Source organism: Simochromis diagramma, unplaced genomic scaffold (genome assembly GCF_900408965.1).
Source record: "Simochromis diagramma unplaced genomic scaffold, fSimDia1.1 OVJJ01000343.1, whole genome shotgun sequence".
In the NCBI taxonomy this organism is placed as follows: Eukaryota; Metazoa; Chordata; class Actinopteri; order Cichliformes; family Cichlidae; genus Simochromis; species Simochromis diagramma.
The window spans coordinates 12,311,952-12,456,130 of record NW_024386831.1 but is presented as its reverse complement, the minus strand read 5'-3'; the positions used below and the strand labels follow the sequence as shown (position 1 = coordinate 12,456,130).

Here is a 144,179-nt window from a genome sequence, read left to right as displayed (position 1 = left end):
TTTACTACAACTATTAGTTTTTCAAGCCTTTTTCAAGCCAAGTAAATCACAGATAGAAAAAGAGTCTATAGATTTTTTATGTAAATAACAAAGAAAAGAAACAAATAAAGCTCTTATACAAGTAAAATGTATTTCAGCAAGGCTCCTCTGACTTTGTGAAAGACATCATCTGTGTTAGTATACTAGCTAAAGAGTAAAGGTTTAGGTAAAGTCTGTCCATCCGACCGACTCTCCACCTTTCTGTTGCTCAGTGGCTCTGCTGTGTGTGTGAATACATGCTGTGTATCTTAAAGTGCATCACAGGTCATGTTTGGGCCTCCAGAAAAACTGAATGGGGTGGTACCACAATTCACTCATATTTTGTTGAGTCATTTCTGATAATTAAAAATAAATTGGCCAGTTCGCTCTGGAACTGAATTTAATGTGACGAGGAAATGTGCACAGGATCAGATGTTAGCTTGCATGCAGTAGTCTAATGAGATCTTCTTTAATTATTTTCACTCATCTGTTACACAGAACAGAAACTGCACAAAGCATTTGACCTCTTTTGCAAATTGGAAGATACAAAGATGACAAATAATGATTGAATCTGATTTTGGCATCAGTTTGTGGACACACCCGTGCATGTGTGTGTGTTAGAGCTGGCCATGGTGTTAATGTGAACTCTGCACCTTGGTCTGCAGCTCAGGTGTCACTTAGGAGTTTTTCCAAGTCCAAGTTATAAAGAAATCTAATTAAATCTAAATTATTATTTTTTGCTGAACAGATATTTGAATGGGAGCATTTCATTTAGAAGATGCATCACATTAAATAACAGCTAGAACACAAATATCTGTTGACGCCAATAAAGAAATTGCGTGGCTACAGGTGTTGAGGGTCAAATATTTTTCATGGTGACTTATTCAAGACATCAAGATGAAGAGAAAACAAAGGAAACGGCGATTCTCTGGACTTCCTCTGCTTGTTTGGAGACAGCCTAACCCAACCAAACCACATCAGTGGGAAAGCAAACAGACAGGACTGAGCAGCAAGCTTTGGTTTGTGTGTCTGATGCACATCTTCTGCTATCAAAATGCAGAAAGACCAGTATGTGTGAGTGAGTTTCTTTTTTTACAAAATTGTTTTCATGTGTCTATTTGCATATTTTTATTCATGTATGTGTGGATGTCAGTTTGTCTGTCTTTGTGCACACTCTACAGGCTCCTTCAGCCCAAAAGTGTTTCCTTGTGTCTGTAATTGTTATTCTGTAGCTGATCGCACAAAGGCCACAGGCGACGTTTAATACCTGTACAGCTATGTGTGCTGATGAGGGGCAAGATACGGTCAGCTGACTACGGATGTGTGTTTTTGATAATGTCTGTATCATTTACTCTGCCGTAGCTTTTTATTTGTAATGCATCTCTTGTTTTTGATTTTGTGCTTTTCTGCATCTGTGCATCAATATTGGTTGCATGTGTGTCTGTGTGTAACCTTATATAATGTGTTCTTGTGTGTGTGTGTGTGTGTGTGTGTGTGTCCAGGGAAGGAAATGGTCTATTGGTACCTGGGGATCAATGAGCAGTGTTATTGCTAGCAGCAGCCACAGACAAACAGTTGAACACTGCACTCATTCACAGCGAACAAGAGCTGAATACGAAAGTGAGGTGTGATTTCTCATACTAACACGCGTGGTGCTCCTGCAAACACTAACGCAGTATTGCAAACAGTGGAGGCAGGTAACATTTCCACAGCAATTATATGATCTAATATGCAAACTTGGGTCTCAAGAGCCTATTTAATAATGAACAGACTTTATTTGGAAGGAATTTATTGCAAAATATTTTACTCATTAGAACTACTTCCCTTTGACTTAGCAGTGCACATCTGATCCTTCTTTGGGTGTCTAAAGAGCGACAAAGTGGTTTCCTCCAGTTTAAAAAGTGAGAAGATTATTTGATCTCTGTCACAGCTTCGAGACTGAATTTTTATCAGATGATCCTTTCATGGTGGAAAATGAAAGCCAGTCAGAATTTAGACAGACTCGGTTATATAACCACAACCACAAAGTCTAAAGTTTTACACATCCTCTTTCTGGCGGTCGTCATGGCAACATGGATTTAGATAGCGAGAGGGTCTTACATTTTCAATGATTTTGCCAGCCCAACCCAACGGCTTAAACGCATGTGAGCGTGTCAGCAGGACTGATGACCCTGAGGCTGTTAATATTTATTTATGTTTGCCATTTTTCTCTTCATTTCCCAGTTCTTTTCTCTCTGTTTAGTCTCACTCAAGCTGGATTCGTAACATTTGGTGTTTACTGTTCACTTAAGGCTTCTAAAGTTTGGTAAACTTTTGTTTCTGGGAGCAATAGTAAGCCAGAGTCTTATAAATACTGTAGACATTTAACATTTAAAACATTTTGTACCAATAATTTAACAGTGCTTTTCCACACCGATCTCGGGGCTTTTGATGGCTCGGTCTCAAATTTGCTGCTCGTTTGTCCGAGCGGCCGTTCCTATCAGAGGCATTAGTGAGATCTAAACATGCTCTTGCCACGGGGAGTTTTCCGCTGCTTTCTCAAAGGTCATTCTTTGAGAACAGATTGGAGGGAAGTGTGCTCTTTATCAGAGGGGCAGGAGACGGTGAGTCAGTGGATGCAGAGCTTTGATGATCTCATAAAACCAAGAGCCAAATCTCCTCAAGATTACTCAGATGTATTAGGTTTAATTAATCTCTTTGGGCCACATCTTAGATTTGGCATAAGAACACGGGTAAGACTGTGGCCACACATGAATGTACTCAGACTTATCATAAGCAACAAATACATCTATTTTTAATATTTTAATACTCACGGGTTCTCAAGTAGCGTCTTGAAAACATGCTTTGGTGTCTTTGAGCCGTTAAGGGTAATAAACAATTTTTTGAAGCTATTAAGGACATGTGGTCATGCCCCAAATATCTATCACAAGTGTTTATATGCTCAGAATTAGAGTAACACGCACACACGCACACACACACACACATAAATATTTTCTGAGATTTCCAACGAGCCATTTCCCAGTTAGTTTAAGCGTAAGATAAAGAAACCAGGGGAAACAGCTGAGCAAACCTTCTGATGTTGGGAGTTTTAGATTTACTGTTTTCTCTCAGCAACGTTAACTTGAGTCCAGTGTTTTTAAAGACATTGTGCTCTTATTAATTTTTTATTGACGTGACTGAATAAATATAACATAAAGCATGTTCAAGTGGCTGCCCACTGCAAAGTACACAGCAATCTGGAGTATAAAAAGACTGAAATTCAAAAAGCTGGATGGGGAGGATATGAAGCCAGGTGATAAGCTACAGCCAGATGGTGTGGATTTAAAGGATTTAATTTTTATATTGTGGGATTAAAATAATATTTGTTGTAAAAAGCCTTGTTTTTGCTTAAGACGTGTAAATGTAAATAGGAGTCACAGTCAAGGAATTACTCATTTTCTGTGAGTAGTTAAATGTATCTTAAATGCTCTTTAAGAAAATTTGTTATCGGGCCGAAAATATATATCTAGTTTCCGAAATCAGTGTGTTTATCCATTTATCAAAAATAGCGATAGTTTGCAAGTCAGGGCCTGAAAAATAACTGTCAGGACAAGTCTGATGTAGATCCTGTGCTCCTCCAGCAAAAACAGCTTTTCTCTGTGTATTTACATGTTTGCGGCCAAGCCTAAGCTACCAACTATCCACCACATAAAGAAGGAGATCTGTGGGAAATCCTGCAGAATTTCCTGTTTGCGGTGTTTCTTTTGCAGTAACAATACATCAGTAGACTCTGTATACGCTCAGTGGGCACTAAATACAGTATGTGTGTGTGTGTGTGTGTGTGTGTGTCACACATTCTTATTATCTCTATGTGTGTACGTGTTTGCACGCTGTGGATATATGAGCAGCTGCGTCTGTGTGTATTTTATGGAGGTTTCTGGGCTTGCTCTGTCTTTCATTTAGTCCGTTTCTCTACCCGTTTTTAAAATGCATCCAGTAAGTGGATCCACGTGTTATTGCACACATTCTATAGGGACAATCAGGGAACACGAGTAGTGTTCAGCTTCACATCGTACTCTTCCACTAAAAAAAAAAATTAAAATAACTAAAATGATAAAAAGCAAACTTTTGATGATATCTAAAGTGAAAGATCCTTGCTAAGTGAGCGACCAACCACAAACCAGAAAGAGACTGAACAGAACAAAGCTGGCAATGCAGCAAAAACAGACGGTGTCAGTTCAGCCAACAGCAAGAATCAGAGGCAGGGCAAGACTTTGTGCTGCAGCTTCAATGGAGACACAAGAACCCGCTTCCTTACCAAAACAAAAATCTGAAAGTCTGACACACTCTTGGGACAAAACAAAATTAAACATGTATTTCTTGGGGGAAAAAACAACAACTTTGTTGTGGAGGTTGAAAATATGTCAGGGCATGTCACTGCCTGAAGGCAAACCAGCTGGACAACACATCAAATTAGCTTCCTCTTTTTGATCTTTTATTTCTTTTTTCTATGAATCCCCTCACTGGTGCTGCACCCAGCTGTTAAGCTGGAACTTATTGTGTTGTATATTTCATTCAGAAGCACTTACGTCAAGGAACCGAACAGTTACACAGATACATATATTGAAAAGGAAATGAGAGCAGCAACAGGTAGATATTTAAAAATGTCAAAAAATGGCACATCAAGATGATCACTGGGTGGTAGTGGGAGCAGACCAGAAAAAAAGCTGCTGTCATCAGCACATTATTGATAGTTTCAGGTTATAATGGCTTTGCTTTAAACCTGCATGTTTATAATTGGATTTCACTAACCACTGCTGCAGTGAATGAGCAAGTGATTGTAAAGCATGAATGAAACAGCTGACACTGACCTGCAAAGGCAATGTGATGCTCTGCAGCCATTTTCATTCTCTGTCAGTAATTTCACAAGGTGAAATGTTTATTTTGTTGAGTTGTGCCGTGTGCTGCCGTGCAAAATCTTCCCTATTTTCCATTGTGAATTATTACATTTTAAACTTCCATTGGCAGTACTGTATTTAATGCAACTGCTAAGATGCATTTGAATTTAAGAGAGAGAGAAGTAGAAAAAAATCAGACATGAGAAGAAGATGGGAAAAAGCAAGAGATAGAGATCCTGGAAATGGCATTCCATCCCTTCTAAATCTCCTCTGCCTTCATTCTTAATCTCTTCATCTCTGTTACCCTTTATCTTTCCCCCATTTTTATCTATGACTCCTCCCCTCCTAGGCTTCAGGAGCATTACATTGTCCTTTAATGTTGTGAAAAAGAAAGAGGGTTGGAAGGATGAAAGAGAGAAGATGTTTTTAAGAAGATCAGATTAGACTGCTTCGTCTCACAGCAGATGCATATGCAGTGCCACACACACACACGCACACACACACACATACACACACACACACACACACACACACACACACACACACGCACACACACACACATACACAAAGCAAGAGAGAGAGTCAGCAAGAATGCATCTTGCCAGAAGTCATGAACAGAGCATCAGATGTGATGTGATTATTACTGGATTAGGATAAATCCAGCATGTGTGTATGCACATGCCCACACTGTACTTTGCATTAGCTGAATTGTATGTGGATGTGTGCTGAACCATATATAAATGTCCGAAACCCTGTGGAAGACAGCATTAATCCCTCGAGTCAATTATACTGACCTTACTTTTTATCTTTCTTTACAAGCTCCTCATCCTTTCAACTCTTTATCATGCTCTCTGTCTCCACTAAACCTCTTTCCGTGTCCTTCTTCCAGTTCTTGGTCATTTTCTTGCATGTCTCCTAAATCCACTTCCCTCTCAATGGCTTTCCTGCATCGAATCTCGGGATCATTGTGCTCTATCTGCAAAATCCCCTGTCACATCTGATCATCCGAAACGGCGTATAACCGCATCCAGAATACCACAGAACGATGGTGGGCATTCGATAATGGTTTGAAGACTCTGCACTGAAACTGAAATGAAAGACATTTTTATATATTAACATACTTGTGTCGTGTTTTTCTTCCTCTCTTGGTCCCTCTGCTTCGTTCTCTGGTTCAAAGTCTGAGTATTGTCTGAAGGAACTCTGCCTGGAAGCTGGTTATTATCTTAAGCCCAAAGGAGTACAATAATAATAATTCTATTGAACTCAAGCTGAATTTGAGGATTTCTCCACATCAGCGATTCACTGTCAGTTGTGCATGCTCAGCTGTCTCTTGGGATCTTTGCTAAAATGCATTGAAAAATTGCAGAGGATTTAGTGGCAATGTTTTCAGCATTTTCTCACACTTTCAGTGGATTTAGGCCAAGTACGCTGAATTTGATGACTCTCATTAATGCAAACAGAAAAGCCTCCAGCCAAGAGACGTCATTGTTTTGCCAAAATGTGCCTCTACTAGTTTACACGGTGTGGTTTATATCACTTGTATTAGAATTTCTACACCTCATCAGTCTCTATATGTACTCTGTGGGACTGTTTGCTTCCTGTTTTGGCAGAGAGGTCATACAGAAACTGTGCAGTGTAAATGACTGTTGTTTGTGTGTGTGTGGTTGGCACTGATCACTTCACACTTCAGTGATGAAGCACAATTGTCTTCTCTCCAGCTGGTCAAAGATTAAAGAGTATCCCTTCCACCAAAACACACATCCACTGTGCCCGCTGACAATTGACGCCCACTTAGTTCACACTTGGCCTTTGAATGCAGAGGGAAGTCTTCATTATTTAGCTTCCAGGGAAGAGCTAAGGACAGAGCGGTAGAGACAGTCTGTGTTGATCAAAGGTCCTGCAGGCAGGATATTTAAACTGAATCAATGAAAATTTGATTTTGCAAGGTTGATCTACAAAGCAATGAGTCTTCATCTTAACTGCTTCTTTGTTGTATTTCTGCTGTGGGATGTCTTACAAAGGAACTGTCAGGTATAGAGCAAGGTTGCTTAAATAAGACTGTGGGGCAGTTTGACAATTTCTTTCACTGTTTACGCATCCAGCCTCATCTGGTATTTTAGCACTCTTAGGACAAAGAATTTTAGAAACACCGCTAACCTCCTGGAATGAATAGAAAGCAGCGGTGACATGTTTGTTTCTTGACTTGGTCGTAGCAGTAAAAAAAAAAAAAAAAAAAGGTTTTTGTGATTTCATCCTTTCCCATCGCCTTCACTTTCTCTTGCAGTGGATAATGCTTTTCTTCCTGCTCTAATATTTCACTATTTTCTTTGTGTCAACTTCTAATCTGTGTTTACTGCCACAATTACACCCTACTTATAACTGCTGCTACTTTCATTGGAAATTCTATTCTCATTTTACACTGCTGTTTTTCCTCCACTGAATTTTCAACAAGCACCCACTCTCTGTTTCCTGTTTACTGCAGCACAGGCATGCCTAATGTATGAGAATAGTAAGGGTGATATGTGTTTACAATCCTGTTAGTAATGACTCCCATTGAGCAATGTGTGTGAATGTAAAGGTGGGGTACAGTAAGCTGGATGGATTCTGCCAATGCCTAGGCCACAATCTCCCCAGCCAATTACACCGATCAGGCATAACATTAAACTTTATGACCACTGACAGGTGAAGTGAATAACACTGATTATTTCTTCTTTGTGGCACCTGTTAGTGGGTGGGATATATTAGGGAGCATGTGAACATTTTGCCCTCAAAGTTGGTGTGTTAGAAGCAGGAAAAATGTGCATGCATAGGGATTTGAGTGAGTTTGATAAAAGGCCAGATTGTGAAAGCTTGACAACAAGAGGATCTCCAGAACTGCAGCTCCTGTGGGGTGTTCCCAGTCTGCAGTGGTCCGTGTCTATAGTGGTCCAAAGAATGAACAGTGGTGAACCAGTGACAGGATCATGGATGATTGATGCACGTGGGGAACGAAGGCTGGCCCGAATAGTCCAATCCAACAGACAAGCTACTGTAGCTCAGTAATGAAATGCTGGTTCTGACAGAAAGCTGTCAGAATACACAGTGCTTCACAGTTTGCCGTGTATAGGGCTGCATATCTGCAGAACAGTCAGAGTACCCATGCTGACCCCTGCCCAATACCGAAAGCAGCAACACAAAGAAGGTGGGTTCTTCTGATTAATTACATTTTCTGTTACATTATGTGGAAAACCCGGTTACCTGGGGAACACCTGGAACCAGAGTGCCAGGGAAGACAGCAAACCAGCAGAGGCAGTCTGATGCATTGGGCAACGTTCTGCTGGGTAAACTTGGGTCCTGCCATCCATGTGGATGTTACTTTGACATGTGCCAGCTAACTAAGAATTTTTGCAGACTATATACACCGTTTCATGGAAGCGGAATGATAGCTGTGGCCTCTTTCAACAGGATAATCCTATCGAGCATCTGTCGACTGTGCTGGACAAACAAGTCTGATCAACTGAGGCCCCACCTTGTAACTCTCAGGACTTGAAGGCTCTGTTGCTAACCTTTTTGTGCCAGATACCACAGCACACCTTTGGGGGTCTAGTGGAGTCCATTCCTTGACGGTCAGAGGATTAACACAATATTAGGCAGGTGGTCATAATGCTATACCTGATCAGTGAATATTCACTTTTACACCAATAGTTGTTTTGAGTACACACATGTGATAGCAGTAAGTAAATTTTATTTATAAAAACCTGTAGTCCCAAAGCACTGTACAATCAGGATAAAAATGCAATGAATAATCATAGTTATTGAAAAATAAAAAATATAGTTAATGGCAATACAAAAGTCAGTTAAAACATTGAATGAAATAAAATAAAAACTCAAACACTTCCTATCAATAAGAATCTCAACAGAAAGCTGAGTCCACAGACTCAGCTGAATGAAGTTGAAGTGGAAGATTGAAAGTCGGTGCCACAGACTGAAAGGCTCTGTCCCCTCTAGTCCTCAGTCTTGTACAAGGATCAAACAACAAATTTCAAACCTGGACTGAACACAAGAAGCAACAGTGTGTTTAATAAGAAGCTGAGATAAATACTCTGGAGCTTGTCCTTTTAGTGTTCTGTGTGCAATTTGTCTAATATTGGCGAGCTCATGCAAATTGTAGGCTCAGTTTGTAGCCACTGCATGCCACACATCGCATGCCAGGAGTGGAATACAGTGTGGTTTTGTGCTGCTGTTGTCCATCTGTGTTCAGAGATGCTCTTCTGCTGCCTTGGTTGTAATGAGTAGTTATTTGAGTTACTGCTGCATTCCTCTCAGCTCAAAGCAGTCTGGGCATTCTCCTCTGACCTGTGACATCAACAAGGCATTTTCACTCGGACTACTGGAAAATTCCAGTATCATCAATTTCAGAAAGATGCCATGTTCAAAGCGTCATAAATCATTTGCCATCTCCATCCTTATGCTCCAATTGAACTTCAGCAGGTCATCTTGACCATAAGTACACGCCTAAATGCACTGAGTTGCTGCCATGTGATTGGATGATTGGATATTTGAGTTAAAGAGCAGTTCGAAAGCTGTAACTAGTGAAGTGATCAGTGAGTATAAAAGGAACAATATAGGCATAAAGTTGGAATTTTACTATTTTCAAGTGTTTTACGATATATTTAGCAAAAGCTGTAAATAGTAAAAATGGATACATTTAAAAAATGGAATTCAAGAAAAAAGTTCAAGCTCGCCTTGTTTCCATTCTTCCATTTCAGTTCGTTCAATCTTGTTGTTGTACACTGCAGGATGATGTCAAAAATTATTTATCTGTAGCTTACAGCAAAAATAAATTGTTCATCACAACTAAAAACAGTGGTAACATGTGCAGTAAGCCAAAACAACAGCACTTTAAATTGCAACCCTTTTAACTCCTTTATTTATGAAGCTCCTCGCAGGCAGTGCACTTTGGGAGTTTTTATCTTCATCATGACTGCTTTCTATGTCATGCAGTGCCAGTGCGCTGTCATCTGTTGCACAGACGCTTGTTCTTGTTCTCACAAAACTGTCTGTTGTCTTCTGAGTATATTTAGGTGTGTTAATGAGGCCACCTTCCTGTGTTATTGGCCAGTAAGCTAAACTACAGGTTAACAGCTTTTATTGGGCTTTTACCATAGTGCTTAGGTGTCTGTGCGTGTCTGGAGCCAAGGACAGGTTCCCTGCGGCGTCAGACTCCTCATTAACCTTCACTTCATCCTTCTGTTCCTGTCTTTCCTCTCTGTGTCGAATCCAACATTCCCGAGTACCTGTGCCTCTCACTTCTCTGCAAGCGCCAGCATCCACATCAAAGAATATCCTACGTGGGAATTTACTCGTTCATTAAAGATTTCTGTCTGTTACACATTGCTTTTTTCTCCCCAGCCGTTTAATCCCTGCTCAAATACATTTTCCCATTAAAAAAAACAAACGGTTTCACATGTGTTTACCAGGTTTAGTCTGAATAAAATTTAATTTTTACACACCTCTCAAATGACGTATACTTTGACAAACATAGAGTAAGCCAGTGAAAGAAAAGACTGTCGATATTAAGGCAAACAGCCTTACTTAGATGCTAAATGAAAGCAAGTATAAAGCCTCATATAAAGCCACAAAATGTTAGATTTATGAAACTTTTGATCTTGAAATAATACTGTCTTTGACAGGTCACATATAAAAACCAGATTTTGAGCATCCATGTTTGAGTCCAGCTTTAGAAAAAAACTAAATAAAAAAACAATGCTGTTCTGATTTTTGGAAAAGTGTTATTTCCTCTCCAGTGCAGTGTTACCGTAGTAAAAAACACATTTCTGATGTGTTTTCACTCCATCAGTTTTGCTGTACAGAACATCCCCTCAAGCTGAGTGGAGTTTAAGTGTGAGCAAGATTGCCACTATTGTGACAAGAGTAGCATCTTTACTGTCTTTTATGGCTGTCTCTCTCTGTCCTTCTGTTCCTCACACGCTCTATTTCTCTTTCCTTTTACCCCACCTCGCCCTCACCCCCCTTCTCTCTCTCTTTCACTGCTTCTCCCTCAGTCTCGCTCTTCCTGCCGCTGTCAGATGGGAATGACAACCATCTGCAGCCCTCCTGCCCCCTGACATCTGGAGATGGGCTGAGAAACCGCGACAGCAGCACACAGACACGTGCCTGTGCGCACACACACTGTCCTAATGCTAGTAAAAATGTTTCTCCAGAAAGGAAACGAGACAAGGAACGGGGTATGGGGTGGGGCAGAGGTGAAGAAGGAGAGAGCAGAGTGGAGCTCAGAGATATGGCTGACGTCTAATGGCATTAACATATCATGCTGTCATTATTCAGAACAGATTTTATTCCTCTCAGGTAGACAGTAATGTGAGTTATTGTGGGAGAGAAAAAAGTGAAGGTGCATTAATGAGGACTCTATGCCTATATCTCCTCAGGATGTCACTTTCAGAACTATTTCTGTCAAACAGGCTGTCATATTATTTATTTATCTATTTATGATTACATGTTCCATATCCAGAATTATGTATTGGTTTAAGGGTAGTGCAAAAAACGGTGAAAATAAGAAAAAAAAACAACATTATTCTAAAGAGATATATGAGCAGTTTAAAGGTGAACGTGATTTCAATCCTCCCTGCCGTCTGCACCTTATGTCGTCTGCACCTTTATACTTTAATGATTAGGGGTGCTGCCATCAGTGCAGTCCTCACATGCTCGTCTCCGGATTCTTCCAGTACAAAAGTTTATTTTCCATTTTCAGAGCCAAATTCTGCTGCATTATGTGACGCGTGGCTGCAAATATATATATGCAAAGCAATTACTCCTGTGCACACTTACAGTCTGAATTTATTGTGTATATCTGAGTTCATCTTGTTCAGATTTAAGACAGCATTTTCTGCCTTATCAAGCAGAAAATTTCCACCCTATTGCATGCAGTTTCTTTTAAGCCCTCATACATATTTATAAATTGAACCTTAAATAGCTGATTTTCGGACCACTTGAAGGGAGTGAAAACATCTGTGAGCAGCGCACTGACATTTTTCTACAAGAGTTGGAATATTGTTTGCAACTGTAGTATTCATTTGCAATTGTGTGTTTGACTAAGTGGTGAATAAAGGTTTAGCGTTCGCTTTAAGCGTTGTTTTTAATCGCTATCGGCCACTGAGGGGAAATATCTGCCGTTTAGCTGCTAAACGCTCCACTTTGCTCACCAGCTAGCCGCAAGCCGTGTCCATCTGCTGTTTGGCAGTGGGAAGGTAGTGTGGGGTCTTGGTGGAAACAGCTGCCCGCTCCAGCTGGATACACCGCTGATGAGAGAGAACTAAAACAGTAAATGCTGCTGGCAGGAAAACTAAAACAATGAGTTTGAAGATGCTATGCTCCATAAAGCTGAGTGGAACTGCAGAGTTGAATAATTAGCTTTGGGTTTATCACCCAAAGTGCCCATTTTCACACACACATACAGTGCCGAGTCATTTGATCTATAATATTGATTACAACAGCTTTAATATTTTTCAACTGGCTCTAAACAAATGAACAAAAAGTGCATTATAGAACAACAATATGTCACAGTAGACATGCCTATGCACTGATGAGCCAAAGTGCTGTGATCGCTTTCAGATGCAATAATTCAGAAGATTATCTTGTATTAATGCCATGTGATGGTCCTGGTATATCTAAATCTCATCATATTGTATGCATTTACCATCTTTGGCCCAAAATCTCAGCTGTAGCAAAGTTTGTGATGAGTACTGACCTTGTGCCAAGACAGGAGAGACCCTTAACTGGTGACTGGACGATGTGGAACGAGCTGGAACCAAGTGCTGAAATTGAGGCTTAATTCTACTTTCCAGGTTTGCGAGTCTGCTAAGGTCCACTTAGGTCTGAAAGATAAAAATATCATCATCAGATGGTGACCGTGAGGGTCCGTGTGGACATCTGTGCGTCTGTTTGGTTTTCTGACTGTGGGAATTTGTTCCCCGAGAATTTACATTAGGATGCAAAACCTGTACACGTACGCCAGGCAGTGGATATAAATAAGACGTCAAAGAAGAATACCAGGAATGACTACTTGGATTTTCATGATTCCAGCTATTAGTGACAAAATATAAGCAAGGCTTCAGGCTGACTCTCAAACAGCAAAAATCACAGTTGTTTTTTTTTTTTTTTTTTTTTTTAAAAATGGCCACTTGAGGCTACCTTCAAAATTTATTAAATCCTATAAACAAGAAACACTTGCCACCCCCATGTAACACTTATGGAAACCCATGCCATTAAGCTCCCAGCACACATATAGCTTTATACTCAGGATGTTTTAAAATTCTGCAATTACTGAGTTAGCGGAGCGCTGCTCGCTTTCACACAGTTTGTGCCTCAATACTCAGTAACCCCGCTCTCTATCTTTATGTCATCTGCCACTGTATGCCTGAGTTGGTTTCTAAACGCTTCCACTTTACAATAATAACACTTACAGCTGATCCCAGAATAACTAGGAGGGCAGAAATTTCATAAACTGACTTGTTGTAATGGTGGCATTCTTTCACAAATGTTTGTAAAGGCAGACTGCATGGCTAAGTGCTTGATTTTATACACCAGTGGCAATGTGATTGAAAACATCTCAATTCAAAGATTAAGAAGTGTGGCCTTATTTTTTTGTCCATATAATTTAGAAAAGACAGAAACATCTGCACTGGATGGTGAAGTCCTGTAAAGCTTCTAGTTGAATATTTTTGTCATTTCTGTCTTTATGATATGAAACTGCATGTGATGAGAGACGGGGTGGACCTGAGGAAGCAACTCATGAGTCACAGGGACCTGCCTTAAATCATACACTGCTTTATTGTCCTTTTTGACACGACCAGGGACCATTTTATTGCATTTAATATGACTCGAAACCACAGACTGTATGTAAAAAATGGACATGGTCATAATATCACCCACTGGGTTTCAGTTTCCAAACTTTAAAGCGCTGAATATATCATTACGGCTGCTGCCATGCTGGAGTTGATTTTTGGACACAGGAGTTACCATATTTGGACTAAAGTGTCTAATTGATCAGCTAACACTAATAAGCTTTTTTAGCAAGCTGTAACAGTTAGTAACAGTGATGACATTTTACAATTTCACTCACCAAAACTCAAAGCTCAAACGTCTTCGATTGCACTACAAAAAAAAAAAAAACACATGTTATTTGTCTGATAATTACAATAAAACACTCCAACCAGGCATGAACAGCACAAACACAATCCTCAGACTCAATTCAGTGACTCAGCAGCCTAACAGACACTAATCATCTGCAGCTCTCTCTGGCAGGAGACTGATCAATCAAACAGCCATGCCTCTAATTTTAGCCCTTAGCAGAACAAATATTCCCCCTCTGGACAATTGTATGGATAGTTGTTTTTTGTTTCTTTGGATAGTTTTAAGTAGATAAGTAAAATATGCATTTTAGGACTGTTTTGATTTACAGGTGGATGGTAGGCATCTGTAACAAATAGCTGACTCACTTCTGCTAACTGGAGTCACTAAACTGGACCTCTCTGCAGTGTTTGTGGCGACGATGCCTAATGGTTGGCTCTAATTAGCACCAAATTAGCAAGCAGCTGTGACTGTGTGCATACAGCCTGTGAATCCACCTCACTCAGCATATATATATATATATATATATATATATATATATATATATATATATTTATATATTTTATGGGTATTTAGAAAGCGCATATCCTTATATACCACAATGACTCTGAGTAAGGATGAAGCATGAAAATCAACAGCAACATTGGTAACTTTCTTACTCTGTAAGTCACTTTCCAGCCTTGAACTTAGCCTGAGCACAGTGCCCGCCAGTATGATAGATGGCCAACTTAGTGCCTGAACTAATTAAGAACACAAGCTCTTGAAGTGGTATGAAGGATAGAGTCGTCCAGAGAGTTTAATCAGCTTCTTTCATCTCAGTCATTCTTATAGCTAATTCAAAGGACAAGCTCTTGTAGGAGATGAAGGATCATATTTCTACTAGAACAAAATTAAACCGAAGTCCCCGTCCTCCTTAATGTAAAAAACGCCCTAGCTAAGGTTGAAGTGAAGCAGTTGTTTACAAACCCTCAATGTGCAGTAAGAGGAAAAAGGTCAAATCATCTTTACGTGTCTACTTCAAAGATAGTTTAATTAAGACAATCGGTATACAAAAAAAAACAACAACAACAAAAAGATTATAAAGAGCATGGTTTTAATCATTATGTCTCGTCCAGACGGAAACTGTGCAGCTGTTCAGGAAAAAAATAATATCAAACAGCAATCGTCTGAGTTTCATTTTTTTCAGTTTTGGGCTGAAGAGTCATTCAGTACCACTGAACTGAAAGCTGTTCTATCGTATTCAGGATTCAGCTGTGGTGAGCCTTCGTTTAGTTTAATTCATTACTCTGTTCGTTTGAAACCATTTGATGAGCTGCTGTACCCATCAGTGCTTTCTTTTGCTAATTACTAAACTACAGCCCAAATGTTTATTTCTTTTTTTCATTGCAGTGACACTTTTTTGTCTGTAACCAGGATCACCATGTCTCTCCACTGGCAGCCTATATTGCTTGCTGGGTAAGAGGATGGAGGTTGAGAGGGGGTGATGTGTATAATTACAGGATTACAAAGGATTTAATTAAAGGCGTGAAAAGGTGGCCTCAATGTGAAACTACACAATGTTTTCGAAATTATGGCGACATGATCGGAGCTGAGTAGACGAGAGAGTTGGAGTGAATGATGAGAGTGGAGTGGACTTTTCTGCAGCAAAGGTAATGAGATAGGTGAGAACACCAAGGTGTAATCAATGAGGTCTGAAAACAGTCAAATGGGAGCCAACGTGCTCCACAGTTGTGACGAGCAAGTTGCTTAGAGTTAGTGGTGAAGTGGTTAATGAATAATATTTCTGGATGCTACTGCTGAGAATGCAGCATAGAGACCAATCCATGAAGCAGAACAGAGCCTGGTGTCCTGACATTACATGAGAATAAACATCTAATCTTCAAGTCGTAGCAAAACTCTTTTTTTTTTTGCTTTTCAGGTGTGATTTTATAACATTTTTAAGCTATTCCACAATATCACAGTGGTTGTTACTCAGCGTGGCATCTCATTTTGTTGTTGCAGGATAATCAGTACAGTGTAGTGAATGCAGGCATATATTATGTTATATATTATTATATAAATCTAATCAGAAGGGATGCATTTGTGTGATGCTCAGAAATGACTTGAATTAATGTTTTCAAGATGTTTCAGAGGAAGACGAGACCTTGTAACATTAGGGAATCTTAATTTGTGTGTGAAGGTTCAATGCAAATGTGTTCCACTGAGATAATTACAGATTTGGTGTTTGATCTGCAGTACAGCTAATGTGCTTGCTCGGGTACATTAGTATATGCTTATCCAGAAGGTCTATGTGTGAGGAAAAAAAGAAAAAAATGTCTCGAGAGAGAGAGAAAAGCATTTCTGCGTGTGCGTGTTTGAGTGAGTGTTACAGTTCTTGCTTTTTGTTGTGTATATCATTTTCAGTCTGCAATCTGACACTAATGTTCCTGAAGTGCTTGATTAATCTTGTGTTGTATCGCTAGTTATTTATGATGTTTTGTTTTCTCGTGGTCTGTCACTGTCTCATATATAACTCGTGAGCTATTATTTTTTGGAGATCAGTAGGCTGTCATTTTTGGCACTCTTTGAGTAAACTAATTAAATTACTATACAGTTTCTTTCAGATGTAAGGCAGGTGTTTGCTTAAAATGATATTAATGCTTCAGAGTGGGCTGGACAAATTAAAATGTATGACTATTACCAAATATTTAATTAAAATGCCTTATATCCAGATGCTAGAATTTCAGGGAAACACACTTTTCTGTATTTTTAAACTGGCCTTGAGAAATAGTTCTCCATGCTTTCTGAAGATCTTTTGTCCTTTTTCACCCATTTTCAGTCCAGTCCTTGATGTGACTTGTTAAGTGTCTTAACAAAGAAACATTCTACACATTACAGTCAACATAGCATAGAGAAAATTTGAAATCATATCTTTGTTATTAGCAGCCTCTCACAAAACATGACAAACATAATTTTCTCCATTTCTGTAGGTGAAATTATGAAAAATGCTTTATATTAACACAGTTTGACAGGCATAACACAGTATTTTTTGCACTATAGGGGATTTCCAAAGAGCCAAAACCCTGACATATTTCAGCCTGGACTACAGCACAGACACCTGGAAGAAAAGTACCAGGCTTAAAAAGCCATGTACAGCAGATTAACCTATATGAAAGTCATGTCTTTGACTATGATCCCTAACAAAGTGCATACCTGGACAAGTAAGAGTACACTCCACCTTGAGAGAAAAATGCACTATGGATCACTGTCAGTCATGGATTGACCACCGCAGAGCCCGGACCTGAAATTTATTGAAAAAGCGTGGGATCATCTTGACAGAGGAATGGAAAGGCAGCCAACATCCAAAAAAGAGCTTTAAATGTAGTTTGGAAACCTGGAGAACTATTCCTAAAGATTACTTAAAGAAATTCCTAGAAAGCTTACCCTATAGAGAGTTCAGGCTTTGTTAAAGTATAAATAATATCATATTAAATATTGACTTTTAAGCTCGTTACTCTGTTTTGACCTTATTTACTGCATGTTCATTTATGTTTGCAAATTTCCATCAATCTTTGCACCCGTGTACCATTTTCCTAGCAAACATTGAACATTGAAAAATGAGAGGTGGTTTAAGACTTTTGCGCAGCATTTTATTTTTGTAAATATAGAGATAGAAGCTACTGTTTTAGCAAGAATGTCCCCACACCAGAAACCGTATGTCAGCAAACATCTGGTGGTAATGGTCATCACAGAGAAGCACAGAGAACAGATTTTCTTTTATAGCATCAATTTCCACTTTTCTCTTTCACCAGCCATTAAAAGTGTGACTTGCCACATTTATGTAGGGGAATTCTTCAGTTTTGGGCATAAAAATAAACAGTGCCCACCCCCTTTTTTAACCACTAGATCCCAGCTGTATCCTGTCAGTCCCAATTGCAGTCAAAGTGATATTCTCCTTTATAGTTTTCTCCTCAGATATTTTATCTGAGTCTTGAATGTCAACATTTGAGCTGAGTTAGATCACAGAATAGCACAGTTTGTTTTTACCCTTCAGCCATGAGTAGGAAACAAGGCTTGAAGGGCTCAAGGGAGCCGAGAAAAACCTCTAAAAAGTCACAGTTTGAGCTAGTTAGCGCAACAGCTCACTCACACCCTCCTGTGAATGGATCTCAGGGTCATGAATGGTGAGCTGCATCAGTCAGAGTAACCAACTGTCTAAGAGCTGAAACACGGTGAGTACACAGTAAAATACCACGATATCTATTTTATGATTTTTTAAACTGGAACCTGGATTTAATCAACAGTACTGATAAGGTTTTTGGCGAAGAACCATGACAGAGGCAGAAGAAACTGATCCCTGAAGGATTCTGAATCTCTAATGATGAAACAGACAGTGATAAGAGTCCCATATTGTAGGGTTCAACTGAAAGGTTAATACAGTAGCATGTGTTTAAAGGTGGCTTAGCTTTAACAGAAAGAATAAAGAATACGTTAATTTATTTCTTTATTAGTTAACAAGTTTAATGACTTCTGGTTATAGCTTCATAAATACAGAACCAATAAATACTTTTAAGAATCACAGTCTATAAGAAACAAACCAGTTTCTTCACCAGTAGACAATTAAAGGAGTGACAAAGCAAGAAAAATGTTTATTTTACATTGAATAAATAATACATGCTGTTTATAACAATGTCGTGATGTGGAAGCAAAGCAAATTTCAGGTCCGTGTTCTCTTTAAAATTCTACTCATAACTATCCCAAACATGCTGATAGATGCCATGTGAAATTAAATCATCTTTCATAAGGTGGCCATGACTAATTTATGGGCCTAATTAGAGCAAGTTAACACAATATTAAGTTATTTATGTTGCGTCTCTTACACAGTGTAATGAAATCTTGCGTAATGAGCTGCCCCTGACTGAAACAGCTATGGAGCAAAAACACGAGAGAAACAGAGTGACATATTTAGCAGTGTGAGGGAATGAAAGAGCTGTGATGGAGAAAGGAGGAGAAGAATTTCCCACGCGAGCCTTTGTTACTGAGGTCTTTTCCTATGACACTCTGTATTTTGGTGTTTTATGCAGGGGTGCATTTGTAAAGGATCTCAGGATATCAAATGACATGTTAGCTTTTTGTTTTACTCTAACCACATCTGGATCTGGTAGATCCAGCTGCCTTCCCCTCAGCTCCCTTAACTTCTGCTTTTTCAGTGATGACTTTTGTCTCCCTAAATATTTACAAAATAATGATGACCCTGTGTCTGCTGCAATATATTAATAATATGTCTTTAATAATATATATAATTTAAAAAATATATTCTTTTTATCCTTTTGCTTACTTATAGTTTCAGACTATCACCCCTTTGCAACACATTGAGTTTAATTAGTTTGCTAATAATAAAAAAAACACCCAACAGATTAGAAGCAAAACTCACAATAGGTCACACAAAAGTTATAATATATATACAAATGAATATAATTGACTGATTTAATGATCCCCTACTTAAGTCCATACAACGGCTACCTGAGTGGAGCCTTCCTATAACTGCCCACTGGGCGGCTAAGCTCCACCTCTCATTTGGCCAGACAGGCCTTGACCCCATAGAGTGCTGGAGCCTCAAATTAATAACAGACCAGTGCCACATCTTTATAGAGCAGCACACCTTTAAAGTCGGACTACAGGAAGCTTAGCTGTCATTCAAACCACAGATCTGAAAAGTTTACAAGAGAGTTGGCCATAGTTAAATTATGTTTTACTGTCATGTATGTATTCACTCACTGGTCACTTTATTAAATACACCTTGCAAGTACAGAGTTAGACTCCCGTTTCCTTCAGAAATGCCATAATTCTTCGAGGCGTAGATTTAACAAGGTGCTGGAAACACTCCTCAGAGATTTTGGTTCATGTTGGTGTGGGCCAAAATCGTTTTGTTGTTCTGGTCAGCAGGGTAGGCTGTGGCTCAGCCGACACGAAGGGTCCAAAAGTGTCCCAGGAAAATATCCCTCACACCATTACAGTGCCAGCAGCCTGAACCGTTGATATAAGGCAGGATTTATGGATGCTTTAAATTTATGCTAAATTCTCACTGTTGTATCTTTGTATTCCTGTCAACTCAAAGCACTCTGAGCAGTCTCCTTTGACCTCTTGCATTAACAAGGTGTTTTCATCCAGAAAACTGCTGCTCCCTGGATATTTTCTCCTTTTAAGCTTCAGGGTGAAGATGATTGTTCTTGAAAATCCCCGTAGATCAGCAGCATCTGAAATACTCTGGTATCAGCCACCATGCCACGTTCAAAGTCACTTAAAACACCAGTCTTTCTCATACTGATGCTTGTTCTGAAATGAAATTAGTGGAACAGGTGTACCTAATAAAGTGACTGGTGGATTACATTTATCAGATAGATAGATAGATTCATTACACATACATATATATAGATATATATTTTTATCATGCCAGCTTTACTGACACAGGGGAACTCAGAGAACATGTACAGCAATTAAAGAACCAAAATGCTGAAAAAAAAGGAAAATTGAATAATGAAAAACTAGAAGTGAAAGTTAATGAAATGCACAGATTTTTCTCTGCCAGGACTTTCAAAAAGTTTTTCTTTTCATACATGAAAGCCAGCTGAAAAAGAATACATAATGTACATGATTTGAAATTATGTATCAGCAAACTTCTCTCCTCCTGGAGCTGTATACTTCCTGAATTCATGAGTCAGCACTCCAGTAGTTGACCTAGATAACACCAAACCCAAGAGATAACAAAGATAGACAGCACTGATGACCAATGTACTTAAAAAATCTCACCAAGAGAGACAAACAGAACCAGAATACAGAAAAGTTCCTTCAAAAAGCTTTAAGATGCCTTTACAAATAGAATTTTATTTAAATTCATTTAAAGTTTACCAATAATCAAAATAGTCAGTTTAAAAGTATTCAAATCTTTGGAAGTCATTATAGCTTACATAAAGTCTGCATATAGTTTGCACACCTGGGTGTCACGTTTTGCTGGGCAACTCCTGTCAAGCTCCGTAAGACTGGATGTGCTACAGATGGCCATCGCACTGCAGTACTGTCATGGCTGATTACTTTGGTTCACTGTTGTGCCGAAAGGTGAAACATCACTCCAATCTCAGGTCATGTCCGTCCTGGAACAGAGCGTCTTCAAAGATAATGCATTCCCTGCACCCATCGCGCAGGTTCTGCTCTGCAGTCTGCATGCTTCGATCTGTATTGCATTTAAGCATTCCTATAAGCATCATTATGGCGTGAAGCTGCCACCATTGTGCTTTAATTTACATTTACTGGGATTTGCCAGACATAGTATTTGGAGTTTTGTCCAGATAGTTCAGACTTTAACTCATCACATTAAATTACTTTTTTCCTCTCATGTTCTCAGAGTCCTTTAAATGCAGTTTGACAAACTCCCAGCAGCCCAGGTCTCTTCTACGGAACCAATTTGGTTGGAAAAATTGCCTTTTTTAGTAAATGAAAATTACACTTGTAAGAGGTTAAGCGTGCAAAAGTGAGGGGATCTAATTTTTATCTTGAAGTGACTGCAGGCTGTGGAGTGAGCAAGCAATGCATTCCTTAGTAACATGCAAATGAGATCTTTTTTTTTTCCAGCAATGACTGGGTACAAATTAAAATTACATACAGTATATTCTGGTAGGGCTCCTTTACTTTGACATTTTTGGTGTTGGCAGGCATGATGATGAAGGATTTCAGTTTCATCTCCAAGCATTTGGTGGACAGATGTGATTGCTTGGTGCAGGGACTAGGGGGCTTGAGGGAAATTGTTAGGTTAAATCTAGAGAAACACACTTTGTGGTGAGTCTGTGTTATTGACAGGATGGGTGTCTTTTTTTTTTTTTGTATGACCTGGTTTTGTCTAGTGTATTACTGCAGCTTTCAATTCAGCTCAGAGAAATTTGTCAGTAAATACCTCAAAACTCTTGGCCGCCAGCTTCTCGAACTAAAATATTTATTTATTCTTAGAACCAGGGGCCTGAGAGCGGTAAATATTATTTTCTGTGTGCCGATAGCACACAAATAGCATCGCTGATAGCATCCTTTATTTCCTCACTTGTTAAATACAGAAAATTGGACTTTTGGGGTAAAGATGCCATGTTTCACTTTACAAAACTGAAAAAACACAAAAACCAAGTCTATAACTGGTGATAAAAAAAAAAGCTAAGGGACGAAAGCTAATTGTTTATACAGCATGTAAACCATTTACTTAATAGTGTGGGTCATTCTCCATAAGCCAAAAGCATAGTGCCTTTAACCCTCATTCTCTTTGCTCCTCTTTTTTTCTCTTGTCTCCCTTCATTCATTCTCTTCCCCCAAGGAGCCTTTATATTACATTATGTCTTCATTCCTTACTTGTTTCCAGTCAGACAGACAGTGATTCATTTATTATGGTCCAATACATTCCAATAACAGTGATAAGTATTGTAATGAAGTGAGCTGGGACTGGGCCTAATGCTTTTTACAGTCATATTACAGCTACAGGGAATCGGTGCAGCATGTGAGAGCTGCTAAGCTCTCACAGGCCAACACTGCCTGCAGAGACAAGGGTTATAAGGTGGTGAAGACTGGATCATCTGTTGAAAAACATCAGAGGGAATTTTGCTGGTGAATGTAAAGCATCAAATCCCATCCACTCAGATGTCTGCGGATGTTCACTTGTCGACTGTCAAGCCAGCAGGTATGAACAGTCATTCAGGATTAGAGCAACAATCCATTATTCAGGCAGCTGATGTGAATTCTTCAAAACTTTTCAGTGGTGACCTTATTTGCACATCTGCTGCTGCACTTCAGTACTGCTGCCCCCTGTGGTGAGTAAAAAAAAAACAAAAAAACTTTCAGTTGTGCTGGAAAAGTTTATTGAGAGATCTAGAAACTCAAGCAGTTTTTCTGTCCAGGGTAAATAAGGTGATTTTTTTCTCTCTCAGAAATATCACTTTAATGACCTAAAGGAATGCAAAGAGCCTCTCCCAGGCCTACTCGCTTGTCACTAACTTACTGTGACAAATGGGGGTGGGGTTACTTAAAGGGGACAACAGCTGAGGAGCATCAGTCTATTTTTGCTGTCCCTTCATTTAAGTCTCACAGAAGGAGGTGTAATCTCCACGTGGTGCCTGAAAATTAGATAAATTTTCAGTGGAACTTGATACGGAATATGGAACCACAACAGAGGATCTCCCAATTGAGCAAGCTGCAGTTCAGCTTCTGCTTCAGTGTCCTTGAAAAAGTTGTGACACATCAGATGGATTAGAATAAGATGTAGATCCTAACCCAAATGTGTACATCAGAGACAGCCTAAGGGCACAGGAGCCAATGAAGAGACAGAGGTCATGTCTTCTGTGTAATTTTTGGTTATCATGGGTGCGTTTAATGGTTCGGTGAGGGTAATATGGTATTCTATGTGCTCAGACTTTTTTCATTGCCCAATATATTTGATTAATATTACATTAAATTTAGTTAAATACAGAAGTTTACTATTTTTTTCACCAGAATAATCTTCTGGCAGAGTGGAGAAGCCATCTTAATGACAATAGGTCAAAGTCATATTTACTATAATATAGTAATAAGGAGGCTCAGATGGATACCTCATAGTTTGTTTCTTTAGACTCTATCCTATTAATGAGCTTATTTTTGATGTCAGATCAAATGACAATATTTACTGTTCACAACTTCCACATTTCTGCAGCTTAAATTTAAAAACTGTTCAGACAGTAAGATTATATGAAATAAGTAAAAGCCAGAAGCCCTCTCGAAATTAAAATTATATAGAAAAAATGCCCTAAGTTAAACTTCTTAGAGAAGTTATAAGAGCCTTTATCCGACATAAGAGTTTGAAAATGAGATTTGGCGTTATTTTCTGACAGCTACACGCATTTGAGAGGAGCAGCAGCCCGAACGCGGTAACTTGTTACCTCTGGGTTTCCAGAGAAAGCCCCTCCTTGGATGGACCCTTCTCCCCGAGCGTCACTCGGTGCACTTCAGTCCAGTCCCCCTTTCCAAATACACATCCACTGTCCCATACACAAACACACGCTCGCACACATTCACACAGCGCCAGACGCTTATGCAAATAGTCCGCTTGCCGCTCCTGCCGCTCTACTTTTGTAGAGACGCATGAAGAACTCTGGATGTTGTTAACGTACTTTAAAAAAAAAAGTTTTGTGGAGTTGGAAAAAAAGTGATATCACTTTTCAGGATTTTCTTGGCTCTCTTCTAAGGTGATAACTTTCTTGGGAATTCACTCCAAGTATCGGACCTGATGGGCGGATAAACTGCATAAATTTGCTTTTAAATTTCCGAACCGTGCAGCTGGATTAAAGTCAGCCTTTGATGGTTAAAATGAATAATTCCATTAAATGATTAACTCCCCCGGACCGAAGGATTTCAAGGTATGTTGTGAAACGCGGTAAAAGAATCTATTTATCTCCAATGCTTCTTGCTCATCAGCATGATTTACTTAAATTTTAACTATAGGTCGAAAAGCTTTCTCATGTTTAGCTCTATAGTTGGTCTGTTGAATTTAAATGTTTGGCGTTTTTATGTTAATTTTGCGATCGGGTGAGAGTAACAGAGCGAGCGAGGGAGAGGGCGGGAGTATTTCTAGCCTCCTAATGCGCCCTTTGACTTAAACCTTCATTCATATATCGCATCAGCCACACCGCTAACTACTTAAGCACACGCATGCGCGTCTGTATGTCTCATACTTAAATATCTCACCTTTAAGACAGGTGCGCTGTTCCAGCATGGCTCTGTGGCTTGAGTATAAGTAAAAGTGTGAGGAGTAGCACTGTGGTCTCTACTTAAAAAAAAAGGAAAGAGGTTATTTTGACAGAAGTTGTTGGAGAAATTTTGGTGCTCTTTGCTTCTCTCCATTATTCCTGACTTCCTTTTCCTCTTTTGCAGTGATAGTGTACTGTCTCCTCTAGTAAATGAAAATGAATCGGGGAGTGAATGTGCTTGCGGCTTTACTGGCTCTCCTGATGCTGGCACTTGTTGTGCCCACGAGCAAGTCCTGCCCCAGGACCTGTAATTGTTACCAGGCCAATGAAGTCCACTGCACCTTCCGCTCACTGCTCGCTATACCTCCCGGTCTGCCTGCACACACAAGACGCATAAACTTAGGGTATGGAAACACACATACATCCAAAACAACAAAGTATGCTGCTCACACATATGTAACATATCAGAGATAACGAGCTAAAGCTTTTTTTGGGTGTTTTTTATTCTTTTTTTAAAATCAGTCAACACAGGAATTTTTTTTTAAAGTATACAGATGGTGTTTTGTTCTCTGGCAGGTTTAACAGCATCAGGAACCTCCATGACAGGTCTTTGGCTGGGTTAAGGAGGGTGGAGCTTCTGATGCTTCACAGCAATGACCTCCATCATCTTCCAGATGCAGCGTTCAGAGACATGAAATCGCTACAGGTAAACAGGAAGAGGAGAAAGACAATACTTCTGACCTTTCTCACTGGGGTTAGTGAATCTAATTAAACAGAGACCGGGCAATTTTATATATAAAACGCCAAATTACAACAAACAGTCGCCTCAACACCCCAATGGGTAGGAGACAACATTTTGTGACAGTGGAGATAAAAAGTTACGATACAGTAGACCAGTAACATCTGAAATACTTGTAATTAACACTCTTAATAACACTCTAACTATGAGAGATGAACATTAAAACCGCTTGTCAAAGAAGGTTTCTGTTACTGATAACGGCAGTAATGTATGATTATCAAGATAAATAGTATTTGTCAAAAAGGTTTGGTGTAATTTAGAAACGACGCTACACTGATAAATGTGCCCAAATCCTGCAGTCATACTATTAATACTAAACCGATTCATTAGCTAAAGCTCTGATCTGCAAAACTAATCTAGAATTAATCAATCAAAGCGAACAGTCATCATTTCGTAGATTCAAAACGTCAGCATTTTTTTCCTAATTTCTTTATAAGTGATGCATAATTTAGCAATCATCATTCGTTTCACTGCTTGGTGACAGGAAACACACTGGACATTTTAGAAGCAACCTGAGGGCAGAGTTAGCAGTCCGTGGGGAAGTGATATTACTCAACTAGCAATTGTTCCCTTCATCTCCCAGGCAGATGCTGATATATTTGCCATTCTGTGGTAATAGGATCCATATTTTCATGTGCTGACGTCTTCACATGCTTGATCCGTCAGCAGCTGGAACTCTTCCAGCTCAGTAGCCTCCCCAGAGGGCAGATTTAACGTAAGCCTCACAGAAACAAAATTCCACAACCTGATTTTCATGGTGTGCCTTCTTAAATTTCTGGTGGGATCTTCACACATGGCTGGAATAGCAATAGATTTCTTACAGTTTCCTTTTGGGGAAAGTGCTAAATTTTACATTTGGATAATGAGAAACCCCGCCAGTTCTAGGATATCCTTTTAGTTTGACCCGATGCACAGCATGAATATTTCATCTGGATATGCTGTCAGCAGTAGTTTTGTAAATGTTTTAACTATTTTCTAGAAATCTTTGCTTGTATTTTAAAAAAATTACTCAGGATCAGTTGTTTCTACTTGGATTTTTACACATCTCTTTATTCTCATGTTATAGACTCATGTTGCCAGCATGTGGTGTCCAGTAACCGACTTTTCTTTTCCTTTTAAATCAGCCTTAGATGTCTGTCCTAATCCTCCATTCCTTCTGCTCATTTCATTTCCTTTATTCCCACAGATACTAAAGCTAAGCTATAACAAGCTGAGAGAGATCTCTTCATCGCTGACCTTCTCTGGCCTGACCTCACTGCTCCGCCTGTATTTGGATCACAACCTCCTCCAGCACATCCACCCCCGGGCCCTGCTCCAGCTGCCTAGCCTCCGGCTGCTTCGTCTACAAGGAAACAGGCTGCATCAGCTGCACCCTCACACTCTATGCACATTGTCCCTACTGAATACATATTACTTTTCCACACTCAGGTGAGCTTGTACACTTCAAACATTCAATGTAATAATCAGTGCGAGGGAAATCTGGTTTTAAAAGTATAACCAGATTTAGTTCTGCTGGTAGTCCTGAGAGTGAGGGCAACACAGTAATTGTTAACTTAAATTCAGTCCAAGCAGCCATCTGCTTTGATTCAGACTCTGCTTTCCCTCTGTTTTCATATCAGTTTTTTCTTCTTCCCTTTCTTTAGACACCTGGACCTCTCCAACAACAGTCTAACCACCCTGCCCAAAGACGCTTTAGCAACAGCACCTCTGCTGGAAACTCTTATGCTGCAGGCTAATCCGTGGAGCTGTGACTGCAGGATGAACTGGTTTCTTTCTTGGACTCTGGCTCACCCAGGTGACTGCCATTCCTGAAAAAATCATTTGTTTACACTTATTGTTTTGTCTCTCTAACGTGTTCAGAAGAAGAAATAGATAAGGTGAGAAGGAACATTGGGAACGGACTGAGAAACAGAAGATTGTTTTGTTGATATTTCCACTTTATAAGCCGAGACCGAGAGCTGCATGCCAAAACCATTCATTTTAATGCATCTGGTTTTGTTATCTGAGAACCTTTGGCCACTACCGCCCTCCACCTGCTTTTTGTCACAAATTATTCATTGTTTCTCCCCATTATCTTCCAGTGTGTTTTGTGGCTGTTATTGAGATGTGAGAGAAAGCTAGGCCATGAAATGTGTCTCATTGATATGCCAGACTTAACTTGCCATGACTAATCCATGATGACAGCACTGATGTGTGTCCACTGAAATATAGGCTAATGATTCCTGTGTAGTAATGAAGTGATGCATATTTCTGATTTATGTGTAAATTAAGTAACCATACCTAATTAGTAAGAGATATAAAGTGTAATGAATGCTTAAAATATGCTGCCATGACTAATAAATGACTATCATATGCAGTTATATGTTGAAAGAGCTAAAACGTGCTATTGTGTATTTGCATAGCTGCTATGACATTAGATATGGTAAGGCTGTCTTTTGTGATATCATTTTCTCTGTTTCCCTCTTTCAATTAGGCTTGATGAAATGTCCTGGTGGCCCACAGTGTCCATTATGTACATCCCCCAATTCACTTCAAGGGCAGGGCTTGCTTGAACAGACTGCTTTAACGTGCAATTCACCAGTGATCCCGTCCCCAGGAAAAGAGGCACCTTTAGGGACAGAACCCAGTGAAATTAAATCAAGTGAGACCTTCAGAGAGCCCTTAGGCAGTGCCTCACTGGGTTTGTCTGACCAGCAAGGGTACAGTGTTGATCTGATTTGCAACATCACTCAATCATCCGACTCCCAAGATATTGCTCCTCCTCCAGATCTCTCCGTGTCCGCATCTTCTCCTCTTCCTCTCACTCTCTCGCTCTCTCTGGAGTGCCCCGTGGAGAGACAGAGCTATGAGAAACTTTGGAGGATTCTGGCTTACTACAGCGAGACTGCAGTTCGCCTCGAGAGGGAAATCATGCTGAGTAAATCCCCAGCGTTGGCCTACCGCTATAGGCAGGCAGCAGAGACAGATGGATATTATCACACTGGAGTCAAAGCTTCGGTTAAAGCCAGGCCTCAGTGGTTAATGCAGCCAGCTATTAGCATTCAGCTAAACAGAGCGCAGTCTAATGGACATAAGGTTCAGCTTATATACTCAACAAGAGTTTCTGCTCATCTTGACCCTACCTCTCAACTCTCATCATCCTCTGCTGCTTCTCACCCTTGGGTGCTGATTTCAACTAATCATACTACCACAGCACTGGCAGCAGTAGCAGGCAGTAAAGTACAGCTACCCTGCCCAATTCTCACTTCTGGCAACCCCAAAGCACAGTGGATTCTCCCAGATGGATCTGAACTCCTCTCCCCCTCCAGCACCCTAGATGGCAGGCTCCGGGCTTCAGGCTTTGTTTTACTGCTACAAAATGTACAACTGTCAGATGCTGGGATTTACTACTGCGTTGCCAGGGCTGGAAGGGACGTAGATGTTCTTCCTCTGCATTTGGCAGTGGAGGAGTCCTCTGTTCCGCATTTAGGAGAGCAAGTGGGGCCTCCTGTCACAGGGACAGTTGGAGAACCTGTCAGTTTGCCTTGCAGGATGTCTGGTTCACCAGAGCCTTATTTAAGCTGGATTTTGCCAAATGGAAATGTGGTACGCCGAGGAACTGCTGTGCCAGGTGGACTCACCATAGAAACAAATGGGAGTCTCTATCTGCCTAACCCCTCCCTGAGGGATGGTGGTCATTACCGCTGCACTGCAGTCAACCACTATGGTAGAGATGCTCTGTCAGTGCAGCTGATATTAAATTCACAGCATATCCCTGCACTTAGGACTTCGTTTCCCAGAGGACCACAGTCTGCTGCTGGCCGGTCAACCAGGATAAGAGCTCCTTTATTACGTGACATGAATGAAGGATCAGGGGACGGAGAGGAAGTGGAAGAGGCGACTGTTGGAAATAGAAAACGCCCAGTGTCGTCTCAGGGACCCCCAAACAGACGCTATCCGATTGGAAACCCACGAAGACGTGGGCCTGTAAGAGAAGGCTCCCGGAGACGAGGCGGTGCAGCTTTTTCATCCACAGACCAGAGAAGAAACCTCTTTGAGAACAAACGTAGAGTTAGCACAAGCAAAAAAAAGATAGATCCGCAGAAATGGGCTGACCTTTTGGCTAAGATACGTCAAAGGACTGCTCTCGCTAATCGTGGCCAACTTATCACAACAGAAAAGCCCACAGCGGCACCGGTCCAAGAAGCTGAAGACAGAGTCACAATAGAACACGAGGAAGATGATGATACAGATAGAGGTAGAGGTCAGGGAGCAGGAGTGGAAGCAGAAACTGAAGGGTCGTCTGTTGATGATATAGTTCTTCAGGAGGAAGAGTTACAGCCCATTCAACCTGTTAACACAGGAAGCCCGACAAAAACAGAGATAAAAACAGAGACTGAAACAGACTCTGAGACAGAAGAAGGTACAGAGAGGTCAACAGAAAAACAGACAGAGAATGAGACAGACACACTCAGGCAGGCAGAGATACCGGGTTCACAAACACAGACAGCAGCAAACCCAGTGACACGGAAAGAACCGGTCACATCTTATCCAGTGTCAGGAACAAATGAAATTGTCCCAGAACCAGTTGAAGGAGATGAGCGAGAAGTGAACCCCAATCCATCAAGAACGAGACCACAGAATCCCCGACAGCGGTTCTTCCCTAATTTGGTGCCAAACTCCCGCCCCCAAAGACCTCGGAACTCACACAGGAAGATTGGACAGCGGAGACGAATCATCAACAGGCCCAGGGTGCAACTTTTGACCCCAAACCAACGTCCCCTGGAACCCACAAACCCAATAACCCCTGCTGTGACACCTGACACCACTACAAATCAAATCAATATGTTGTCGCTGGTCTCAACAGCCACATCTGCGGAAATTTTGTCGACACAGAGAGACCATATTAAGACTGCTCCAAACGATGTTGCTCTGAATCTTTTTGACTCTGCTTCATCATCTTCCTCCCCCTCACAGACTCCCTCCCCCTCGTATACAAACAGATACACACCTACAGCTATAATGACTCACTCAGGCAAGAGACCAGACAGGGAAGAGATACCAGACAGTGAAGAGTCCACTCTTTTCAGCACACCAGCACCCACTCATTCTAATTTTGTCATTTCAGAAACACATGTGCCAGGCACACATACCTTAGCACACAGTATACACAAACACACAGAAACACAAACAGCCTTAGGTAAGCATATTGACACACCCCCAAACAAACACAGTGAAAAGCTGGGGAAGAATTTTGTGAGCATACTATATCAGTCTTCCTCTCCAGCAACTCACTCCTCCCTTGTTTCCTCAGTTTCCAGTGCAGCTACTGCAAAAACCATAACAAATCCTACAACTGCCCCTAAAAAGGTTTATTCTAATGCAAATGTCAGCAGCTCTAAAAGTACATCTTCTGCTATGACTAATGAGTACAAGCTTCCCACAACAACTGCAATTAATCCTAGGACTACAAGTTCCACCATATTTGCTAGGACTATTATTCCAACATCTAGCACTACCAGACATACTGCAAGTGCTTCTACCTCTGCTACACCTATTCTTACACCTACTACTCCCGCTACTATTCCTGTAGTTGAACTCTTTACCACTACAATAAACCCTAATAATAATGCTTTGATTTCTACTACTACTGATACTAGCACTACTACTAGTAGTTCTTCAAACTCATTCATTGTTACGTCCCGATTTCTTAACCCTCCATCTACTGCTACTGCTTCTACTACATCTGAAACTACTAAAACTACTACTACTACTACCACTACTCCAACATTTACAGTTTCAGCCAAAATTCCCTCAACTTCTAGGGCAGCTACGCCTAGCACACTTTCCAGTACCGCTGCAATAATGACATCAGCAAATACCAAAACATCATCCCGGGAGAGGCCAAGCATCGACCTAGCTGACCCCAGAGAGAGGCTTGCCTCTGGTGCTCCAAACCAGAGTCGGCCCCCCACTGACTGGAAAAACGCCGGCGCTAATTCAATTCCAGATTCACACAGCAGCAGGACTAACTGGTCCCCTTCATTCCCTGTGGCTCCTGGGGTGAGTCCAAATGAATTCAAATAACATTTCTATTTTATAGGTAGTGCTACCCAAAATGGGCTTTAAGGCAAGCACACACATACACACACACACACACACACTACAAAGAGAATAACAGCCAAACTAGGACCACCATTTGTTCTTTTCTAGTGTTAATTCAATTGCAAATTAATGTTTCCCCATTTTTACTTGCTTTTAGTCATTTAGTAATTTATGCAGTGGGTAATTTCTTTAAGTGCACTTTTAAATGTAATTTGCAGTTTATATACACACAACTCACATTAACATTTCTTTACCAAGTGAGTGCCTCTGATGCTCCAAACCAGAGTTGGCTGACCCAGAAAAAAAACAACACACACACACACACACACACACACACACACACACACACACACACACACACACACACACACACACACACACTACACCCAACTCTGCAAGCCCTTGGGGCAAAATCTAGATCTCCAAACAGTCTAATCTCTATCCACATGACCTGCAATTAAAATTAAAGGATGTTTATGACAATTCTCCAATTTCATGGATTCTCCAGAGCTCTGTCAGAGATCTAAAGAAAAAAACAAAATTAAAAACACGTGTTCCACAATCAATAGCATTATGTGTTGTTATGCATTATGTGAGTCTAATCCCATGGGATTTAAAGTAATCAATTGTTAATTAATTTACAGGCCTTGTTGGCAAGCCTCAGTAGATTAAAAATCTCGGTCCACCAACAAAAACTCTAAGTCTGAGATCACTGTGAAGCTATATTATATATCTTATTCCACAATATCACTATTTAATTAAAAAAAGAGCAATAAGAAACATTTTACAAACTGGCAGTTTTTAATTAGCCCCTGTGAATCAGACTTTTCATGCTGATTCATAACTTCACAAATGTGTTTTAATTTGCCTGCTTGCTGTAGGTTGTTGGAAGTCCTCCAGTCACTGGCTATTTAGTTAAGAAAATGAAACTCAATGGCCAACCTAATTCAGGCCAACATAATGAAACATTTTAAACTTGTAAAGTTTAAAATGTTTCATTAGTGAATCCCAGATATCTTTAAAGGTTTGAATATTTTAAAGGAGTCAAATTCATTATCCTGTGATTTAATGTGCTCTTGTAGGCTCCAGTCGTGAGATCCAGACCAAGGATTGCAGACCCGCACGTCAGGACAGTGTCATTCCCAGCAGAGAGCACTGCCAGGCTGACTTGTGAAGCTAACGGAGAACCAAAACCCACCATCACGTGGATTAAAGTCGCCACAGGTGTGCACACTGCAGCATGCATTTATTCTAACATACCTTAAACAAAACACCCTGAGCTATGTCAATGTGTAATCCAGTTTACCGCCACTTTAAATCTGTTGCATAAACTCAAATCATGGAACAGGCTTCATGTTTATTCTTTTAATTTTGCTGGAAAACGCAGCAGTGCTTATTTCGCATTCACCAGTTTATTGCATATGTGCATGTCTGTATAGTATGGTCTAAAATCTATTGATTTTGCATTTAAAGCAGAGTAATTAAAGGTTTACACTCTGAGGTCACTAATGCTAAAGGAAATAAGCCTCAGCTTTAATATGTGCTATGAATGAATACAAACACATTTTACTGTGATGAAAAAAACCCCATTAACAACCAGCATATACACTGGCATGGACACAATAGGCTTTTCTCTAGCTTGCCATGTGGGAAAGACATCGCAAGCAAGTAATGGAACATTTTGTGCACTGCATCGCTGACTTTACTTCATGCTGTGCCATTTGGTGTGCCCCCGTTCCTCCTTTCCTCTCTGTCTCTTTCTCACCCTCTTAACGTTTTTCCTCACTCTCTTTGCTCGTTGCTGCTCTTTGTGTGCGTGTGTCTGTCTTACTCTCTTGCTGTATGTCTTTCACTCAGGAGCGGTGATGTCAGTCCACTCCAGAGCTCAGCGTTTTGAGGTCCTGTCAAATGGCACCCTTGTTATCCAGAATATTCAGCTGCAGGACAGGGGCACATACATCTGCAGTGCACAAAGCATGCTGGGTCGTGATAGGTGAGGTTACTGATATATGTTATGCATACAGTATGGTTGTGTAATGACAACAGGGCATAGTATTTTAATATTAATGACATCAGCCTACAGTAATGTGCAATTAAATTACTCAGCATAATGTATATTGTGGTGCAGTTATGCTTGTTGAGTCTGTTGTTATAACAGCAAACAGTGACATATGCAGTAATGCCAACCTGTATATATAAAGTATGATTTGGTGCCTCTTATATGATTTCTGATAGAGTCATGCATTGTGTGTTTGCCTTTGCATATTTCATAAATTGAGGGTTTTTTTTGCCCGTCTTCTTCATGGCAGGTTGCTAACGACCCTGGAAGTTTGGACTCGCCCCCCTCGTATGCAGCTGGCTAGTTACAGAGAAGCCACCATTCATCAGGGCGGAGAAGTGCACTTGGAGTGCCAAGCGGATGGTGTTCCCGCCCCTCTGCTCTCATGGGTTCTGCCAGATCGTTCTGTCATGACATCCGCTGGCCCCTCCACCAGTCGAATCAGCGTGGACACGAATGGAACTCTTCATATCTCAGTAACTTTACCCAGTGACCGAGGAGTGTATCGCTGCGTGGCCTCCAACTCAGCTGGTGCTGCCAGCACCTCTGTGCGTGTACACGTGTCCTCATTACCTCCGGTGATACAGCAACCCAGAGAGGAACACCTGCTCTTGTCTCCGGGGAGGCCAGTTTATGCTCACTGCTCAGCCCGAGGTGCCCCTCCACCAACTCTCCGCTGGCGAATCCCAGATGGGACCCTTGTTCGCCCATCCCAGTTTCTCCACGGCAACCTCTTTGTCTTGACCAATGGGACACTGCATATTCGAAAAGTCGGGCCAAAGGATTCTGGGAGCTATGAGTGCACAGCAAGTAATGCTGTGGGGACCGATAAGAGAACAGTGAAGTTAAAAATTGAAGGGGGAGCAGAAGGAGAAAGAAGACAGGGAGAAGTAAGTCATAAAGGAGTAAAAGCTGTTGCTACTGAAAGGCCACCTTCTTCATCACTCATTAATGACACAGGTCTGAGTATCTCTAACCAGCCCTCAAACCCATTTAGCTCCCCTAAATCTCCCTCGGAAAAATCCAAGACGTCGCTCACCTCAAGCTCTTCTCACTCCTCATCTAACCCTTACCGGTCCTCGAACTCATCACCTAAATTTAATAAAACAGTCACTGCCTCCCACACACACTTTACCAGTGTCAAAAAAACAAATTCTTCTTCCCTTTCCCCACCCTCCACGGGGTCAATAAATAAGAATAAAGTCTCACCCAGTATAACCAACACAAGAGTTGCTTCCCCTACAGACAGGAGAGCATCTACTGTTTTGAATCCCTTGCTCCTCTCCCCTTTTAGCAAAGCCCGTATTATTTCTACATCACCATCTAGTTCTACTGTCCCACAAGGGGGGATTTTACAGCTTCACTGCTCCGTAACTGGCAACCCAACCCCTATCATTATCTGGAGGACCCCCAGCAGGAAGCTAGTGGACCAGCACTTAAGGTACTGGGAATGTCCACATTTGTATCACTACATATGTTGTTGATTTTAATAGTACTTCATCTAATTTAATTATCTACGTTTGAATGAAAGTTTTGACCGGCGTTTGAAGGTGCATCCTAACGGTACCTTGTCAGTCCAAGCTGTAACGGAGAAGGATGCTGGAGACTACCTGTGCATTGCACGGAACAAGGTCGCAGATGATTATCGCCTCCTGCGTGTTATGGTAGCTGCGAAACCCGCCACGATTGAACCAAAACAACTGCTCACTCAGATGGTGTCAGTCGGGAAACCACTGAAGGTGAGCAGAAAAACAGAAATGTAATTAAATTGCAATTCTCAGCCGCTTCTGATGCAAAGTTTGTTTGATAAATGCACACAAGCGATTAATATTTTATTTCCAGTCTGTGTTTCTCACTCAATTTTATTTGAATCTGGGTTGTTATTAAGTTGTAGTGTTTGCACTGCATATTTCCCGTGAAATAATTAAATTCATTCATTAATTTGATGCTGTGTTGTTTAAAATATCTGGCAAGAAATGTCTAAATCTGAACTGTCCCTCTCTTATATAAGTTTACTGTTGAGTTTTAGTGCTTAGAGTTATTTTGTGCCAGGGTTGGTATATTTGAGTCCTAAAGTTCAGGTTTTAAGCTGGGATCTAAAAATGTTTTATATTATTTGGGTCAAAAAAGAAAGAAAAACCTGCCGACGCATAAATGTGCAGCTATGAATCATCAGCAGTGTTTTCCAGCAGAAAATAAAGCACACATCAATATTTAAAGGCTTGGTGAAAAATAATGTCAAGAAGAAAAAAAACGAAGCAAGTGTGGGATTTTTAAAAATAATTATTTTAATTTAAAGATTTATGAGCTGTGTTTTAGTGTGAGTGTGAAATTTGTAGTGGCTTAGATGTGTTTTAGAGTGCAGCATGTAGTTATTATTTATCATTTATAATGTTTCTTACGACTTCAGCTTTCATCCCAAACAAAAAGTCAACAACCTTTTAAATCATGCATCACTGGAACACTGATCCTCTGCAGGTGGACTGCCAGGCATCAGGGCTGCCTGACCCAGCTGTCCACTGGACCTTACCAGATGGAACCATGGTGAACAGCGTGTTGCATGGGGAAGACAGAGGAGGCCGAGAACAACGACTAACAGTGTTCAGCAATGGGACGTTACTGGTTCCAGCAGTAAGCGCTGGAGAAGGAGGAGAGTATACGTGTTATGCTGAGAATCAAGGCGGCCACGACACCATGAAGGTAAGACAAGTAATTTCTTCATCATTTTAATTAAATGTCTTTGTCATGAGCTGCATGAGTTGTGAGTGCTTTCAAACTGAAGCTTTTACACAACTAAAAACACTAAACAATTCAATCATCTGTTCACCCCTTCAAGGTCAAAGTAAAGGTTATGATGACATCTGTTCCAACTTTTACTGATGACAGAAGCTACCATGTCATGAAAGTACGCCAGGGAGCAACGGCCCGAATTCCGTGCCGAGCCACAGGAAACCCTACCCCTACAGTGACGTGGTTCAACCCTGCAAACCGTGTTATCCCACGAAGTTTAGGATCTGGTTATTATTTTGAACGAGTAGTGGTGGTTTCAAATGGCACTCTGGAGGTGCGCGTAGCTCAAAAGATCGACACGGGAAACTATACGTGCCAAGCAAGCAACTCAGCTGGGGAGAGGAGCAGGGTGGTCAGGCTTGAGGTGGAGACGCCTACCTATGGATTGCGTGGCCGAGTGGAAGGTGGAGGTTGGAGCAATAACAGTGGAACTGACACCAGATCAGGGGACAACATTAACAATGGGGGGATAATCCGCTATGGATTGTCTGGAATCACAGACAAGCTGCATAACAACAGCAGCAGCAATGACAACGATAATGAGAGGATAAGAAACATTGTACCAAGCAGTGGTGTTAATTTGGCAATCAGTAGCTCTAATCCTGTCCTTAAGAATGATAGTCAAAATGGATTTAACGGGCTTGTGAGTGGAATTACAACAAAACTAAGCAGTAGCGTAATCAGCGTGGGGGTGAACCGTGCTAGGAATGTAAGCACTAAAGCAGATAATACTGGAATTAATATGAATAGACCCAGTATTATACACAACAGCAACAGTGTAGGTAACAGTCGCAGCACAGTTAGAGAAGGTAGTGCTGAGAGAAATCCTGCACGGAATATCAATGAAGTCATTGCAGGAAAGGCTAGTAATGACGCTAATACGAGCGGAGAAAATGGCAGGTTAAGTGGTAATTCGAGAAATGCTGGAGGCTTTAGTAGCACTGTGTCTAATAAAGCAGTTGGGACAAGCACACACAGAGGGGATGATTTTAATAGGAGCGGTAATCTAGGAAGGACCGACAGCAGAAATGGTGGTGAGTTAAGTAGTAATACTGATGCTAAAAACTCCCCCAACACAGTACTGGGTGTAGCAACGGCGGTGAAGCAGCAAGCAGTTAAAGGTCAAACTATTTTTTTGCCATGCCCTTCCCAAAATTCCCGTCAGTCGCGTCTGTTCTGGCTTCTGCCTGGGAATGGCATGTTGCCATCTCCCTACTATGGCAGTCGTCTTACTGTGCACCGAAATGGTACCTTAGAGCTGCGGGGTGTTCGAGGGAGTGATGGTGGTGTCTTGGTTTGTGTAGTGAGAAGTGAGAAAGGAGAGACAACAATGCGGGTGGAGCTGGAGGTGTCAGACCGGCAGGAGGAGGTCAGATCTCCACACAGGGTAGAAAGGGTTGGTTTAACAAAGGTGCCGCTCTCAAGAGGGTTAGTGGAATCAGAGCAGTCTTTAAGCTCAAAGCCGGCGTCACCTGTGCTTTACCCAAGAATCTCAGTTACTGAAAAGCCTCGGCAAAGTGCAGTGAGATTGCCTGCACCACCTCACCCAGTTGGCCCCCCATCCTCAACTGGCACTGCCTCAGCGCCCACTGTGATCACCCAAACAGCCTCTCTTGTGAGCATCATTAATGGAGAGACCCTTCACCTGCCTTGCCCTGCTTCTCAAACACCTGGCTTTACCCGCGGCTCATTCACATGGACCATGCCCAGTGGCAAGGTGCTGTCCCAGGGTGAGAGTGGTGATTCAGGCCGTTACTTAGTCCAAGAGGATGGAGCATTAACAGTGCAGCAGGCCTCTGTGTTCGACCGTGGCACCTACACCTGCAGATCCACGAGTTATGACTCTTCCTCAGTTTCAGTGATCACAGTTCCTGTTATTGTCATCGCCTACCCTCCGCGCATCACAACAGGCCCCTCCCCTGTGACCTACACCCGCCCCGGTGTCGCTGTGGAACTGCCCTGCCTGACCATAGCAACACCCCGGGCGACAGTTACCTGGGAAACACCAGACCTGATGCAGCTGAAGGTCATGGCTCAGCCTCGCATTTATGGAAACCGCTATCTTAGCCCTCAGGGTTCTTTAGTGATACAAAAACCGACAAGCATGGATACAGGATTTTACAAATGCACCGCCAAAAATGTGATAGGGGTGGACACCAAGGCAACCTACCTGCATGTTATATAACCGGATGAGATGACAATACACGCATACACAATGTCATGTAATAGAAGCACAGAGACTTCACTTCTTTGTACTGGTGTATAACCTGTTTGAGTGCTTACACTCTGTGTCCCTGATGCCCAAAGAAACTGCAAACCCCTGTGTGGGAGATACTGATAACTCTCAGAAAGGACACATTGCTGATATACAGTTTATGTCTCATTTATGTATTTGAGGTTTTGAATCAGGGGTTGAAAAACAAGTACAATGTTTCATGCAGGTGGTCTACACATTTGGTGTCTCACTGGTGTAAATCCTGTTTTTAATTAGTGCTCATTTCATCATTGTGGCAAAAATGCTGCATTTTTTCCTGCAGAAATGGTCTTGTTTCTCCACCGTGTGCTAAAATGTAAGAAAGGGGGAATAAGAGCAAAATGAATTGTTCACCAATACAATAACATCTTTTCTTTCTGTGTTTATTTGTAAAATGTAAAAACATTTTCAACCCTCGTGTGAAAGATCAAAATGCGCTATATCCATTTAACACCGGCTCATTATTTAGCTTTATTACTTTACATTTCTGCTCTAACACTGAACAACAATGTACTGCACAATGTAGTATAGCAATTTCACACTATGCACTGTGGCCCTCGGCCTTTTTAGACATGACCTTACCAAGGTGCATGTTAGCAAATGGATTGGACATTAAAAAGTCTTTAAACCAGCTGACTCTCTAGTCCAAAAACTGTGCAACATCCATTTTGCTCCAGTTTGCATTGATAATAACACAGGTTAGTTCACTGCTAGTGAGTCGCCCTCCTTTGAGTGGTTGGGCTGAAACCATTGGAGCATTTCCAGTAGCGAGAGTACAGCTGATGTAAGCCGTCTTTATCTCTGTGCTACATGTGATAAACAGCAACTTTTTTGCAATTTATATGTTAAACCGCTTATCTACCGATAATGTTCTGCCAGTGACGCCACACAGCATCGCACAACATGTCAGTTTTTCCTTCACAACTGTTTCCATTCACATAGGTACTAATGTAATGTCACATAATATCATTGTGTTTCATCTGTTGTATATTTTAAAAAATGTTCTTCTTGGGTTTAAAAATGTCATTTTAAAATGTTGTATTTTCATGTGCTAACTAGGTTGGATTTGTTGTGGTGGTCTATATGTAACAAACCAGGAAAAAGAAACGTATTTGGCACCATTATTTGCACTGAACTGCTTTCGTTAAAGCGTTCACAGGCATGTTGATGGAGGGCTTCAGTGTTATGATCTACTCGAAAAAGCAGATTCTTCAGGACTTTGTACTCACCTTCTGATTCCATTACATTTTCACAGCAATAATGGAGCCGAACATACGGTACAAAACATTTATGTTTCAACAAAAGCCAGTTTTTGAAGAGTAATGTTCAGGATTATTGTGATATTAACTACTGTATAGATGTCTGTCGGTACAAGCACCTGTCTTACGCCTGTGCACAAAGCCAGGAGGTCATAGTTATATGTAGTCACTTAATCATTTTTTAAAAATATTGTCCTTAAATTATTTGCCTTGTACAAACTCTGTTGTTAGACGGTCTTAAAGGGAGAATTATTATTAAATATGAATATGTTTGAAGTCTCACTTGCCAGTGATGAATGCTTCCTAGACTTTTAACACCTTCATTTTATAAATAAAAATGGGGAAAAATGAAATGTCAGTGGTTGAGTTTTGTTCTGAAAAGCAGCATGGTGCAGATAAAAGTGCTAGTTTTTGGAGTTAGAAGGAAAAAAGAAAACACCTCGTGGGAGGGTGGGAGCGCAGAAGGAAACTTTTCCTTGAGTGTATGATGAGAACAGAAACTCCTTATCCGTGGCTCAGCTGTCAGACGAGGAAATGGGGTCTTAACAGTAGATGAGACACATGTTGATGACATCATATTCGCCTCTCTGGGAAATGCAATAAAACTCCCAACAGCCTGCAGAGCAGCTCCACACGCCACCATGCATGAGCTCACACCTGGTGTTTACACTGGGAGTCCAGTAAATAGGCGATGAATACTCTTGATTAATCCTGACCTTATGTACTGTATATACGAGCAGTGTGACCGTGCACTATATTGGCCATTAGTATAAAAAAAAAATATTGGCAGGCAGCTAGAGTAAGGGAAAGCGAAGGAGTGCGAGCAAAATACCTCTGAACTGCTGCCAATGCCAAAACTGACGAAAATGCTGCACCAAGTAATTACTGCATGTTTTTTTTCTCTGGGCTGTCAACACAGCGTTCACACCATACTTACAGTATTTAGACTATTTTCACCTTTTTCAGCTGTGCACCACTTCTGCGTTTCTGTTTTGCATCGTGCTGTGAGGCAAAGGTTTATATCAACGCCACTCTCAAACCACAGTTTGAAAAAGTTTTTTTTTTTTTTTTGCTTGCATGTTGCCATTTTTAATTTATATAATTTAGCAAGTGTAAAGTCACAGCACAGGACATGTAACACAGTCTAGCACTATCCCTAGCCCTTGAGGCTAAGGCAACCCCATTTGGTTACTTTAGCACTCCTACATAGTCCACCAGTTGGCCCAGGGCAAATTTTTTTTATATATCTTATTTTTCATGACACAGGATTGTTAAGCCGTGGTTACGAGTTAAATCAGGTCCACCTTTATCTGAAAAGAGTTTTTAGCCTTTAAAAAGTTCCAAATGTTTTTTTCCTCTCTTTTTCTTTTCTTTTTCTTTTCTTTTAGCCGTGGCCTTAATGCTCTGTGATTAGACCATTTAGTCCAAATGAATACAATCAGCCCAAACTTGTCGATACTATTAGTCAGACCTGAGAAAATCAGAGCTGCTGAATAATTGAAGAGAAATGTTTCAAACAATGCGAAGCTGAAGCTTATTGATGTGAAGTAGTCCACTGATCAAAGGCACCACTGATTAGAATCATTGCAACGCACCACCCAATAACTTGGGGAGTTTGGTTTGAGTTCTGTGTCTAGAGAAAAATAAAGGGAAAAGGACCAACAATAGAATTTTGTTTTGAGCTCCAGTACTGAAGAAGCCAGTTGTTTTCTGTGAAACATGTTTTGAATTATCTTCTTTATGACGCTGGAGAATTTCCATCCACTGTGGCACTTTTACTTAATGGTTCCATGTTTGTGGTCCCTTTTAGCAAATAATTTACTGCCAATCTCTTTTTGTGCAATTGCAAACATACAAGCATATAACTAACTAATTAAGCATCACCAAGGCATTCTATTTTGGATCTATTTTAGTTGCACTTTATTCTCTGAAATGACAAGCTTACAGTGTGGGTACAAAGCTCTCGACTGGATTGAAATGCACGCAATGCTGACGAGAAGAACTGTAATGTTGTCATTTAACAGCATGCCTGCAGTAGCATCATTACTACAACTGTCTGTGCATGTTCCTCAGATGCGAGGCTGATCTGATCAACTGCAACTGCAATTTATGATGACAATTTCTTGTCTTTTATTTATGCTAATAGCATCATAGGGATAATATGTCAGCCCCATCAATGTTAATGAAACAATCATCAACTACTAACTAAAACACACTTTATAGGCATCAATATTGAACCCCTCACACTCCCACTGCTGTACTACCTGGGAAATTCAAACGTACACAGAACACTTTGTAATGCAGAACCACTCATTGCTGCTACATCTGCTCACATTTTACATATTCACGTGGATGGTGTCATCACAAATTCGTCATGCCAGCTGAGTCTGGCATACTGACAAGACGCATGTCACGGTCCACCCAGCTTTCATGTTTGAATCACAGTGAAAAGACAGACAACAGCTAGTCATCTGTTTCTGCGTTCCTATTTCTCATTGTGTGTGTGTGTGTGTGCATATGTGCGATTAATGGAAAACACTCTCACAAAGAAAAACTTTTCCTTTTAATGAGTAAAGGCTCCTTCTCTGAAGGGTTTTTCTCACCGTGATGGGGAGTCACTTATCTGAACCACATGCGGAAGATATTTCAGACTCAGAATCTACTCTGCTACACAACTTGTAATCAGTAACGAAACGGCTGCATTACACCACCCACTGAGAGGCCTCAGACAGCTTCATTACTTTCCTGTCTTTAATGTTGCTTTAGAACAACAATACACATTGGAGTGAAAAACACATTTTGTTTCGACGCCTCATTAGGCTGCCCATCACGAATGTGTTTTTCCATTTTTTCCCCTTAATTTTGCCGCTCTAAAGGAAATAATAATGATATGAATGTATGAAAATGTTCTGAAGTCTTTCGTTTCAAAGCAATAATGATTATATAACTGGAAATAATTGGAAAATTATTCCTGCATGGAAGAGCACTTGGGAAAAGCGTCGCTTTGCACATGACAACTTCACCCTGTGGCTTTGGATGAGTGAATGCTTTTTTTTTTCTTTTTTTACATTAATTCAGCTTGATGAGAGCTAGATGAGCTCTCTGTAAAGTTATGTTAAAAGGGCAGCTCATCTAATCATATATGACTCTATCTACACTTATTATCTGTTATTTCATGTGTAAATTGGAGTGCCTATAATCTGTCATTCATATATAGCAGGTTTTCCATTGGGTATGACTCATATCCGCCTGCATTTAATAAGCCAGCAGGATGATTATTTTACTAAGGATCCACCTGTGCAGTAATGAGCTGATGGAAAAGAGAGATTAAGCTGAAGTGTGTGGGAGGAGGTGTACTGTAGCAATTATCTGGAACTTGACTTTGATTTTGTAATTTGTGCTTCAGTCAGCTGTTGTCTGATAGATTTCATAGACGTGACTTAATAGGAACACAGATGGTGACTTAGAATATGAGGGTTACGACCAGAAATTTTCAGATTTTGAGCGCATAGAGCTTATAAACGTATGAGATTACAAAACACCGAGATTGAGAGATTGCAAAATATTATTATTTCACCAGCTGTTTAAATAATGATATTGACTCATAAGAAGTACCTCTGTCAGCAGAATACACTCAAAACATACATCTAGTCACACATACTTCACACAGTGAAGTATCACTTCGTACAGCAGGCTCTGTTTACAATAGCGCTTGGGCCCATTAGCAACTCATGCTAGTGTTAACAAACACTCTGCCCGCATCCACAGTTTTCTTTGCTGTATGTTTCTGTTGAGTCGAAAAGACATTCTCAGAAAGAGTGACCAGCCCAAAAGCTGTGAAAAATAATGGGATGTGACTTCACTGCATACCTGACCCATTTTAGCAGTTTTGTTTAATTCCTCTGTGACTTTAGCACTGAGGAAAAATGATTCTTAATAAAGCAGAAAATGATGATTCAAAAGTCCTTGAGTGTTTTGACCTACTGGCAATATTACATCTAAAAAACTTTATTCCCTTTCTAACAGCACTGATGCGACTTCAGAAGAAGCAGCACACCAACATGACTGTGATTCTTCTGAAAGCAGCTGAGAAATAATTCATCCAGCCAAGCCCATCAAAGAGCTTAGCAAGGTCCAAGGCCATGTGTTCTCAGTGTTGCTCAATTGAAACACATTTAATTCATGCAGAGTTATGCTGCCTTTTAAACACTTCATCTGAAAACACTGAACCTACATCTGCACTGCATCATCCCATATACCACATACAACCAAAAAATGTTATACTCATTCTCTTTTGGCTTATTAAGCCCTCCCGTTTCCTCCAAAATACCTACGTTTAAGAATCGATTTTATAGCTTTTATCCATCACTTTATTGAGCTAAAATGTCATAGCATTTAATATTTTGTAGTTATTTCTTAAATTTCTATGCTTTAATATCCTAAAGATAATGGACATATGGCAAATGGACAAAACCATCAGGCCACATACTAATTACACCTACAGGAGCAGCTCAGCCATAGAAACCCATGCCTTGAAGCTACCGACACACAGTTTTTGCACTGATGTTAATGTCAGGGGGGTTTGGACCTCAGCAGTTATTGAATCAGCAGCGCACTGGGGATTTTTTATGCACTATGTATTTCAACACTCAGGAATCTTTTTCTGTAACTTTATGTCATCTGCCATTTTTGTGGCTGAATTGCTGTGATTCCTAAATGCTATATTGCTTTGGCAATAATACCACTTACAGCTCCATTTACAACCTGTTGTAATGGTGACATCCTATTATAATAACACGCTTGAATTCTGTGAGCTCTTAAGAATCACCCATTCTCTCACAAATGTTTATAAAGGCCGACTGAATGGCTAGATGTTTGATTTTCTACACCTGAGGCGATGAAACTGAAAACATCTGAATTCAAATATTAAGCCCATGAGCCGCCCCATTTGTTGTACTGCAGTGGAGTTTCAATATGTGTTAAATAAAGACTAAATGCTATTACATGTTTCAGGACTTTGCCCTTGGTATGTTATCGCAACACCTCCTGAAACTGGGTCATTACATCTGTATTGCATATGAGTTTCAATTTCATTGCTGTTGATGCTTAAATTATATCTTACCTTTGAAAGTAAGTGTCTCAAATATGTAAATCATACTTTAGGGAGAAATCAGACAAGCCCAAAAGAAAAATAATCCGTTCAGAATGAAACTGAGGTGCTGGACTGTAACACAGAGTTCAGGACGGTTCATGTCAGCATTCATTTGAATTCAACTGAGAGCCAGTGACCTCAGCATCATATTTTTACACCATGGAGACAAACAGTTACAGTATCCATCATGCGCTAATGCTGAAGCCGGACTTTGGGTGTATTACAGCACACACAGCAGCTGTACATGTGTGTTTGTGTGTGTTTGAATGGTTTTGTGGAGTATGTGTGATATGACTGTCACGTGTAAGCCGATGCAAAAATGAAATGAGAGCGTAGGGTGTGTTGGTCAGCTGTTAATGATGCTGTCATCTCAGGGAGGCTCCTTTCTCAAGAGAAAAGCTTACTCATGGACTAACTGGCTGGCCTACTTTTACTGAAAACTGGATCACTGCACGAAACACACACAAACAAGCACATCCACAAGGGCCCAGTAACTCTGCAGTATTTTGCGCTTACACATGCAAATTTTGGTCAGGTGCAAACCACAAAATGGTAAATGCTTTGCTTTTTTGTAACGCCCTTTACCCTTAACACTTGTAAAAAGTGCCTCACCCATTCACCCATACTCACCAGCATTAGCAGAGGTTTCATGCAAGATGTTAGCTTGCCAGCTATAGTAGTTTTGTGTTTAATGTCTTGGCCATAAACACCTATGCACGTGGAGAGGCTTGGGGATCGCCGGACCTGCTGTTACACCTTTGATCTTTGTCTACTTTTTGATCAACATGTTGCCAAGACAACTGAGCTCAGGTTCAGTAAATCACCAGACCTGAACTGACTTTCTTTATTTATTCTTTGAATTAATTATTGGTTTATTGCTCTGTTTATGCAGTTCAGGTCAGACTCCCGAAAGACCAGCGGCTAAATACAAAACTAACAAAACAAGCTGAGAAAACAGATAATGATGCATCTGCTCAACAGAGGGCTAGAGACTGTTTTCAGCTCTCAAAACTAATCTTGTAATATGACCGCTAGTTTTTAATATTTAGACCCTAAAGGGCAATTCAGGCTTACCCACATTATTTATTTTTCTCTTCATGCAATGCTGAAGTCCAGTTCTGGAAAAAAGCTAAAAACAATAATCATTTCAATAGCCCAACCTTCCTCCCACTGTGTTTTGTGTATTAAGGCCTGATATTTAGAGCAGCGCATTAGGACATTTATTTTATTTTTATGGAAATCCGATGATCTTTAGTATGCAGATAAGATGTGTCCATTAGAGGGACAAAATTCCAAAATGTAAGTAATACTAGGGCCAGAGTCAATATTGACACTGGTTATCAGTGCTTTTTATTAATGTTACTGTGAAGGAAGGGAATTTGCTATACAGAAGAGAATGGTTAGTTGAAAGTGTGAGCCACATACTTTTGAGAGTGCTATTATGTGCTTATTTGATTGTTTTATTTTAAGGATTTAATTGTAATTTTGTAAATTAATAATAAAATAACTGAAATAAATTGTTTGTCCTGCCCACAAAAGTGCTTGGGATGCAAGGCAAACTTGGGATGAGTGTTTATTTTGGAGGAACTTTGGCCCACTCTTCTTTACAACTTTCCTTCATTCACTGGTGTTTACAAGATTTTGTTTTTGCGAAGCTCTCTTAAGGTCCCAACACAGAACTCTAGACAGGTTGAGACCTCACTTGGCTCATGTGAACCCAGCCCAATTTTTAGCCCAATTTTTACTCTTTAAGTGTGCGTGTGTGTGTGTGTGTGTGTGTGTGTGGGTGGGTGGGTGGGTGGGGAGATATGTGTGTATTCACATCATTTATGTTAATGAGAGTGTGGGGAGTGAGTTGGAGGGTGGGGTGGGCTGCTTTTAACTATGTAAAGCACTTTGTGCTACATTTTTTGTATGAAAAGTGCTTTATAAATAAAGATTGATTGATTGATTGCAGCACCTTAATTATTTGCTTTTTTTTCAGCCATTCTGTGCTTGGGATCATTTTCCTGTCACACAGATGGCCTAACATTTCACTCCAGGATACTGTGGTATACAAACAAGCTCATAATCACAGAGCACTCATGTCTTGTGGCTGCAAAGCAAACCCAAATCATGACTCCTCTACAACTCTGCTTGTCAGTTTGCATGAGGTGTCTGTGCTGTTATACTGTGCCAAACATCTCCACTTTGGTCTCATTTGATTTAAAAAGAAGCTGCTTTCCCTAGGCAACCTTTTCTTGTAGGACACACTCTTTTTGTAATTGGACTGTTACAAGCTTTAGCACATAGCTATCTGAGGTGTGTAGAGTTTGAGAGACAGCTCTAGAGTTTTGTTTTTTTTTGCAGTTTCACAGTCTGATCTTGGCTTGAATTTGAAGGGATGTCCACTCAGGGGAAGATTGTGACAATGTGTTAACATGCACTCGAATGCTACAGACCAGCAGACTGCTGGAAACTTCTACTTTCATAGAGTTGGTCACACTTGCTGATAATCTATTTCTCAAGTGCATTTGATCAGCAGCAGAACTGACCCTCTTAATTCCTATGAATTCCTACAGAAGCAGAAATAGTGTACTTATAGTATTTCACAGGACTGCATAGAGTGCCCTTAAACTTTTTTTTTTGACCATGTTCTTTTGGAAGTATCAAGCCCACCATTTTGTATCCGCCTTTGTGGTTTTGTTTACTTGGTCAATATTCCATTAAATTAGATTAAAATCCTGGTTTGGCACAATGTCGCCAACCAAAAGATCTACATTTATTAAGTTATATGCTACTAAACAATAATTGATCTGACAAGTAGTACTGCTTTTCAAGTCCCTATACCATCTGTCTTGTTTTGATTGTATTTTCAGACAAAGACACTTTTGATAGAATATTTTTGGCATATGAACCTATGACCAGGCTGCAGTTTTTTTCTCCCTTCTTGTGTTTCAGTTGTATATTGTAATAATAATGCACTATTGTTACAAAATCCCACGGCCCACCTGGACTTGCCTCATGGCACACCATTTGGGAATGGTGGCGTGCCATTGTTCTGCTGTAGCGTTGCATATTTGGTGATGAAATGATCACAATCGACTAAAACAACACAGATTTACAGCACAGAATTAGATAAACACAACAAAAAGAATAGTCTGGAAAAATACGGGTCAGTGAGATGTTATAAATACAGATTATTTATTATTTACTTTGTGAAGTAAACCAGTTTGAATCAATAAGTGTCACTGCTTTGCTCGCTGTATCATATCTCAGCCCTGTGAAAGACCTCAGTTTCTCTGCAGTAAACTGATTAAGGCGGGTGCCTGGGAATATTGCAGAAGGGAGTGTTTCCATTGTCAATATAACTCAGCAATTTAGAAGAGAAAACATAAACTTTCACCAGATATGATAAATTCTGTGTCACGCTGGGAAAGGGACCCTTTCAAACAAACAGATGCTCTTGTGGTGTGGGAGAGCCCATAGAAACAACCATGCAAAACACTCTAGGTTGATTCATGGCTGGAGAACTGCTGATTTAGTACTTAAAAATATAATATTGTGAAAATGCTGCTTACACCCCTTGTTGCAAAAACACCCAGCCACCCACACACATGCACACACATACACATTAAGCTCTTGGTTTGGCGCATGCTGTAATTATCAACATAATTTGTAGAGATGACCGTTTTTTTTTTTTCCGGATGACAAGTTGAACCCATGCTATTCACTTTGTACCTCGCCACCCAAGACACACAGAAATGCACAGCTGCACACGAAAACCAGGACACGCTCATCAGGTGTCTGAGATAATGAGGCTCTCTCAATTCAGCAGCAGGTGAGCTTGCCTTAGGTGATCGGGGATGGAAAAGATTAGCGGAAAATAAGAGGATTGAAAAAAGGGGGGAATAAAGGAATGCAAGAATAAGGAGACAAATATGAGGAGGATTAGCAAAGCCAATAAATAGTCAGATGTAAGTCACTACATGTGAAACAAACATGGGTGATTTATGAGACTGTGTCAGAGGATTCTTCGGAGCAGAAAACAATAATGATTAGACAATGTAAATGAATGGAAGTAAGATGGATGTGGACAGTTGGCAGAATTGATGCTGGTCTTGAAATTGATATTGTTATGACTTATATCTGTTCATAATAAAAAGAAATATAATAATAATTCATGGTGTATCTTTACAAATGCATTTCCTACATCACTTGGTGCCAGTGTGGCTCACCAGGTTGAGCTTGGTGACCCATATGCTGTAGCGCTGTTGTGGGGAATTGCGCATGTGCTGGGCTATTTGTTGCATTTTTTTCCCTCTACTGTCTCTCACAGCTTTGCTGTCCACTGTCCTGTCGTAATAAAGGCTAAAAAGCCCCCCCCCCCCCAAAAAAAAAAAAAAAAAAACACTACAGCACTAATTCATGAGAGTGTTTGTTCATGAAAGACAATGCTGACAAAGACAGTCAAACACTACTTGTCTGAACACTTAGACCTCTGGAATTCATTATACTGCTAGTGCTATCACATCAAACAGATGTAGAGAAAGGGGGGAATTGTGGAAATGTGAACTGTGAGACATAAACAAGACAAAATAGGACTAGAAGGCAAACTGGGGGCAAGGGGCAGAGGAAGAAAATACAGTGCTGAGAAAAGAAGGTGGATGAGGATTAAGTGAAAGGACAGAGAAGTGGAGAAGCAGGAAGAGATAGGGGGAGGAAGGAGGCAATGGAGAAACATCTGTTTTGCGTCAGCAGCAGGTTACAGGCTGATAGTAGGCCTTCAAGAGACTGAATAGAGAGACAATTATAGGGGCGAAAAAACGGGGCAGACGAAAGAGGAAAAAGTGCAAGGAGTGTGGAAAACATTACACAGATAGAAGTGTCTAATTGGAGGAGACAGACATTATCATAAGCTGCAGACCTCTAAGGGCATGTCTTATCCCGTGTGCGTGTGTGTGTGTGTGTGGGGGGTGGGGGGGGGGGGGGGGGGGGGCGGCAATGGTATATCAGAACTGCGAGTCGAGGCGCCTGTTGATGTGTGTTGTTATATGTATCAGCTAGACCTGAATATTGTTATTTCTCATTAGGGAGGATATTTTTGCTCCAACTATGTTTTATGTTTTTGTGCCTGTCTGTGTGTGTATAGGTGTGTGTCTGTGTGTGTGTGCTGAGGGAGAGAGAGACTGAAAGACTCAGAGATAAGAACAGACAGATAAGAGAAAAACTAAAAAAGGAATATCTATGAGGAGAAGAAACCATAATAAAAGATGAAAGCGAAATCTCTGCGTGGGAGCAATAAAAGACTCTGTGGCACACAGAGGACTGGTTAGTATCAGGGAGCCATAATAATACACAGCCCTGGGGAAGCAGGGGGCTTGTAACACAGCAGTTTTACTGTACCATTTGCCCGATGCCCTATAGAAACCTTCAAGCTCCAGCCTTTTCTTTTACACTTCCCTAGATAATATCAGATCAGAGAAAATGGTTAAAAAAAACCTTGAAGTGTCGAAATTTTTTTGGAAAGGTTCTCTCTGGTTAAAACATTTTTTCAAGGTTGCAGCTAACTATTCATTCTTCACACTACAGTTTAGTTCAGGACACTTCTTCATAGGGCTGTGTCTTTTACAACAACAGTCAGGTATCTTTATATTAAACACAGCAAACCCTTGTTCTATTATACCCTCGGTAATTTGACTTAATACCATTTTGTGGGAGCTCAACAGCACCGTTTTATTTTTCAACCAAAGTGTGGCAGTGAAGCTGTGAAAATTGGGTTTCTTAAAATCACAATAAGGACTGAGGAACTCTGGCACAGGCCCAGACACAGTAATTATGCACTTCTCTACTGAAATACAAGAAAGGAGGTCTTTCTAATGTAATCTCTTCTTTTGGGATGTAAGTCAGGGTGAGAGGCAGAATAGAGGGAGACAAGAGAAAGAGTCAGAGGATAGAAAGACAGGCAGTGCCATTTCAGACTCACAATAAAGGCTGGATAATATCAATCCCCAGTTATGGTGATGTCTTCTTATTCCCTAGTCTGTGTCACAGCCTACGTTTCTATTAAAGTCAATGAAGTAATGCTCTTCTCTGCACAATGACTTACAGAGAGAGCTTCAGATATACCAAATATACCTTCGTTCCCTCGTGTCTGTCTTAGCTTAAATGTTGCAATACTTTACTGAACTGACAGGCTCTACTGCACTGCAGAAACGCAGTGACTTATATATCTTATGGAACATATAATATAATAAAAGATGCTTGTAAGTGTTTGCAGCTGAAGTAGAGTATGATTTGCAGGGAACTGGATGTCTGCATAGAAAATACAAGCAAGCAATTCTGTTTTATGAACTTGATTAAAAATACAGATTAATCCTGTGTGTTTGCATTTATGTATGAGCATGCATGTAATCAGTATATGATATGAAGAAAACCAGCCCGGATCCTGTGTTTAATCTGTGATCTTTGCTGGGCTTATCTTTGTTTCCCATGTGTTTAATGTCAGTAATGAGTGTATATTGCTTGTATTATAGGAAACCATATCAAGGTACCCTTCTCATTCCATATGAAAATATTTTCTGCTTGTGAAAATCTGAATTAAAAAAGAATGCATGCCCAAAATGGAAATCAGCTAAAGTCAGAGTCATGCGTGCATACATCCTGTGTAGAGCAGACCAGACTTCAAAAGCGGGCATTTATGGTACTATATTTTATTTTGTGTGGGTATCTGCAGAGTGGGCATTCAACCTACTCAACCGACTCAGATGTACAGCGTGTAACTCATTGTGGTTGATGCTGTGCATAGTTGGAAAATGGATTGGTTGAAGAGTTGGTAGCTTAAAAAATACATTACAGACATAATATTAAAAACAAAAACAAAAACCCAGCATGAAGAGCACAAGAGTGGCCACAGCCCATCCTTTTCATTGTATTTAAGACTCAGTTTGACTTCAGCTCTTTGAATATTGTATATTTGCAAGGCTGGCTGAAAGACTAATAACAGCACAAGCAGGAACAGCCCACAGACCGGTTGTTTGTGACACCACCTCCTGTAAACAGCTACGACAGGTAAACAACGGTCTGCAAAGCTTGGTGTAGGCTCTGCATACGATCAGCGCACAGCCATGTGTAAGCCAGAACATCAGAGTAGACGTTCCTCACAGTTAATGTATTCTATAGTGAATGTACAATGTTGTCATGCCTTGCTAAATATATAGTGATTGACAGTATAGTAAGTATACGCCTACATAGTTCACCCATGGTGTCTAATCAGTGATGCAGTGTCATCAAGAAGAAATGGCAGCCTGTCAAGCAGGATTAAGAACACATTTCACAACAATAACTACCACAAGGAGTTTATTTATTTGGAAAAATATGCTTACGCAGTTAGCACAAAAGTGTGTGTTTGTAATTACTTCATATTGAACCAGTATTCATCTTTCACATTTTAATTATGTGACAGCAATTATATTATTAATAGTGCAGAAAAATTAAGCCAAATAAAATTCATTCATTTTCATGCCAAGCTTAATTTATAATCCTCTGCATGGAGAGCACAGAGTATTGAATGACTGAATGATTTCAGACACAGCCAAGACATTAGGCGCACAAGCTAACATGCTAGCATTCACAGCTAGCACTTGTAAGAAACAAAAAAAGGAGGAGGAGGAATATCACCAGTTTTTTTTAATGTAGAATTGGAAAAACATTTTTGACCAGGTGGTGGTGCCAGAGTAAGTTAGTAGGGACTTGCCAGATTCAGTAAAGAAGGAATGTAAGAATGTGAGCGAAACATGAAAGCTAAACCAGGTTTTTATGGCGCTTCCAATATCAGCATAAAAACAGAGATGCTTGCCTCGTGGTGGAAGTGAAAAAAAAACAGAACAAATAAAAAAAGTTGGTGCTTTAAAATGTCATGACAATCATCTAAGGCTGTGCTTTTTGAGATATTTCAATCTGCACCAAAGTGGTGGACTCAGTTGGCGGTACAGCCAAGGCATGGGTAAAAGTCTTCGCCGAAGTAAAAAGATCAGTTACACAGGTAGTAATAAAGTAAACAGAGAAGGCTCTGCAAATTGAGAACGCTGAGGCAAAACCAGGTAACTGACCTACAGCAAAAACAAACTAGAAAACTATGTGAACACTGCTGGACCACTGACTGCAATCAACAATCTGGCAAGAAACTAAGGCAGCATATGCTGCTTAAATACACAATGATACAGTTAGACACAGGTGAAACACATTAGTGCCGAGCAGGTAATCGTACAGGAAGGATAGAGAGGGCAGGAGGAAGGCGGGGTAAATGTGAGGAACAAATTATACACAGAATGAAGACAATGAAAAAATATGCAATAACAAGAAAAAAACAGAACATAGTGTAAATAGTGAGCTTAAAGCTTTCATAATAATAACAAGAAATATCGCTGCATTAGATCAAAAAAACACACTGTTATCCATACTAGCGTGAAAAACCAAAAACATTTTTGTATCAGTGTGTCTCCACACATGGCCTTGCATCTATGCCTAAATTTGTTCAGGCATAAATACGCCTTTAACTGTGCATGTGTATCAGTATGCAATAAATTAATATGAATAATAACCCATTGGATGCTAAATCATGCTTTATATGTGCCCATGTTAAACTGTGATCTCTGTGATTTTGTGCAAAAGGAGACTACTCATGTGTGTATATGTGTCCATCTGTGTATGCATGTCTGGGTGGCAGACATGCATACACATGCATAGGCAATGCCACGAGATATTCAACAGGAGAGGTTTGTGAGTCAGCAAACCTGAGGCTTTCTGACTCACAAACCGACGACTGGTGGGTGGTGTTTGTGTAAGTGTGATGTTTATGCATGGGTGCGCAATCGGAGTGATGTGTGCGAAAAAGCCACATGTTCGTGTCCGACATGAGACTATGTGAAAGGGCAAGGGATGAGATTGATGATTAGAAATGACTGGATGTGTTAAATAATTGTCAAAATGTTTCGTCTTTCTCGCTCTGTGCACTTATGCATCATAAGACTGATTGCAGTTGTATAAATACAAACTTTAAATCATTTCTCTCTTATCCGATGAGAGCCATATGTCCCCCACAAAGATTTGGTTCATGACCATGATTTACTGCCAAAATATAATCACGAGCCAAAACCTTTCATGAATTAAAACTAAATAGGTTAGCCCAACCCAAGCCACAGGAAATTAGTGTGATGCTACAAAATAGGGTTATCGTGCCATGTCGAGATGCTTTTGCAGATCATCCTAAAAAGTTTCTTTTTGTAGATTAGCATACCTCTCTTAGAACATCACATGCTCATAGCCAAAGGAGATTAAGGACAGATGATATAGGGTAAAAGAAAGTATGGAAAAAAGGAAGAATCCACTTAAGAAATAAACTAACAAATGAATGAGGAGGGGATAAAATAAAAACAGAATGCACAGTTAAAGAGAAAATAGGGGGTTGGGAAGGGGATAAAAGCAGCAGGACCTTGAAAGACGAAGAAGGAGGAAAACAGGGGAGCGTAAATATCTCCTAAAGCGATTTCTTCATATTTAGACAGACAGACAAACAAAGGAGTCAGCCTGCCAACTCTGCTTACCAGACTGATTCAGATTCACTGTCTGCTGCCGACTTCAATATGCTGCACAGATCAAGTGTTCCTAAACATTTCAAGTTGGGAAAATTCAAAACATATATCACTGCTGTAGGATCTGCTTTTGGGACCTTGACATCTGGATGATGAGCTAAATCTACTCTTTGACCTCAGTCACTTCTGTCTTAAGAAATGTAACCCTGAAACTGAAATAAGGCAGGAAAAACACTTACACTTAAGCATATTATACTTGTATAATCTTCTTACAAGCTAATAAATATTGTTCTATAGTCACTGCATGTCAATTCATTTCAGGTTTAAAGTTTAAAAAAAAGAAGAAGAGAGAAATCAATTGATTTATATTCCTTGTACTTCCTGTGGGTACTTTACACTGGCTAGCGTGCTCACTTAGTCTCAAGGGCAGCGGGCAATTTTTCAGGTCTTCGGATATCCAGATCAATATTTCCTCTTCCGATTGTTTTTCACCTTTTACAAATGCAGATAAACAGAAAAGTGTGTTCGCTTGTATGCAAATAATGGCAGTAGCAATAGGAATTGGGGCAAAGGCTGTTATCAGCTCCAGGTTTTTGAAATGATCAATTTTCAGTGATAGAGTAGCTGGTTTTTTTGTTGTTGTTTTGTTTTCTTTGTGTTTGTTGAAGCCGCAAGTTAATCTAATTTTTATAGAATCTAATATTAAATAAAAGATTGGGTAAACGGTAAGCATTACTCCACTAAACTAATAAAAAAAGTGTCCTTGCATCTCCCAGTGAGATTTGTTCAAAAGATCAGAGGAATTGGAAACAGAAGAGCAGAAGCTGAAGAGATCGGCATCGTAAGCCGTTTAATTTTTTGCATTTAAATTCATTTTTTGTGTTAACACTTTATAATTTGCTACATATTAAATGTAAGCTGTTGGTAATCTGCTAAATGTAATGCAATTACAAATAAAGCTCATGTTGTCTCCTTTTCATATCTGGTACCTATGATTTCTGAGAAAAAAGTGAAGATTGATCTTAGATCATATTATTTATTTATTCATAGCTTGGATTTATTTTTCTTTGGGAATCACATTTACTTTTTTAAAACTTTAATTATACAAATTCATGAAAGAAAGCACTTTTTAAGGCAGTAACTTCAAATCAGTTCTTCATTATGCAGACCTGACCCCAAACATGTGATTTGCTTATTAACAATGAGTGTACTTTGTTTTTAAAATGGATTCTTATCATTTATATCTGCAAATGGATCAGGTTATAAAACAGATTAAGGTTGTTTTACAGACATTCATTATCCTCAACTACTTTTTCTCTGCAGGTTCTTGTTATATCTGTTAGTATGCAGCATTGTGCGTCGCTAATCACAGTCAACACAAGCTGATGATTTTGGTTAGTAGGTAGTTGCTCGGTAACCTGATGGCATCACAATATACAATTCATGGCAATTTTGTGGTTATAAATTAGATGTTATTGTTTAATAATTTATAAAAGCATAGATACATTGCTGCTATAGATTTTTAAATGTTAAAACAGGTCATTAAAGCTAACATTATGATGTCTGATATAGACAAGACCCTGCAAGCGAAATGTGAAAAGTTTGGTTGCTCAATTCCTGATTGGAGTTGTTGTCCAAAGGAACAAACACACAGAGATATTTTGAGTATTAAAGTAAGATTAGAAAGCTAATATGAAATGACGGAGTCAACATGACTTGGGAAAATAGATGGATGAAATGCATTGCTCCAGAACTTGTTCTGAGCCAAACTATAGTGCAGTATTAAGGCTTGGCATGTTTACATTCTGGGATCCTGAGTAAGGCATATTTGTTTATATTTTAATCAGGTGGAATGAACTTGAGTGACTTGTTTTTTTTAATTATACATTTGTAACTGATTTAGTGCCCATGTATTTATGATGAAGAAGAGTAGCCATAATTTGATTAGTTTTCAGATAGAGGAGCTTTGTTGAACACTGAGTAATCGCTGGTATAGCAAGAATGTATATGAAATGACTGACTCACAAAAGCAGCCGGTTTGACAGCAGTAAAGATCATCCAGTGAAAGGAAACTTTTGATGTTTGCTCTACAGAGGTTGTTTTGAGATGAGGTTTAATCAAAGTTTGAGCAAACACTTTTATCCTCTGTTTCTCAGAGATTTGATTGACATTCACAGTAATTGCAAAATATGTTTACATCTAAGATTACTGTGTATTAAAGTGCTTAGCATTACATAACTCTGAAGGGCAATCCAGCATGAAATCTAACCTCTTGTTTATTCACCTCAGTAACACAGTGAGGTTGCCATTTTAATTCGTTGGCAGTGGTTAAGTGTCCTGTGTTGAAACCACTGATTGTAGTATTTAGTTCAGAACTATGACATGAATGAATGTACGCGTCCATTCAGAGCACTGTAGTAACACTTCAATGCACGTGTACGCTATCCAGCTACTCTTAGTGCTCTGCGTGCAGCTGTACTTGTCAGTGTGAACACATCTATGCACACAAAATAGCATGTGTAAGTATAAAAGTATGCAAAGTATCTGAGGGATTGCAGGTTTTCTGCCAGATAAATTGCTTGTAAGATATAGCAAAACACCGGTGTATAGTATATGAACATTCAATTACACGGATGATAGCATTTCACACTAACCAGGCTTAAAGATCAGACAACTGGAAAACATAGAAATAGGAGTTCTTTAATGTCAGTGTGGAAATGCAAGTACATGCTGTGGAGAGAATATTTTGTGGTATGTTTAATACTGTCTATAATCTTTGTCAGAGGACCCACCAATCCACCATTCAGTGAAACAGCAATTTAACGAGTGTGCACCATTGCATCACTGCAACATGATGGATGGTTTGACAGGTGATGACAGATAACAGAAACACCACCCTTTTGTCACCCAATTATTGGGTTTAAATTTCTTCATTTTAGGAGAAATTTAAATTGTAACTGTCAAGACAACTTTATGATGTCACTTTAACACAGATGAGGTCAGTTGACATTGTTGCTGTAAAACCTTTTTTTGCAAAAAAAACCCATCTGAACTAGTATGGATGGAAATGTGTCGTTTGTATGATGAAAAATGTGGTGATCCGAGAAGAAGGACATGCTGAAATAAAGCTAATCCATTTACAATGCGACTCCAAGTAAATTCATGAACAGCAATTAATTTTTTTCTTACCTCAGTAGCATCTAACTGAACAGTGGAATTTAAGGTCCCACCCTGGTAGTTGCTCAGTGAAGCTCAGTACTATTAAACTAGTTTGCAAGGAACGCTACGCAGTGTCCAGAAAGTTTTCCCTTTATTTGAAAGTACATACCATCTCAGCTTCTCTTCGAAATCCACACATATTTTACTTGGCTTTTCCTCTCTTTTTCTTTAACATGCCTTTTCCTTTGGGCAAAGTAGCAGTTCACCGATCAATGATGTTTGCAGCAGATGTGAAAAGGTAGAGGTGTGTGGGTGTCAGAAAACTACACATATAACAACACCACATAAAATATACCTACTCGTTACCAGGTCTTACGATTACGAAAGGACAACCTAAAATGAACAACACATGACACATTACACCATGACATATTTATTTAGCAAAAACTAGGCCAAAATAAAGAACTGCTGACTGAAAAACAGAGAATACCCCATGATTCACAAGCTTGTTAAAAAAAAAGTCATACAGAAAGTATGTGTAACATCCTTGCAGAGGAATTCTGGTCCACTCTTCTTTACAATGTTGCTCCAGTTCATTGAGGTTTCCAGCCATTCCTTTATGCACAGCTCTCTTAAGGTTCTTAAGGTGGAATGATGACCTTTAAACTGCCAGAAGTGTAGTTTTTAATAGAGGCGATCACACTTGTTGATGAACATTTAATCAAGTGCATTTGATTATCAGCACCTTACTGCTGCTTGCCCTCTTAATTCCTTTGGAAGCCATAAGGATATATTGTTTACACACATGCTTCTGCATTTTAGTGTAGCCTTTGTTAAGTTAACAATGACTCGATATAATACTTAGAGAGCCCACAATAAGACAAAGCCAAAATCAAGCTGACGTTGCTAAAAATTGACTGTGTCATCCAAACACACATATGGCTATTTCCACTGTGCCATGCATCTCTATGTTGCTCCAAAATATAAATGCATCGCAAAATACAAATATAGGAATGTGGTTTATTTTGAGAACGCCCAACAAATCTGCTCATATTTGAGTTAGAGTTGGTAAAACAATAGTAGCCATATATTCCAGAAATCTACTGAACCTTTTTTAATTAAAGGAAAGTGAATGTGTGGCATCTTCAGTAAAAGTGAACAGACAAAGAAGAAAAGGCAGAGACAGAATGATGCATGGGTCTTTTGTTGCAATTTGCTGAAATTAAAAAAGTATAAAATTACATATATCTTATACTTTAATATTAACCACGAGTTTTGTACCTAATTAAAAAATTATAATGATTTTGAAACAGAAAAACAATGCTATTCTGTCAGTACACAGTACCATCAGAAACAGCAAGACACTGTCACAAATTGTCCCTGATGCATCTTTTGGAGTGTGTGCACAATAGTTAGAAAAGCCATGCTATAGGAACGGGTGACTGTGGCTTGCGGTAAAAAGGTTTGAGCTTTGAGTGCTCAGCTAGAGCAGAAAAGTGCTATATGAGTACTAGTCCATTTACCAGTTTGGAAAATGCTGGTCAAATGGGTTCTTTTAAAAGGGAACGACAGCCCAAAACAATCTATTTTCTTGTTCCACTAACACTTGTGCATACACGCACGTGCACATATGCACATTCTCTAGAGGCCGTTTCCACTGAGTTGTCAGAATCGGTAAGAAACAGGTGGGGTTCATGCCTGGATCATCTGAAGAGAGAAAATGAGGCATGACCCATGTGCTCTGCTTAATGACAGCAAAATCACGACCTTATCCTGCCCCTGCCTTCATCGTTCTTTTCATCTTTCCTTGTTTCTAATTCTTCCCATCCTACATCTGTTCATTCCCCTTTTACTTTCCTCTCTCACTTCAGCACCCTTCGTCTCCTTTATCTCCTCTCACCCACTCCTGGCTGCCTCACTCACCCTCATTACCACCATTTTCCTCCCATTGGAGTGACTCCGCAGTTTTTTGACTGCCATCTCTCTCACTCATCTGGTTCTCGCTCGGGGCATCACATTCTCTCTCTGCGTGTGCAGAAAAATCTACTCCCAGAATCAGTTTTATTGGACATAATTAAATGCAATATTGCCAAAGCATGTTGCACAAAGTTTAGAGGCAAAATATAAGAACCTGGAATATAAGTTGTGCACACAAAAAAAGAAATTTAACATGTGGTAAGATTTAGTTAAATAATTTTGCAAAAGTATGGCTTCACAGAGGCTGTAGTCTGCCTTTACGAGTTTCAGATAGCAGAACTGACACGTTCTTTCTGGATGGTTTGTTTCCGTGATGCCAGGTTTGTGTATCTTGAACAATCTCAATTGCCAGTGTGTAATGTCTCTCTCAGTCTCTGGCTGCTTATAGTATTCATTTAATCTGTCTCTCGGTATTATCTGCTCAGCTTATTATTGTTTTCACCTTGTGAATTTGTGCATGTGTGTGGGTGCCATTATGGCTAAATGCACTCTGGGCCAGCACAAAGGTGGTTTTAAACACTTTGGCAGGTTTTTATTTCTATTGGCAGATTTTGTCAACCTGATTTCCTTCCAACTGAGAAAGATACAGATAATAAATGTGTACATGAAGGTCGGGTTTGATGATGGCTGTGGTCTGACCCATATCAACGTAGTGAAGTGTACCCTACTAATGGAGGCCAAGGGGGTCACTGGCCACCTCTCATTCATACACTCTTTATCTGGTGTATAAATATGAAATACTTCATGAGATTTAACTAAACCTTTACTAGTACCCTTTTCTCTCTGCCAACCTGGTACAACTAATCGCCACATGACCATATGCCCAACCCATCCTTAGTTGGGTGTTGGTTGCTTTGTTTCCTGCCTCACAACTATTCTATTTAAAATCTTGTTTCCATTAGATTTTATGATGATACTGATGAAGGCCACATGCTGAAAAGTGCTGGTCTAACAATAAGGTTGTTTCTTATACTAAAACTGTTGCTGGAATTCTTTGGGTTTTTTTGTTTTTGTTTTTGTTTTTTGCCAGAAACCCTTTTAGAGTTATTTGATTTACACCACCATCAGGCTCCCTGCGTCCTTAGGTGAACTTTGTTAACCTGTTTGGAAGTGTGCATTTTCAAAAGGGACAAATACTGTGAGCATAGCAGTCCATCAAAGACCACAAAGGGGCATCTCAGCAATGCACTCAGGTTCATTGCCCCTGAAAATTAGAATGGGTTAAAGAAAATCTCATATAACTGAGATATTTAGATGCTGTTGCTGTATGTTAAATGCACTTTTCTTTTTCTGTGGTTAATCCAGAGTGAATGTGGGCTAATGTGAGGCTGTGCATTGCCAAAGCAGCTGGTTGAGGGGACTCAACCTTCTACTTTTAGTGTCGCAGAGCTTGTGGGATCACAGGGTTAAAGTTTTTGAAGGAATTATATTGTTCTTTATTGAAAATGAAATTATGATTTGTTTGGCATTCACTGTTTGTTGTACTTTTCTTGGTACTTTTTCTATTCAGACCTTTTGATTTTTCAGTGTTGATCTGTAGCCAGGTTCAGGTGTTTGCTCAATCTCAGAATGAAAATATTGTTGTCTGGATAATATTAAATCCGTCTCTGGTGAGCCCACTTCCCTGATTTACAGTCAAGGCACAGCTCTGGCTGATTTTTTGCAGACAAAACCTTCCACGAATTGTCGTGAGACTGGGCTCTGTCTAGCCATATCTCTCTATCTCAACTCAGAGCAGAAGCTTCTCCTGCTTTGTAACCATCTTTTTCCTCCTGTCTGTACTTCTCCTTTCTAACTCACAGATAAATCACTCATGTCTTTCAGTCTACTTCATTCCCTGCAGACTCCCTCATCTGGATAAAAAAAAAAAAACACACAATGCTTGCTGCAGACTGAAGCCCTGGTGTTCCCTGCATCTCTCTAAAACATCAAATAACTGCCCCCTGTGCAGTGGACTTCATGTTCTCATTGGATTTTAGCTTCTCTTTTCCCTCGAACTATTATGTTTTTCCTCCATGTATCCCTTCTGTCTGTGACTCCTTCCCCCTTCTCTTCATTCCTCTGCTTCATCACCCCTTCTTCTTTTCATAGCCAGAGGGGCTGTCTCCATCCCAAGCTGTCTCCCTTCATCTTTCTCCTCCCTCCTCACATCAATATCCCTCAATCTCTCCTTCTCCCCGTAAATAGAGTGACCCTTCAGAGTGCTGTCGCCTCTCTGCCTCCAGACTCTTCACCATCTCTCTTACTCTCTCTCTCCTGTGGGTAAACATGACCCATGCTTCGATCATCCTCTTGTCATTTTGTCATTATTATGCCCTCTGAACTCCTCTTCATCTCTCTTTATGTCCTCTCTCTTCGTTTCTTCGCTCCGTCTCTCTCCCTCTCCTCCCTTGGTTCATCTTATTCTCTTCTTCTCATCTCTCCAGCGATGACAAATACTTCACTCACTCTTTGGCTATCTCTCAAGAAAGCCGCCTCTCCTTCTTACTCCTTCAATCTGGTGTGTCATCTCGCTTTCTCCTTGAAGATGACATGGCTATCCCTCTGTCCTTTCATTTCCCCTAGAGAGAATGACCCACACATCGACACCAAATACTCAAAAAGTACATATGCTTGTTAAATATCTTTCAAATAAGAGAGCTTCAGCTCTTCTGGGAATGTTGTTGCTAGGCCATAAGATCAGAACGGTTGCTCCACTTCATCTCTCTTCGAGCCAGTGAAGTTCTCACACATAAAAAGAAGGGAAATTCTGTTTTATTGATCTTACCTTATGCACAGTATCTGTTGAAGCAATAAAAGGTCTTCCCAAACCTATGGGTGTAAGATTTCACTATTGTCCACTATTGTCTAAGATGTTATAGTAACACAGCACTCAGATTACTGGTAGTGGGCTTAATGTGAAACTGAACCAGTAGCTTAGAAATAAAGCGGTATTTTACCAGATGACGGGCTCTGTGGTAGTTTTACTTAGGTTGTGTATCTGAAGTGTTTTCCAATCAGCAGCGGCTTATGTATGAACCCAGCAGTATTAGAAAGGCTTGTTCAGATAATGGGTCAGCTGCCATAGGTGTAATGCTGATATAAAACATCAGGTTGTTCAATTTAAAATAGTTTCCAGAACATAAATGCTAAAATGACTTGGTTTCAGACAGGATCAGCTGAGAGGCAGTACACGATAGGTAAGGAATCATACAAAGCTATTCAAGGGTATTCACATTTTTTTAATAACATTTTTTTTTAAATCCATAAGATTAATCTATTAACCAAGGTCTTTAAAAATAGTGAAGTAAAACGTTAAATCAGAGTGGCATAAAATATAGTTACACAATACACAAAGGCACTGACTGCAGGACAAGGGTTTATATATTGTGTAGATTTCACTGTATATCTTGAGACCTTATTCTACACTATACGGATAAAAGAACGAGGTGAGATTTGTTAGTTCCAGAGATGGGAGATTCACAAGAAATAGCGCCGAGCCAGCCAGGAGTCGAACCTAGAATCTTCTGATCCGTAGTCAGACGCGTTATCCATTGCGCCACTGGCCCTACTGACCGCACTGGCGAGGTGTGTGTGTTTTTGTTTTTTTTTGCTCAGCTGCAGGGGCGCGATAGAGCAAAGGGTTCCGGGTGTGGTGTCAGGAGAGGCTGACCCACACAGCTGTTCTCCATCACCTGGTCATGCTTTCCTTACTTCAGTAGGATGCCTGGACCCGACGGGGAAAGCTGCGCTACAAAGCAGCTGGAAAGCTAGACGAACAAGAAACAACTTGTAAATAAAGTCATTCACGTGTCCCTAACGCTGCGTGCTTCCGGTCATTTCTACCACAGTCACACTTCTTAATCTTTGAATTCAGGTATTTGCAGTCCCTTTGCCACAGGTGTATTAAATCAAACACCTCGGCATGCATTCTGCTTTTATAAACATTTGTGATAGAATGAGTTGTTCTTAATGGCCCACTGAAAGTGTGGTGCTGTAACAGCGTGCAGCTATTGTAACAAATGCTGACGTGTATAATATGTAAAAGACTCAACAACTGCAGAGTTCCAAACCTCCTCTGGTATTAACATCTGCACAAATACTGTGTGCCAAGAGTTTCATGGCATCCAGTTTTCCATGGCAGAGCAGATCCTATAGGTGTGATGTGTAGTTGGCCCAGTCCATATATAGCCTATCTCACTGTCTCATTTCCACTCTTTGTAGTCTTACAAATATATAGGACTACTTTCCTTTATCTGGACATTATCCCTAAAATTAGAATGATGCTGAAAAATGAGTTGATGCATTCATTCATTAATTCTAGCCTGAACTGTTGTAATTCATTATTAGCAATTTTTTTTAATGTTCTTTAGAAAACCCTTCACTTAGTCCAAAATGCTGCAGAGTTTTCTTCCTGTTAAATTCAAATTTTTTCCTTCCTACTATTGCAAAGCCCTTGCTCAGGTGGCTCACTTAATACTGTAGGGTCTTTTATTTACAATATAAAGTGCTTTGAGGCAACTGTTGTTGTAAATTGGAGTTATATAAATAAACCTGAATTGAGTTTATCTGTCCCTGTCTGCTTTTGAAGAGATCAACCTCTTCTTACGATCTGTGACACTTTTATTTCAGTTTTCTATCCTCCACCCTTGTGAGACCTTGAGTTTTAGGTCAACAAGTCACAATTTCTTTTCTCCCATCCCTTTTTCACTCTTAACCACAAAATCATTACAGTACTTTCTCTCCTATTACATGTTCATCTTTTTGTCATTCTCTCTGGTATGACAAAGGCTGGCCCATACTTCAAGAACAATTTCATTCTCTTTATTCCTCCCTCTTACTCTTTCCCTCGCCTTTAACTCTTCTATAAAAACATTTTTTGTTCATTTTGTGTTCAGCCGGTCCTCCTCTTGTTGGTCACACCTCAAGCACCTCTTGTATTGCTGTAGTTGCCATCTTCTGTTCCCATTATCATATATTTCATCACACATTACCCATCCCTCCTTCACTGACCATCCACCATTTCTGCATTACTCATTCCTGCTCTGCTTCCTATTGCCTCAGCTCTCCACAAGCCTAGACTGTCAGGATGAGTTATAGAGGGGATATGTGGTCAGCGGGGTTATGAATGATTCAAACAGCATTTGCTTGTTTTTTCATATTGTTGGACTAAAATCGTAACATTATCAATCTATAGGGGCGTGTTGTACTTTTTGGTTTTTTTTCTTGTAATGTTAACTTTCTTATTTGAGTTTTAAATGCAAGTTGCCCTTGGTGGCATAATATAATAATATGTGTAAATAATACTAAAGTGCTGTGTAAGTATTCCTGGAGCTACTTGCAGTCCCTCCACATTGTTTAATTTTGATAATTTAAATTTCTGTCCTCTCTAAGTAATGAATCTTGGCCCCTTAGCCGGTAACTGTGTTTGCTAAACAATACACAGATCCCCTGGGTGGATATTGTTGAATTAATGGCTGTTTTAAAAGAGAAAAATAGTTTTGCATCCATTCCTGTGAAAAGAAAATTCCAAAGAAAATCACTGTGAAAAAAGAAAGATTGCCTTAAGTGCTTAAAGGTTCTCAGTTGGTTCCAAAATCCCCAAATCCTACGACCATATGGTATTTTTTTGACCTAATTGATGTCAGAATAAACTGAGTAAACAGCCTCTGGAAACTAGAATCCAAGACAATAAAATGAAAAACCCTAAAAGCTGTCGTGTCCCACCTTAATGAGTGAACATATGTTTGCAGGCCGTACATGTAATTTTTAGGCCTGACTGAGATCACTATGACATCTGCAGCTTGCACTGCAATTGTGCTGGTGTGGGCTGCGTGTGTTTTTGTGTGCAATGAGCTTGATGTGTCAGGCATATGGGTGGGTTGTGCTTTGAAAAGTTGTAATTCTCCTAAATTACATGCACAAGTCTGAAATGTCTACTAACTTTGTGTAATTTTGCATTTTGCTGCTGCTAAGGTTTGATTTTTTCCTACCGAGTCAAAGAAGCATGTCTTGGCAACCAAACACTAGATAGCTGTTGCTCTTGAGTGGTACGCTGAAAAACAAGTGAAAGTGCTACAGCCAAACTCTGTTGGTTTAAGAGGCATAAGGACAGGAAGAGAGGTTAAGTACAGTGTATGTATGTGTAATGGGTTACAATTGCCCTATTAGCCTAGTTATTTAGCTATCTGCTTCTCATCAAACCCCACTTACCGCACCATCTTCTCTCATCAGAGGAGCTAGATGTTAAAGCCGTGTGTGTAGATGAGCGCATTAATGACTGAAAGTGTTTGTCATTAGTAGCTATACTTCGTTAGTGAGAAAATGTGTGTCTATAGGTTGTGTGTGCTTGTGCATGCTGTGTAAGCTTTATGGTTTAATTATGTGTGTAAAGAAGGATATACGTGTGTGCTGTTGACATGCCACTACAAATGCTCTATTCCCTGCCTGGAGACTTGTCCCCTGCAAGAGGTAATTTTAAACATATGGTATACAACATGACACATACTTAAACCACAGACTCTCTGCAACACCATACACACACACACACACACACACACACACACACACACACACACACACACACACACACACACACACATACACATGCATACAAAAACCTAGCATGGTCTTGTGCAGCACCACTTCGCTGCAGGTCTTTGGGATCAGTATAAGATCTACAAGGGCAGCGTGCAGACATGCAGAGATTGAAAAAGGCTTAGAGTCAGTACGAGTTTGAGTGTATGTGCATGTTTGTGTGCAGTGAAAGTTCCCCAGCAGAGATGACATTTCATCTCCTGGAGCCTATCTCACGTGGTAACAATTGTGCCCAGTCCTGCTGGCACAGATTATACATACATATGGTCTAGGTGTAATATGTAATGCACACAAATGTGCCAGCTGCATGGACATTTGGGGTATAAACAAGCACACAGCTATGCATGCAAATATATTGCCCTTTTTCTCTGCATTAACACATACACAATGCACACACAAATCCAATCAGCACTAATAGCAGCTCGAACATCTCTTCTGCACTAAAAGCCTCATCTATTGACAAACGTGACTCTCTCTCTCTCTCTCTCTCTCTCTCTCTCCCTCTGCCTGTCTCTTCTTTTTTTGTGCTTCCTAATGTAATAGTGTTGTAATGGTTTGTAATTGCTGCTTTACCATGGCAATCTATTGTGGTAGATGAAGCCACACTTGAACAAAGCAGACCAGAGCAGCAGGCAGCAGATGAACCACAGAGACTTTCAGATGTGTCCTGTTTTCAGAGATAAGTAGATAAATTAACCAGAAGGAGAAATGGATAGTCACCACTAACTGGTGGAATAGCAGTGGTTTTCTTTTGGACTCACTGATCAAAAAAATGTTGCCGCTGGTCCTGGGAAACATTGCATTTGTAAAATCTTGACTTTGCTTTCTTCTCTGCCCACTTTTTACGATTATGCTGTGTGCGTTTGATTCAGTTCCCTGGTCATTTGGCTCCAGGCCTTTGAACTCATGGCTGATAATATTAGAATTCCTTTTGAGGAAATATTAAAGGAATAAATTGATATAGGAGAGCAAAGAATACACGCTGTGCTGCACTTGAAATGTTGAATGTAATGGCATATGCTGTTTTTTGCTCTCCAGAGCAATAATATTGTTAACAGTTTCAGAGTCTGCATTCATTGTCATAAATTCATGTTTGTTAGCAGTTCTTTTCTTTGAACTGCTAACAAACACCTTCTATGTTTATGGGTCTGCTTAGACTGAAGCTATTAAAGGTCGAAAGGGGGTAGGTGGTAATGATTATGCAGACAAGCTGATGGTTGTTACATAAGCTGATAACATCAGCTGTTGTAACAACTAAATGCTATTCCACATTAGCTGACGGTTCAGCTGACACTCTTCTGTGCAACCTATTGGCAAAACCTCATATAGGACACACAATTGACACACAAAGTTGCTTTAGCCTGGCTACTGTTCCTGCTGCACCTGCAAGCAACTTTGCAACCTACCTCCTGCCCAGGTTCACTTTTTCTGCTGTCATTGCTCTTTTTTGTGCTGGGGGTATTGTATTGGTTTTAGATTCCCTGCCTTGTCTTTCTCTGTATGTGCATAATAACACATATTTGGCATGATGGGTCTGTCCTTAGACCCATCATGCCAAATATAAACTATCACACATGGAATAACTGTCCTGCTTTTACAAAACTGGTGCTAAGCGAACTGGCTCTAGGACAACTTATATGTTTTCAGTTGGTAATTGTTTATCCATCTGCTTACAAGCAGCTTCATGAAGCCTCCTCTGTCACTGAGCAAGTTGCGAGATATGGCTGGTAGGCAAAGGGTTTAATATAGGTTTCAGTTACTTCCTCCTGTGGTACTAAACTTAGTAATTTCACTGTGGCATCTCTATAATCATTGAACTGCACAATCCCCTTCTTTTTTTCTGAACCTAAGTATCAAATCACAACCTTTTTTGTCTCTTTTTGTGTATATATACAAGTGTTTATCGTCCAGTGATTGTTGTTGTGAATGGACACTAAAAACATGTAACTGCATTGAAGGTATCAAAAAAGTGTATTTAGAATAAATTATGAGTCTTTTTATCTGCTGCATTGTTCGTATGCTGGGGTAAAAACATAAAAAATGAGGCAGCAGTATAGAAAAACTAATTTGAACAGAGCAAATAAAACAGTTTTGGACAGAATATATATAAAACACTTCATAATGTGACATTGAAATGGTCAACATATGAACATTTTCAAAACTGAAATTTTAAATGTCATAAACAAACATATCTTCATTTGACATGTCTCTAAATTGAAATGTTAAACGAAACCAACTGACAAGACATAAAGCTGAATTTCAACAGCAGATTGTCAGAACGTTGTCTTTTATGCTCAATATCACCAAAGCCAAAACACCCCATATAGATATTAGTATTTTAATACAGGAGAGCTATTTCCAGTTTGCTTACGTTGCCGTACAATTTTCCCATCATTTCATGCTCCACATATGTTTACGTGTGTCAAGCAGTGGGTTGTAAAAATGCTTTATGGCGTCCCAGGAAACACTGACCTTTCCAGAAAACCACTGATCTGTTCCAAACAAACATGATATACCGTGCGCATGCGTGTTCGCGAGCGTGTGTGCTTTTGAGCTTGCGCGCACGTTCATGTTTTTAGGTAGTTGTGTGTGACATGATGTACAGCCAGTAACATTCCACCCCACAAGCCATCATTAACTATGATGTACAGCCAAATGTCGTTATGTATGGTCGACTGCATGATTTACTGTTAGAGTCATAATGGAGTGGCCACTGTAATGAACTTGCTGAGTGTTTGATGTACGGGTCTCTGCTGGAGGGAGAGAAGTAAATACTACGGCCATGATGGCAACAATTACTGTGATGATGATGATGATGAAATTTCTCTCGTCGCAGACGCAAGTTCAATTTCTAGAGGGAGAGAAGGAGGACAAAAAGGAGGAGGAGATGAGTAGACGAAGGAAGTGGGTAAAGAGAGGAGGGAAGGAGGGGGAGCAATTATAGTGCTGCTGTAGCAAACTTTGATGTTTTGACAGCCAGCCACTGCTGGAGGGAGACAGTGGTGATGATGAAGATAATAAATGGTGATGACACTGATGATGGAGAAGTTCACACAGTCTTTAAAGTCTTTTATTATTGAAGATCTGTGGAGCCAGAGCGTGCCAAACTAGGTCAACCACCCACCCTGCCTCAGTGTCCTTGAGCACTGGAGTTCAGCAGATGACTTTGTGCTCTGATCTTAATGAAAGGGTTTTAAGTGTTTGCAAGATCAAAAAGTATTATTATGTAACGAAAATGGCACCGTTGGGAAGGAAGGAGTCACAGGTGAGGATTTCCGAGGAGAGCACAGACTTAAGGCCACGAGGAAACGTCAAATGATTTCTGGTAATGACTAGTGTTAAAATCTTAATTGAAGTTGATACAATATACTTTACCTCATTTGCGTATTTAAGACTTACTTTTGTAATGTAAATATACATAATATTCCTAATTATAATAATTATGATCATTACTCCACAGCATAGCAGCCTACAGTGGCAGAACTATAATCTCACACTTAACCCTTAAGTCTTCTGTTTTAAAGCTGGAAAGCGCTTCACCAAACCAAACACAGTCTGACTTTGCCCCCTAATGGAACACAGCCTATATTACCTTCTAGAGCAGTTTTACCTCCTTTTTCTGCACTGCTGGATGAATGAATTAACTTCATTAAAAAATAAATTAAAAAAAAAGACAAGAAAAATACAATCAATTCATTTTTATTTACATAGCTCCCAATCACAACTTTAGTCATCTCAAGGTACTTCCCATTTTACATAATGACTCTAAAACACAATAATGCCCTCTAAGCAAACACTTGGCACAGTAGATTAAAGCAAATAAATAAACATTCCCTTTTAACAGGAAGAAACCTCCAGCAAAACCTGACTCGGGGAGTGTGGACATCTGCCTCGACCAGTTGGAGTAAGGAGAAAGAGAAGAGCATAGAGAGAGACAACGAAAAACAGACAAGGTAAAGCACAATGACCTAACCAGAAGACTGAATGCAGGCAAAATCATTAAAACTCACCGAGCTTTTTCTTTTTCCTTCTTTTATATAACAAGCACGGCTAATGTTTTTCCTATTATAAGATGCCCTTTATTTCTCAAGGGCTTGTCAAAGTGGATGAATGCTCACGCTTGACTTGGTGCCAAATACACTTCCTGATGCAACCCTCTCATTTTTCCGGGCTTGGAACCGGCACTAAGGCTACACGAGCTTGTGACCCCGTGAAGCTGGACTTGTCTCATTGCATGTAAGGTGAATGTGGTAACCACTACACCACGAAGCCACTTTTCCCAATACAAATTAAAAGCACTAATTCACTTCACTGAATTATTACATAGCTAAATCTTCCTTGACTCCCTCAATTGCACCAAAAATGTAGATTACGGTATCACAGGTATAGTCGTGTGGAGTCCTTAGTCCACTTCAACACTAATACACTTGGTTCTGGATTATTTCTAATTAATTTAATTAGTCATTTTTCAGCTTCTCTCTTCATTTCCACACAAAACACTGGTATCTTTAAACTGAAAATGCTAGAAATCCAATGAAAAAACAAAAGCACTAATTAAATTATTAAACTATTTTATTATTCGATTTTTTTAAACAGCACCTTCATGAAACCAAAGTCGTTTGTTTCAACTTTTGTCTTTCTTACATATGAGTTGTGTTCTCTTTGCATCCACAGAATGGAAAAGTCCCACAGCAAGGCTGAAGCCAGGGTCTCCACAAAATCTTGTCCCAAGTCAGTTGCAATTCGACGCCCCGTTCAGCTGTATTGGCCTCTGAATGAGCATCAGCAGGTGCCTGTTCATTTGGGAGCGTGCTTTTATGTCTCTCCACGGCTTTGGCGGTCTGCTCAAGGATTTCAGCATATCGGGGCTCAGTATCAGGAGTCAGAGGCCGAGACTCTGAGGGATCGTGGAAGAGGTTATACAGTAGCGGCGGGTCATGGTGAGTCACATGCTCTCCATGACAAAGGCAAATCTTTGTGTCATAGCAGCCACTGGCGCCCGGGGGGAAAAAGTTGGGAGTGAAGAAGTGCACCTTGAAGATAGAGTCACCTGTATGGAAACACACATCGGTGAAGATATATCAACATAGAGTGGCAAGACAAAAAGTGAATTTTTAAAAATTATCTTTATATATAAATGTACTGAAATCAGGTCAAATCTTCATCGAGGTCATAATCATGACAAAACCATCAATTTGAACTAGTAGCACACAAACCATTACATTGTTCTTATAGAAAAGATTATTCAAATTAAAAAATGACTAACTAGAGTCAGGAATTAGCAAAAAGAGTCAAGAGTCCAACCAATGACACGTAATTATTTGCAACAGCCTTACTTTGACCTTTAAAAATAAACATTTCAGGGTTGGAATTTACTAAGAAAATAAATAAAAAACACAAAAAACAAAAACCATCTTCTGCTGTGACGCATGTATCCCAAAAATTGATTTGGAAAGACTCACTGTCATCAATCATTGATTTTTATGAAGCTGGAAAGGTTGCAGCTCTAGAGTTTAGATATTAATCAGTCTACAGTGAACAGTGAACCAGCTAAAGGCCAAAACAATCACTGAAGCATCTATTTTAATGAGTCTAACACAAATATTAGGGAAGGTTTGTATATGAACTGATGAACTGTGCAAAGTTGATGTTCTGAAGTGGGACAAAGTTTTTGCTGCACTTAGAAATAAGAAAGAAGTTTTTTATGTCCCTCACTGTATTTATTCAGCTTACAATATAAGACATAATAAGAGCACATATAATATGGATGTACTTATTTTATCCTTTAGCCAAAACACCAGACACACCGTCAGCTATTGCTACTACTGTAGGCTAATCCCATCACGTGGTAATAAAAAACAGGCTGATGTCAGCATGTTGCGATAAAGCATCAATGTTTTATTATAGCCTTTGCCCTTCGGGGAGCAATTGAGGTCTCTGAGTGCTGTTTTCTATTTCAAGTTTTTGTTACTGAGCACTAAAATTTATTTTGTTTATATTTACAGATCACATTATTTAAAAACTTTGGGAATTTTTGGCATTAATATCCCTAACTGTAACAAGAAATAAGGAATAAAGAATCAAAAATGTTGATCTTCTAGGTTTATATATGTGTAAACTTACTGCCAGGTGGGTGCCAGCGCACTGCATTCAGGTAGATGCCACAGTAGTGGAACATGAACTCGTGCTCTGATCGTGCAACTTCCCCCTCCAACAGCGGCATGAGGTTATAGCCATCGGATTGTCTGGAATAGAATCACAAGAAAGAAAGGAGGTCAGAACGATGGGGTAAAATACAATCGGAAACTGTTTTAACCTTTTCAAGAAAACGGGAAAGAAACAACACTCAGTTAATACAATTACACACAATTTAAAAAGCACTTGTGGGAGTGAATTGATATACCTGTCTGGTTGTTTGTCCTTGGCTAAATATTTAAGGGTGGGATACAGATCCATGAGGCTAGTGGGTTCATCCACCACTTTTCCTGCTCTCAGCCTGCCTGGCCAGCGGAAAATGCCAGGTACCCTGATCCCCCCTTCCCAGCCCCCCATAGCTTTCCCACCTACATGTGAAACAACAGGAGACATAATAAAACACAGAAATGTGATTTTTTTTTTGGTTTTGTTTGTCAATAGTACGCATGAGATTTAAAATTCTACAAAAATGTCTGAATGCCTGCTATAAAATCTTTAAAGTTTGCAATTTAATATCAGCAAAAAAACAGCTTGACACATTGTTTACCTTTATAGATGCCGTTCCAGCCTCCTTTCTGCCCAGTTCGTGAATCAGAATCTTCCAGATGCCCACCATGATCGGATGTAAAGTACATGAGAGTATTGTTGGCAATGCCAAGGGAATCCACCGTCTCTGTAATTTTACCTAAAAAGACAAGCGGCATAGTAAGATAATAGGATGAGGTTGATTTCAAAGGAAAATTAAGAACTGCACAGATTCCTAATTGGTGCAGAGCAACTGATTCATTGAGATCTTGCTTTCATACATTTGGCCATATTTTGTAGTGATTATAAAAACATGGATTGCTGACTGCCACAAAGCTACAAGCCACTGGATAATATTTAACATTGCATGCACATGGTGGCACACTTATTTCACCACCCTCACTCACCAATCATCCAGTCCACTTCTTCTAGGTTGTCACCGTAGGCACCATGCCGACTTTTGCCAGCAAACTGTGGTGTTTTAAACATTGGCGTGTGGATATGGGCCAATGAGAAGACTAGGAGGAATGGACGATCCACATTCCTAAAGAGCAGCAAAAAGGAGTTGAACACTCTCTCAAAGGCCTTTTTTATCTTTTTAATTATTGCCTGTTTTCTTGTCATGGCAATGGGGACAAGCAATTTCCTGTCATTGTCAACCATAACCAACAATAATCTAATCCCACTCACATAAATTGCCCTGTGAAGCTGAAGTCTGATGCAAACTAAGCCACTAGCATTGTCTGTGTGACATTTGATGCTCTATATAGAGTTTTTTTTTTTTTTTTTTTTTTAACGGCTTCAATGAGTTGAAAACAGTTCAAGTGAATCAAAACAACACAGGTCCACACACACAAGAATCTTAGGGCGTTTTCACACCCAGAGTTCATTTATTCTGGTGCGAATCAGTTTATGAGTTTATAAACTTGCATCTTTTTCCAGTGTTTTAGTTTGTTTTCATACAGAAAATAAAAAAAATAAAAATGACTAGTTGCTAGTCCGTACAACCGTTTGTGTACTTTGCACATCTATGATACCTGACATGCCTCAGAATTCAAAGCATACCTGGCTACAGGAAGGAATTTAGGCCATGCTTGAAGCATACACCAAGCTGTTGGGTCAGATTCCGTTCACGCCATAAACAAACCGGTTTGGAGTTTGTCTGGAACCAGACATAGACCACCACCTCCGAAGGATCTCTGTGGGGTTCTTTTTGTCACGTGGGTGCAATTACTATCTTCACATCTGCACAAACAGATGATTTGTGCAGATGTGATTTAAATGGACTGTAGGTGTTAAAACACCATTAAATGTCCCCCAGTCGCTGAGAGAAGCTGCAGATTTTGTAAATTTTTTTTGTTTTGAGTTCATTCAAGCCATTGCTTTCATAAAAAATGTTCCAGTCGTGTTAACTGATGATATGAAAGTTATCATTGTAGACACTGCCGATTACCGTGACCAATCTTACGTTGAAATTTACGTAGCTGCCACAAATGGGGTATGGAAATGAAAAACTGTTAAGAGGCAGAGACTTTTGGTCATTAAACTTAACAATAGAAACAAATAAAATAAAACTATAATTAAATAAATTAAATAAAATTAGGCAGAAAATAAAATAATTAACATTATCACTAATAATGAACATATGGCGATATGAACAAAAAAAAAAAAAAAAAAAAAAAAAAAAAAAAAATCACATAATCCAATAAAAATCCAATAAAAAAAAAAAAATGAGAAAAAAAACTCAAATATTTTTTTATAGATCCTGTTTTATGATTTATTTTGATACGATTTATTTTGGTAATGATCCCTGTAATAACTATCTGAAATAATGAATGTCCTATCCATCCATCCATCCATCCATCTTCATCCGCTTTATCCGAGGCCGGGTCACGGGGGCAGCAGCCTAAGCAAAGAGGCCCAGACCTCCCTCTCCCCAGCCACCTCCTCCAGCTTATCCGGGGGAACACCAAGGCGTTCCCAGGCCAGCCGAGAGATATAATCTCTCCAGCGTGTCCTGGGTCTGCCCCGGGGCCTCCTCCCGGTGGGACATGCCTGGAACACCTCACCCAGGAGGCGCCCAGGGGCCATCCTTGTCAGATGCCCGAACCACCTCAGCTGGCTCCTTTCGATGTGGAGCAGCAGCGGCTCTACTCTGAGCCCCTCCCGGATGGCCGAACTTCTCACCCTATCTCTAAGGGAGAGGCCAGCCACCCTTCGGAGGAAGCTCATTTCTGCCGCTTGTATCCGCGATCTCGTTCTTTCGGTCACTACCCACAGCTCGTGGCCATAGGTGAGGGTAGGGACGTCCTAATTAGTAAGAATCATTTGAACGTGCACTGATGTCAGTCTGAGTTCAAATGTTAAGGTTAATTTCCTCACAAGGGAAACAGAAAATTATCAGTATTGTTGGAGATCAATCAGCTGTAACTCTAACATAAATACATTCATATCAAGGTTAACTTCCTTGATAAGACTGCAAACAAAAGACTACCAGTAAAAGTCTCTGCACAAAAGCCATGTGATTATTTGTTTTGCTCCACCACTTTTACCTCTTTATAAAGTTTTGTGCTTCTCCCAGCAATCTCTGGGGCAGTGTCTCCACGGTCATCGGCTGTTCGATTACTTCTTGGTTCCTCATAATGATGCAGTTCCATGTTGGCAAGAACTTAAAGGGCACATACCACACAGCGGTTGCTAGGATGCAGAGAAAGAAAAGTAGTACCAGGAGCCACAGGCCGACTTCAAAAAGGCCACACACACGGGCACACACCTGAAAACATGTAGCACATAGACACACAAAGGCTGGATTCAGAAAGATTTGTCTGTTTGTTTGTTCTTCCCTAATGACAATGTTCACAGTTATTCCCGGTTTACTTCTAGTATTTTTAGAAAGCCTTTTGGTTTTATAGTGGTTTTCTCACCTTAGGTTCTATACGCAGGAGAACAGATTAGGTACTCAGGTAATTAGATACTCGTTATGTAATGTTTGCCAGCAACACCTGATTACAAACTACAACTCCAGAGATTATATATAACTGACTCAGTCCTCTCTAACATTTAACCATATTTTCTCCATAACAGACATTTTATTGTACAGATATTACTCCTGGGACCCTTCTCTATTAATTTACTTTTGTGCAACTTCATGATACAACCACTAGATGGCATCAGAAACTACCATGAAAGTTTATTATTTTCCCTTAGTGAAACAAGTAGTACATTGTGTCCTTTGTTCACACTAGAACAGAAAATAGAAAATAGTTGTATTTGTTAACATTTGACGAGGATGAAGTGGTTCCTGGTTTTTGTATTTGCTTTTAATTGTCATTTTTAATGACACAGCTAACTGGTACCCCCTGGTTTCTCCTGGGAATACCAATGCTGCAGGTGAGGTACCATCAATAAACGTTCACGTGTTAACGTTTTTCTTTTTTTCTAGAATGAGTTTCTGGGCGGCGTAACTGAATTTCGCATTTGCAGTTTGTGTTTCCAGTTTGTGTTTTTTTTTTCTCTCCAACCTCTTAAGCACATGTCTAAGTGATTACACACATCAGTTAATTTTGCTTTGGGGCAACTAGCACAACGACTCTTTGTTTTCCAGTTTCTTACTCATCGTCTAACAAGGATGTTGTATCCCTCAGGATTTCTTATAATTCCATTCTTTTCAGTAAATATGCCTCTGTGAGACTTCTTTAAAATAAAATGTACCTCATTATGATCTTGTTGTTCTTGTTACGATTATAATTGTATGATCATGCCAGGTCTCTCTTGGAAATGACATTTTTAATCTCAGTGAGATTTTTACCTGGATAAATAAAGGATTAATAAATGAAAAAAGAATGTGTGCAGATGAAAACAAAGATAAACTGACAGAAAAATCACACTTACGATTGTGAGAAGTCCAACTCCGAGCAACATGGTCAAATTTTGGAGCGCGTGCTGGAGATCTACCAGCACGTCGCTGCCCTCTCCAGGCACACAGTCATTGAACAGGGTGAATGGTAGACCATAGAAGTAACTGAAGCCATGCTGGTTCGGGTGATGACAGTAATCCTCTCTGTGTTTGCAATTCACACCCAAGTGCCATTTACCTGTAGATATACAATGAAAATGAGATATAGAAAGATGAGATACCAGAACCATAAATCCTGGGTATGTTTCTTCAGATGAGTTACGGTGCATACCAAATGCAAACCATATGAATTTCAAGTGCTGCCAGTGCCATCAACCTTTTCTCACTTTCACTGGTAAAGTGAGGAAATGCTGATGTCATCACAAATTGCCTTCTTGTGCTCAATAAAACATCCCCGGTGTGCAGACCTTTAAGTGCCATTTTCCAAAGGGCCATAGCACATTATGTCATCTCACCCACTAGACCAGTAGTGTATCCTTGCTGCTGCAGTCTCTTAGCAAAGGTGGTCTCACTGGGTGCAAGCCCTCCTGAACCTCCGAGGAACAGCAGCACCTGGACACGCCCTGTGCTAACCATTCCTAGTCAATAGATGCACACATGCACAAAAAACAAAAAAGGTTAATCAAATATGGAACATGGAGTTTGTCCAGGTTGCCACTTCCTGACTGAGCGTAAATATGTCTGTTACCTGAGCGGATTGCATAACGGCCCGTCATAAAAGCAGTACGACTTGGGGTGCAGAGTGGAGCAGCTGCAATGTGCTGAGTAAGCTTCACCCCCTCAGAAGCAAGTCTGTCGATATTTGGAGTTCTAAAGAGATTGAACAGATATGATGAAGGGTCTTATCAAGTTTAAACAGAGACACATTTTTTTTTGGCTGGATGCACATTCAGATTATTGGTAATTCTGCTCTTCAGACTGAAAAGGAATGGGAGATCAGCCACAGACAAGTGTGCTAGTTTAGCCTGTCCCTGCTGCAGATTGCACTGTTTTGAAATCAGTTACAATATGGCACGTATTATATTATTATACACATTTAGCACATTGTAGTAGCAAGTAAATGAGCAGATCACACTGTGTGTATCACCTCTACAGGATTTTTTTCCTGCTAATCACCATTGTGAAGATGTGTGATGATGAGGATTTAGGATGTAGTGTGAAGGAGTATCTCATTAACTCCTTTAGCACTTTAACAAGGAAAGACTTGAAAGAGAGGGTTTATATGATGGCGCGGGGACTGAACTTTCAAACGATCACATGTGAGAAGTCACTTAGTTAACAGGTTGTGCTAACGTCAGCGAATGCTTTTGCAAGTTACACCACCAGGATCTGTCATACGTAATATTATAATAATATTATATTATTTTGGTTTCCATGTACCCCAGTTTTAAGAAACTAGAGACACACAAATATTCGTGTATTTAACAACATTTTCAAAACTAAGAAAGCTGTATTTCTGTAAAATTAAACAGTGGTGATAACAATATGGCCTATTAATATTTTTTTTTTAATGCTACATTACATAAAGTCTGGAATGGCTTTAAAATTGAATGAACAGACATATTATTTGGTATGAAGATTAAAATTAACTTTAACTACATTACATGCCGTTTTTATTACGGACTTAAAAGAGAGTTTAGAGTTTAATACAATTCCCAAATATTTATGACAGCCTACAACCTGCAGTTTTTTCCTCCAGATATGTAAACATTAGATTGTACAACAGACGCCTTACTTGGTGAAAAGCAAACACACTAACTGAAAACAAGACTAATTCAGCCATATGGAAACATTTAAGAGAACATCTGCAAGTTTGTTGGTTGTTTCAGTTTCACTATTACTATACACAAAGAACAGTTCATGCTTGTGTGTAATTAGCAGTGCCATGACATTCACCTGTGATACAAGACTGAGAATAGAAAATGTTTATATTTGCTTTCAACTGAAGGCCAATTTCACTATTACCACTGACAGTGTGTGACTGGCTGTGTGCTTTCACACATTTTTGAAAAACATTGGATTGAAAACATTAATGCAATGCTGGACGGCATTAAGGTCAGTGTGAGATCTGTAGTCCTGAGTGAAAGAAGGACAAACTGTTTTGATGACCTGTCAGAGCCAGAGGAGAAATGCATGAACACAATAACAAAATAGAAGTGAAGTGCACGTGCAGACAATAGCAGTGTGTACGAACACAATTAGAAAGGCTAGCATGGGTGGGGAAATGACTGAAGTGCACCAAAGAGATCAAGAACAACTGTAAAATGCCCAATAGTGCTCAGACACTTGTAATTTTATTAAATGTCTGACTTCTTTACTTGCTTGGGTTATGGGCCATTCTCATGGTGTGGCTTTGCAACGTTTACTAAAGGATCTGAAGTAATTCCTCAATTGTAGTTCCTCACTATCAGCTAGTGTTTCAAAGTGTATAATTACTACAGAAGGTTTTTTAAAAATGCATATGTCCTTTAAAATTTATTTAGCCAGTAATGAAATTCTAGAAAGGTGAAAAAATAAACTTAACAAAGAATAGTGGAGCGAAACACACAGCTACACACATTTCAGACTTACCTAATGGTGTCATTACCGTAGCACCCTATATCACCAATTCCTAAGTCATCAACAACCATTAGAACAAAGTTGGGCTTCTGGTCAAATCCCTTCCCTGTGACATCACGTCCTGTTGTCAGGAGCAGGAAGAGAAAAGGGACCAACAGGACAGACCTAAGAGCAAAACACTGGTTATACATCAGAAGTTCTCTTATATGTGATTTTAGACTCCCCCTTACTCCCATATCTTGACAATCAGGGGTCAAAGAAACACTGACATATTTTCCGAACCCAAGGTTAGTATTTTTTTTTATCATCATTGGTGATTAAGACGTCGATTATTCGATATTTAAATAAAACCTATATAAATTCATCAGATTTCTGGACTCCGTATTAGGTTTTGGACTTCGAGCAAATAAAACTTACGATTTCACTTTGGATTTCACTTGTGACGTGCAACTCTTTTTTGTTTTTTGGATCACATGTCTTACATTTTATATACCAAACCTTTTTTTCTTAATGTATCAACGTGATAACGATTCTTAGTTTTGGTTATAAAACGAATCCAGAATATGACGCGTCTACTGCTGTGATACGTGTTTTGCAACAGTGGCAAATGTGTAAAAAAAAAAAAAAAAGTGACACATAGGTGCTGCTGCTCTGAAGCTCGGGCTGTCAGGAGAGCAAAGGTGAAATCAGATAGGTGCCTTTTATCTTTTGTTTTAATTTGAGCTCTTTCAACGGGCTCTTACCGTAGCTCGTGTGAAAACAATTGCATTTGCAGTTGTCTCGATAAGCAGAATTTGTTTTCCATCCGAACTCACCTCATAATGGGGTTTCACATTCATGAATCCATAAACACAGGAGTTCCTTCTTAGCTAAATTCGTTGGCCCCGCCTCGCTGACTGTACAGTACTGTTTCAAGTATGAGCGCAGAACCTTTATTTGTACCGTAATGTAGGACATAAAGGCACAAAAAAACTGCTGTGGCCTGCAAGTTACTGGTCGACACCCCTTGTTTTTGTCTCATACTTTAAAGGTGCACTTTTTTACGGAGCCCCGCAAGGGACACGGGAGAAAAAAAAATTACGATGAACTTTTGCGAGATCTCGCAAAACAAACTCGGGATCTCGCAAAACTTTGCGAGATTTCGCAAAAGTCCGTCTTAATTTTTTTTTCTGCCTTGTCCCCTGCGGGGCTCCGTAGGGCTCCGTACTTTTTACATATCTTTATCTACTATTATTTTTTCAAAGTTATGATCAATGAATAGTTATTCAGTCCAGTTTAAAGAATTAAGTGGTTTAAGTGGTATGGAAATGCAACATGTTGCAAACTATAATGGGAAATAGATGTCAAAAACATAACTAAGCTCTTTTATAGTATATAATAAACTCATGGACTTATAGGGCATTTGCTATACCTCAGAACATCTATTTGTGAGGGATATTTTTACACTAAATTATTCTCTTGTATTCTTCATGACTCATTTTATCTCGATACCAAAACAAGACCTTTCATGAGAAATCATTCTACCTGATTAACTTGTTGGGCGCAAACTCTATTAGTCACTACCTCGTCTCCATAGTCACCTTCACTGCTTTGTTTAATTGGACGGCTTACGGTTGGTGTGGGCGTAATGCCCTGGGGGGGGGGGGTACCAAATGTGTTCATGAAGATAGGTGTGTTTGGCTTACCAACAAAAACATTATGGAACTTCCCACATTCTATCTCTGAGAAACTGATCAGGTGTGTCTTTATAGACCTGTCACAATAAATCAGTTGCAACGGGAGAATTATTATTGTGTGGCTGTCCTTCTATAAATACCTGACATATCTTAGATTTTTTTTCTCACTGAACTTTATTAACTTTTCGACAGATCACATACACAAAAAGCCACAAACACAAAATAGAATAACCTTTACTGTATTTATATCGTATGTATGGTAAAATAACAGTAATTGAAGCTTACTCATTGGTCACAACCACATGCTCATAAGACTCATAGGGCATTGGTGTTTACCATACAGAATTGCACTCCCTGCCCACTTCATTAGGTACACCTTACTACTAGTTGGACCCCCTTTTGCCTTCATAGCTGCCTTAATTCTTTGTGGTATCAATTCAACAAAATGCTGGAAACATTCCTCAGAGATTTTTGTCCGTACTGATATGATAAAATCATGCCGTTGCTGCAGATTTGTTGGGTGCACATCCATGACAACAATCTGCCGTTCCACCACATGCCAAAGGTGCTGTATTGGATTGCGATCTGGTGACTGTGGAGGCCATTTGAGTACATTGAACTTATTGTCATGTTCAAGAAACTAGTTTCTGATGATCTGAACTTTGTGAAATGATTTGTTACCTTGCAGGAAGCAGCCATCAGAAGATGTATACACTAGTTATAAAGGGATGGACATGGTCAGCAACAATACTGCGGCAGGCTGTGGGATTTCAGTGATTCTCAGTAGGTATTAAGGGCTGAAACTGTGCCAAGGAAATATTATATTTGTTATAACACCACCATTTGGCCTGAACAGTTGTTAGAAGACATGATAGATCCATGTTTTCAGTTTCAGTTTTCATTGTCCAGTTTTGGTGAGCTTACATGAATCCTAGCTTCACTTTACTGTTGTTAGCTGACAGCAGCAATGCCTAGTGTTTTTTTCTGCTGTTAAATTGCAGATAAATTGCACTTTTGGAGATGCTCTTCTGTGTGGCTTGGTTGTAACAAGTGGTTATCTGAGTTACTGTTGCCTTCCTATCACCTCAAAGCAATCTGGCAATTCTCCTATGATCTCTGACATCAGTAATGCATCTTCAGTCAGAGAACTGCTGCTGATTGGAACTTTTCTCTTTTTTTGGACCATTCTCTGTAAACCCTAGAGATGGTTGTGGTGTTTCTGAGTTTCTGAAATGCTCAGACAAGACTGTCTGGCACCAAAAGGGTAGCTTAAATCACCTTTCTTTTACATTCTGACACTCTGAATTTTAGCATGTCATGTTGACCATGTCTATATTCCTAAATAAATTAAGTTTCCAGCATGTGATTGGCTGATTAGAAATTTGTGTTAACAGGTGTACCAGATGAAGTGGCCAGTCTACATGTTTGCCATTAGATTTGAGCACATTAACAAACAAAACATACATTTTAGAATTAGCAATAAAAACAAACACTGCTTTGACTAATGGGAAATCTAAATACTAATGTATTTTGGCATAAACCAAAGTAATTGTCAAACTACAATAACTTTAGATGGTGCTAATTCAATTAATCTTCTGGTGACCTTGAATGTCCGTTCTACAATAATCCATTACATCACTGAAGAGTTTTTGATGTATACCAAAGTGATGAACTGGTCTATCAACAGTGGCTAAAAATGAAAGAAAAAGAAATCCCACAAAAACTGTTTAATTGATTCCTCAAACATTATTTACACAACTCCAGAAGAACACAAGTGCCAGATGACAAAAATAAAAAGGACAGTTCCTACACAAAAACCACACAGAATATTTAAATAAACAGGAAGTCAGAAGAAGAACAAATGAATTGTCTATATATGTGTAGTAAATCAAGATGTATACAGGATAGGAACGTGCTTCTCCCATTGAGATTACAAAAAAAATCTCTGCTTGTGTCGCTGTGTCGTTTTTTAATGATGACATTATTGTTTGTTTTCCTATCAGGAATATTCAAGAGCATATAAGGAATAAGGCAGGACTGGTCAGTGCCATGATTGATACCCTAGTGTTATGTGGCAAGTGCACTTCAGGACCCAATGAGTTTACAACACTCAAGGTTTACATTCTGGTTTGAATGCTTTGTTCTGATACGTTGTATTGCTGGGATCAAGCACCATGAGGTGACTGTAGTTGTGAATTGATATAACATAAATAAGACTGAATTATTGACCGAGAGTGTTCCGGTAAAATGTATTGTTGACCATGATGTCCTCAGTGCAAACATATCGAATTTTTCTGGATTATTGTACGAGTCTCCATTACAGGAAGTTATCTAAAAGAGCATCGCAGGACATTTCAGTGCTTTTGTTCACTGCAGGGCAGTACTGCATTTAAAGAAAAAATTTGTATTTTGAAGGCATCGGTGGCTAGTCCTATTTGTATTATTATTATTAATGAGTGGGTATTTTTTGTGCATTGTCACTCCTGATACACTATCCACGTAGTTCAGTGTTACAAGAGAAAACAGCTTTTGTCTGTCACAGATTACAGGTTAAGAAGGCAGATCGCTGACACTGCGTCTGACCCACAGTTTGTAGAGTGGAATTGATCACAGATTATTAACATTTCTCAGTTTGAGGCTAGGCTGTTAGCAACAGTCTCTGTCCTGTATTGCAGCTATATGGTGCTTTACAAGTAACACACATTACATGACCTGCAGCACTATGCAGCCTCTATAGCCATATATCAAAGTTTAAAGGGAGCAGGGCAAGTACAAAACTTCAAGGCAACAAAAAAGACATTCAGAAGTTACGATTTTTTTTGTGTGTGTGCTACATTTGGAAAAAAGCAGTAGCGCTGCATTCTTTGCATTTTACAATAATATTAACAAAATAGCACAGCAAACAAGTTGACTAAAGACAATCTGTCGGCTCCGAGGCACGGCTGCTAAATGTAAAGGATTCCTATAAAAAAAATCACAAGTGAATGGCGTTTGTAATGTGGATACATGAACAATAAAAATACACTGTTACAGCAGCTGGCTTGCTCAAATAAAGAGACACACAATGAGAAGAGTTTTACATCTGCCACCAGCGGAGGTGGTTGAAAGAATTTAGATTGCAAGATTAGCTAAAATAACTAAGACTGCAAACGGCCCGACTGTGGACACACATACAGCAGCTGTTATGTTTGTGTTGTTATTATTTTACATGCATGAGCAGTTTAATTTTAAAAAATGTAATTGCGTAAATGACAGATTAAGAATGAATACAGAACACTCTTTCATTGTTATAGCCTCCTACTGGTTTGCTTGTCTTCTCAGTAACAGATGGGTAAAAAGTTAAAGGTTGACCCAGCATTAAGGGTGTTTAAAGTGTTAAGCCAGTTCATCACACCAAACTGACATCAGTTTGGTGTGTCTCTGGAACTATTGGAGGAATAAAACAATATTCTTCTGAAAAAATATTCCCTCATTATGTATTTTGATAATGTTGTTGGAGACCTGGGGGGAGATCTCAGACTGATAAGTCCATAGTTTATGGATCCCATTATTTTCATTCTTACCAAGCAATTAAACAGGCAATTTGGATGGGTGTATTTTCATCTTGTAAGAGACTTCAGCCATCAAAGTGAAGTGTTTTAAATTTAGAATAGCTCAGAAATTTGAAATTTGAAACAGCAACAAAAAAATCTCCCTGCAGCATAAACCATCCATTTAGGCTTTTCCTTTAATTTGTCACCCTGTTTATCTTCTCTGTGTGTCTGTAGATTGCTCAAGCCAGGCTGTGTCAGTGAAAGGCACTATAGAGAAAAAAAAAAGACTGCTTCACAACTACACACATACTACATCAGAACAAAGTCTAATACATTACTACATGACCTCCATTGAATTTGTCCATGTCAGGTGACCATTCATCCATTTACAGAAACAACACTGGATTAGACTTTACTTCATCGTACTTTAGTAAGTTTACACAATATATTTTTGTTGGCTTGTTTTTGGTATTTCCTAAATTAATATGACTTGAATGTTAGGCTGTATTTGATTTGTGTCATCTTTTAATGTATTCAACCGACCGAGGAGAAACGGTCACTTAACAGGATTTTAAATCAAGCCCCTTCACCTATCAGAAAACAAGCACACACATTCAGTGACATCGGTGGTCATCTAAACACATTTGACCACGCATCCCAAGAATACTAGTCTTTAAATCCTTTACCACAGCTCCTAACCAGACTCCACAAAATGCTTGCTACTGTGTCCCCCTGTTATCCAGTTAACCTGCATCTGTACTATAGATAATTGAAAAAGAAATGTCTTATCTAAATGATTTAAAATCATACGGGCAGTTCAACAATGGCAAAATTGTATAAAATTCCAAAGAAACAATTACAAGTTAAACACCTACAACATCAATTTCAGTTACTGTTTTGTATTTACATTGAATTAATAGTAGCCATATAAATAAAATTAAAAGGTAGGTATATAATTAATCCATTTTATGGTTATACGTAAATTGAGATTAAATCTCTTTAATGGCCACTCTGAAAAAAATTATAATAATTTGGTTTAAAGTAGAGTGTTTGACCAATTATTTTAATACATTTTTTTTTAACAATAATGAAAGCCCTAAAGATCACATGATCTTTATCTAGCTCCTTCTTTCCACATTTATGCACACACAAGAATGAACGGATATTATTCACACGCACACTGAGACACATCCACGCAAGCTCGTGTAGAGCAACATACAGACATAGAAATTCAGACTGAAACACGCAGCCCTACTCTGGGGCCTCACAGTAATTTAGCTCTACAGAGGATAGAGCCGAACAGTGAGATTGCCACTTTGCTAGACTGTAGTTGGCCCGGGCGGTAAGGTGATCGTTTCAGGTCTAGGAGGAGTTCAGAAGGTTGCTAAGAACTGTAAATAAAGAAAGGAGGAAAAAAATAGATTAATGGTTAACACGTTTAAAGTATTACATGTGAATATTTATATCAAAAATGTGTTCTTTGCGTTTTCGTTGTGTGTGTGTGTGTGTGTTTGTCATACCCTGGGGATCTGACCGAGCCTCTGCTGCATCAGCTTTGTGTGGAGCCTCAGGGTCTGCTTCTAGTCACAAAGATTGGCAGTCAGAGAAAAGCGAATAAAACAAACGTGGCAACTCATTGCTCAATTGCAAGGTTGTACTGCCAAGTTGAATTTCGCAAGTATTTAAGCAACAACCTCCAGAGCAGAAAAAATGAAGCCAACGCGCAATTGCCCAAAAAAATTGCAATTCCTTAAGGCTACAATTAAAAGTGAATATATGCTCATAGATCCCCACAAGGCTTATAGTTTGCATGAAAAAGGACAGCTTTGTGAGCACTACTGTATTACCGCCTGTCTGCTAGGCTTCACTTTCGCTGACTCAAACAACTGAACTGGACCCAAGTTAATCAAGATCAAAATGCAGAACTCCTATACAGCTATACTATTAAAGTTGAGGTTTCAAAATTAAGATTCGCAATCTGTGAATCTGTGACATCATGGTGGATATGCCCATCCTTTGTATACAGTCTATGATTTAGCTTAATATTGTTTCTACTAATTAGCATCAAGTTATTGCGTCCCTTCTCTCAAATATGAGGGAAAGCGTTCATCTTCCATCAGTGTGAAACTGCTTCACCAGCTGTACAGAAGTGTGAATTTCTAAGGATCTTGATTTCTTGGGGTAATTGCTTATTATACAAACCATGAAAATTAGTTTCTTATTTTTTGTGTCACAGAGGAAAACTTATACCTATTCGTGAAGTCTTTTAAATTATTGTTAATGAAGCAGAAACTAGCTGCAATTACTACCTCTGCTCTTTACAGAGGAAAACTGCACGTCTAAATATGTTTAATCAAATTAAAAACACATATTGTCTATTACTCTAAATGCTCAAATTATAAGAGTTACTTTGAATCTGACTATTGGCCTGCACTGCTATAAGTGGATGCCCTATTACTCATGTTGACTGCAAATGAAAACTTTGCTGAACTGGCAGTAATAGGATGCAGGATGCGAGGATGGTGTGAGTCGTATGTCACTGACAACAGTTCATGAAAGGGAGCCAAAAGCTGAATTTAAAAGAACTGGTAAACTTGAAAACCCGTGCTTTTAGGACTACAAGTAACAAACACACACCTTGCCCACTGGACACAGTTAGGATGAAACTTGATTTAAAGCGGAGATTCAGATAAAAGATGAATAATTTTCTTTTGTAGCGTCATTAAAGCTTAACAGATCTGAAGCTCTGATGGGGGTTGGCATTCATTTCAAAGAGCTTGGACATAAGCAGTTCTTCTGTTGCTAATGTGGGCACCAAACTGAACAACAAACACAATTTTGGCATACACTTCATTCATTGTTGATGAGGGTCAAGAAGAATTTCTTGTCTGGTCAAATACCAAACCTTGCGTACAGCAGTTAAGGTAGCTACTGTATAAATTGAGTTTTCCCTTTGATTTATTATTATTAATTAGTTTTCCAGCAGCAACAAAAGGATCAGATAATTACCCTGTCTATTTTTGAAGCACAGCTTCTTCTGTTGATAGGTGAAGTATCCAGCGATTGCTCCCACTGCAGACACAACAATCGCACTAAGGATTGCTGCTAAAGAGCTTGAGCTGGCCTCTGTAGCACAACAAACAAACAAAGAGACAAATAAAGATAAGTCATAACAGCAGAGAATGTGCAGTCAAGTTCAGCAGTATCCTATGAACATGCCACTGGAACTGTAAACCTATTGGTCTGAGCATTAATGTGATCTGTGAAAATCCATCTATAACAACTGTAACTGTAACACTGAGTGTCAGCACTGGGTGCCATTTTGCAGTTGAAAGAATGAATATCAATTTAGCAAAGAAGCTCACTGACATGACATAATGTGTGAATTATGTGTGTATGTGTGAGACAGACAGGGGGAAGGGAAGGAGAGATGAAGAGCAAGCAACAGTGTGTGTGTGTGTGTGTGTGTGTGTGTGTGTGTGTGTGTGTGTGTGTGTGTGTGTGTGTGTGTGTGTGTGTGTGTGTGTGTGTGTAAGCGAGAGAGCGAGGCTGCATCATCTCGTTCCAGAATTTTCTGATTCCTTTTCATTCGTCTGTCATTTAAACTTCCCACAGCATTCACAGTGAGCATTCACAGAAATCTGTCTGCACCTGTAACCCAGTTACTATGACAACACCAAAATGAATAGTTTTCATGCTGTGTGACAGCACACAGCCAAGTATAGGTACTGGCACATACATCACTAAATTGGCTAAATTGTGAGTAAATGTAATTAATTGTGCATCTAAATAATGTTTTTAACAAACAAAAAGGTTTAAGAGACCCTAACTCATTGTAATAGGTGGCTACACTAACACTACATATATCTGGCACATGATTTCATGCTGTTGTGTTTCCAACTTAAAGGCGAGGCTTTTATTGTCTTGTTGTGGCCTGAGTCGACAGCGAGACTTTCAGTGCTACAGGGGTGAAATTGATGTTGAGGCATAAAAGACAAGTTCGAAAAAAAAAAGAATAAAAGAGGACAGGAGATCCAGAGCTCACGGCGAGAAAAGCAAGGGAGTGGCATGAGTCAGAAAAGTGAGACGAATAAAAAGTGGGAATTAGTCAGTTAAATTAAGTGGAATGAAACCGGAGAGTATAGTGAGTCAGAAAAAGGAAGTAAAGGTGGGTGGAAACTGACGTGTATGAGCATGAATGCGCATAAACGCATCACATACAGCTGGCACACAACTGTTTCTTGAACAGAGGCATTGACATGAAATAATACTAAATGACACTGACTATCATCGAAATATGTTTTCCATATCTTCAATAGAGTCGCTCCTGTAATTAAACATTTGGGCATTTGTGAGTTAAACCTTGAATCCATTTGGTAGATTCTACAGCTTTTGCTTCTTTTATAAAATTATTCTTAGATGTTTTTTAAACTTGAAAGGAAGGTTTAAACATGCAAACCTACCAAAGCTACTTGACTACACATAATAATTAAAGTTTTACCTCCCTTTACCACTACAATGGATTCTAAATTGAACAATCAATATGCGATTGAAATGCTGACTTCAAAGCATTAACTGTTTCGGAATTACAACCTGTTACAGTCAATCGAAGCCACTATACTTGGTTAATGAAAACACTTTACAACATCTAGCCAAGTCAAGAACACTCTCAAGGAAGTAGGTGCGCCTTTTTCAAGGTCTACAATCAAGAGATGCCTTCACGAACACAGCATTTACAACAAGGTGTGAAGCCCTGGTTATTCTCAAGAACAAGAATGCCAGATTAGCTTTGCTGGAAAACATCTAAAACTGCCTGCAGAGTTCTGACAAACATGGAACAGATTAAATAAAGCTGAACTAGTACTATGAAAGCATGGAGTAAAAGAGACACAGCTCATGATCCAAAGGCATATATGGCTACCAAGGGGAACGGATCCACTGGTATTTACTGATGATGTGGCTGATGAGATAGCCCGTCACAGTGCAAATAGATAAAAACACAAAGCATACTGCAAAGCTACCCAAGAGTTTCTCAAGGCAAGAAATTCGATAGGGCCAAGTCAGTCACCCGATATCAACCCAGTAGAGCATGATTTTCAGTTACTGAAGACAGAACTAAATGCAGAAATACCCACAAATAAGCAGCAACTGAGAGTGGCTTCAGTAAAGACCAAGCACAGCATCTCAAGTAATGTGACATTTGGTGATGTCCATGGATTCGGGGCTTTAGGCAGTCACTAACTTCAAAGGATTATCGCCCAAGTAATAAAAACAGTCTTTGTGAGCCTCTAAAAATGGGGCCTATGTATAAAAATGTTTCTAATTCAAAATTAAAAGTCTGACTCTTTAATTTAAAATCCACTGAGCAGTGCATAGAGGCAAAACTCCAAAATTTAACTGTAGTGTTAGAAAGACAATGTAAACAGACTATAATTAAAAGTGACTGAGATGACCCGATCAATAATGGGGTTGTAATCAGGGTGTTGCTGTGGGGCTTGAATTATTTACTACCAAAACATTCTGGTAATAATCATCACAGTGAAGTCATAGTTGGCCCAGCAGCGATTCACTTCTGAAGTCTGTGTCTTGTGCACACAGACTTCAGAAGTGGTGCTCAGGACGCTGTGAGCCCCAGAAGTCAGTGAATATTTAGCAATGCTACAAATGAGTAATGCTCATGTGTATGTGTGCAGGTTGGGAACTGAATAGATTTTTGATCAGTGAATATGGAAAGAGATTATGGTGAAAGGTTGAGAGTCTTAGCCAACTAAGTTACATGTAGGTTTGTGGCACACGTGGATTGTTACTTTAAAATAGGAAAACAGAGGAGAGAACTCACTTTGGGGCTGTTGATCTGCTGTAAAGAAGAGAGAACACACAAAAAGTTAGCAACACAACAACATCACATTCAGTTGTTCATGGTAAACTGTTTGTATCCTTTCATCTGCTCTGATATGAACATTTAATTCTACTGTTTCACATACTGAAATTCAAGTTATTTCCAATAAAATTCGATGTGACACACCCCTAAAGACCTGCTTCAAACACGAGAGAGAGGCATTTCTCTGTGACTCTTGTATCCTGTTTGCATTGACAAAGGCATGCCAGTAATATCCTGTCTGTTTCAGAACCACATTGGGCCTATTTCTGCTGCTGCGGCTACGATCCTATGTACGGTATTTGACTAGGATTTGCACTGTAATATTTTGCTATCATGCATATTTTTGATCACAAAGACAAACAGAAAAAATTAAATCCTTACCATCACTCCCTGAGGCACCCAAAGCAGGCACTAAAGAGAGACAGAAAGACAAGAAAGGAGAGAGAAGGTATTATTTAAATGCTCTAATGATGCATGTAAAGTATTGTTGCTGAAATGACAAAGTGGAAAAAAGGAAGAAAGGTGAGATTGTTCTCTTTACAGTGACTTGTAACCTCAGGGGCATTAAGAGTTCTAAAGTTTCTGTCCTAACTAGACTGTACAAACACACACACACGCTCATGCATACACAAGATTGTATGAAACATCCCTTATGTACAGTTACAAAGATGGCAAAGATACTTTTATAGCATCAGAGCGATAAAATATCTCACAGAGAGAGAGCGAGAGAGAGACAAACACTTTCTCCAGCTCTTTCACAACCTGATCTTTGATTTTATCCACACTCAAACAACCCTGTTATCTCCTTCTGCACTGCCTGTCTGTATATGTCTGTGACATCATCCTTGCCCTTTACTTGCTTCGACTTGAAGAAGCTGCTAATAACAGAGTACTAAAGAGGAGTCTTTCACCCTTCGCAAGTATATAAATGATTATACTACTTTTGAGTTTTCACGTTTCAGGAGGGAACTGAGAAGCTGCTTCAGGAAAATCTGCTGTTCCCACATTTCTGTCATATTGCCGCAAGGTTAGTGATTAAGCTTTTGTAAAACAAGTCAGTTCAGCACCTTGTCATGGGAGCAAGGCACTGAACCGACAGCCTTCTTCCAATAGAGAGACAAGAGGAATGAGAAGAATGTTTTATGAAAACCAAACTACACCTTACTAGCCCCTGATTGCAATGCTAACTTTGTACATACACAGGACATTTTTAGTTTGGATACAACAATAAATTCAACCATAATAGTTATGAATGAATACCAACCATCTTCGCTTTTATTTTCGTCGTTTGACAGAGGTGCTAAAAAAATAAATGAAATAAAATTAACAAATACCGTGGATCAATAAAGAAATGCAAAATTATTCTCGGAATGGGAATTTCTTATCAGATGTTTGGTAGAGGAATAACTTTGTTATTTTTTTAAACCTTTATGAAGCTGACAACAGTCTTGTCACTAATTTCCCCTGTAATATTTTACATCTTAATGGCTTTAAGACTCTAATTTCACCACTTAAAAATAATAGATAATTAGATGATGGCAGCTAAGGCAAAAGCCTCAACTGGATATACAAATACAACTATTCATAGTTGATCCCTAAGATCTAGTCGCTGTCGTAAACAGGGCTAATCTCATTGCACTGGTTGTGTTGTTTCATATCTTTATTTATTCTGGACATTTTCGGTTATTGGTTACAAGAATAAACTGAATTTTAATTGTTATGAGCAATTACTAACCACCTAACTCCTGGTGTGCTACCACCCTCTTCTCCACGGGACTTTCCTGGTTTAACCCTGTATATAGTAAAATAGTCAATAAATGGATGAATAAATGAATTAATTAATCAATCAATCAATAAATAAATTAGACAATCAATAAGCCTGTTAGTCAATCAATCTTGCCAATGTGTTTTTAAAAACATTGAAGCAAAAAGCATGTAGCCCTCCATGTCGATGGGGCCATGACAGTTGATCCCTAAGAGATGGTTATTGGTTACGACACTAAACTGAATTGAAATTATTATGAGCAATAACTTCCCAACTTCCCAACTTCCGGTTACAGATGGGAAGCGCATCTGTAACCGGAAGGTCGCCGGTTCGATCCCCGGGTGTTGGGCAGAGGGGCCGATGGCGCAATATGGCAGCCTCGCTTCCGTCAGTCGGCCCCAGGGCAGCTATGGCTACAACCGTAGCTGCTTCCACCAGTGTGTGAATGTGAGAGTGAATGAATAGTAGCATTGTAAAGCGCTTTGGGTGCCTTGAAAAGCGCTATATAAATCCAATCCATTATTATTATTATTATTATTATTACCTGAATTCTGCTGTGATCCCATCCTGCTCTTCACGAGAGTTTCCACTGTATACAGTAAAACAATGAATAAATAAATGAATGAATGAATGAATGAATCAATCAATAAGCCTGTTTGTCAGTCAATCAATCTTGCCAATGTGTTTGTGAAAACACTGAAATAAAAAGCATGTAGCCCTCCATGTCGATGGGGCCATAACAGCTGATCCTTAAAATCTACAGTCACTGTGGTAAACAGTGCTACTCTCTTTGCATCGCATAGATTGTACTGATTTGAAATTTTCAGTCAAAACTACACTTTAGGCTAAATCTCCATCAGTATCTGTTCGTGCTGTATTGGACAGGTACTTCTGTGCATCTCCATTTTTTTTTTTATCAATAACAACAATAAACTCAACAGCAATTATTATGAGCAATTACTGACCACCTGTTTCCTGCTCTGCAATTGACGTCTTCTCAATGTTAAACCCTGGATCTGGTAAATAAACAAACAAATAAATAAATACATACATACATACATACATAAACAGAAACACAAAATCAATCACTGTACAGGAATTTTATCTAGATAATGCCAAAACATATTGAAACACATGTAACACACTGTAACACTCTGTTCTCAGTCCCTCATGACCCTCGTGAATGCCCTGCAGAGGTGTTCTCAGTACTGAAATACTGAAACACAGCCAGCTCCAAGGGTGTAACTGTGATCTTGTGAACCAGTGTTGACTTAGATTAAGGGATATTGTCTGTCACGAACAAAACCTTACCCTACTATATATTTATTGGGGAAAACCCAAGTGACTTAAATAACATGTGGGACTCAGTGTACAGTGTTAGGCTGGCCAGGGCAGGGTGGGGTGTGATCACCGCATTAATTTATCACTGATAGAAACCTCAGTGACCTATTTTCTAGGGACCTATTCTTTCTGTTAATAACATCATGAAAACAAATGCAATTAAAATACCAACATAATTTATTGATAGGATGGATGTTAAATAACAAACCTACATTACTCTCATTCTGACCCCCACATCTTTTCTTCTTGTCTGAATAGTTCTTCCAGGGTAATTGGTCCAAATTACTAACTTCCTTTCCCATCTCAGTGCTTGCACTTCTAGGGACAAGCTAAGCTAAAGCACAATGTCTCTGTCTAAAAAAAGGTAAAGCCAAACATAACCTTAGAATAGGACATACTGACATGAGGTCAGCATAACATTTAGCATGAAAGAGCACAAACTCCAGTTTGAGAAAGAGGGTGTTATAAGATAAATAGAAATAAATTAAGGGAGACACTTCTATTTTCATAAACCTTTACTCGGGTCATTTGGCAGGCTCATGACATTCATAATTTGGAAGATAAAATCAGCCAAGCCAAAATCCCACCTTAGAACCTTCCTAAGGGAATTGTATTTCCTGATAGAAAGGCACAGATGGGTTATTTTGTTCAGAAAACAGGGAGTTGCAGAAAAAAATATAGAGTACATTACACCTCAAAAAAGCATTACAGCATGTACATATTTTTAATGAGTGACAATGCAAAAGTTCTGTCAGGAGTAATTTTATTAGTCCCAGAATCAAAGAATCTCTCAGTTGAGATCGAATCTCAAATTTAAAATATGTAGTTATGGCCAAAATCTAGAAAACAAAACTGCAAGAATGAAAGGCATTCTTCAGATCTGTTTGATTTGAAGTCTTTGCTCAGGGACAGGCAGCGCTGCCGTATATTCAGAGATTATGGGAAAACCCCAAGATTCAACTGATCATCTTAAGAAAGCTCTAAAAAATGTTTCTGCTCAAATGATTTTCAAGCCATGCAGATCCTCATCTGTCGTTTCTGTAATTATTTAAAATGCTGTAAATGAACATTTCTGAACATCAGCTTAACTTGCAAGCTTCTGTGCATTTCATATAACTGAATTTAAGGAAAATAAAATGTTTTTAGGTCTTGTTTAGAGGTTATATGATCAAAAGAAGAAGGAGTCATAATGCCAAATAATAACCGACCTGCATTTGCAAAGGGCAAATACAGGTATGTTTATTGTCTGTATGCTATTATTTGTGTATATATGAGGCATATAAAGGTCTCTTTATACTACTTGTTATGACTTGCAGTTCTACTGTCACACAAAATACATGCTTATACTGGAAACAAGGGACAGCAGGTGACGTTTTACTAAGAAGTTTGTGTAATATCACATCATAAAAGACACTCAAGAGATGGCCTCATCTACAGAATACATGTGCTTGGCTCTGTTTACAACTTTTTCTCTGTGGTCTTAGCACTGAAGTTGATACTCATTGTCAAAACTCAGGTGCATTTTCCATATTCATGAATGCATGTACAAGAGTGTGCAAAATATGCACTTGAATATCTTTACTTACTTATAGTGACAGTTTCATCTGTGGTTGTGAAATCATCTGTGGATGACTCTTCATTAGCAGATGGATCAGTTGGTGCCTCCTCATTGGCTTCTAGACCTACTGTTGTTATGATGTCATGAAGTCCACTCTATTAAAAAAATATTATAACACATATGAACCCATAGTACAGGACACATTTACTCACTATCATAGCAACCTATTAATGACATCTGTAAAATACAAACCTTAATAGGTGTGAATAAGAAGTTTTACTTTTTAAAAAATGGTATTAACCTCGTCTTGAGCAGGTGTTGTATTCGCATTTGTGGTGGGTTGCGCCTCCTCATTAACTGCTGTTTGCGTAGCTTCTGGAGTGTCATCCTCAGAATCAGCAGCTGGCCATGGATAGAAGTGAAACAGAAGTAGCGAAGCATTAGTTCACTGATTTTTCCTTTTACAGCCCAATTACCACATTCTGTGGCATGGGCTTTTAGGGCTTGTTTTGCTGCACAGTTAAAAACAATACAAGAAAGACATGTAAGAAACATTGTACATTATAATAGCCATTCCTTCAAAGTTACATCATTTTTTTTGATGTAATAGTCCAAAGTTGAACCTGCTTTTTGCTGCAATGAAGAATGAAGATTTTTATTTTTAATAAACTGCAGCTTTGCTGTGAGATATTAACTACCTGAAACATTTTACAGCAGAGAGGTAAAAAAACAAGAAAGAATAAAAACAACAGTGTAGTATGAATGCCAAGTATTAAAAAGTGAGGAAACTGACAGCAGTTTATTTATCTAACAAAAAAAGAGAAACAAAAGCACCACGTTTCATTATTGCTTTAAATGTGCATATATGCAATTCTATTAATCACCTTGTGTAGTTGTAGGCGCGTCAGAAATAACTGGTTCTGTTTCTCCAGTCGTAGGACTCGCTGATTGACCCTCCTCCCCTGCAGGAGCATCTGTAGGCACTGGCTCTGTGCTTACATCTGCAGCATTTGTTTCTTGGATTAATTCAGCCTCAGGGTCAGCAGTGGGCTCAGGCTGCAATACTTCCTGTTTGGCACAACATTTTATTTAAATAAGCAACGGTCTATGTAACACTAGGTGAGATTTTCAAACGGCTGACAGGGACCCAGGACTGAACAGTTCAAACAAAATATCTCAACTTCTCACCTCAGTTGCAGTGACCATCTCCCCAAGGTTATGCTGGTCGATGACCTCTACATCTTCTTTAGATGTGGGAGTTTCAATAGATGGCTCTACTGTTGGGATTATATCATCTGCACAAAGTTAAGTGAAAGACGCAAGTCAGAGAATAATACAGTGTGGGATTACATACTGACAATCAGTTGGAAACAGATGGGAAAAAGCCAATTCATGGTGCCACAGCTGGCAGAACCTGTACAACAAGCTTTTTTAATCAAACAAAAAAGGCAGACATGGCGACTCAAAGTCCACCTCAGTGTCTCAAAGAATATTTTTCCATGCTTTTGAACCCATAGAACTTCCCGATGATACAATTCCCTATTTTGTACCTTTTCTGTTTGAAAACCAATGCAAGGAATATCGCATTGGTTTCTAATATAATAATATAGATAATAAAGTTTCTACTAAAATTTTGGCATGATTTGTGTAACCGCTGATTATTAAAAAGCAGCACGCCTTAATCGCCTTCCATCTGTTGCTCCTCTAAGTCATTAAAGTCATCTGAGTGGTGTTTAAGATGACACATACATAAACTTAGAACCACACCCTGGCCTGATTGGTGCCTGATGCTACCGATCCAGCCAAAAACAAACAAAAAAAACCTGCTTCACATACACATCGATCACTTGTGACCTGCTTCCACGTCAAATGCAGTCTTAACCTCAGCACTGGCATTGCAACTCTGTGCTAATGAGAAAATGACAGAGATGTGCTCTTTGTCAGTCTGTGTGTGACAAGCAATGTGTGCGTGTACGCCTGTGACATTCCCCCGTCGCATGTGACAAGCTCAAGCAGTAAAGTGAGCTCTGGCTTGATTGTTCTTTGCTTGCTGACGTCAGCAGCACCCTGATGCTGGTTTATCTGAGCAGATCTTCTTTCACAAAACACCCAATATTAAGGCAGGGCTGATTAAAAAATCTAATCAAATACCTCTACCACTTTTTTAAGAGCTATTCATTGCAGGGTGGATTTTCAATAAAGAATCACGGGGCTTGCCAAGTGAGATTGTATCACAATCAGCAAAGCCTGGAGGGAGAGCAGCAACACATCTAAAGTATTTCCATCGGGGTGAAAATCTTTTAGTGGTAACAAGTACTGGCTACACCCTGAATCCATTCATCCACACAAATATACATTCATATTGCAGGAAAAAAAAATCACACACACAAACAAAAGCAAGTGCACACACACACTGCAGCATGAATATTTGACATGCAAACTCTCATGCACCACTGCATGGCTCCTGAAACCATCATAGAAAAAAATCTCTTTGTTCCACTGAATATCACTGCACCAGTTTAACAAACATTAATCAGTTTCCATACATTGTGCGCATGGATATGTGTGGTATGTATCAATTTCACTATCTTAATCAGTTCTTTGGAAATTACTGTCTTCAGCAAAGATGTGCTGTAGCATGCCACTTCAGGCTAATGGGGTGGAACAAAGTTAAGATTGAAGTTGATGAATCTCACCAGAACACCTATGGTGAGGCACAGAAAAAACACTACATTCATCAAACTGCTCCTTAGACAGCTATCAGTAACCTTCTGCCACAATCTTATTAATAATCTCTCAAACCATTAACTCTAATAATGAGTCTCTATTTGTGTGAGAACGCAGTGTGTATGAGACATGAGGATATAATATAATTCCCCCAGTTCTTGTGCATGTGTGTTTGTGTTTATGAGTGTGTAGAGGCTACCCCTCTATGCAAACTCCTTCTTCATAGAACATTCTGTTCCCATCTATTAGTTTGCCACTTCCTCGTTTAACTACCTCTCCCATAAGCATTGCCCAGTCCAGCAACACTTACATGCATACATACGAACTCATGTAATGTTCCCTCCTCCCCTCCTGTCCCCTATACAAACAGCTACATGTTCACACACGTGTGAAGTTCATGTGCACACATGTTCCCATTCACCCTCGCTCTCTGAGTAAGGGGAGCCCTGTTTTGTGTTAGCACAGCAGTGAAGCCAACTGTTGCACATCCCAAGCGCTCTCACTCCTTGCCTTCCCTATCGCCCCTTCCATTTCACCAAGTCTCGACTCTCTCTCTCTTTCATTGCCGCTACTTTCCCTTGAGGCTGATGAGTCATCTGTGTCTCTGACATGGCCGCACGCTATTGTGTGGCGCAAAACAACTGTGCTAAACTGCAAAAATATTCCCTGAGAAAGAAGTTCCTAAGTTAAACCAGTTCACCCATGTGGGAACGTATCTTACTATCAATTAGACTGGCGGAAAAATCTCTCTAACAGCACCTAGAAGCTCATTAATTAACAAAAATTAAAGTGTAATAAAGAGAACTTGTCTTGTTGGGTTTATGCCGTCGCTGTGAGTCGCTGGAAATGAATGCCGCCACTATTAATTTTATTATTATTATTGATTAGACTGCTGATTGATTTTTTTCAAATACTGACTAATTTAATTGGGTAGAATGAAAGCAGATGTGGGAAATGTGGGAAATGCCTGATATAATTTCACACAGCCCGAGTGACATGATCAAATGTCTTGTTTTGAATATCTGTGCAGCTACAAATGGCAAGTATTCAACATTTTAGATATAAGTGAATTATTACTTAATCATTCAACTGCCAACTACATTTATATCAAATAATATACTGGCAATGAGCAGGCAGTTAATTGATTATTTCTAGCTGCTCTCCTGAAAATGACGACTCTTGGAAAAGACATATTTCTGCCTATAACTCCTGGCAACTTCTAGCTCCGTGAGAGAAATTTTATAAGCATCTTTCCACACAGCTCATTTCGAGTCCATCTTCACCTTTCCGTGTTACATAACCGGCAGTTTGCTTTACTACTTTTTTATATGACATGTATCTAGAAAGAAGAGTGATTGATAACAGCCTTCTGGATCTATGCCAAAATGTAAGAGTTCATCCTGAAGTATGCTGTACCTCGCCTATATAATTCAACCAAGATGAAATTGTAATATAGCACTTAGGATAGCAAACTGATATGGGCATCAGCTTTGTCATGGTGGCACTCTGGCATAAATCAACATGCTTTAAAAAAAGAGAGAGACAGAACTGTCATGACAAGGAACCAGGAAAAGTGGTTCTTGGGAAATAAGGTACGTACTTTAATTAAAAGGAAATTCCACTTAAATATATGTGATTGCAAAGAATGCCACAAAGAGGTGTGGTTCTTATGAACAATTAATATACTGTGTTAAATTATGATGTTTCTGTAGTTTACAGCATGTTAACTAGTTTCAATGTTTTCAGTGATACAGTGTTTGTGGAGCGGTACAAAGAACCGGCCCACATTTAAACAGGTTTAAGACCTGAATTTTACAAAGCATTAAGGAGCAGAAGTTTGGGTATGATACAGTAATTTCCACAGGCTGTATCTGCAACTCATTGGTAAGTTTTTTGCAGTAGTGCAGATCATAGCCGCTGGCCTCGGTTATTACAAATTAATTTTCTATGCCAGCTTTTTTAAACAGGCAGCACATTTTTTGTCATATCATATTCATATTATAATTTGCATGTGCTATGGACATTAGTGAAGTGCCTCGATAGTGTTGTCGTTATACTACACGTGAAAATGTTCACGTGCTCGTTCGGGATCAATAAAGAAAAACACAAATCCTTGGGAGGGTTGTGTCAGGAAAGGGGACTAGTATAAACATTTGCCACATCAAAGATAGCAATCTATATACTGTGAAAAGCCCCTTGTAAAGAAATGACTAATAAACTTATCTTATGTTATCTTATCTTATCTTATCGTAGAAAGATAAATAACATGGACAGTTGGGAATTATACTAGTATGTGGATATGTCCAGTGATGGAACTCCTTATCTTGGCATTTTATATTACGCCCTAGCAAGCCTGACAATAAAAAGCTGAATTTGTTTTAATTCCTATTACGTTCTCTTTTTGTTTGTTTTGGAAACTGAAGAAGAGTAAAGGTGTTTTTAATGGAGTTTTAGTTATGTAACACACAGGACTGTGCATTACATAAATTGGAATCTGAAACACGTTACCGGCACCATGAAGTAAAAAAGGACATTACTCTCGAGCTTTTCTGGTTCCTACCATGAGATTTTGTGCGATTTCCTGTGTGTAGCTGGATGAGTGGATGAGTAATAATGCGTGTGCATGCCTTGCCTTGTAAAAATACACATGAACTCATTTGTGCATGTGTGCCAGGTGACACAGGTATGGTTCTGTTGTGTTTCTATGGGATAGACAGTGCTGTGTTTACCCCAATCGTGTGTCTTAACAATGCCCCCATAGAGATAATGCATGTGTGGAGTGTTTGTGTGCATGGGTGTGGGTTTCCCTTATCCACCGAAAGAATGATTTATGTGTTAGCAGTTGAAGGTGTAAACACAGACAAGTCTGCACACACACACACACACACACACACACACACACACACACACACACACACCTGGCTCACATCACAGCTCTTTTTTCTTTTATTTGTTTCTAAGGCAAACACATGTTCCCTAGCTGAATTGTGCACACCGATAAATAAAGCACACCCATACTCCCACATGTTCTGTACATTAAACTTCTACCCCACTCCCACCTACACATACACACACAGATGCTAAGGGCCCTCGGGAAGCGTAAGGCGCTGAGACTAGTTCTGTAGATGGGTGTTGTCTACAGCTGGTGCTGGATCTAGTTACTGACACTCCCTATCATTCAACTCTATAAATCGCACTATAACTGATGTGCACATATACAGCTGAGCTAGCGCCCCATCTTTTTTGGTGTGACTAAGAATTGGTGTGCACACATATGCAAGTCAGCAAACACACCCATTGAGATTTTCTGTGATTGAGTAGTTCAACATCTACTGAGTTTAAAATCACATTAAACTTCTGCAATTATGGACAATGTGTGTGAAAAGAGAAGGGGAAAAAAGCGCTCTCTTTCTCTGTCTGTTTGTGTGTGTGTGTGTGTGTGTGTGTGAGAGAGAGAGAGAGAGAGAGAGAGAGAGAGAGTGTGTGCGTGTGTGTGAAGGTGGTTCCTCTCTGATGGTTTATCTCGTGATAACCGGTAGAGTGAGATTTTGCCAGATTGCATCCATGCGCACCAACGTCCAACTGAATTTTTTTGCATAAGGATAATAAAACTAATTTGTCTCACTTTTTCCATGCTTGTGTATCCTTGTTTTCCCTCTCAATCAGCTACATTGTTCCTTTATCTTTTGCCAACAGCCGTCCACTTTTCTCTTTAGTTTTTCCTCACTTTATGTGTTTTTCTCAATGCTTCTTTCTATTCCTGCGAGTTTTACTGCACATTTAAACAATCTGGAATCATTGCATGTGCCGCAGGGAAGGGCAGAGGCCCATGGGCCAGCTGAAGGAGAAGGGAAAGGAAGAGGAGAGAGAAAACACGAAGAACGAGAGATGCAGAGAGGAAAAGAATAGATGTGGCTCAATAACACAGACAGAAAGAGGGAAACGGGAATCAATTATAATTATTTATGTAACAACAATGGAACCACCACACCCCTATGGACCTAAACTCCAGTCCAAAAAGAAATGGCCACATGACAAGACACACCTTTTTTTAATGATGATGTCTGGGAAACAAAGCTGGAACCCCAATATAGTAATAAAGATGGAGGGCTTTTATAATAACAATAACAATAATAACAATAATAACATAGATTTTTTTTAATCAGCTAAAGGTTAATTGAATTGAAACGTGACAGGGATTCAGGCAGACTGGCAAAAGACACAGCGGTAATTGTGCTCACACAAGCAAAGGCAAGAGGAGAGAAAAAGACAGAAAAGGAGAAAGACAGGTGAGAGCCAGAGGGGAGTAAAGGTGGGGGGAGAAATGGAGGCAGTGAGATAATGACCAGCACAGTCAGTTAGTCAGACATACAGACAGACAGACGGGGGGAGAGACAGACATAGATGGATAAATAGATAGACAGATAGATAGATGCACAGATAAAAAGATAGATAGAAGCCACCATGCACACTAACACATGAAATGCTCTGCTGAAGAATGCGCTGAATTAACTGGAAACAAATTATTACCTTGTGCCTTGGCGTGCGTAGCCAGCAGGCTTCCTAATAGCAGAATCCACAGGTATGACATCATGGGAACACGGCGAGGCTGCGAATAAATTCGGGGTTCAATCTCCCTTTTCTCGCCCTTCAACAATGACAATTAACTGGCGTGGAGGTTTCAGGTAGATCTGGAGGGCGTGCTCGAGTGTGTGCCGGTGCGTTCTTGCGCGTCGGATCAATCCAAGGTGCTGAGATGCTCAGGCTCAGTGCGCGCCGCCGCGGATCCGTCGTCCCCTTTGTCTGGATTGGGAGAGAAGGTTCGGTTTTTATTGGTAGGCGGTCTCTTCTCTCAAATGAAGGGAGGCGGACTGACTGCTAGGTACGTTGCTGTGCTGGCATTCACATGACTTTCCGCGCTAATTAGTGGGCTTTTTGTCTGTATCTCTCTGTTAAGTATTGCGAGTATTTCGGGTGCATGCTCTTCGTTATCAAGCGCGATTAGTGCCGATTAGGACTTGTGTCATTGATGATAGCAGCCGCCATGCAATATTTTAACTCGAAAGTGCCACTAATGAGTATAATCGTGTCATTCATTAAGTATTTCCCAAATTTTGATAAAGGGTCCAGCAAGACCTCGAAAGGATCTATCTCTTATGCGCTGAGGTCATAGCAGTGGGGATGGTACTATGAGTTGGGTAGGGTAGTATCATCAGCAGTTAGATAAGAGCTGTATAAATTATGTATGTTGTAAAATGTACTTTGGTTACCATGTTACCTAATATGACGATTGCCTTTAAAATAAAGTAAAAAAAAACAAAACATACAGAACGGCTGCGAGATGAAAGCCAGATTTATACAGAAAACATTAATAAACCTGTAACCATCCAGACAGCAAAGACAACACTGCACCTAAGCCTCACTCTTTATCACAACTGCCTCAAACACTCATTTCCTTTCAAAACCAGTGGTAACCAGATAACAAGCACGCCACGATTTACCCACAGAATAGTAACAGTCAATAGCAGCTCTGAGCTGGCTCTTATGAAAGCCACATAAATATCTTGTCGATCTGGCCATGCTCAATTTACAGGCCAAGGAAACGCATCGGATCCAACTAACACTTAATAACAGGTGATGTTTGGTTAATTTATGGTGGCAGAGCACGGAAGGCCTCAAATATTCTCAATAATTTCAAATATTACCCAAACCCCAAAAGTATGTTTCCAGCCACATACTTTTCATCATGTCTAGTTTCTAGGTTGGTTTTCTGCTCCCTTGAAGCAAAGAAATAGCCAACCTCCTTGGGCTGTCTTCATGAGTACTGTAGGAGCAGCATGCTGATTCTAACGATGTTTCATGGGAAATTCAGTTTTGCATAGCCATTTTCATGTGCAGTCACTTATCTGTGGTCAGGGACACAACTTAACCTATGGAAGATACACACACACACCATACACTACTAAAACTTGCTTAGACTAATAGAATTTAAATGGAAAGTAAATAAAGATAACAGAGAACCCAGGATGTGCTGCAGGATCCTCAGTACCCCTGCTTCCCATGGCCTTGGCTGAGACACCTAAAGGGATATTTTTTGTTTTGTTTTCTTACAGCAGCTTATCCCTTCATGACTTAATGATTTCCACATAAGTTTAATCATGATTTCAATTGTGTATTCTACATTAATAAACTTATGCTAAGATTTAAGATTAAGTCTGTAATTTGCTTCAATTTATTAAAAATATCATTTTCTGAAGAGGACAGAAAATCACTGATGTAAGCCTTAGGTCTGTTTTTGATGTTAAATTAATGTTAGGTTTCCATTTGAGAAAACCACACATGACCTCATGCACACCAACCAACCGACCAGAAGGTGGATCTGAAAGGGGAACATTTTCCTTTCCTCACCATTAAAAAAAAAAAAACAACCCTTTCCTCTCTGCCAAAGTGAAATGAGTGTGCTTTTATTAATCCACAGGTGGCGCCATTAATTCAAATCTTAATAAACTCCAAATGTTCAGGGCTGTGTTCAGATATAAAAACACAGAAGACAACATGCCACCATCTAGGGCCGTTTGTTGACATTTTTAATGAATTTTACACTACATTTTGTGTGCTGTGTAGTACATTTGCATGCATTTGACCCGTGTACCCACTGAAGACACTAATATGAGCAATTTGAGAAAGTATAAACACTGACACATTTTCACTTTCCTCCCACCAGGTGTCATGGAAAAATTAAAAATTAAAAAAAAAACCCTGAGGGGATGGTTTTGAGTTATCTTGGCAGAGATGAATCACTGAGGTTTGACCTTTAGACTTTGGTAATAAAAAGCCTGTTTCTCTTATCTTTTAACGGCAAATAAATGTAAACAGGAAAAGCAAACATGTCTACGCGAAGAATCAAAACACCCACAGCCACCTTTACATGCTAAGCAAAACCAGCAGTCACATTTCATCCCGCTTCCCCGTTCGCTTTGGTTCCTCTGCCAGTCGGTATAAAAACACAACAGTAAGTTCAAAAAAGGGAAATGTTTATTAGTGTCATAACACAATGATTACATCTGACACGTTTGTCATTTAGAAAAAAAACAAAACAAACATACATAAAGCTTCAATTTGAGATTCTTTCAGTAAAACGATTGTTTATTCTGGGGAAAAAATTATTTGCTGATCTCAGCACAACATTCAGACGTCAGATCCATTATGCACCAATTTTTCTCCCCTTCAGACTGATGTCATCGAAGAAGCACAAGTATGCGTGTATGTTTATGTAAGCCTAATGTGAGGATCTCAACCAAAAAACAGTCTGTATCTGTGTGTAGCTGCACTCAGGTCATATCAGAATAAGTGGTGAGGCACATTGACAGTGGGCTGAGTTCTATATGGGTTTTTTTTCTGTTGCATTAAAGCTACAATGCTTGACAGCAAATAAAGGATCTGATTTTTCGCATTTACGGTTAAATTTTGTGTAAACAATTAAACTATGAAACTCAAATTGTGAGAGTGATTTCTTTCCTCAGCCAAAAAACAAAACAAAATCACATAACCGAAGTTTTTCAACCCTTCTTCTGTATTTTCTACTATAAATTTGTAGTATAAAAGCACTTGGTCGTCAATACTTTGGTCAGCAACAGATTAACAATAACAAAGATTACTTCTGTGTGACGAACATAAAATGACTTTTAAAAAAATAAAGAAAAAGAAAAATGGAAATGGAAAAAGTGTAGTGGCTTTCTAAAGCTCGGTCCATGTTTACAGTCATATTTCTTGCAGTTCATTTCAAATTGAACATTCACCAGTGCACTCTTCTGCTTTTGTTTGGTTCGACTTGCTGTTGCAAATTTGAAATTGATACACAAACGTAAGCATAACATTAGAAGTTCTATCAGAAACAAGTTCCCCATTCTTTAACTCATCACTATTGCCATTAATCACCTAAAATCAAATAGTATGAAAACCTTTATGTAAGGAGATTCTGGAGAGGGTTGAAAGGTAACACGTAAAGATCCTTCCATCAAGGCAGGCAACTCTAAAACGAGTCACATGAACCACTGTCTGCAAAGTGCCGCCTGTGTCAACTCATAAACTAGTATACTGCTCTGTGTTATTCATTGTGACTGATTGAGAGAGCTAACAACTGAAATATACTGCATGGATAATCCCATGGATCCATTGTGCAATGATAATGCCACATTTTCTTCCTGGACATGTTAATGAAAGCGCAACTAAGGATGAGTGTGTAAATTTGGACTGTCTGAAGTACGAAGGTCAGAAAATCAAGGAAAAGGTTCTATTAAGACACTTGACGTTAAAGAGGCATTGTTCCACTTTCACTTTTTTTAATGTGTGCGTGCTTCAACTGAGTATAGCAAAACAAATTAAAGGCAGCATTTGGGTTCCCACCTTTTCTCCACAGGACTACAGTATAATCACTGGCTGTTGGTCCTAGTCTGTACAATCAGAGTATAGTTTTGGTGCAAAGTACGATCGCTTTGGAAAGTTCGGCTCACATTTTGCTGAAACACTCCTTGGCATTGGACCACACCTGGATTCCCTGTAACAGTACACAAGTACCAGAGAAAAGGAGTGACTTAAAGACATTGAAAGACAAGACAGAAATACTACACAGTTAAGGAATGGTACTGCTCAACAAAAGACCACATGCTAAGAATTTATATAAATACACAAAATACACACAAGAATAAATGTCCACACCTTCTTACACATACTGATCTGCATAATGGCGTAGCTTATCAGCGCCTCACGCAAATCTTTGTCTTTCTGCTCTTTAAAATGTTCGATGTCGTCCCATGCTGCTCGCACAAACTCCCTGGTGGCACAATCACAAAGACGCATGATACTGTTAGTCTGTTTGCGTGGAGAAGAAGCACAGGGAGAAGAACAAAGGAAGAGGTAGAGGAAGAAGAAAAGAAAAACAATGCAGCATTTGCTTTGTTCCTTATTCTTATTAGGTTCTAGTTCCTGTATTTTCTACTGATACCACTGGCTTTTGTTTTTCCGTTGAAAAAAAACAAAAAAAATTGAATAGAACTGCTTTTTTAATTACACACGGAACCTCAATTTGTCTCTCAACACTTTCAGCAAATACCTCAGTTCACCAGTTTGTGCTGGGGAAAAAATTATCTAGTCTCCTGTTATTATTCTTTGCATTTATGTTGTTCAGTTGCAACAGTTCAGTCAGAAAACAGAGTCAGATTATGTGCTATATTTTTCACACAGAGGAAGAACAGTGAGGAAGAGAAATTTAAAATAGGGATAATTTCAAAATAGGCAAGTGGTTGATAAGATAGTGTTGTGCTTACTGGCACTCTGTGTTCTTCTCCTTGACCGTTTCCTCTCCTTCCTGAATACTCTGCTCCAGGGCTGCTAACCTGCTCTCTTTTTGCTCCGGGCTCTCTTGGCCAAATAATTTACTGGTCATTCCCTTCAAAGAAAAGATTCGCACCGTCTGCACTCACACACAAACAGACACACACGGAAAAACAAATGCACGCATTAAATTATGTTCACAACAATTTGGATCACAACAGTGTTTTCGAACACACGCCCACTTCTGGTTCTTAATTTGCACATATCGTGCGAGGAGAAAGACAGATTATAAGCCAGAGTGTGTGAAAGTGTGTTACCCCGGTTGCCAGCTCTTCTTTCTGTTGTTTCTTTTGGGCAAGGTCCTGAGCTGCCATCTCCAATTCATACTGAATCAGCTCATGTTTTCTGCACACTGACCTTAACGCACACACAAATTCAGACATATTTTAAACCCTGACAGTCCCAAAACATGAATGCATTCTGCTACAAAGGCTATAACAGTCAACAGAATGTATTTACATTTACTGTAAATAAAGATGTGGGCTGCGTCTGATCTACAAAACTCTTTTCTCTGCTGAATGATGTTTTAATGCTTACAATAAAATTCAATTCATTCAGAAGAATAGATTTTTAGCAAACATAAAATAAGAGATATAGTGTCAGAAATGTGTGCTGCATCACTACAGACCAACTAAGAGGAATAAAGCATGAAGTTACACACTGACCAAAGCAACCCTTGTGTGTTTGTGAAAGAGGAAAAACAAAACAAAATAAGGAATAGATGAGGTGGAAGGTAAAGTATGAAAAACAAAATGTCCAGGCTTTCCAAGTTATGCAAGCAGAAGCCTTGTTGGTATGAAGTCTCCTTTTACTGTTTACATGACTGTGCTATGGAAGACATTAACCTTTCCAGATATTAACAAAGATAATGATGGCTTCCTGTTCCTGCTATAAATCACTGCTGCATCTGTAACTGAGCTAGAATACCTGCTTCAGCACAGTGATTATTGTATTATGCCTAACGTTTAATTCCATGTTTTTACATATGGTGAGATTCATGTATGCAACTTTTATGCAAAATGTAATAAAATGACAGCATATTCAGAGCATCTGTCTACCCTGATAAGTGTGTTAACAAAACCATCTTGTAACACAATATAATACCTGACGGCGTCAGTGTAGAAGAGGTATTCTTTGAGCTGGTCTGCAAAGTGCTCTTCCTCCTCCAGAATGTCATCAATTGATGCAGCATAACTGAGATAACACGCAAAGTCACTGTATAATTGAAGCAATACCAAACAAACATTATGTGTTTGTGTCCATCACCAATTCAGGTAACACATTTACTTACGTGTCCATGTGGTGTCCAGCACTCTGCAGTCCATCTCCCATCTCTTTCTCTATTGCGCTCCACTCACTAAAGACAGAAAAATGTTCATGTATACTTGACTTGAATGCAGCAGCTCTCTTTGTTCACTAAACAGAAAAATGGCTGTCTGAAATAATGATTGTTTTTAAGTAGTTAAGTATCTATTATATCATGATTACCCAAACAAAAGGAGATTGTGTGGGCATACAGAAACAAAGAAGGCAATTGAGGCATATCTATGAAAAAAGGAATTCCCTAATGACCCACAACAATCCTTTAATACTAAATGCATTATTGCTGCAGGGAAACTTTCTAGGTGACCTAATTCAATATAAGGTAAAATATCATCTGCCTAAAATGTGTTTTTATTCTGCTTATATAAATGGATACAGTAACTTATGCTTGTAACTATAATTTGATACAGTAGAAAACAGAGTAGAACAGGTGTTCCTCACCTGAAAACTCTGCCATAGTTACCATGGACTTTGTAAACGCCATATAGCCTGTCTGCTACTCGCTAGAAGAAAAAACAAAACTAATCATTAGAAACAGACCTTAGAGGGTCTGCTTTAAAAACCTTGAAGAGATACATTTGGCATTAGAGTGCAATTCAATAACTTTCTATTATTCTCAATGTCTTGGATGCAGCCAGCTTTTAAATCACTTTTAAATAATAAACGTTGGCATGCTATGGAGTAGACGTCCAAGATAAAATGGTGAGTGCCCTGGAAAAGAAAGTCAAAATTCTAGGAAAGTAGATACAGATTTTTGTATTTCAGAGACAAAAATGTTGGAATTTGAAGTTCCACAAGCAACCACCAACGGATGCCCACGGCTTGCAAAAAGCATCAACTTAAGATAAACCTCAGTCTCTCTAAACAAACGTGCCAAAACTTACCGCTCGAATTCTGAGTAACTGAGAGATGACGCTGTTCAGTTCATCACTGTACTGTTTCAGTGCTGTAAACCGCCTAGAGGCAAAACAAGAAGAAAAGTAACTGATTGAACAGTATTTTCTTTTACATTATTCACTCTAGAAATTTGTTCTTTCAGTTTGCCTTGGAACAGAATATTTTATTACTTAATATGGTGTTAAAAATAGAATTTTCATATTTGTGCTCATAAATATATCCAAGTGATTATCACACATCTTACACCCTGTTTTTGCTGCCTGATTTTATAATGAATATTTCATTTATTCTAGTTATTAAAAATTCCTGAGAATGTATTTCACAATAGTCTTAAATCTGTCTAAGTTGTGTAACTTGCATAAATCCTAGAAAATGGAAAAATTAGGTTAGGTTTGGCTGTTTTTACACCTACTTGTCAGGATTCTTGACTCTGAACATGGCACTCAGAGACTTGAGTCTGGAATCAGCCTGTTAGGGAAAAGAATTACACACAGCGAAATATACGAAGAAGTGCTTTAAACATAACTCAGTTTGATTTTGTAAAACACACAAAAAATGCGGAAATGAAATTCAGATTAAAATGATGAAAACATCAACAGAATCATTTACAGTGTATAAAAGATGGAAGGAGCCACAGGCTGGTTTGGTTTTAAAGCTCTGAGCTGATATTTGCCATTGTCATGTCATTGTCACCTGCATGCTCATATGCAACTTACTTTTGAACTGGAAATTAGTTCAAAATAAATCACTCAGTGTTAAGCAGACATGTATTTCTGTCATGTTTGCCACTTGGCCATTAGTTTGTGGCAAGAACAGTTTATACAGGCAAAAAAGCTTACCCTGGTTTATTGTCCTTCTGGACACTGGTGGGACCAATAATTTAAAAAGGGATAATCATACTGAAAGTAGTGATTCAGCCCATAAGCTCATCAGGAAAGTATTTACAGGAGGCATTGATCAAAAGAGTGGGCAGTGGTTTTCCCATGGTCTTCCATGAAACCATAACTTTAGATGCCCCCTGCTGGCCATTAGAAAGAATGCCAGTTTCTGGCACTTCCAACATCAGCTTTCCTTGTCAGACCTGGAAACTACTTGCATCTTTTACACGTGTGACCTGAACTTGTGTCTTTCACACTCCATCTGGTTGTACCTTGTCTTGGAAGCCTGTTTCCAAAACCGCATCTCTCCATCCCTTTTCCTAAAGAAATGACAGAAAAAATACATGACAGACTCGAAAGTCAGCCAGATTGTATAACCCCTCTCCAAAAAACAACCCCAAAAAACAAAAAACGGGGTATTCCAGCTACAAAAGCGGCTGCAATGAAGAGACAAATCTACCAACTATGGGTGCATAAATAGCTCTTAAATTCTTTACAGTTCAGGGTTCATCTTTAACGTCAGTTTGAAATCTGTTATACTGTGAATGTGGAAGGTGTGAATATACTACATGAATGGCAAAAGATCTACACGGACATTATGCAACTTATGTTAGGCTGCTAACCTCTGTAAGAAAGAGGAAGAAAATTTTGTCATTGGAGAGGACCGGATGTGATGCAACACGCAACAGGAAATTTTCCAGGCCAACTCGCCGCCGCTCAACAAAGTCTGGATCTAAGTTGTCTGCTGAAAGCTTGTGCCACACAAACTCGGCCTGTAAGAGACACAAACAAGGGTGGAAACAAAAAAGGTAAATGGCTGAATATTATTTACTATGAAGTTGAAGGTAAGCTGTATTAGTTATAGCCACTTAATAATTTCCATTTAATTCTTTTTAAAATTATTGATTAGTCCTTTCCCACCACCTACGCATTACTCACCCTTTTCTCTGGTAGCGGGGGGATGATAATGTAGGGATAGGTGACCAGCAGGTAAGTTCGGAGAAGCTCAAACTCACTGTAGCGTCTCCACAAAGTGTCAGGTGCCGCTGGTGTCCCTCCCTCTGTTTCAGCAGGCCTGGACAAAGACCAATGAGAAGAAATAGTATTTCAGGTGTGTCAAAAAAGTAGTAGATGCTTGAGCTACCACACTTTCATTCATAGCACCTTGCCAGTTGACACAACTGTACTGTACATGAAGTGACTATATTTTCCCCAGTTCAATACTATAAAAATCAAGACAAAAAGGCAAATTTGTTGTGCAAACTGTAATACATCTGAGGTAAAAAATAAATAAATAAAAAAAACACGCAAAAGAATGCAAAAATGGAAGTGTTCGTACTCCACCTCTCTCTACTTTTTTATAAGCACTAAAAATTTGCATATGATGCACCTATGATGCGGACAGAAAAGTGAATGCTTCACTTTACAACCTACCGTATTTCAATCAGGTACACAGTGTATGTTTCCTGCATGTTAACAGTGTTCTTCCCTGTTCTCTTCTCTGCCTCTGCCACATTTATCTCCAGTTTCCTCAACAGAGCCGTCCCTCTTTCCACCATCTGCACACACCAGAATAAATTATGAGTATGGAAGTCAAAAAAAGGTAAACATATGGAAGAGTGTTAGCGGCAACGGACAGGGGCTAAAAGAACAGAAATATGCATTAAACTTGAGTATAAAATAAGGGTCATCTGTTTTGGTTAGCTGGAGATACTATAACAATAGTACAGCACACAGAGTTATGGCAGGCGTGTGCAGGTCACAAGACAAGACCATAATCACCGAAATACTGGGGGGGAAAGTTGCTTTAGTATTCGGAATTCAATCTTTCTAACAGGTTAGCACTCAAAGAGCAGAATGGGCAACATGGCTAACATAAACTTAGGTTTAGCGTTCAGACTTAATAGCTAGCAAGCTAACGTCAGGAAGACTAAAGTTTAGGACTAAAGTTTGACACAGTCTTCGCAGAAGCAACTTTAAGTCATTTAATTAATTTAACGCTAAGCCGCAGAAGGGAGTAAGCTAAATCTAGCGGGGGAAGCCAGTGAACGTTTCATAAAACTCCGCAGGCTTTTTGTAGAAACAGTGGAAAAGTCTTCGACGCTCCAACTTGCTAACATTAAATTAGGCCCTATTTGAAAGGTTTTCAGCAGTAAAAACAAAAAAGATTTTTAAACCTCAAGTATGGTTATTATGAAGAACAACAAAGGGTACGACCGTATTTATGATGTTGTTCTCAGATTCCGTGGAAGTGATGTCGGTATTACTAATCACGGCTACTTCTTCGCTACTTACAGAGTCTGCCATGATTATAGGCTGCCAGAGTACTGCCGCCGCTGCTGCTGTCAGCTGAGCTGGCAGTGGACTGGTGCCTGTTTTCTGCGCACGCGCAGTTCACGGCTGGGAAAATGGTTTGCTTTGGGTCTGTGCTTTTGGTTTCGGTGATCATTTGAGCGTTTTACTTTTTGCATCTAGGCAAATTATACGTACGTATTAAGCTATTATTATCCCACACTCAATCTCACGAGATTAAAGCAAAGACAATATATATATATATATATATATATATATATATATATATATATTATAACTAAAACAATAGCAAAGTACTCTGCAATCAATGACACCGAATATATAGGTATTTTGTTTAGTTTTAGCATAATTGTTAATGTTCAGATGTTACAGAATTAAGGGGATTTCCCTCGTGATTATGCAAAAACATAAAAAACATAACATGGTTGCACGTGTGAAATAGTTGCATAAGATGTGTCTACAAGTTGCAAAGCAGCTTTCCATGCAATACTCCTCATTGTTGAACCCATTACCCTTTGCATAGCTTATTCGACACCTTTTTTTGGCAATACTGACATCTGCTGGTTGGATTGTGGCACTCATTCGTTTCCACCCTATACTTTGTAAACGGTTGGTCTTGTTGCAAAATCCCAAGTGTGTAAATGTTCTCCTAAGTGTAAGCGTCCATGGAATGATAATAAGTAGTGAGTGTGATATATGTAGACAGTTATCTGAATTTTTGCATTGTGTTTTTGGAACTTTTACCTATTTTGCGTTACTCTTATTTCAGTATTTCTCCCTTTAATTTAGTCTTGAATCCAATTCTGCTTTCTTTCTCTTGGTTTTATGTTTTTTTTTTTTAAATATATGTAGGCTTTGATTTTTTTTCTTTAATTGTGTTACATTTAGCTCTTGCTTTGTATGCTGTGTATTGCCTTTTGCAAAGTATCTTTCAACATTTTATTTCGTAAAAAAGGACTGTGCAGTTAAAAAATGCTTGCTTTCTTATATGGCTAGAACACTAGTTTGTTGGTTAAACATGATATAAAATGTGCTTTTAGCAAATGAAAAAGTAGCAGCCATTGCCCTATACATTTACAGTATTCCTTGTCTTACACAATGACTTCTTGCCATTGTTTTTATGGTCAAAAAAATGTGAAAAAGGTGTCATACATGATGAGTTTCCTCACTGTGGTCATATCTTTTCGTGCCTCTTTTCTTTTTTTTTTGTAGATGGTTGTGGGCCCAGTTCTGAATGAGAGGGATGTGGTATTCCTCAGGCTAGTAAACAGCACAGAAACACGGCCTTTTAGTTCCTGTGGTCACGCTGTTGTTCAGTGTTTAATGTTTAAAGAGAAGGGTGGAGCAGGATTTAGTAAGGAAGCAGATGCCACTGGGCATAGAGTGGTTTGATGGAGTGTTATGGGATGTGGGGTGGATGGAGTGAGAAAAAAGGCATAAAAATAGAGAAACGTTATGATGGTAAAATGAATAATATAATCATTACTTTTAAAATTATCGATGGCACAAATGCACCAGGTATGGGTGGATGGAAGGAGTGATGGTGTGATGCGGTTTCAGGCTGCAGTGTGTCAGGAAACCAAAAGCTTGAGCTGTGACCAGCCGTTGTCTGAGCAACAGCATAGCTACCATTCTTTCCTGCCACTGACCTCAAACCAGCCACCACCACTTCCTGTCCACATATACCCGCACGCACACAAATATATAGACACACACACCTCCAGCCCTATTTGGCTGTCTATAATTGGCCATTTGACAACTTTTTAGAGCTCGCTGACCAATGTTCTTGAATGCTGAGCTACAATAAGCTTTGCACAGTTTCTGTGTATACGCGTGACTGTTGATATTTGGAGATTCTGAACAAAATCTGTTGGGTTTATCATAGATGTAGATATAGATATATAGACTTATAGAGACTCATTATCTCTGTCACAATGACTGCTAACTATTGTTGTTTTGGGAAGTGAATATTGATTCTACTGATAAAATTAATATTGCGCATGCCAAAATCAATTAACTACTGCAGTTTTAATCTAGTTTTAATGCAGCTCTGTTGACCAGAGAAACATCTTTCATATCTACTAACTGAATATTACCGTATACCCACCTCTGTACTGCCTGATAATTTGTAAATTCATTTGTTAGAGAAAACTGTTCTCTGTTGGTGTTTTGACTTTTGAACAGCAGATGGTAGCAAAAATCAAATAAAGCAGGCTACAGTCATCAATATGAATGAATATAACTGGTTTCTTGACCAATCACAGAAGAAACACAGTAGTGGTGCTAATTGCCTGTAATTGTCAAATCATGACAGACTAGCATTTGTACTCTGAAAGTGAAACAACTAAATGCAATTTTCCCTGACATAATTTGTCTTTTTTTTTTTTTTTTTTTTTACAAATTTTAGATGTGTTATTATTGCATAATGAATACTTTGAATGAAAAAGCATATTACTGTAATATTAATGGGTTTTTGGTAATGTTTACTGTACATTATGTAAAGATCTAGCAACACAACATCCTAAACACTACAAGGAAACGTGTATTGTGTAGTTGGCCTGCACAACCAGCCATTACACACTGCACAAATCTCTGCACAATTCACTCTGATGTACAGCAATATACATATGCAGGGACAATCAATTAATATATTGCATAACATAAATATACATGTGTAAGTATGTAGCTGAGTTTTTATTTTCAAAATAGACTATTTGAAGACAGTAATATAATATCTCACTGTAGAGGTGTTTTTGGGAGATCTGTTGGGGCAATCTGCACCGTTGTTATGGCCTGTTCAATACTTGTACAGTTAAGAGCATGATTTGGAATACTAGCTATAAGTCAAACCTGTTTGCTGTGGATGTTAGATTCTGCCTGGGCTACCCTTTGCCACCAATTATACATATGACTTTTATGGACAGAATTTTTAGGCACAGCCAAGCGGTGGAGGGTTTCATGTTTGGTTGCCTCTAGACCACCTTTCTACATTTCTGGGCACTGGTGAGAAGTTCAGCCCCAAGCAGAGGAATTCAAGTATCTTAGGGTCTTGTTCAGGAGTGAGGAAGAGTGATTGGAAAGAGGGAATGGTGCAGTGCCAGTAGCAATTGATAGGTTCTATTGGTAGGTTAAGTTGAAGAAGGAGTTGAATATGAAAGAAAACTTTTTGATTTACTAGTTGATCCAGTTGTTTCTTAATTATGGCCACAAACTCTGAGTAGAGAATAAGATCACAGATACAGAAGTCAGTCAGAGCTTCCTCCCTAGGGTGTCACCTTAAGAGATAGTGTGAGGAGTTGGGTCATTCAGTGGGGAAAGCTGCTACTCCTCAATATTGAAAGGAGCCAATGGAGGTGGTTTGGGCATAGGATTCCACCAGGTTCATCTTAGATGTCATGTTTCATGTATGTCCAATCTGGAGGAAACCTGTTAGAAAACTCAAGATATGCTGGAGAGCTAACATTTCTTAGCTGGTTTGGGAATAACTTTGGGTCCCCCCTGGAAGGGCTGGGGGAAGTGACTGGAGGGATCTGGGCATCTCTGCTTAGACTGCTGCTTCTGTTGCAGAAATTGGATGTATTGATAGATGGATGGAAAGAAAATTACAAATAATTTATCAATAATTGTTAAGGTTTGAGTGACATCTGTGATTGCATATCTTTTATTCATACTTTGTCTTTATGAACTAAAATCCTGTCAGAATATGTATTTTTGTTTGCCTTAAAAAAATGTTTTTCATGGTTTTGAAATAATTGCACGATTGGCTTAGATACAATCATTTATGGGATTTTTAAAAAACCAGATCTGGTCAATAACAAGTTTTAGGAAGTTGCATTTTATGTGTATGTTTAAGTGTGTATGTGTGTACATGCTGTATGCACAAGGCTGGTCACGAAGATCATAAAGAGGAAGTCCTTGTGGTCAGTAGAAAGGAACACATGTTTTGCTCCATGTCATAGTCTCCATCCTTCATTTTCCTCTCATTCATCCTTCTATTCTTGCCTTTGAGAGTGGTGGAAAACTCATGCAGTGTGTTTATTTGCGTGGGTGAGTCTGTATAGCACACACATGATGATGCGGTATACTTGGGATTACCTACAATTAAAGTATGCCCTTGTGTATTATTCCGATTTTGTTCAATAAGATTGCATTTTTTAAAATTAGGTCTTCGTGTTTTTATTTTTTAAGTGACCCCCATAAACCTAATATTTGACAGTTTATTATAGTTATACTCTTATAGTGGCATTAGAAGCTTCTAGTTCAGAGTTGTCTATTTCAAACCGAGCCAAATGGCATATCTATCTATCTATCTATCTATCTATCTATCTATCTATCTATCTATCTATCTATCTATCTATCTATCTATCTATATATATATATATATACACATATATATATTACTGTCTTATATATGTATATATAATGCTGACTTTTACAAACTTTACCACTCCTTAAACACTCACAATGCTTGCATGAAATCCAAAAAATATTATTTTCTTTTTCCTGCTGTCCTCCTGATTTCCTCTCTCTCATCCATCACCAATGTGTTGACAAATTAAGACAAGCAAGTCTCATTGCAGCCTTCTCTGCATGACTGCCACAGCTTTTCAGCAAGCATGTGTATGCTGTTACCTTAGACTCTCTCTCTCTCTCTCTCTCTCTCTCTCTCTCTCACACACACACACACACACACACACACACACACACACACACACACATGCAGTGTGAGTGTGAGCAATGCAGTATAATAAGCAGCATGGCAGAAATGTGGTCAGCTTTGCCCCATGTGCAATCGTTGAGAAGCCACATTAAAGCTTCTGGGTATTAAAGGACAAGCCTTGGTTGGCTGGGAGGGAATCTGTCATGCAACACAAAAACTGTGTTTTTCACCCTTTTCCCTCTTTCATGTCTTCTTGATCCTTTTTTAAAAACTTCTCTTTTCCAAGTCTTTTTTCTAATTTCTCTCCCTCTCTCTTCCAAATTTTTTCCTCTTCTTCTTCATTTCTTTCATTCTGTGGCATATTAGACTTGGTTGTAATACTCCAGTTTAAAATGCTTAGACCGCTGGAATGTTCCGTCAAAGAGGTAGGCGGACCCAGGGGGGCGGGACAGACCAACATAACCAATTAAGGAGGAGATTGAGGTAAGACGGACAGCTTCTAAATGGTGTAATAACAACCTACTAAAATGTAATTACAATGCAATAGCAATAGACACTTCTAATGACAGGATGTATATGCCAACGTGATTTCCTAATTATGGCCTTGGCATAATGGGTGACTGTTAACATGGCGTGGAGATTATAGAGAGGTGTCTGAATACAGAAATTTAACCACACTGACTTGTGCAGTGTTGAAGGGCATAATGACCTGGTAGATACCTGGTACCTGGTAGAACTCAGAAGTTAGGAAGTTCTATCAGGTATTGATCAAAACTAGAATTGCATAAGGATCAGTACTGAATGATATAGTTAGTGTGAGCCTGACTGACTAATATGATTAAGTAGTTAAATATCCACAGTCCATCTTGCTTTCAGTCTATAGACTAGGTGATCCATCCATCCATCCATCCATCCATCCATCCATCCATCCATCCATCCATCCATCCATCCATCCATCTCTAACAGGAGGAGTGGATGGTGGCGTCCATTATTACAGAGCATCCCAGAATAGAGTCTCGTTTTATTACAAGTCCCTCTGGTTGCCGTGGCTACCCAAATTACAGGCCAGTCTTCTCACACATAAAAAAGGTTGCGCTGCCGAAAACCAGCCACCTCAATAAAGGATGGATTAGAAAATCCTTTGCTTTTTTCCCTTCCTTTCCTTTTTGAAAGGTTTTCTGTACATTTTTTTCCCTCTGGTGTTTTGTTTTATGTTGGGGTGCAGCGGTCTTCTTCAGTGGTTCTGCTCCCCGACCCTGCGGCGGGAAAATACGCTCACTTGTGGGTTTCTGGGAAGGCAGCGGTGAATGAAACATCTGCTGGGAGCAAGATGTATGTAAGTGTGTGTACATGTGTGTGAGAGAGAAAGAAGAAGAAGAAGAGAGTACGTGCATATAGGGACATGGCCTTTGCATCATGTTTGAGTTTGTGGATCCTTTTAAGTGATACCAAAACAGTAAGACATAGTAAAAAACAATTAATATTCTATAAGTTTTACTTCATAGTTTTTTTAAATGACTAAAACTGTAGGAAAATACAATATTTATTTATCTCATTCTAATGAAAGATTTTGATAGTTGAGTAAAAACAAAATTAAACAAATCAAAAAACGAATAACTTCGTTTTAGGTGCTATGCCAAAGCAAAGACAGTAACAATGTTTCAGCTGGAAAAGTAAAAATATTAATTTCATCAAATGACACCAAGCATCACTCACTTAAACACATACTGCCAGTTTGAGTCTTAACATGCTTTACTGAGGTTATGTCTGCATTGTGACATCCCAGACGCTAGCAAATAGCTAGCGTCTGGGATGTTGTTGTTAAGCTATGTTTCTGCAAAGAAGAAAGCAGTTATGCTTGGTAAACCTCAGAAGAAATGATCTATTTTGTTGTCTGCAGAGCAGACATTAGCACTTGGGACCATCATTTTGGGCAGTCTGAAAGCCTACCAATGACAGCTTGCCATGCTTTTAGCATACCTGCTTCCTGGTCTTTCGGCCTAGGTTTAGCAGAAACTATGGCTTAAACTAAGACAGCAGTACTTTTTTCTTATTGTTACCTTTGTGCAAAAACTAAACAAAATTATCAAAGTTGTTAACAAATAGAAGTTGAGAATGAAGTAGTTTATTTATACTGTTATGGTAATATTAAAGCTGGCTAGTGAATTCAAACCATGGATATTTTTGGTGTGAGGTGACGGTGCTAACCACCAGTGTTGGTCAAGTTACTTGAAAATAGTAGTTAGTTACTAATTACTGATCCTGTTACTTTACCGATTACTTATTTTCAAAAGTAATTAGTTACTTTATTACTTAGTTACTTTTCAAAAACACGATACGCAACCTGAATACTTAATAAAGCAATAGACCTTTCAGCCCAATTCTATTTTTTCTGCATAATCCATCATATAAAATTTAATCAAATGAAAAAGTCTCTTTGTTTTATTAGTTTTAATCTTTTAACTTTTTGCACATTGCATCAAGCAAAATATAAATTATGTGCAACAGTCTTTGACTTGAAGAAATTTGTTTAACATTTAAAGCTATTTTCTACATATTTCAGCATATAAAATACAATATGTTTTGTGTTTACACTGACTCTTTCAAATAGATGCAAGTAAAACACAGCAAAAAACATGCTCTTAAATCTATTTTCACCTGTTTAGCAGGAGTGGGGTGGATGGAGGTTTTCCTAGTGCTACAGCGGTCATGTCAGTGGGGGGGATCTGGGGGTTTCTGTGTGATTTCATGTTCCCGTGGCAGTGTGCTAGATGCTTGCTCAGATTTGAAGTTAAAATTTTTTGCTGCAGAAAGACAAAAACATTAGTGTACAGTGGACACTAATGTTTTTGTCACTTTCAGACAAACAAAATCACGGTTAAGTAACACAGTAATGCAGCGTGCTCACAGGAAAGTAACAGTAATCTAATTACCTTTTTACAAAAGTAATTCCTTACTTTACTCATTACTTGAAAAAAGTAATCGGATTAAAGTAACGCGTTACAAGTAACACATTACTGTAATACCATCTCTGCTAACCACTGTACCCCATGTTCCCAGAGCAGAGAAAGGTCCCAGCTGGCCTCTCTGGAGTTTGCATGTTCTCTCTCTTTCTGTATGGATTATCTCCAGGAGTTTCGCTAGGTATCTTATTTTATTTTAATTATTTGGAGGGGTCTTTAAGGGATATTTATTCCAGTTTGCTAAAATCATGTAAAAAAGGTTATAACGAACAGTTTTGAGGTACAGTTCACTGAACAGTTTACTGAAGGAAATCTGTACCTTTATGAATATTCAGACAGTTTTTAAGTAGTCATCATTCTTTTCCTTCAGTTGCGAGATGACTGTTATTCATAGATGATGTGTATCATCTCATCATGTGTATGATGAGAGATGGAGCTGCTTTTAAAAGATCCTCTCTTACATTTCAACTGTGAAATACATTCTAAGGATCAAATTTGGTCAAATTTGACTCAGCAGTCTCATTAGAATTGTTGGATAAAGCCTTGCTGTTTTCAAAAAGGGATACTCTCATTGCTCTGTGACTGTTGTAAATACAAGCAATATCTTTACATTTTATTTAGCTATGTGTTTTTTTCTCTGTGCATTTTCTGAATTGTGGGCAATTAACTAAGTCTTACCTTTGTAAGACTGGCTGGTAATCACAAAACACACTATACAAGCAAAAGTAATGAGCCACTTATCCACTACTGGAGCTTTTATGACATCCCACTCTAAATCCATAGGCGTCAATATGGAGTTGGCTTTTACTCTTCTGAGAAGGGTTTCTACAAGAATTCGGCGTGTGTCTGTGAGAATATTTGCTTGTTCATCCAAAGTGCATTTGTGTCAGACTCTGATGTTGGACTTTGGGGTTTGGCTCACAAACTCCATTCTGCATCATTCCAGAGCTGTTTGAGTCAGTTTCTTCCATGCATAAGTCATCCAGCCATGCATCCCGTTTACCACAAAGGTAAAAGGGATGCATGGGCACAGGCCAGCCCCAGAAAAAACAAACAAACAAAAAACATAGCATTGTCCCACCTGCACCAAACTTCACAGCTAACACATTGCAGTCAGGTAGGCAACATTCTGCTGGCATTCACCAGAACCAGACTTATTTATCAGGATGCAACAAAAATAGAGAAAATTAAGTTGTTACTCCAGAAAGCACATTTCCACTGCTCTAGAGTCCAGTGGTGACATGTTTTACATGACTCCATCAGACATTTAGACATTTATTTGGACATCAGAAATTTGCACTCCGCTTGCAGTGGGTTGACCATGAAGACCTATACCACAAAGCTCCTAACTCAGTTTTTGCACTGTTAATGCCAGAGTAGGTTTGGAAATCTGCAGTGACATTCATGTGCTACGTGCATCGGGAATAAGCAACCCAGCTCTGTGACTTCACATGTTCTGCGACTTTGTCAATGAGTTGTTGAGGTTGAGTTTATCATAGAATATCTAGGAGGGAAGAAATTTCATAAACTGACATTACTTTATATTACAGTACCAGTGGGCTCTTTAGGAAGGCCCATTCTTTCACAAATGTTTGTCGAGGCAGACGCCATGGCTAGGAGCTTGATTTTACACACCTGTGGCAATGCGACTGATTGAAACATTTGGATTCAACAATTAAGAAGTGTGGTTTAATACTTTTATCCATACAGTGTAACTGTCAATGAATATGTGACAACCCCACACATCCTCAACAAGTTACAACAACTTGTGTGTTGTTGTCCTGATTGCTAATACTAATTTCTCAAGATCAAATCGGTCTATTACTTTTTTCACAGCAGAAGCAACTGAAGCCCATTATAACCTATTTCATCTTTCACCAGGGATTCAGAAGTTATGCTTTTTGGTAAAAAATGCTACCATCTGAAATATTATTTCTGTTGGTTCACCAAAAACAGATTAGTGACAAACAAAACCCTGACTGTCTATTTGAAACTTTGTCCTCAACCTAGGCAATATGCTTGTGCATGCAAGTCCATTTTGAACAACTGTGCTCTGTACAGCCGTATATGGTAACCCCTTCCTGTAATAATCAGCAATTATGCAGTCTTTTCCATGGTTGTGGTATATCTTGAGAGAGAAGGATTATGGAGATTCAAAGGGAGAAGTTAAAGCTAGAGACCAAAACATTTTGGGGATAGATGAGAGATGGGGGTTGGAAAGCTCTATCATCAATAAAAGAGGATGTTTTTGACTGTTTTTTTTTCCTTTCCTTTAAACCAAAATGAGAAATATAGTGTGTGATGCTTACTCTTTAAACAATGTGAGGACTCCTTATCATGTGGCAACCCACCGGAAATAGGGCTGTGACCCATCTTGGGTTCCTACCCATCGTTAAGAAGCTAGGGTTTTACGGGAAGTGTGAATGTGGTGTGCGATGAAAGGATGGGATGAAATGTGTGTGTGCATGTCTGCTTGTGTGTGTGTCTGCAGTGCATGCTGTTATTATGTTGCTGTGGTTGTAATGATGTAAGATCGAAGGGAGTAAACAAGAGCAGCACGCTATCTACAAGCAACATATGAAAACATCATGTCTCTGTGGGTCCTAACTGATTAAGAAATAAATGATAAATATGTAAAAAAAAAAAAATTAGAACAAATTGAGAACAAATTCACTTTGGTTGTTAAACATGACTGATGCTTATCTGAACCCAGTACAGCTACAAATCTAAAGCTTACCAGCAAGACTCCAAGTTACTTCTTTGTATAAGGAGCGACACATTGAAGTTAGTTGAAGTCTGGTCATCTATATCAACCCTGATAAATATGCCATAAATGTATTTTGCTTTCCTTGGGCTACTTTTTGACTTGCTGTAGGGGTACAGACGCCCACTAGTAAAACATAGCACGTGGTTAAAAACCTTCAGGCAGACTTCAAAGGCGTATAACAGGAATGACTAGCTGGTGTCTCTAGCTGTCCATGTGTAGAGCAGAGGACCCAAACCATCCCAGCTTAATTTGGCTAGGTTGGTTTGGGTCCACTCCTTAGAGTTAAGCGTTGCTGCAAATTAACAAAAAATTGTTCTCAGTGATTGCCTTTAACCTATGATGGAATATTCCTTTTTTGTATAGGACTGGTTTCCAGGCTGATGATTGAGGATGACAACGTCCACATCCACGGGGCATAAGGGGTCACTAAAGATTTGATGAGTATCAACTTGCGATCACACTCACCAGATCACAATCCAGTTCAGTGCCTGTTGGAGATTTGGGGTCAACATTTTAGATAGTTCTCTCAACCACCATCATCACAGGAAACTCTTTTAGAAAATATGTTTCACTCATTGAAGTTGCTCTGTGGTTGTTAGGTGGGCCAGTACCACTTTTTTTTCTCCTTTGATTTGTTACCCAACTGTACATTTTACATTTTAGCAAGTACTGCATTATTTTATATGCTGTGTCATACATGGCTATAAATAACTTAAATATAAATAACGTAATTGTCAACAGCAGGGTGATCCTACACACAAATCCACTAGCTGGCTGCAGGCAATTTCTGCCAAAAGTTTGCATGCTCTCCTTGTACCTTTGTGGTTTTTGTCAGGTAAAGGCGTGGGAGTGGACCCAAAAGCAGATTCAAATGACAATAAGACAGAGAATTTAACAGAACGTTATTGAACACGGGGACATTTGCTGTGAATGCAGAACTGTAGCGTGAGTCTCTGGCGTGGAGGCAACTGGAACAGAGGGAGAGGGACGTTAATTCCTAAGTGGAGGTAAGATTGGCAAAAGGTAAGTATTGAGTTTGGGAAAGAAAGCCCTATTTGTAGATGGGAGGCTCCGTGAGCGGGGGAATCGAGGGAGTGTCCACCTGAATGAGTATGATGCTCCGACCTTTTATTTCAAGGGATTCCAAAGAGCACGGTGAGCCAGATAGCAGGCAGGTGAAAGTGATTGAGTAGTGGTGGCTCTGAGGAATGAGCACACAGACTGAAACAGTGAGTTTGATGCGACGTGACTGGCATTCAGGAGAAAATAGTGCAGGTGAGTCAACTCTGGGTCTAGGAAGAAATTGTCGGGTTGTAGACAAACTGGCATTGAGTGGAAAGCTGGGCTGGTTTATAATGCTGGCCTGCTAATTGTCATTCCTGGAGGTGGATGATGCAGGTGTGAAAACAGGGCTCTGTGTCCCCATGGGCGGATACAAGAAAACCAGAGGTGTATCCAGGGTGTACCTTGCCTCTAACCCTATGACAGGATAGGCTCCAGCCCAGCTTTAACCGTGAATCAGATAAGTGGATGGATGGATGGATGAATGGATGGATGGAAATCCGGTGTAAATGTGAATGCTTGTCTGTCCCTCTGTGTTAGCCCTGTGACAGTGATGTGTCACAGGATGTGCCCCACCTTCTCTTATGATAGCTATAATGGGCCCTTACCCCTCCATGACCCTAAATTTGATAAGTGGAAGAATATGGATGGATGGATGGTTATTATGAAGTGTTATCACGATCTGTCTGGCAAGCTGATCACATAATACAGTAAGTCCACTGATGGGACAATAATAATAATAATCCCCAGTTAACAAACATCCAGATTTTTTCCCTCCCGAAATAACACAGTAAGACTTGTGCTCTTTCTCTCTTGCTGCCTTATCCAACCATACCCCCCTTCATCCTTCTGCCTTGTCAATCAGTAGAAGGAGGAAAAAGTCATTAAATCTCTCTGTTGGCCATATATGTAATTACAGTCTGCCTGTATGTTGCTAAATACGCCCCGGCGCTAGTCTGGTCTTCCTGGTCATGTTTTTTCCTCCCACCGGTCGTGTTTGAAGCCCTTATAATTGGTGCAGGCAGCGTGTCAGGATTACAGGCTGCTAGTTTGAGACCCCGAAGCCCCCTCCTCCTTCCCTGCTTGGCCCCCCATGCTGATTACCACAAGTTTAAACCCTAAAATCCCTCTTCCCTTTTTGTGTTAGAACTAGATGGGAGATCATTAAAGTCTCAATTTTAGATATTGTACAGTTTATTTGATACAAATTGTGAAAGTTGTTTTATTTTTTTTATTTTTTTTACAGTAGGTGCCATTTAAAGTTTGAATTAAAATGTCTCCAACGTACATAGTGTACTGTTACAGTCTTTTGTGGCTTGTTATCCTCAGTTTTAGGCATACCTTAACAAATAACTACAGACTGTTTCATTCAGTCTTTTTCACTACTTTGTTATGCAAAAAACAAACAAACAAAAATATATATAAATCTTTAGCACAGATCGTGTGACACAAAATGACGAGTGAGATATAATGAAATCATCCAGTGTGGTGATTCCTAAAAGGAGGAGCTGAAAGAGGAAAAAGAAGATCTATACATCCGTGTTTCTCTCCCTCTATAAAAAATTATCAAGGATCACATTGCTACACTTGTAAAGGTTTTTTTTAGTGTGTTAATTAAGTCTGTGCATATTTGACTGGTGCCTCCAGGACGCCTGTGGTCAGTTGTCTACCTCTCTCATGTCACTCTACAGACCTTTTATTCAGAGCACCCCTGTCTAACTACGCAGTCAGTGAAAAAAAATCCTCCTTTGCTGATGCCAAGCTCATCATTTAGGTTTGACCATGTTTTCACCCCAAAACTAGAATTTAGCATTTGAGTGAAATCATTTGACTTAAAAAAAAAGGAAAAAACCCTCTTAATGTGTTTGGATGTAGCATAAAGTTTACAGTGCTATAGGGCTACTTCTGTCTCACTGCCAGTCGTAAAACTCTTGTGGGTTGAGACAAATGAAGGTTGTTTGGGCCATCAAAGCGTTTAAAGTTGAAATGATGGAGCTGATGGTCAGTGATGTCAGAAAAGATGTTGACTTTGTCTGAGTCACAGCAGTTTCTGGTCAGTAGAGCCCCTAATTTTTCGGTCTGTCCGTTGCTGTCTCTGAGTTTGTGTCTCTCCCTGTTAACCTCTCTTACTCTCACATCATCTCACTCTGCTCTCTCTCACATCTAAAAACTGCTGCTCGCTTCTCCAAGTCAAAAGTGCTGAGTGGGGCCAGAGATTATTGGTTTATATGTTATGTTTCTGAAGACACTTCAATGGAAAAATCTTTATTCCAAACACGATCAAATTAATCAAAAATGAAAGATTTTTGTGCCCTACATAACAAGGGCACCTCTTCTTTTTTAGATGAAATATTAAGAGTAGCGGTGCTAATTTCCTTCTCCCTTGTTGGCCACTGCCATATTTGGATGCACATATGACAACACTGTGACTTTTGCAAAAATTTGAAGAAGAGTTGGGTTTCCAAGATTTCATACTGTAAAGAACTCAGATATGATTCTTCTTCAGCTTAAAATCAGAATGAAATACAGTAGTTGTGCTAATTCCAATATGGCTATCTTTTTCATTGATGCTGATATGCTTCATGGAAAGTGAGTTCAGATATTGTTTTGGGGAATGGAGGTATAATTATGATATGGGGTAATGAGGTTGTTGATCATGTATGAAGTCAAAGCCATGTATGAAGCTGTTGTCTGCTGTTTTGTTTTCATAGGCCTATGTGTGCAACATGTTTTTAACAGAAGCCTGGGGGAAGGTAGAAGCTATGCAGAAGTTAGGTCTGCATAATGACTTGTGCTTTGATCAGGTCAAATGCACACTTATGCCGTATCCTTGAATGAAACACTGTCCTGTGAATCCTGTACACTAATTTCTATTTCAGACAGGCTATAAACGAATCTCTGGAAAAACTGTACAGTTTAATATTGTGAAGATGGATTAAACAAATTCATTAAACCAAAGGACAAGAAACTTTTTAAAGCAAGAACTTCAAACCTCGATTTGTAATAGTGCTACCGCTTTATTGTAATCACCCTGATGTGTGTTGTTCACCAGGAATCTGTGAGGTTAAGTGAACATTACAAAAACAGTTTAATGTGGAATTCATTTTTTAACATATGGTGCATGCTAAAACTCCCCCTTCTTCATTAACTTATTTTTCAGCTTTGGGTTTTCAACCAGCAGCTTCTAAGAGGGTTCTCTGGTGTCTCTGTGGCCTTTTCACCCTATTTGCCGAGTTCTGGATGTCACGTAGTGGTACACTGGAGTTTTCAATGGACTTTATGAAAACCATTGTAACCATACAAACAATAGTGAAGTATCCAAAAGGGCCTCTGAATGTGAATGTCTTCATTCAATAAACAGCCGAACAATAAAACACCATGTAATTTCCCCAGTTTCTTTTTGTCCACGGAATAAATATTTCTGTCTTTGCACAAATGAGTCTATGGGTGGGACTGGCAGAGGCCATACAAGAATATTTAATTTCTTTAAATTTGATCAGCTTGACCCTTTTTTCATTCCCCTTTTTTTCTGTTGTTTTGTGGTTGCAGTAGTACTGAATGGTTATCAGCTTTTTATTTATTTGAAACTGGCCAGTTGTTACATTTACTTTTACTTACTGTGCACCACTTCCTTGTGTTCGCTGAATATTTGTATTTTTGTCATAGCTGGATTTCCTTTCTGCCTCTATTATATATCTATGTTAAAGACTCCAGTCTTTCCACTTGTTCTCTGTTACTCTACACCCCCCAACCTTACCCAGAAGCCCCCACCCCCAACCCAGACATCTGTCTCACCGCAGCACAGAGCCACGGTGTGACACCGTGCTATAAATACGAGTGCACACAGACACACACAAACACATACACATATACTATAAATACCATCTCTGTGCAAAACACACTGCTGCAGTATAAATATTTAAGTATAAATGTGTAATGAATTTATTGATATGTTGCCCATGCCAGCAGGCACTGTTTTGAGCCGCAGAGTGGTAAACCAGTGTGGTGGGATTGAAGTGGTGCTGAGGGATTGTGGGGACGCATGTTCCGAGTTAGGCAGCTGACCAATCGGTGGGCTGGAAGCTGGAAGCCGCATCACAAAAAGAGCTACTGATCAGTACCAGTCTTCATAGCCATCCATCTTTCTCTTTTGCTCTTTCCTTGCCCTCTTTCTTTGCTCTCTTCTCTTTATGATCCCTTTTATTCTTTCTTTCTTGTTTTTCATGATTCAACTTTAATTTTTTATCCTTTTATTCCAGCCATTCTTGCCTCAAAAACTTTTATTTACACAAAAAATAGTAACAAAACTCTTCGAGTATGTTTCTGGTTATGAATGTAAATATCTTTTAGTGGAGTTGTTGCTTACTAAAAATCTAGAAACAACTGTCCTAAAATTGTTGGCATCTGTACTGTCTATAGATGTCCGTTAACAGTTTGTTATATTCTTTCTTAGTTTTGAATCTTATGTCTGCAAATGTATACATAAAGCCTGTTAGGTGGAAAATCTTATGATTTAAATGCTTTGATTCCCACCAGATGGAGTAAAAGTGTTAGTTACAATGTGTCATTTTTTTCATCGTTCTAAAAATATGAAAAAAAAATAGTTTCTTTTAGTGTTCACAGTGGCTATTGTACTTTCAGTTCTAATGGGAGTAGCCAGTATCACTTCCTTTTGATAACAATCATGATTTGTCCTACTGTGCTCAATAAAATTGTTCCAGAGTCCCAATTTCCTTCCTTCGTAGTAGCTGTTCCACTCTCGTAAGTATTAGCCTCATGGGAAAGTATCTGAGTGTATATTTCTATAAATACCCCCTGTGCAACAAGTGTTCTGGAAGAGCTGGACTTCCAATGTTCAGTTTTTTTTAACAAAAGAAGTGACTGCACCATTAGACAGGCGCTGATCCTAATCCTATATAAGATTCATTTTTGACTTTTGTCCAGAAGTGGAGCTTAGCTCTAGATGATAGTTGTGGAAGTAACTTTGGCAGTATTTTCCAACATCATCTGTGTTACTCGTGACACATCCTTATGTTGTGTTGGTAAAAATTTCAAAAATTGGATAGTATATTATCCCTTTTTTTTCTGATGTTTGACCAAGTGAGTTGGGCTGTGTCAAACCAAAATTATATTTACTATTGGATTTACACATATGTATTAACTTTTGTACAAGCTTTGGAATATATTCAAAACATTATCCAGAACAAATGTTAATCTCACTTCAAAGAAACCCACAGCAAATGAATCTTCTCCCCAGAATAAGTTGTTGATGGCAACAGATGTCGAGATATTTTGCCCTAAAACTTCTCTGGGGCTGTTATCCATTAGACACTTTAAACAGCCCTGCATATTCCTGGTGTCTATCGTGCATTTTGTGATGGATCACTCCTGCAGGTGAAATGATGAGTTTCTCATCACTTGATACTTTCACTTCCTTTCCTTCATTTCCATAACAGGGCTTTGTTTCTGCTGCTTTGGTGATCTCACTAGTGTTATTGACAGCAATCTTGCATATGACTGTCAGGTTGAGGTCTGGATCACTGCTTGACATTTTGTGTTTGTGTGAATGATGTAACACCCAGCTCAGCTTGCATAAGATTTTGGTTTTTAAGGGATTAGCATGTCTACACCTGTCCATAATTACTCTGAGCGCTTTCAAGATTCAATCAACAGAACAAGCTACCTTGGTGTGACTCTGTTTTCTTTGTTTTCTCTGGCAAAACTGCAGCTGTAGCACTGGTGAGCATCACCAACATCAGGAACAAGATCGAGATCTCCTCTTCAGAGCCCAGCCTTGATTTCTTGAGTCTGCATGGTTTCATTTGTGCGTCACTTGTACTGACACACAGATCCACAGCCTGAGATAATGGCTAATGGGCTACATATCATTTGAAACTGCCAGGCTGGACCTAGAGCAGAACTGTGAGTGACCCTTACAGTCTCTGGAATGATGCACTAGCATGTTGAAGAAACCTATAGATCTTGTTCTAGCTGAATGCACTTTCTATAAAATTAATGTGAAGAAAAATGTGGTATCTTACAAATTAGTGCAATGCTATGAAATGAAAATAGCCTAAGGGATTGTTTTCAGCTGCTTGTTTTTGTGTTTCCGTTTGCATTTTCTCTTCCTGTTTTTAAACAGATCTTTCGGTCATCCCACTTCCCTTCCCTTTACTTTCTCTGTCTTCCTCTGTGATTCTCCCATCCTCCTTGCCACACAACTCTTCCCTGTGTTCTCTCAAAGCCAAGTTTCTATGTCCTTCTTCCAGCTCCAGTCATCAAAGGTCACTACATCTCTGATTAGGGCAAGTGACTGTACAAAAACCTATGTGTGACAGTAACTTGACTTATTTGAAAAGTTGACTTCTATGGAAATACTGTTTTCATGTCTGTCTCATGCATTCATTCTGTGTTTATCTTTGAGCAAGCATGGTAATCATGTTGTCACAGCTGATTTAAGGGTGCCCTCTCTGTCTCTGTCTTTCTCTCTCACTGGATTTCTCTCGTTCTCTTTTCCACCTTACATTTTTATGTTTTATCTTTCACATCCGTACTTTTCTGTTCTCTTTGTCTTTGTGCTTGTTTGCGTCTCACCATTTTTCTCCATCTTTCGTTCCTCCCTCTCTTTCTCACTTGCTCTCCTCCCCCTTCACTTTCTTTCCCTTTTTCTGCCCAAAGTTCTGGAGGCCAGCTGGCATGGTTTTCTAGTGGTGTAGTAAAATATAAATATAATAAGGACGTTTTTGAGCTGGTGAATCCATTCTGAGCAGAGAAACATCACCACAGAGCCCACAGATGTGGCACATACTCAGGAGAGAGAGTGAGGGATGGAGAGAGGGAGGAGGGACAAATCCCTCATTTGACATTGAGAATACAGCAGCAGCATTAGGCTGCATTATTGTTGACATTACCAAAGTACTAGACATGTTATTAGGACACTTAATAATACTCATTTCCAGACCCATATTTTTATTCTGGGAGTGGAACGGAGTAGCTATGTATGATTCATAGTTAGGAAGAATCTTTTTTTTATTGTTCATCTTCTCAGATTACTGACTATATAAAACAAAGTATTTTTGCACCTCTTTCTTAAGGGCCATGCTCCTTTTACACCAACTTTCTTCTGATTTGCTGCACCTTGAAAACAAATGGTTTGTATAACAAGGGGGTGAGGCTTCTGTGCTAGCTAGCCAGAGCAGTGTTCCTGAGATGATATCACCTCTGTCTGACATCACATACATGTCAAAGAGTTTGAAAATATGGATGGAAAGAGTTTCAATAAATAAATAAGTAAATTAAAAAAACACAAATGGAGCAAAACTGCCAACCTGTCCAGGGTATACTTTACCTATCACCTTATGACAGTTGGAATGCAGTCCACCTCCCATAACCCTCAGCTGGATAACTGGATGGATCGATGAATGAAATGGCAAATTTGGAGCAGGCCATTTTTAATATAACATTTCACTGTAACATGAACAAACACGTGTTCTATAACCATATACAACCAACCCCTCCCCCCCATGGAGTGGTTTTTATTGGCATTTTAATATGCAATATCTATATTTACTTTACTAAGTGCAACCTTGTAGAAAAGCATTAATGCTTATCTAAATGTTGCACATGTTCATGTACATGCATGCATGCGTGCATGTGATCTCTCTATTTAACAACTTGTGGCTGTGTCTATACCTGCAGTTGGGTACTTCTGTATGCATGTATTTGAGTGCATGCATGTGTGTTTCCATCTCTCCGTGGCTATGTGTTTAATGTCAGAGCACAGCACAGCCTACTTCAGTCCCCTGGGTAGCTCTTTGTTTGCTTTAGCCATGCGGTGGCTAGCCTAGCCCGCTAACTCCAAGACACATTTAGCCTGGGCTCCACTTTTATATCATCCTGCTTTTATTTTCCTTCTGTCTGCTCTTAAACCAAACACTCTGCACTGAACTGGACTTTAGCAAGACTAGTATTGGTGCCATTCTCAACCATTGACAGACAGGTTTGGTCAGTGTGGTTTTCACTGGCTGACATGTTAGCTCCAGCTTACCATCTTAACTGCTGGCACTGGCTAAGTGGCACTCACTGCCAAAAAAAATATATGGTAAAATATATAAAGGCTACAGATAAGCTCAGCATGCCCACTTTGTTTTATCTCCTTGTTTTGGAAGATTAAGGCTTAGAAGATTTCATATATTCTCACTATGCTGCTTAGAAGCCGACTACATATAGGCATAGTTTTAGGTGTTTATTGCGGTCTGGGGTTTGATGCTGGAGTGTGTGGAGGGACAGAAGAAGAAGGAGGAGGAGGAGGAGGAAGAGGGATGGTGGTTTTAGCCACCAGCTGTTGTTACCTTGAGCATAACGTCCTTTAACCCCCATTACAGCAATCCACCACAAGCCACAAACACGCTAGCTTCAACTGACTGAAAAACAACCCAAACTCACTTGTTTACTAGCTAATGTGCCAAGCCATTTGCTGTCTCTTACTCATTCAAACACTCATTCAAAAACTCTGTTTTTTTAAATCAACTTCTTAATTTACATCTTGCTCTCTCATTTGTCTATCCAAATTTCCTGACATAGTCACAGTCGCTTTGTTAAATTTTCTCACTGTCTTTCATTATGATTCAGTTTTTCTGTATAATCATTTCTAACATCTTTTCCATCCCTTTCTTTTCACTTCCTTTTGGAATTTTCTTTCATCTGTGTCTTCCTCCTTTTGCCCGATTCAGAGCCTTTGTTGGTTAGGGCCCCGGGTATGCGTGGGTAACCCCGATGCCCATGCAAAGGCTGTGGACTCATTGAGCCTCAGTGTCAGCAGATGAAAGCAGAGGGAGATTCTGGGGCTGGCACCCATCTCCTTCTGTCCTGCCACCATGGTCTCTTATTTCACAGAGAAAATTAATAACTTTAACAAACATCAATGAATGAGGGCCTGATGCTTGGTTGGTTTGTCGGCTGGCCTGGCATATGTGTGTGTACTGTGTACACATGCCTAGATATGTGTGTCTTTGCGTTTACGGTTGTGTGTTTGAGCTCATACCTTACTTTATGTGAACCATTTTAGTTCTGCTGAAAGAGCCTGACAGGAATAGTTTACAGGAATAGTGTACAGCAGAGAAACTGACAGGTTGATGAATAGTAACAGCGAGACAAGATTTTGGGTGGGGGTGTGTCAGGCTCCACTTTGGTTTGATCTGATCAGAATGTTGTCTTCTTGAAACGCCATAGTGTCGTCTTTTGAGGCCAAGAAGAACTGAGAGATGGATGGATGAAGGGAGGGATGGATGGATGGGAGAATGTGACCACTTCTGAGGCATTGTCGACAGCCACGCTGAATAGGCAGCGGGCCTGCCTGGAACCACGCCTGTATTTATGATCTTCAAAGGAAGGATGACACACACACGCTCACGCACATCCACAAATTATTGATAGTTACAGGAAAACACATGCTTGTGCAAGTGTGGCACATGCAAATTTGAATATAGATTTCTTCTCACACATAATAAACAAAGAAAAGCAATTCTTACATACATGGCGCCAGCACAAGTACCACCGCTGATAATGTGTATGTAAGTGGTCACAGCAGGTCAGTTTTAGTGAAATGTGCATTGCTGTTTAGCTATAAATGGCACCTTTATGGTCAGAATGGTGCAAAGGTCTTTACAATGCCTATAGAGGTTTCACACGTGAAGTTGTCCGCCACATTATATATGAAACAACCACTGGGGAAAATGTGTATTGTAATGTGTAATGTGTATTATAAGTAAGAATAAAAAAGTCCCCAATCTGGAAATGGAGAAAGTTCACCTTCAGTGTAAAAGTTGTGCCTTAGCGCTGCAGTAAACACATTTCAAAGGTGCAACTTTTACTTTCAAGCAAATATTTTATAGTTTCTTGGAGAGTTGGTGAGTGTTTGCAAGCACAGACATTCACTAACTACAGAGCACAGTGACAGTCTGATAGCAGTGAAACCAAATAAATTCCAAGGAGGTCAAGAAATACACCCTACAACATACACAAGAAATCAAGAAAGTTTTTCCTTTGTAAATGTTGGTTGGGAGGAAGGGGAGGTCACTGACTGCCTATGTGATTGGAGCTTTAGCAACCAATTTCACAGAGACCTCCATCAACCTTCAGCAACCACTCAAGAACCAGTCAGGGAATAGACTACACATTTTTACTGGTTAATGGTGGTTGCCAGTTCAGATTCTAGGCCTGTGTGATTGGGATGTTACATCGCCACACATCCAAAATGGCAGAGAAGTTAACCTCGCATGGTTAGCTGACATGTGACTGAAAAATCTCAGTACCTGCATCAGCATCTGCAACTGGTGCAAGAACAAAAATGTGCAAGATGCTAACTTGGTGAATGATAGCATTTTCGGGGTTCAGTCTTTTGCTGCTTAGGAGAGAAAAGGAACTAAAAACTCCCAATAATGTGATATTTAAAGCAGTGAGGCACAGTTAGCTTGGCTATCCCTGAATTATCTGAATTATCTCTGATAATTATGACACTGGATCATGCGGTATGCACATGTAGACACAGATTTTTGGCTGTGAAGTTGACTGGTGGCAGCATGTGGCAGCAGTTGACTGGTGGAGACTTCATGAGGTTGCTAAACTGGTGAAAGAAATACGCTGTTTTACGTGAAGAGTGGGAAAATGTCAAACACTTAGAAAGACATCTTCATGTTTTGTTAATAGGATAAGCAATCCAGAGGATGAACTGCAGATATAAGAACTGCACATTTATATTAATTCAATCATAATTTCACAGACACCATCCATACATCCATGATCTTCTTAGCTGTGAGGAAGTAAATAAGTTTACTGCCCAAATAGTGAAACCTTTCTTTTATTTGTTAACACTGCTACGGTTTAAGGAACAGTCATTAAAGGAAACTCTTAACAGTGATATCTTTGAAAAGTCACTGATCATGCCCCCAAAAAGCTTTTTATTCCTGGAGTAGCAAAAGTTCCCGATAAGATTAAACTGCATTATGGTAGCTATTCCACTTTGCGAAGCTAGAACCAAATTTGGCAAAACACTGACACCTCTATCTGACAAATTTTGATTTATTTGAACTAGTCTGCATGCTCCATACCAGGAAAAGTTTAATGAATTTACACAAGTGTCAGTATGTGCTCTGTTTCAGCTTAAAGGCAAAAACAAAAATAGATGGCTGTTTACTCTGTGTGAATCTCTCTATTTGCCTTTCAGTGTCCCATCAAGACACATGAAAAGCAGTGTTGCAGCAAAAAATACTTTACGGTGTTTACAGACACAAATAATAAAACGTAAACTGTGGAAAGCCTCAGCCTTGTACAGTTTAATTCATTCCAAGGAGCCAGCATTGAGAAACAGTGGTGAGACCACTGATTTTCTGCTGGCAAATATTTGAAGAGCTAATTTGGAGGGGTTGGGTTTGCTTGTGTGTGTGTTTGTGTGTGCATGTGGATGTGTGCTTCACCTATAGGCAGCAAGAGAACCAAGTAGCCAAAAGCTTTTAAATTAAAGATGTCCATTTTAGAAAACTGACATAAAGTTAGTACTATTGGTTATTTATTAGAGCACTCATTTAAGACTAATTGTCCCTGCTGTAACTCAGTCAGTCAACTAGCCGTTCAACAATCTGTCAGTCAGTCAGCAAATCAGTTTTTCTGCCAAGCAATCTACCTGCTAAACATCCAGGCAATTAGTATGTCTCACCACTGGTAATTACCCTATTACGCAGTCAGTCATCCAACATCAAGCCAACTAATGACCCTTGATCTTTATGCAGCCGGGAAAAATTGTGGCAGTCTACTCCAGGAAATTGATTGCTTTAATTGATTGTGATTGTTGTTTACAATGTAAAACAAAAAGCAGGGCTGTCAGAGTACAGAGCTGTCAAGGGCACAGAAAGACACAGACAACAACTGGAAATGTGAAGTGGCAGCAATAAAGGGCAAACTTGTGTTTGCTGCTTGCCTGTCTGCCAGCAGAGTGTGGACAGGACTCTCCAGTGCGCCCTGTGCCCAAGAGGGGCGGGGTGGGTGGCAGAGTATAGGAACAGAGGGAGCAAAGGAGAGAGAGGAGGGCAGGACTGGCAGGGTGCGGTCTGAAGTGGCAACAGATCGTTTTGGATCACTCAAATCCCTTCAATTCAACTGGAAAGCTGCAGCTTGTTGCACGCCGGCCGCATATGGAGAGGAAAAGCCTTCAATCCAGAGAGGGCACCAACCAAAGAGCAGGCAAAAGTGGCTGCTGTTATGACAGTTTCCCAGAGGAAAAGAAAGAGGGGGAGAGAAACCACAACACTGCAACTTGGATATCAGTAACCGCTCTCTCTCTTTAACTCTCTCACCCACCAAATCGACTTTGAACCTGTTTGTTTAAAATGCACGGACTTTACAGCCTGCACACTTACTGTTGATTCTGTAAGGCGGTGCGAGCGAAGTTTCTCAATACAGGGTCGATGTTCTGGAAAAGCTAGAAACTTTTTGGTATCCAAATGGTGCCCCGTGCAGCCGAGGTGCTGAGCTTCTTTTATCCGAGTTTTTCGGACGTGGATTTGCAACTGTCACGGACGATGGAGTCGGTAGCCAAACCGCGGAGGTACTGAAGACATCTCTCTCCCCCGGGAGAGTCCTCCCTCCCCCCGGGGCGATGCGGATCTCCTTCCTCCTTCTCACCGCCTCTCTGTGTGCCTTGGTCCTCCTCCTCCTCGCACCTGCCTCGGAGGGCTGCGGGCCGGGGAGGGGGTACGGCAAAAGGCGGCTCCCGAAAAAGCTCATCCCGCTTGCCTACAAGCAGTTCAGCCCAAACGTCGCCGAGAAGACCCTAGGAGCCAGCGGGCGTCCCGAGGGCAAGATAACACGCAACTCCGAGCGCTTTAAAGAGCTGACGCCAAACTACAATACAGACATAATCTTTAAAGATGAGGAGGACACGGGCGCCGACAGGCTAATGACCCAGGTGAGAAGGGGGATGAATGAGTAGCCTACGTATACGTTCGCAAAGATGCGATACAGGCCAGAGTGCCTAAATATACCTGGTATTGCAAAAGGGGGGAAAGCTTTCTTTCTTTCTTTCTTTCTTTTTCTTTTCTTTGTTTTTATAAAGAAAGAATCGGTTGAAAGTTGATTGTAGCAAGCATACCACAAGGAGTTGAGTGACTAGGTTAGTTACACTGTTGCATACAGTTGTCTGCTCAATATCTCTGGTCAGTCAGATGTTTGAACTACAGTGATTGATTTCATTGACTCCTGGTCCTCTGGGTTTTGCTGTCTGACATACTGAACTGTTATAGACTTTTAGTGTTTCTTTTAGTCACGCACCAAGTGAGTCTCGTTCGTCGCCAATCTGCACGGTTTTCATGCCTAGACATAAACTTCGGTGTGCGTAAAGTCACCGCCTTTGGGTCCCGGGGCATCTTTTCCCATCAAATATTAATGTCAGTGCTGTTTTCATATCACAATGTTCATTTGGCCAACAAGCACACACCTTAATGTAAAAAAAAAACCCCAAAACACCCTGTTTTTTTAAGCTCTTTTTTTAATTGTGAACCTTTAAACAGATCGGCTAATTCATTTAATCCTACGTTCATTCATTGATCAAAGAACTAACATAAACCACAATAATAATGTTTCTAACAATCTGGAAAAAACCCACCTGGCACATTTTTAATGTACAATGACTATTTGCAGATTCTTTTGTGTTTTTTTTTACAATCTGAGGTATCCTGTATTTATTTTGATGATTATTATTATTATTTTAGTCACTCATGCTTTCCTGCTAGTTATCCTAGCTAGTTATCTTACTGGGCTCTGCTGTTGTCATCCATGATCCATCTATTGTTACCACATAATACCCCTGATTAACAGACTTATCAGAAACAGACTGTCCACACTGTAAAATGTTTTTTCTTTTCATTTGTTGATTGCCACAATGTAATCATTCTTCAGAGACATTTCATTGCAATAAATGTTTCATATACGTTTCTTCTCAAGTTTAAGTGATACTGGGACTAGAAGATTTCTTTATGTTTCTAACAGTCTGCTTTCCTTTTGTTCTTGTTTGTTCCTCTCTTAGCGGTGTAAAGACAAGCTAAATTCTCTGGCCATCTCTGTGATGAACATGTGGCCAGGTGTGAAGTTGAGAGTGACGGAGGGCTGGGATGAAGATGGTCATCATTCAGAGGACTCATTGCATTATGAGGGGCGTGCTGTCGACATCACCACATCAGACAGGTAGGCTAGAATAAGTTATGTGCTGTGAATAGGCCGGGCGTTGGCCAGAGAACATTTAAACTGCTTGTAGTGCGTGAACTGTGACACTCAACAAGTTAAACTGTCAGTTAACTTATCTGCAATGTGATGAGTTGGTAAACAAATACACCACATTTTTTTAGCTGATAGCAAGTTCACATATTTTAGTCTGAATGTGGGAAAAATTCCTTCCTTACAACTTGTCTACATAAATGTCAAAGTAGAAATGGTCTTTTTTGTGAATTTTAATTCAGATGGACTCATGCTGGAAATTAACTATAAATTTTTGTCCTCCTGACAGGGACAGGAATAAGTATGCTATGTTGGCTCGCTTGGCTGTAGAAGCTGGATTTGACTGGGTCTATTACGAGTCCAAAGCCCACATTCACTGTAGCGTCAAGTCAGGTAAGAGATGGAAATTAGAACAGTGCACAGCATGTATGCATTATCAAAGTACCTCTTTGTGTGTTTTTGCTTTTGTGTTCAGCTGTTATTACTACTAATGAGGCTGATGCTAGACCATTTGACAGTGAGCCACTAATGGTTTAGTTTCCCATTCATTGCCTTTATTAACACTCTGGGTGTGTGCTTAAGTGTATGGTCTACTGGGAGCCAATCAAAGCAGGTTGTGCACCTGTGCTCTTTGCCCAGTTTAGCCTCACATGTTGGTCTTAATAGATGTTGTATAGTCATTATGTAAATCGTTAGTTATCAAGGTTTTAGGATATTTAGCTGTACAACATGTGGATGAAATGAATGAAAACAAATGTAAGTAGGCTTTTCTGCATTCAGTGCAAGACTAATGGCAGCTAATACTCTATATGTAGTACCACATTTGTGGTCAAAAACCATGAAAGATATATGGTGGTTAAATTAAAATACTTAAATTGCTTGACATAATAGTGTTTTCTGTATTCTTGACTGTATATTCAATCTGCATTTTTGTAGTAGATCCATAATATTTCAGTACACATACTTTATCACATACTTTCTTCATGCAAACAATAGCTGAAAGCATTCCACCTCCAGCTATTCTAACTTTTAAGACACTTAAGAAATCCATTTACCCATGTCTGGTACCACCAGTTATTTGATGCCAAACTGCATTCTAGCAGTCTGATGAGGTTAGTAGCCTGTGAGATGATTAACTCTCTCTTTGTTCGCTATTGCTTTTCCTTCAGTAGGTTTCTCTGAGATCGCTTATCTGAGTCTTATCACCCCCTGGTCTCTGCAGCCTTCAGGCTTACCGACACACACCTTGGACAAATATTTGGCTGCCTTAAGACAGCCCTCTCACACAAACACCCACGCACATTTATACTGATTCATTTCTGTTTCACAATTTTTTGCATTAATTATTCTATTCTATTCTATTCTATTCTATTCTATTCTATTCTATTCTATTCTATTGTTCTCCCAGTTCATTTAAGACGGTAGTACCATATAATGCTTAGTAATAGCAGGATTCTTTGCTAAGATTCGAGCCCATTGTGATGTCTCAGTGTGTATAGAACCGCTGAGACTGGGGCATGTGACCCAGTTTAAAAACAATATCTAGAACCAGAGTCTGTGTACTTTCCTGGCTCTCTGACCCCAGGCCGTGCTCTGACTGTGGTGATACAATCAGCTGGTTATCCATTAGCTCTTGCCGACTACCCCTTTTTGCCACCTCATCTCGCTGCGTCTTAAAGGGCCAAATAGCTCAGATATACTCTGCAACACTGTCACTTCGGCAATAGCAAAATAAAATAGTAAAACAAAGGATGTTTCTCTGTTATTACTCTGCTAACTGTTAACATGAAAAATCTGCTTCAGAAAGATAGAAATACAGTACATGTACATACCATGGCACTGAACACTGTTTCCATAACAGAGGGCAATACATGAAAAATATGAAGTTACAGCATTGGCTGATATTTTGCTTTGTTGTCTTTTTTTGTAAGATTTCCATTACCCCAAGAAATTGATTTGCCTTAAAAAATGTTTTGGGAACTATTTCATGTATTTCAAATTATATAAATTTATTGTAAGCATTATAAAATGGTTACAATGACACATAACCATATTTAAAGATTGCCTCACACAATGAAAGGACAAGTAATAGTTTAAAAATCCAGCGATCAGCTCTTAATTGGTTTGTTTAAAAGCAGATAAAAACATTATTTTTCTGAAGTGGGTTTCTGTGTGTGCATAGTTTCTAAGCACAAGAAGAGGGCAAGAATCAGACAGACAAGAAAGCAGTTTGAACCTTGACTTTGAGTCATAATGTATACATGTGTTAACAATCCACCACTAATCCACTGAGATAAAGTTCTTCGAGAGTCAAAGTCTTACCTGCTTTATACTCAGTGACCCAGAAAAATGTGAAATCCCTGTAGGAGACCAAATGCCGCGGTGCCTGTCCTCCTCTCCTGAGAGGACCTCCAACATTTCTCTCTCTTTATGCTTTTCATTCTTGCATTAGCACTAAATAATTACAAATAACATCATCATGTCTTTTGTTCTTCAATTCAACAGAACACTCTGTGGCAGCCAAAACCGGTGGTTGTTTCCCTGGTGACGCTCAGGTTGTCGTTGAAGGTGGTGCTGCTAAACAGATGCGTGACCTCCTCCCTGGTGATCGGGTCTTGGCTTCCTCAACAGCAGACGGCCATGGTCCTTTTCTCTACAGCCCAGTCCTATCCTTTCTGGACCGCCAGCCCAATGCCTCAAAGATCTTTTATGTTATTGGGACTAATGCAGGATTCAATATTACTCTCACAGCTGCTCACCTGATCTTTGTCACAGACTGCACTGCTGGGCTGAATCAGCAAGAGGAAGAGCCGTTATCGGGTTCCACGTGGGAAGGCAGGCCTAGATGGGGAGTAGGTCAGAGGACGGTTTTTGCCAGCGAGGTCCAGCCAGGACAGTGTGTGTTTACATCGGCAGGGGAAGTGAAGTCACAGCCAAAACTTTCAGTTGTGACCTTTGTGAGCGAGCAGAGGAGCATTGGCTTGTATGCCCCACTCACCCAGCATGGGTCTATAGTGGTAAATGGTGTATTGGCATCTTGTTATGCTGCTGTGGACAGTCACCATTTGTCCCACTGGGCCCTGGCCCCACTACGACTCTTCTACAGCCTGATTGGGCCATCAGAAGCACAGAATGATGGGCTGCACTGGTACCCTTGGCTTCTACATTGGCTAGGGAAAATGCTGCTGGATACTACACACTTCCACCCCTGGTCTGTTGAACAATGACATAGATAAGAGGCGCAGAGACATGTTTCACCACGATGTCTTCTTTCAGTTAACACTAGTATGGAGCACTAGAACGCAAAGCACAACAACCTTTCTTTTCACAAGAAATCAACTGAGGGACCACCAAAGGCAATTCATTTTATAATGTAAATATGTTTTGTAGTAACTCCACTTGCCTGTATTTGCTGTACTTCAACAAGTTCTTTTGTTGTTCATGCAAACGAGATAAAGAGAGAAAATGAGACAGGACACATTATTCTAGTAACAGAAATATGGAAAAATAGTATTTCCAGTTTTATTCATTTCCAAAAAAATGTAATAGACATGAAAAAAAGTCTGATTTCTGTTTACCACAGATCAAAAACAAAGATTATACTAAAAAAAATTGCTGAGAAGTGAGACTGTCGGGTTTTTATCCTTCCTTTGTACTGTATTTACTCCAATCTGACAATATTTGAGCTTATTGATACAATTTTGTGAAACCTCTTTAGTGTCTCAGGCTTAAGATGAACACACAAAGAAAAAAAGAGGAGAAATTAGTGACTGAACAAGGTGAGATGTGAAACTTTAAATGTACATAGGTATTTATACAGTTAACTCATGGACTTTACTTAGTTTACTGTTAGATTCATCACTGCAGTAAATTCACTGATTCTTTACTCTTCCTTTTAGAGTCTATATTATATATTAGCAAATAATTTACAGAAAAATATTTAACTAGACAGTTTATTAAGTTCATTACTTTGTACATGATGAGATTAAATGTACTGGTGTTGCATTGTTTTTTGACATCTGAAAAAGGGCTTTGTTGTAACAACTGGATGGCGGAGAAAGAGTATGAATACACAGTATTTGTGTTACACTTTGTACACATACTGTATAATTCTACTTCACAACATTTGTCACTTACTGATGCAGGATTGATTAAAGGTGCTATAGTGGCTGCCCTGTCTCTGCCATCCGTTTCTACACGACTTGATTGTGTTAAACAAATTTATGTGGCTCATTTAAACGTCTCCTTGTTGATTATCAGGTGTTTTTAATTTAAAACTTTTTTATTTGTTTTTCATTGTTTCAGGTTTCCAGTTTTCAGATCAGTACACTCAGGCTGTATTCAACTACTGTATTAAGTAGCTAGCTAGGCATCATATTAAAAACAGTACTTATTTTTATTCTTAAGCGTTTAATAGGTGTTTATTTGAAACTTTGCATGGTCTTTTTTGACTTCCGTCTTTATACACTTAGCAGTATGCCAAGCAGGTCTAATCTTTTTTGTTAAATGGCTTATTGGAGATGAATAGATATGTAATATATAGTTCATATTTCCCGCATGCCCCTCCCAGTTGAGTTGCTATGTGAAGACTCAAACATTGCAGTCGATCTGGAAAATTGAAGGCATTCTTTTGTATGACTGCTCAAAGATTTGTCACATATGTATATTAAGCTATTGTTGGAGAGACTATTTAAAGATCTATTTTTTAAAAAATGTAAATGTAATATTTTTTCTGGCAACTCTGTTCATAAAATTTTGAATTTGAAATATAAAGGTTTTCTCTTGTTTGTAAACTAAAATCTGTTGTGCTTTTATCATAGCAAAAAAAAATCTAAACGAGATCGTGACAATACAATACAAAGTATCATATAGATATAGATTATCTAATAAAGTAATAAAGTGGCTATTCTGCTTGTTGTAATAGAAATGCTTTCCGTCTTTTCAAGATCTATGCTAACAAAATGGACTAGCAAAAGGATTTCATAGATAAAACATAAATAACCTATTGGTCACTTTATGAAGTGATACATCTATAACTTAATATAACAGCAGCTGTGGTTAGGGTGGGCTGCTGTTTGGTTTCAGTACCAAGGACAGCAGCTCTCAGCAAAGCTCCTCTTTCCTCCCCTTGATGCCTGAAAGCTTTTTCTTTTTTCCAGGATAGGAAATTAGTCAGTGAGCACAGTACCCCCTGCTGGATGCTTCAGTATTTGCAGAGAAGCAAGAAGAAGAAAGAAGGTCCTGGCTTTAAATCCATTCTGATTCCTTTTTAGGTGTTTAGCTTTCTTCCCACAGTTGCAAAACGGAGGTAGGTAAGGATAACTGGTGATTCTGAACTGGCTGTAGGTGTGAATGTAAGAATGAAGGTTTGTCTGTTTCTGGATGGATGGATGTCATGAAGAACAACACGCTGAACACAACTTGTTTTTCTTAGCTGAAGAAAAAAACATGAATTAGTGAGAAGTACTTTAAAATTTTGTTCACTTTGTTCACATGACCAATGACCACAAATAATGAGCAGAGGGAGAACTGTTTTTTGTTCCCATC

General features: G+C 39.4%; 5 protein-coding genes, 1 long non-coding RNA gene and 1 other non-coding gene across 30 annotated transcripts; 2 read left to right on the top strand and 5 right to left on the bottom strand.

The window, feature by feature from the left end:
- Positions 1-8,015: 8,015 nt before the first annotated feature.
- Positions 8,016-14,628, bottom strand: LOC120731110. 3 transcript variants are annotated; one of them, XR_005695274.1, is made up of 5 exons: positions 14,393-14,628; positions 14,017-14,048; positions 12,643-12,769; positions 12,098-12,193; positions 8,016-9,667 (listed from the first exon to the last, which is right to left on the bottom strand). It is a non-coding gene; the product is annotated as an uncharacterized LOC120731110 (long non-coding RNA). The 3 variants fall into 3 exon arrangements; XR_005695273.1 differs by lacking the exon at positions 8,016-9,667 and adding an exon at positions 9,686-11,678; XR_005695275.1 differs by lacking the exon at positions 8,016-9,667 and having other exon boundaries at positions 11,756-12,193.
- A 9,433-nt stretch (positions 14,629-24,061) lies between these two features.
- On the top strand, positions 24,062-40,352 carry LOC120731109 (matrix-remodeling-associated protein 5-like). Its single transcript, XM_040027921.1, has 12 exons — positions 24,062-24,424; positions 24,939-25,158; positions 25,331-25,460; positions 26,740-26,981; positions 27,197-27,348; positions 28,027-31,595; positions 32,720-32,861; positions 33,495-33,630; positions 33,947-35,137; positions 35,228-35,435; positions 36,175-36,396; positions 36,533-40,352. Exons 2-12 carry the CDS (start codon positions 24,965-24,967, stop codon positions 38,669-38,671), a joined length of 8,325 nt encoding a protein of 2,774 aa, XP_039883855.1. The 5' UTR covers positions 24,062-24,424; positions 24,939-24,964; the 3' UTR covers positions 38,672-40,352.
- A 22,982-nt stretch (positions 40,353-63,334) lies between these two features.
- trnar-acg lies at positions 63,335-63,407 on the bottom strand. Its single transcript has one exon. It is a non-coding gene; the product is annotated as a tRNA-Arg (tRNA).
- Positions 63,408-70,118: 6,711 nt separating this feature from the next.
- Positions 70,119-80,645, bottom strand: arsh (arylsulfatase H). Its single transcript, XM_040027893.1, has 11 exons — positions 80,446-80,645; positions 79,643-79,795; positions 77,760-77,881; positions 77,527-77,649; positions 77,047-77,249; positions 75,708-75,928; positions 73,563-73,699; positions 73,178-73,315; positions 72,839-72,998; positions 72,559-72,680; positions 70,119-71,485 (listed from the first exon to the last, which is right to left on the bottom strand). Exons 1-11 carry the CDS (start codon positions 80,448-80,450, stop codon positions 71,076-71,078), a joined length of 1,794 nt encoding a protein of 597 aa, XP_039883827.1. The 5' UTR covers positions 80,451-80,645; the 3' UTR covers positions 70,119-71,075.
- Positions 80,646-83,018: 2,373 nt separating this feature from the next.
- Positions 83,019-102,929, bottom strand: si:ch211-39i22.1 (CD99 antigen-like protein 2). 19 transcript variants are annotated; one of them, XM_040027904.1, is made up of 14 exons: positions 102,642-102,929; positions 96,573-96,679; positions 96,269-96,452; positions 95,686-95,786; positions 95,413-95,539; positions 93,451-93,501; positions 93,030-93,083; positions 92,456-92,512; positions 91,985-92,020; positions 91,102-91,131; positions 90,679-90,696; positions 87,849-87,965; positions 86,360-86,416; positions 83,019-86,230 (listed from the first exon to the last, which is right to left on the bottom strand). In XM_040027904.1, the coding sequence occupies exons 1-14, from the start codon at positions 102,703-102,705 to the stop codon at positions 86,202-86,204; spliced, it is 1,032 nt and encodes a 343-aa protein (XP_039883838.1). In that variant the 5' UTR covers positions 102,706-102,929; the 3' UTR covers positions 83,019-86,201. The 19 variants fall into 19 exon arrangements, with proteins under 19 accessions (XP_039883838.1, XP_039883835.1, XP_039883837.1 ...); XM_040027901.1 differs by having other exon boundaries at positions 86,360-86,419; positions 102,642-102,928; XM_040027903.1 differs by having other exon boundaries at positions 86,360-86,419; positions 90,679-90,693; positions 102,642-102,928.
- Positions 102,930-104,681: 1,752 nt separating this feature from the next.
- On the bottom strand, positions 104,682-123,092 carry snx4 (sorting nexin 4). 4 transcript variants are annotated; one of them, XM_040027897.1, is made up of 16 exons: positions 123,087-123,092; positions 116,674-116,679; positions 112,820-112,918; positions 112,037-112,161; positions 111,542-111,677; positions 111,226-111,375; positions 110,875-110,922; positions 110,137-110,192; positions 109,712-109,784; positions 109,269-109,330; positions 108,796-108,861; positions 108,609-108,698; positions 107,762-107,861; positions 107,438-107,583; positions 106,830-106,944; positions 104,682-106,668 (listed from the first exon to the last, which is right to left on the bottom strand). In XM_040027897.1, the coding sequence occupies exons 3-16, from the start codon at positions 112,907-112,909 to the stop codon at positions 106,621-106,623; spliced, it is 1,305 nt and encodes a 434-aa protein (XP_039883831.1). In that variant the 5' UTR covers positions 112,910-112,918; positions 116,674-116,679; positions 123,087-123,092; the 3' UTR covers positions 104,682-106,620. The 4 variants fall into 4 exon arrangements, with proteins under 4 accessions (XP_039883831.1, XP_039883830.1, XP_039883832.1 ...); XM_040027896.1 differs by lacking the exon at positions 116,674-116,679; XM_040027898.1 differs by lacking the exon at positions 116,674-116,679 and having other exon boundaries at positions 112,898-112,918.
- A 9,857-nt stretch (positions 123,093-132,949) lies between these two features.
- LOC120731105 (indian hedgehog B protein-like) lies at positions 132,950-143,484 on the top strand. Its single transcript, XM_040027900.1, has 4 exons — positions 132,950-137,328; positions 138,445-138,602; positions 138,922-139,025; positions 141,138-143,484. Exons 1-4 carry the CDS (start codon positions 137,020-137,022, stop codon positions 141,857-141,859), a joined length of 1,293 nt encoding a protein of 430 aa, XP_039883834.1. The 5' UTR covers positions 132,950-137,019; the 3' UTR covers positions 141,860-143,484.
- The last annotated feature ends 695 nt before the right edge of the window (positions 143,485-144,179 follow it).

Excerpts from the sequence above, each read along its gene's own strand:
- arsh (XM_040027893.1), bottom strand. Across the intron at positions 73,700-75,707 it reads GCACAAAACTTTATAAAGAG|GAATGTGGATCGTCCATTCC; the intron begins GTAAAAGTGGTG and ends GCTGCTCTTTAG. Across the intron at positions 73,316-73,562 it reads AGAAGTGGACTGGATGATTG|GTAAAATTACAGAGACGGTG; the intron begins GTGAGTGAGGGT and ends TTGTCTTTTTAG.
- LOC120731109 (XM_040027921.1), top strand. The coding sequence starts at position 24,965 with ATGAAAATGAATCGGGGAGTGAATGTGCTTGCGGCTTTACTGGCTCTC. Across the intron at positions 31,596-32,719 it reads CATTCCCTGTGGCTCCTGGG|GCTCCAGTCGTGAGATCCAG; the intron begins GTGAGTCCAAAT and ends GTGCTCTTGTAG. Across the intron at positions 35,138-35,227 it reads CTAGTGGACCAGCACTTAAG|TTTTGACCGGCGTTTGAAGG; the intron begins GTACTGGGAATG and ends TTTGAATGAAAG.
- snx4 (XM_040027897.1), bottom strand. The coding sequence starts at position 112,909 with ATGGCAGACTCTGTAAGTAGCGAAGAAGTAGCCGTGATTAGTAATACC. Across the intron at positions 111,376-111,541 it reads CCCCGCTACCAGAGAAAAGG|GCCGAGTTTGTGTGGCACAA; the intron begins GTGAGTAATGCG and ends TGTCTCTTACAG. Across the intron at positions 110,923-111,225 it reads TCTTCCTCTTTCTTACAGAG|GAAAAGGGATGGAGAGATGC; the intron begins GTTAGCAGCCTA and ends TCATTTCTTTAG.
- si:ch211-39i22.1 (XM_040027901.1), bottom strand. The coding sequence starts at position 102,705 with ATGATGTCATACCTGTGGATTCTGCTATTAGGAAGCCTGCTGGCTACG. Across the intron at positions 93,084-93,450 it reads TGCAGAGCAGGAAACAGGTG|TGTATACAGTGGAAACTCTC; the intron begins GTCAGTAATTGC and ends TCATTGTTTTAC. Across the intron at positions 91,132-91,984 it reads CGAAAATAAAAGCGAAGATG|TGCCTGCTTTGGGTGCCTCA; the intron begins GTTGGTATTCAT and ends GTCTCTCTTTAG.
- LOC120731105 (XM_040027900.1), top strand. The coding sequence starts at position 137,020 with ATGCGGATCTCCTTCCTCCTTCTCACCGCCTCTCTGTGTGCCTTGGTC. Across the intron at positions 137,329-138,444 it reads CCGACAGGCTAATGACCCAG|CGGTGTAAAGACAAGCTAAA; the intron begins GTGAGAAGGGGG and ends TTCCTCTCTTAG. Across the intron at positions 139,026-141,137 it reads TCACTGTAGCGTCAAGTCAG|AACACTCTGTGGCAGCCAAA; the intron begins GTAAGAGATGGA and ends TCAATTCAACAG.